Source organism: Camelus dromedarius, chromosome 23 (genome assembly GCF_036321535.1).
Source record: "Camelus dromedarius isolate mCamDro1 chromosome 23, mCamDro1.pat, whole genome shotgun sequence".
Taxonomy (NCBI): Eukaryota; Metazoa; Chordata; class Mammalia; order Artiodactyla; family Camelidae; genus Camelus; species Camelus dromedarius.
The window spans coordinates 28,858,330-28,980,143 of NC_087458.1; the positions used below are offsets into that span (position 1 = coordinate 28,858,330).

At 45.1% G+C, this 121,814-nt stretch overlaps 2 long non-coding RNA genes and 2 pseudogenes across 5 annotated transcripts; 1 reads left to right on the top strand and 3 right to left on the bottom strand.

Annotated features, from left to right (window-relative positions):
• Positions 1 to 9,988: 9,988 nt before the first annotated feature.
• Positions 9,989 to 27,334, top strand: LOC116148058 (uncharacterized). Its single transcript, XR_004131488.2, has 5 exons — positions 9,989 to 10,117; positions 23,162 to 23,311; positions 23,765 to 23,926; positions 25,596 to 25,913; positions 26,967 to 27,334. It is a non-coding gene; the product is annotated as an uncharacterized LOC116148058 (long non-coding RNA).
• Positions 10,261 to 78,354, bottom strand: LOC105092996 (uncharacterized). 4 transcript variants are annotated; one of them, XR_004131473.2, is made up of 12 exons: positions 78,147 to 78,354; positions 72,035 to 72,834; positions 53,740 to 53,930; positions 37,047 to 37,194; positions 27,988 to 28,110; positions 25,887 to 25,944; positions 23,578 to 25,353; positions 21,710 to 21,827; positions 21,440 to 21,534; positions 20,867 to 20,963; positions 18,894 to 19,078; positions 10,261 to 17,587 (listed from the first exon to the last, which is right to left on the bottom strand). It is a non-coding gene; the product is annotated as an uncharacterized LOC105092996 (long non-coding RNA). The 4 variants fall into 4 exon arrangements; XR_010377580.1 differs by lacking the exons at positions 21,710 to 21,827; positions 53,740 to 53,930 and having other exon boundaries at positions 23,688 to 23,807; positions 24,143 to 25,353; XR_010377579.1 differs by lacking the exons at positions 21,710 to 21,827; positions 53,740 to 53,930 and having other exon boundaries at positions 23,688 to 25,353.
• LOC116148231 (U1 spliceosomal RNA) lies at positions 23,170 to 23,319 on the bottom strand (annotated as a pseudogene).
• Positions 78,355 to 91,722: 13,368 nt separating the features above from the next.
• On the bottom strand, positions 91,723 to 96,157 carry LOC135318949 (lamin-B1-like; annotated as a pseudogene).
• Between the last annotated feature and the right edge of the window lie 25,657 nt (positions 96,158 to 121,814).

Sequence of the window (121,814 nt, forward strand, 5' to 3'; positions counted from 1 at the left end):
TTGAATTCTTTCCTGCACGAGGCAAGAACCTGTCGTCCGGCCACATCGCAGCTGGGACGTCAAGCGCAGTGGCAGCTGGACTCCACCCGCTGGGGACGCACGGCAGCAGCAAGTCCAAGGACGCCGTGGCGAGCGCCACTCACCGGGGTGGGGGGCCCAGAAGCCCAGTGGGAGTGAGTGATGGTGAGTGGGAGGTGGGGAAATGAGGGCTCCTTCAAGACTTTGGGCCTGTGGATGGTGGGAGAGCCATGGATGCTGTCACAGGAAGGTAACCTGGGTTAGAAAAGGGCAGCACCTGATGGTACCTAATGACACTCATGAGTCAGAAAGCCTTGTGCACATTCTGAAAAGAGGAAAGCCATCTTTCCTGACCCCAATGGAAAGCCTGCCCAGCCTAAACTCTCCACGTGATACCCAGAGCTGAGGCCCTGTTGTCCAAATCCACACTCACTCAGGGAAGTGGGGTTTCCACCTGGGCTCAGGAGACAGACACTAGCTCCCCATCAATGTTGCCCCCCACCCCAGGCCCTCGTCTACAACATATATAGGAACTAAGGAATGTCAACACAAAAAATTAAAAAAGTCACTGCAAAAAACAGAAGAAATGAAGCCAACCCAAGGAAGGCAGGGATAGAGAGGCAAGACTTAATCCAAGGTATTGTTTGTCTCCTGGATAGAGCTGAACCTGAAGCTTGGTCTTGAGCATATTGGTTACACAAGCCGAGACGCCCCTCTTGCTGCAGCGGGTTTGAATTGCATCTGTCATCCACATGCAAAACAGTCCAAGTTTACCAATGTATCTGCTCTGTGAAAATTCAGGAACGTTCCTGTGGTTGTCTGGTGTTTCATATATCAATTTCAGGAAAAGAAACACTGCACTCCAATGACATGAATTCCCCCTGAAAATTAATCATGACAAAGAAATGAAGGAACTAAACAGAAAGAGGAAATTAAGTTTACAACAGTGTCAAGCATAATCTTCAGAATGGAAAAATAGAATTGCTTTATAATCCATTTAGTAAGTTATTAACATCAGTGATGGCCTGTAGTTTCATAATTTTCTTCAAATAAGTTGGTCCACTTTAAATCTGATGCTAGGTGTTGCCACATGTACTTATTTCATTATCTCCTATTTTACTTTTGCCTTTCCTTAAATCTTAATCCATTAGTAAATTTGTGTGTGTGTTGTGTGTGTGTATTTTGGTGCAAATACCTTGCATGCCTCAGACAATGCAGTGGAGACAACAGGTAACCTTAATGATGAAAATGTTATAAGAATGACTGCTTTGTTTTGCTTCCATCCCCGTGGACACAAAATGCCAGCTCTCTAAAGTGTTTTGTATCTATTTTGAACCGTGTGTCCCTGGCATATTATTATTTCGATGGTTAGCTCTGAGATTCAGAACTCAACAAGGCTGGGGCTGATAAGAGCAGAAATGCCCACGGAGAGCAAATGTGGCCCCGGCCCCGCTGTTACCGGAATCTTTGCTTTCTCTTCCACATCCCGTGGTTTCTGGTTTCTTTTGAAATGATTACACTTTTCCCTTCAAGGGAAATAATGATATTACGACTCCTTTTCCCTGTGTATGTTATCTGGCGGACACGGGTTCTCAGTTTAGCGCTGAAGTTCAAAAGATGTGGTTTCTCTGTAGGCTTTAAATTTTATTCTTTTTTTTTAAACTAATTTTTGGAAGCCTAAAATCTTAAACACCTCCATCAAATTGGGGAAGCGACAAGAGGTCCTGAGTCAAAGAGAAGACAGAGGGTAGAAAAATTGAACAGCAGAGTAGTTTTACCTTCGAGAAGCCAGTGGTGCTGGGGCTGCTGACTGCGGGGGGTCGGGGGAGGCCTCGAGTGACCAGCGTGGCAGTGACGGTCCAGCTGCTTCCCCTGCCTGCTCTGGCAGACAGATCTGTTTGTACACTAACCCTAGACACATATGTTTATTTTGATTCTAAAGTTCACGAAAAGATGAGTTTTCTAATTAACTACAAAGGAAGGGCTTTGAGGAGCACAAACATGAATGGATTGCTCCTTTTCCTTCCCTTAGTCTAAGAGATCAGAGCTTTCTGTATTTTTCAGTCAGGTTGGTCTCATGTTGAAGTATTGAATTTTTGAGATTCTAGAAATGTACATAACAGAAGGGCATAAAGAGCTTAAAAAACAAAATAAGGGTTTAAAAAATAAACCCCACTTTAGCAAGTCCTGGGCTGTGATGGTTTGCTCTGCTCAGGGCTCTAACGAGCTTCCCCTAGTTTTTCATCAAAAGACTAAAAACAATCAGTGGCTTTTTTTTGGTTGTTATTGGAAAGAATCTGTAATGGAAAAATGACTATCCTGGAAGAAACAATATAGTCAATTATTCAATTAGATTTACTGTCTCCTGATGGCCACCTATGGTGTTCTGTGTAACACTCTATAAAATTAACATCTAAGGTACAAAAGACCCCCCCAAAAGTATTTTCCACAACAACAAAAAAAGAAAAAATAACAAAGAAGAAAAATGTGAACTCAGGAAATCCTTAAGTTTAAGACTAGCATGTTAGGAGATGTCTCCGTTTTCAAATCATACCAGAGAGGACAAGCACAAAACAGCGCAGGCGGTAAACTGTCAAACTGCACGTTGGCACCCTACTTATTTTTTTCTCTAAAATGCAGTACAGAGTGGACTCATCTTTGTTATAGTCTTCAAAGAATTAGTAGGCTTAATTGCCACAGTCCATAGAAATTTTAAAATTAGCAAGTGGTGCTTATCTCTCCGCAGTGCTCAGTGTTAACAAAATATTCTGCTCCATAAACACGTTTCATGTCATAGTAGTCCATGATTCTTTCATTGTGTTTCCAAGTACAGACACCAAGAGACGAAGTGTTGCCAAATTCCTGTAATGATCAGCATTTTCCTCGGTTTGTGGCCAGGAAGTGTGTAGCCAATCTCTATTGTCTTCTGCCTTCATCTTGAATCTGTCCCCAGGGCAGGAATGTCAAAAACACCGCTTAGCTACACAGCCTGCACAATTTAAAAAAGGAAAACCACATTCAAGCTACTAATAAAGAAGAGAAGTGAGCTGTGAATAAAAGAACTGCCTTGTAAAAGACTTTAGAGAGAAACTTGCAACTCTGCTGCATTCAGAAAAGGAGTGGTTCTTGGTTGTCAAATCTAAATTCTAATATAAGACTTAGGGGCAAGATTTAAATAACTCCTTAATATTTTAATAACAGTCAAGTGAATGAGAATTCAGGTAATGTCCATTTCTTTTCTACCTTTAAAGGGGAGCTTAATTAATTTTTTTCAGTTATTAGACACTTCTTTTTTAAGAAGCTGCTTTCATTCCTTTAAGATTGTTTTGACAATTTTCTAAATGTGCGTTCCTTTGAAAAAAGTATACCTGTATCCTTTGATGCACAGATACTTGGCAAAATTGTCACAGAGTTTTCTCTGTGACACAATAATTCTTCCAAATGATTTACATCAGCAGCTCATCAGAACTATTTAGAACAAACGATGTTTGATCACCATAGACATAGGATAAATGGTTTAGACAGGTGGGTGAACAGCAAATAGTGAAAAACTGATCATCCATTTAATGTAACAATATGGAACTGCTCCTGTGCAAAGGTGGTTAAAAATGCCAGGTATAGATACAGAGGTCGAATCTAAGTAGGCTCTAAAGCCGTATCTACTTTGAGAGCAGGAAGTTCGTCATGTGTCATGTTACTTTCTTGAAATTACTTCCTCATTATTTTAATACTCTACTTATTGATTGATCAAGAATATGAAAAGATCAGTCTGTTTAGCCATGTTTCACTGATTGGGCTCTAACTGGGTCAGCTGTGCAGGACGGATACAGTTACACTAAACTCTTGGGACAGCTTATGCTTCATTGTTCTCCACGATACTTTGAACATAGTAATCTAGACAGCTGCCCTATTTCCACTGTTATTCCCCCAGAAATAAGAAATCCACTGAAGTCCTTCATGAGTTCACTGTGTTGGTTTAAGGTCTCACTCTGTCTCTCCTAGGACCTGGCCCAGGGGTGTGTGCACAGGCAGGCCACCAGGTGCTGCTAGTATCCTGTCCATTGCTCAGTGTTCTGCAAATAAGTCTTTCCCTTCTTGGGCAAGTCATCCCACATTGAGGTCTGTCTTCTCAAACTGGAGCCATCCAGCTTTCACCCCTAGGAGTAGCTCGGTTGCTGTCTTTGGACTATTTTTTATCTCGGGCAGGAGGAATTTGAAAAGGTTTGAGAGTTACCATCAAATGACCTTGGGGGTGTTATCCCAAGAGCCGGTCCGTACCCCAACTCCGCGTCTCCTCTGTGTCTGCGTTTCTGCCCTGGCCCGCATGCGGGGTCCCCACAGAGCTGGGTTCCAGGAAGTTTTCACTCCCCCTTTTACTTTCACCTCCAAATGACTAGAGTTTTACTTCTCAACTTGATTTGGACAACTGGATCCCTGCCGCTTTCTGAGAAAGTGTTCTGCCTTCAAATTGCTGATAATCATCTGAATCTTCTGGTGTTAAAATACAGGTTCTATGCATATATTCAAAGTTAGTTCAGACGGAAGTGCAGTAAGGCTTCAGTTTGGTGACCAGATCAATACAGAGGTTTTCATGGGCTAATCTGGCTGCCTGGGAGGGTGGCATACCTTCTCTGTGACCACCCCTTACCCCGTTCCCTCCACCAACCTGTTGGACAGGGTAAAACAGATGAATAGCATGTTCTTCAGTATAGGTGATTGCTCTTTGCCCAGGGTTCTGGAAGTAGCCTCTTTCCTACGACAACATTAAAACTTTGGGTCTTATTTGAGTGAATCATGTTCTGTTAAAATTAAAACTTTAGTGTGTTGCTTATAATGAGATTATTTTCTAAAATAGTAACACTTTGAGATTCTCTTAGTAAATAGTACACTTTTTGTTTTTGAAACATCAACAGGCAATTGAAATAAAGAAAACATCAAAACTTAGTTATCCATGTTATTGTATGATATTTGTTATAAAAATATCTAGAATTTTAAATTATGTGCCAATACACTACTAAACCCTTTTATAAGCAGTATTTCTTTTCAGCCATATAACCTTATTAGGTAGGTACAATTATTCACTTCATTTTTCAGATAACAAATAGAGCAGAGAGAGGTTGCTGGGTTTGCCGGATGTCTCACAGTTGATAAATAGTGGGGCAGGAATTCAAATGTAGGTTTGATATCAGAGTTCAGTTTCTTAATGCAATGTATACCCCTTACTCTACTTTATTAATCAAATTTGTTTGGAAGAATTAGAATAGGTAACAGTCCTTTATTTAAATATATTTAAATACATGTCTGTGGAAAAATTATGAAAAATGAGCTTTATTGAATTATTTGCTTTAAGTGTATATTTACTCTTTCTGTGTTGGGTCAGGCTCTTACCATCTTGTCTGACACGTTTTCATTGAAACTTCTTGGTATGAAAAGTCTATGGAGTTCCTGAAGCAAAAATCTGTCTTTAAGGAAAGGTCAGCATTGTGTTGGCAAAGCTACTTTTTCTCACGGAGTACTGAATTCCCCACAAGTCTGAGTGTTGGTTACATGAATGGCGGTGCTTCTGTAGACTGACTGTCCGCCTTTTGCTTGTGGTCCGCGCTGTCTCCCGTTCGGGGGAAATGCATGGATCCGTTTTGTTTAATGTGGCCTCTGAAGAGCAAGTTTGATAAGGAAAGCACTGAACAAATGACTGGATGCAGTGTATTCTGGACCTATAAGAGGTCTCCTCTGTTGTAACTGGGTTTCATTTAAAAATTGCAAAGAGAGGGTTTCTCCCCTAATTCTGACAACAACAATCATTCTTATTTAATAGTTAAGAGGGAAAATAATTTAGGTTCTCATAACTCAAAAATAGTGGCAACTTTGGAAGGTACTTCACAGCTCTGTAACATCTCCGTCGGCTGTGAAGAGGACAGGAACACGTCCTCCTACAACGAATACTGTTTTATTGGGTGACACTGAATTGCCTAGGATCATTGGTTTGAGAAAAGGACTCAGATGTGGATTCTACCCTCAAGAATTTTTATTTTTTTAGTAAAAGAGACAAAACATACAAAAAATATGAGGCAGAAAAATGCTAGGTTCCATGATAGACAACACAGTCTGGTGTCAAAGAGGAGACATACCTTCCACCTGGAATGACTTTGCCAAATATACCAGGGTTAGTGGACACGTTTTCAATAAATATTCAATAAATAAATATGCATCCTAATTATGAGTAACCTTAACAAGGAAAAAAATATTGTACACAGCATGCACTGTTGTAATAGGTTTTATAGACTATGATGATGTATTCAATTGCTTTTCAGTGTTTCTGTCTGATTTGGTGAAACCCAGGCCTGATTTCTTAAGTTCGTATAAGCAATGTAACTTGAATGTCCACAGTAGATCTCAGGTAAGAACTGGGCTCTATGTTTGGACTTACCGTTAACTAATCAGGATAATGTTGTCAGTGATCTTTGTGTCTCAGTTATTTTATTGCTGAATGTGGAATACAGTTACTCCTCAATATCTCAGGGAGAAAACTGCAACGCGTTCTAGGTAAAAGCTAAGATGAATTGCTCACAGGGGATGAAAGTCCGCCAAGGGAGACTGTTTAGGAGATGGGTAGGAGGGAAATAAGAGAGGTAAAGTGATTAAAATAAAGCAGAAGGGGGCAAAATAAAAGCTGTTCTCAGAAGAATTAAAGAGGAAAGTGAAAACTTAAGAGTTTCTCGGAGTGGAGGACAGATCCATCTTTCAGTGGACAATCAGGATATGACCAGTAGGAGAACTGCAGTTCCCACAGGGGTATTATCCAGGAAGGGTGACCCCGGAGAAACCACTTTCAGTGATTCACATACCAAATGTAAAAAAACAAACCAAACCAAACCAAAAAACTGAAAAACATAGCTTTTGTCAAAATGACATGAATATTTACTTTCAAATTGATACCTGGAAAAAAATTTTAAAGCACGAATTACTTAAAGGACTGTTCTTAAGCAAGCAAAGAAGGAAAGAAAAAAAATAGTGTGTATATTTATAAATTAAATCATTTCTTGACATCCTTTAATTGTTACAAAGATATTCAAATTTTTAGTTACCTAAATTGAAAAAATGATTGGATTTTGAATGTACAAGCCCTTAATACCACATAGAAAGTAAGACTATTCCATTAAAAAAAAGTCCAAGGAAGAAGATAGTTAATTTGTGTATTTTATTCTAAGTATTATATTATAATATATTGTATTGTAAGGTGTTTTAAAAATAAGTAATACATATTTTAGAAAGAAACTGGTCATAATATAACAAAATGACTGTCAGAGAATACTTACAGTAGGTACAAATCCATTTCAGAAGAAGCAAACAAGAAACTTGGCTGATATTGGCAAAAGCCTGATAAGGGGAGAGAATATTTGGGTGCTAGTTGTTGCCACCTAGCTGTGTAATTGTGAGCTGGTTCCTTTATCCCTTAGAGTCATCTCTAAGGGAGAAGGGCAAGGGGATCATTAACTTCAAATGTCTGATTAGAAAGCTTGATTCTGAAAGAATGTCCTCCAAATGGAGGGAAGACAGACTGTGAATACAGCAGAAGTACTGCTGAAGTTTGCTGTGACCTTTTAAAAACAGCTTTGCTAGGATATAATCCACATATGTAATTCATGGATTTGAATTGTATAATTTGATGTTTTTTAGTATAGTCACACACTTACGTAACCATCCCCACAACCAATTTTAGAGCACTCCCCATTTTCCAGCAACCCTGCCTTTCAGCGCCATCCCTGGGGGACCACTCATTACCTATTACTATGGTTTTGCTTATTTTGAGTATTTCATATAAATGGAATCTTATAGTATATGGTCTTTTGTGACAGGCTTTTTTCACCTAGCAAAATGTCGTCGGCGTTCACCATGTCGTGGCATGTATCAATACTTTACTCCGTTTTGTACAGACATGCCACGTTTCTTTATGAACTCATCAGCTGACTGCTGTTTATGCAGTTCCTACTTTTGGGCTATTAAGAGTAATGCTGCTATGAACATTCCTGTCCATTTTTTGTGTGTGTGTGAAAATTTCTGTTTTTATTTTCATAACTACATTTTTATATTAGAAAATTTTAAAATATTTGACTAATTTAAGGTGAATATACATGTTGGAAAGTATCACAAAGACAATAAAGGTTATAAACAGTATACATTTAAGTTTAAGAGCATCCTGTTCACTGCATTGTCCTTAAGAAAAGTAGTTTCTCTGGAATAAAATTTATAAAGACATGAAATAGTTATAAATGTAGGTGTTTTCTGAGCTACTCAAGTGACAGGCTGGATGTTCGTCTTTTTGATTCCATACTGCAAGGTGATGTTGAAGCTGAATTCTATCATGGAGGAGGTAGCCAGTATAGTTAAAAATATTTTGCCGATAAAGTCAAGCTTCTGCTTCTGATTTCACAGTATTCGAATCTGTCAGCCTTGATAATCTGTATTGTAGAGGTCAGATTGTTGTCCATCCGGCATTGTGTCTTTTAGGGAAATCTGGTCTCCACAACAGCAGGTGAACTTTCAACCTGTGATAATCCCTTTGGAGCAAATTAACTGGGAGTAGAAACCAGTGGGTGTGCATTTTCTTGGTGCTGAGTGATTAGTGAAAATATACATGGTAGTGAATATAAATAAAAATTATTAAGAAAAATAAACAGTTGTCCTCTGTTTAGATGTGGTAAACATATTTGTTAGAAAAGGTTAAAAAAATTATATAACTGAGGAAATGAATTGGTTAATAAATTTCTGACTTGTGAAGTCAGCTAAATAACTAACTGAATGCTCTAATTCCAATATATGTTAACACAAAAATTCAATTTGAATTTAAAGCTAAATGCTATGATGCTTGGAGAATCTCTGAAATAAGTTTTTTTTTTTTTTTTAACTTGTTTAGGTTAGTTTAGGGGAAAAAATATTGGTCTTACTCTTCCATGCTTCCTGCAGATCTAGGCTTTGGTCCCAAATAATAATAATCACAAAATTTATAAGCATGCTGAGAAGAGATTCCTGGATAAGTCCTAATAAACCAGTAAGCACATGTGTAACACTATGATTAGAATATAAAGCGAAATTCTGAAAGGTTGTTTGTTGAAGTCAAATTTGAAAGGTGTAAATGTACTTTCTATGGGACTGGATTTAAAGCACGTGAACTTACCCTTATAGTTCTAAGCATAAGATTGTCATTTGTCTTCCCTTGTCAACCGTCTCAAACACAGAAACCATTTAGATTTGATTAAGCTTCTTGGCAATTTATTTTATTTAATTTTTGAGGAGGAGGGAGGGAACTCGTTTGAAGTAAGAGAGTAAGGAGTGCATGAAATGATAGAATTTGATGGTGAGGGGTGAGGGGTCAGCTGGGGTAGGGGTGCACTCCGGGGCATCCCGCGGTGAGGGGGGACAGGCTGAGGGGGAAGGGGTCGCTGGGAGTGGAACTGACCCAGCTGAGGGGTGGGGGATAATTCCGGGGTGAAGGGTGAGAGGTCTATCTCTGGATGGTAGGGGGACCTGGGCTGAGGCATGAGGGGTCAGCATGGTTTGCGGGGGCTGTAGTTTAGGACCTAGTGGGGCGCAGACCTGGGGCGGGGATTTCGGTGTGAGAAGGAGCCTTGTCTTGGGGGTCCGATGGATCGGGGACCGGCCTTGGCAGGGGGTGGGGAGGCAGTCACTGGCTGGGGGTCGGCGAGCAGGGGGCGTGAGGCTGAGGGGGTGAGGCCTGGCCCAGGGCCAGTGGTGATTCTAGTTGGGTGCCTGCACCTGGTCGGTGTCGGGTTGGGGACCCGCCGGCCCAGGCCTCGAGGTGGGCCCCGCCGCCTCGCCGCCCCGCCGCCCCGCCGCCCCGCCGCCCCCGGCCCGGCTCGCAGCGTCCCCGCTGCAGGAGCCCCAGCCAACCGTCCGCGCGGCGGGCGGGAGGGGGAGGGGCGCGCACCGCCGCGCACGAGCGCGGACGCGGGAGCGCGCCCAGAGAGTGTGGACTATGGGCGGAGCCGGGTGCCCCTGGACCAGCTGCCGGAGGAGGAAGGCGGCCTGGGGTCTGGGCCTCCCGCCGCTGGCCTTCACCTCCGCTGCCGTCGCGGGGCAGGTAAGAGGGCGCTGGTGGGGCGCGCAGGTCGGGGAGCCGGCGGGTGAGGCCTGGGCTGCGCAGCTGGGGAGGCGCACAGGGAGGGGTTAGGACCCTGAGGCGGGTCCCTGGCCGCTGCCCAGGTTGCGGTGCCCCCCCACCCCCCATTAGTATTCACTGAACCCCGCGGCTTTCTCAGCTGCCGCTCATACGCGGGCTTGGGAAAGTGGGAGCAGCCCCGGGAGACGGGAGGGCGCTGGCCGGCCCCGCAGCGCGTGAGACTGGCCCTCAGGCCGTGGCCTTCCCGCGCGGGCGGACCCGCGCGGGGAGCGGCGGCCGCCCCGGCCCCTGTGGGGCACGGGCGACCTGGGGCAGAAGCAGAGGCGGGGCCGGGCCTCTGGGGGCTTGCTAGCTTGCCCCCGAGGTCAAAAGCTTTTGACCAGTGTGTTTTTCTTCTTTTGAGGCCTCTCCGTCCTGTTTTCCACAGTGGCTGCACCAAACGACCTTCCCGCCGACAGTGTAGGAGGGTTCACTTTTCTCCACAGCCTCTGTAGCGTTGCTCCTTTGTGGACTTTGGAATGCTGGCCATTCTGACTGGGGTGAGATGACACCTCATTGTAGTTTTGACTTGTATTTCTTTGGCAATTAGCAACATTGAGCCTTTTGCCATGTGTCTGTTATTGGTCACTTGTATGTCTTCATTGGAGAATTGCTTCTTGAGGTCTTCTGCCCGTTTTTGGCTTGGGTTTTTTGGTTATTCAGTTGTATGAGCTGTTTCTGTATTTTGGAAATTGACCCCTTGTCAAATATTTTCTCCCATTTCGGAGGTTGTTGTTTTGTTTTGTTTTTGGTTTCCTTTGCTGTAGAGAAGCTGATGAATTCAGTTTGGTCCCGTTTGTGTGTGTGTTTGTGCTTTTTTTTCCTGTTGCTTGGGTAGACTGCCCTAGGAGAGCATGGCTGAGGTGTATGTCAGATACTGTTTGGCCTATGTTTTCGTCTAAGAGGTGTGTTGTGTCTTAAGTCTTGAAGCCATTTTGAATTTATTTCTATGTATGCTGTGAGGGAGTGTTCTAACTTCATTGATTTACATGCAGCTGTCCAGTTTTCCCAACACCGTTTGCTGAAGAGACTGTCTTTACTCCACTGTATGTTCTTGCCTCCTTTGTCGAAGATTAATTGACCAAAAGTTTGTGGGTTTACATCTGGGCTCTCTATTCTGTTCCATTTATCCGTATGTCTAATATGTATGTCTAAATGTATTTTTAATGTGGTTCCATTTATTTATTTTTGCTTTTGTTGCCCTTGCCCTAGGAGACAGGTATAAAAGAATATTGCTAGGTAGGATTGATTTTAAAGAGTGTAGTACCTGTATTTTATTCTGTGGGGGGCGGTTATGATTTCAGGCTTATATTTAAGTCTTCAATCCATTTAGAGTTTATTTTTGTGTATGGTGTGAAAAAGTAGTCCAGTTTTATTTTTTTGGATGTAACTGTCCAGTTTTCCCAGTGCCGTTTATTGAAGAGCGTCTCTTTTCCCCATTGTGTATTCTTACCTCCTCTGTCACAGATTAATTGATCATATGTGCTTGCGTTTATCTCTGGGCTCTCTATTCTGTTCCATTAATCTATGCCAGTACAATACTGTTTTGATTATTGCAGCTTTGTAGTATAGTTTGAAGTCTTGGAGCATGATACCTCCATCTTTGTTCTTTTTTCTCTAGATTGGTTTGGATAGTATGGTTTATTTGGGATCTTTTGTTTCCACACAAATTTTAGGATTATTTGTTACAGTTCTGGTAAGGATTACATTGACTCTCAGGATTTCTTTGGGTATTATGGTCATTTTAACAATACTAATTCTTCTAATTCATGAACTTGGAATATCTGTCCATTTATTTGTGTAGTCTTCAATTTCTGTTCTCAATATCTTATAATTTTCAGAGTACAGATCTCTCACCTGCTTGATTAAATTTATCCCGGGTTATTTTATTCTTCTTAATTCAATTGTAAATGGGATTTAAAAAAATTTCTCTTTCTGTAAGTTCATTTTTAGTATATGGAATACAACATATTTCTGTATTTTAATTCTGTATCCTGCCCCTTTACTGAATTCCTTCATTATTTCTAACAGGTTTTTTTTGGTGGATTCCTTAGAGTTTCCTTTTATAGTATCATGTCAGCTGCAGATAGAGAGAGTTTTACTTCTTCCTTTCTAATTTAGATTCATTTGATTTCTTTTTCTTGTCTGATTGTTGTGGCTAGGACTTCTAGTACTATGTTGAATAAAATGGTGAGAATGGGCATCCTTGTCTTGTTCATGATCTTAGAGGAAAATCTTTCGGCTTTTCACAACTGAGTACTATGTTAGTTGTGGGTTTGTCATAAATAGCCTTTATTATCTAGAGATACATTCTCACTATACCCACTTTGTTGAGAATTCTTGTTGTGAATGGATGTTGAATTTTTTCAAATGATCTTTCTGTTTCTATTGAGATGATTGTTTTATATCTTTCATTTTGTTAATGTATCATACTGATTGATTTGTGAATATCGAACCATATTTGCATTCCTGGAGAAAATTCCACTTTATCATGGTATACAGTCCTTTTAGTGTATTGTTGAATTCGGTTTGCTAATGTTGTTTTGAAGATTTTTTCATCTATGTTTATTAAGGATATTAGCCTATAATTTTTTTACAGTGTCTTTGGTTTGGTATCAGTATAATGCTGACCTAATAGAACACGTTTGGAGATGTTCCCCCTTCTTCAATGTTTTGGACTAGTTAGAGGATAGGGATTAACTCCTCTTTAAATGTTTGGGAGAAATCACCTGTGAAGCCGTCTTGTCCTGGGCTTTTGTTTATTGGGTTTTTTAATTTAATGATTCTTTAGTAGTAATTGATTTATTTAATTTTCTATTTCCTCCTGACCCAGTCTTGAAAGATTGTATGCTTCTTTACTGTATATTTGCCTTTACCAGTGAGATTTTTGATTTCATAAATTTCATGTTTCTACTTGTGCTCTTTTCTTTTCACTTAAAGAAGCCCCTTTATCATTTCTTAAGACTGATTTATTGGTGATAAACTCAGTTTTTGCTTGTCTGGGAAACTCTTTCTCTCTCCTTCAGTTCTGAATGATAACCTTGACAGGTAAAGTATCCTTGGGTGTAGTGGTTTTTTTTTTTTTTTTCTTTCAACGTTTTAAATATATCTTCTGTTCTGCAAAGTTTCCACTGAAAAATCAGCTGATAGACTTAGTTTTTCCCTTGAATATGACTTTTTCTCTTGTTGACTTTAAAATTCTCTCTTTAATTGTTGCCATTTTAATTATATGTGTCTTGGTGTAGGTATCTTTGGAATCATCTTGTTTGGGACTCTCTGTGGTCCTTAGACTTGGATATCTGTTTCCTTCCCCAGGCCAAGGGAGTTTTTAGCCATTGTTTCATCAAACATTTCACTAATGTTTCATCATGGTTCTCTGCTCCTTTCTCTCTTCTCCTTCTGGGATCCCTATAATGGGGATGTTAGTATACTTGATGTTGTCTCAGAGGTCCCTTAAACTAGCTTTATTTTTTAAATTCTTTTTTCATTTTGCTGTTCTGATAGGGTGATTTCCAATATTTTGTCTTCTAGGTCATTTATGCATTCTTCTGTATCACCTAATCTGCTGTTGATTCCCTCTAATGTAGTTTTCATTTCAGTTATTGTATTCTTCAACTCTAATTGGTTCTTTTTTATACTCTCTAATTCTTTGTTGAAGTTCTCATTGTATTCTTATACTCTTTACCTAAGTTCAGTGAGCAATTTTAAGACCATTGCTTTGAACTCTTTATCAAGTAAATTATTTATCTCCATTTCATTAGGGATTTTTTTCCTGGGTTTTTATCTTGTTTTTTTGTTTGGAACATACTCTTTGGTCTTCTCATTTTGTTTGACTTTCTTTTTTTGTCTTTAAATTAGAGGTGATAGCTTGATGGTGTGTCCTTGTGTGGATACATCCCTGTGCAGACTGTGTGCCCAGTGGCTTTGACGGGAGGCTGGGAGCTGAAGTGAGTGCAGACTGGGGTTTTTTCTGGGGTGCATCAAGCCTTTCTCCTTAATGAGGGTGCATAGAGTTGGAACATGGTACAGGTCAGGGCTTCTGGTTCACACTAGAATCTGCTGCTTTGGTAGTGGGTGCTAGAGCTGGAGCTGAATGCAGGCAGGGAGTGAGGGGCACACTGGAGTGGCCTTGGCAGGCAGCTAGAGTAGCAGGCAGTTTTCAACCTTCTGCCTCTGCAGTGGATCTCAGAGCAAGTCAGTTTGTGCAGAAGCCTTTTAAGAGTGGAGTCCAGGTTTCCCATAGTCTTCTGATTTTCCAGGTTATAAGCCCCACTGACTTTCTTTTTTTTTTTAATTCTTTTTTTTTTTTTTTTGGTTCGGGGAGGTAATTAGGGTTATTTATTTATTCATTTTTAGAGGAGGTACCAAGGATTGAACGTGCATGCTAAGCATGTGCTCTACCGCTTGAGCTGTACCACCCACGCCCTCCACTGACTTTCAAACTAGTTAAGGGAAGCTTATCTTCCCAGTGCCAATGGCCAGTGTTGGGTGCCCAGTGTGGGGGTGCCCAGTGTGGGGCTCAGATGTCTTCTTTCTTAAGGAGGACCTCTGAGTTTGTGATACCCCTCCCTCTTTTGGACCACCTGACTAGATTGCTCCTCTTCCCTTCTTTCCCATCTTGGTGTTTTTTTCCTTTACATCCTTAATTGTAGAAGAGCTGTTCACCTAGTCTTCAGGTCATTCTCAGAGAGTCTGTTCATATGTGGTTGCGGTGGTGGTGGTGGTGGTGGTGGTGCTCTGCAGGTGGAAGTGAGCTTAGGGTCTTCTTACCCCACCATGTTGATCCTGGCTCTCTCACAAAAGTCTTCTTGGGACACAATTTCAGATGATCTGACTTTGTCACACTTCTGACTCTTGCTTTTCAAATATGTCCCTTGTTTAGGAAAACCCTAATGATTGAATTTTTATTTAAAGATTTTTTTGCCTTGTTGGGAAAGCACAAACACAAGACCACTGGAGCTAGTTAATTGCTTCACTATACAGGTTTATCATCTGCTCCACTTACAATCTGAAATACATGCCATCTTTAGACTATATGAGCTCTTAATAAATGTTTTTGGAATAAATGAATCAATGATCAACTCTCAATGGAATAATTATTCCCTGAGCTTATTAATGCTACTACATTTAAAGATAATAACTAGATAATAACTAGATGGGGGACGGTTTGGCAAGAATTACTTCCAGTCTTGCTCTAGCTCATTTACGGATTAAGTCTTACTCTAATACAGAATTGACAACTTTTTAAGTGAAATGCATCTCCACTTTGTGAAGTGGGACTGTAGGGAGGAGGGTGAGAGTTGTCAGTTATTCTCCAGCTGAGATAATGTGTCTTTCATCTCAAATGCCAATTCCAATCTGTCTGCCTGGATCATGTGTAGAAAATCAGTCTTAGGCAGAGTACATCAGATGCTGACTGAGTAAATCTAGGATGAAGCCTACAAATGATTCTGATGCTCAGCCAGAGGTAAGAATCATGGCAGTAAGCGCATGTCCACAATTAGGAGATAGGAGTATTCAAATCAGTTAGTGATGTCTGCCTAGAGGGTCAGAAGGCAAAACACAGGTGTATGCCCCCTGTATTTTCTGACCTTGGTTTATAGCCTTCTCATTTTCCTATAAGACACACAATTTAAGCCTTTATTGTTAATCTACTAGAAGAGATTATAGGGGAGAGAAGGAAATCACACAAAAGTATGCTAACAAGGAAGAAAGCCCACAAAAACAAAGGTCCCGTGTTCTTTGTATTTCTTAAGAATTTATGCTGCTTCTTAAAGTAAAGTCATTGAACCACCAAAAATTATCTCATACACCTATGGTTTCCTCTTTCTAAATTAAAGAATCTATCAACGTTGGTTAGACCTAATCATTGGGAATAAAATAACTTACAGCATCAAATTTATAGCATCAAAATCAGCATGGCCCCAAATCAAACAATTGTATCTTGAAAAACTTCTATATCAATAAGCTTTCATAGGCATAAAGATACAATTATCTTTAATTTCCTAGAGTCCTGTTTCTATCACCTAACGTTCAGAAAGACTAAAACAAGTCTGCAAGGATGTTGGTGGCATCTAGGTTAAGCCCCTGGAATTAGCGATAAAGAAACCAAGGGCCAATTTGGTTGACTTTGGATGACTTTTCTACTGCTGAACTTTCCAAATTTTCCCCTCAGTGATTCGCACTTTACCTACTCCTTATGCTCACAGAGCCCTCGAATCCAAGGTCTCTGTCTGTACCCCTCAGCTCTCTCTTGTACTCATTTCTTTCACCATCTACTTTATATTTCATGGGTCTCCACTTCAACCAGTCTCTTGCCAATGGCATCAGCTTCCGTTTAGCACTGAACCATCCCTTGACCTCTCTTAAAAACCCCAAGCCAAGGCCTTTTTAACTGTCCGTAGTCCCTTGCCTAGGCTGCCATGTCTGGCCAGAGGAAATAATACAATACAATATAAATTCATTTACTTCTCACTCCACTGCCCTCCAGTTTTTGTCTCCTGCTCCACTAAAGTCATTTCCAGGGAGGATTGTCAGTAGCCTTCTTGCCGCTAAACAGAGGGCTGCTTTTTAGGCTTCGTTTGGATTAACCTCCTGGCCACATTTGCCCTGAGGAATCACATTTTTCTTATTGAAATATTTTTTTCCTTGGCTTCTGTATTTTTCCCACACTTCTCTGATGTCTTCTCAATCTCTCCCTCATGGGATTTTCTCTCCCTTTTTGGTCCCTAAATTGGTGTCTTTCGGTGTTCTATCCTGAGACCTCCTTTCCTCACTTTCTGTGCTCATCCATGCCTATGGATTGGGTACCATCTCCATCAATGGTTCTCAGCTGGAGCAGTTTTGTCCCCCACGGGACATGTGCCAGTATCTAGAAGCATAGTAAGTTGTAGTAACTTGGGCGAGGTGCTACTAGCATCTAGTGGGTAGAGGCAGGTGATGTTCCTGAATGCCCTCCTGTGCACAGGATGGCCCGCACATCAAATAGTTATCTGGTCCCAAAGGCAATAGTGCCAAGGCTGAGAAGCCCTCGTCTATATGATAATGAATCACAAATCTGAGTCTTCAGTGGAGGCTTCTGAGAGCCAGAGCCACATACCTAACTGTTCCACTTCAAACTCAAAAATCCAACCCAGTTGTGTCATCTACCCCTGAAAACCTTGCCTCCTCCCAGGGTCATTTCTTTAGGTAAACGGTGTCGCCATCTACCCACTTATTCACAGCAGAACTCTCAATGCCTTCATTGATTCATTCATTCCCTCACCGTCGAGATCCTATCTTTAATACGATTCTGAAATATAACTCTTAAATATCTCTTGAATCCATCTACCACTCTCCTTTGTTGGGTTTCTTCTTCTCCAGTCTTCTTGCCATTCATGGTCCCACCCATTCCTGTAACAACAAGTCTACATAAACATTCTGCATTTTAATTGTACTAAATACAGTACAATGGGAATGTGCCATGCTTCTACTGGCCACCAAGCCCCCACATATTCTGTTCTCTTTGCAACAGTTTGAATTTGCCTTTCCCCACTGACACACAATCACACACATATACATACTTTACATGATGAATTCATTCAAAATCTCAGTGTGGTTGTGATTTCTTCCAAGAAGCTTTCTATAACATTTAGAATCTGGGCACCCCTCTAATGTCCTCCCTGGCACCGTGTTTTTCCCTAACACCATTTGAGCAGCTTGTCTGCTAGACGAGAATTTCTGGTTTATGTTTATATTACTGATGCCTGTCACATTGCCTGCACCCAGCAAGCACTGGGTAAACGTCTAGCATGTGGATGAGTAAATGAAGGATCCATTGTTCATCTAGTTAACACCAAATGTAGGTCCCTTATGAATGATCTTTCTCAAACAAGTTTTAATAAGAATCTGGCCACCTTGAAAATGTTTTTGTTAAAAGCAATTTAAGACAAAGAGAATCAGAAATTGTATCACACTTTATGCATTTGGTTATTCATACATATATAGTATGCAAAGGTTTTGTGAAGGATGGAGTTTACATATAAGTTAAACAAAATCTGTGTCTGTGTTTTCAATCCTTTAGTGACAACTCATTCCTAAATTGGCATGGAATGTATGCATGCTGTCTGAATGCTGAAAACTGTTGGATAATAAAAAGAAAAGTTAACTATACACTTTCATCTGATCTTTTAGTTCACGTAAGCACACAAACTGTTTACCAGGACCTGAATTTGATCATTATTTCTTAAATGTTCAACACTGCTTACACTTAGCCTTCCAAGTAGGATCATTCTAAAGCCACCCCAGCAAGTTTTCCCTGCAACCCTGCTTAAGGGTGATATTCACACATGGGTGCCAAGTCTAAGTAACTTCTACAGATTAAAAAAAAAAAAACAAAACAAAAACAGAGACAGAGACAGTGAAAATTAAAAGTTAATGTAAATCTCTCTCCTGCAGCCATACTTTTTGGATCTTAGATATTGCAACATCCTTGCCACATAAAAGAAGAGATTACTGATGAGTTTCTGCCTCCTGCAGTATTATGTTACACTACGTAAAACAAATCAAGCGGGGAGGGCGTAGCTCAAGTGGTACAGCACATACTTAGCACGCACAAGGTGCTGGGTTCAACCCCTAGTACCTCTTCTAAAGAATAAATAAATCAGCAAGCCTGATTACCTCCTCCCACCCCAAGATAATAAAGTAAAAACAAATCTACCTCCAGGAGTGGGCAGAAGGGATGCAGGAAGTGCTGCTTCACAAGATGTGGACACCTCTGCAGATTTTACCTTAATTTCTCTTATCTTAGAGTTTTGTGAGTTTAGACATTTGCCATTGTTTGAATCTTTGTCAGATGGAAAGCCTTTCTTCATGGTATAACATTCAGGTGAGATGCCCTTCTCTCTGGAACATGAAAGTAAAATTTTGTTTGTTTGTTTATTTCCTTTCAAAATCTTTACACAGTGACTGCAGAAAATCAAATGACTTCCTCTTAGTCTTCATACATTTTCAAATCTCAAGACCACTTGGTGGACCTTCTCTTAATCTGGCCTGCTGCCAAATTATAACATTTTGTATACAATTATAAGTGAATATATATATTTTTAAAAAGCTGTGGAATTCAGTTGGTAGGAACCATCATAGCCCTTTCCTTCTTTGGAAAATGGCCCAAAATATTATATCCCTGCAGCCCTCCAGTGCAAGAAAGAGCTTCCATGAAGAAGAGCAGAGCAGTCTTAATATTAATGGATCCCTTCTGTGGCCTTCTTCTGGGTTTTCTGTGAGCCATTTCAGAATTGAAAGAAGAGTAATTATTCATTCAAAAAATTTCACCAATCTGTGCTGTAGGTCAGGCTCTATACAAAGCTTTGGGTACAAGTATGAATAAAAAATTCAAAGTCTAGGAGGGAAAGGGGATGCATAAAAGTAATTATAATATAAAAAACACTATATTAAGAGTCAACAGTTATTGAGAGCTTGTCACTTACCAAACACTATTCTAAATCCATGATATGGATAAACCCATTTAATCTCTACAGTGGCCTTCGGAGGGAGGTTCTATTGTTACTTCCCTGCCCCAAATCACCCCCCTCCTGCTACATTAGTATGATGGCCTTTTGAGGTACTAACTTTGCTAGGCTATAGTCCCCTGTTATCCAGCCAAACACTGCTCTACTGTTGCCGTGATGATCCTTTGTAGATATGATGAAAGCCCATTATCGGTTGACTTTAAGTAAGAAAGATTGTCCCCAGTAACCTGGGTGGGCCTGATTCAATCAGGTGAAAGATGTTAAGATCAGAGTTGAGGCTCCCCTGATGAAGAAGAAATTACAGCTTTCGACCCTAGAGTTCCAGCCCGTTTTTCCTGACAGCCTTGCCTTACAGATTTTAGACTCAGCCCTCACAATCACATAAACCAATTCCTGGTAAAAAATCTCTCATTATGTATCTCCTTCCAGCTCTGCTTCCCTGGTTGAACCCTGACTGATACAAGTGCATAAACAAACCAGGGAGGTTAAGTCCAGGGCATAGGGCTAATGCATGGGGGAGGAGTATTTAAGCTCAGAGTTTGTGTGTGAAGCCCCTGCACTGAACGACTACATTCATGTAGCTGATAGAAACTCTGGTTCAAAAGAGATTCAAAGGAAGCAATTCTTAATTCTGATTGAAAGGATTAGTGGTGGAGTAGGAAGGCTTCTCCTAGGAAGATTTAAGATGGAGAAAATGCTTGGACTGGACTTTGAAGGATAGTGTGAACTCTGTGAGTGACTAATACATGAAGGACACGTCAGACAAGGAAGCTACAGAAGTCCTGGTGTCATTCAACAGGGCGTGAAAATACACATACGTACGCATGTGCATAAACAGGGACATTTCATGTTGCCCCTGGAAATGTTCCTCTCCAGTTTCTCATCTGTGAGAAGCTGGATTAGGTGATCTCTTGAGGGTGGCTGTAAAGAATAAGTAGACAAGATGTGTGAAGTATCTCGCAAGCTGCCTGGAACAGGTGGGTATTCTGCAAGCGTCACTTCCCTGTCTCCACACCAACTCTGCTCTCTCCACCAAGGTCTTCTCCACCAAGGTCCTCTCCAAGTGTTGTGTGCTCTGATTCTGATAATAAATTAAAACTCCCAAGAGACAGTCCCTTATATTTAACCCGTATCTCCATGGAATTGAACAGAATATACCTACCAAGTGCCAAGAACAATGACGAAAACAGGCATGGGCTCTAACCTCAGATGGCTTGCAGTCTGGTCTGAATGGCATACTTTTAAGTGGGCTATGATGGCTAATAAGAAGAGGAAAATACATCGAGTTAAGAGAGCAAGCAGCAAGAAGTTTGAGCAAACTCAGACTAAGGTTGTCAGGGAAGACTTCCTGGAGGAAGGGGCATTTCAGCTGGAACCTGAAAATGAATAGTGATCAGCTACATCATTGGTACTTTAGTTAGCAGATAAAATGCATGTGAGGTCTGGACATGAAAGCAGGTTTAAAAGGCCACTGTCCTTGTTTATTGTTGAAGGAGTGAGTAGCATTAAGAGTTTCTCGAGTGTCCGCTATTCACATTTCTCCTCCTCAAAGACAGTCTGTAGGCTGATGAGTTAGTGAGGTCTGCCTTTTAGCTGGCAGTGCTCAAAGGGTGAGAAGGACCCATATATGGAATTTCCATTCTGTACAGACTGTAAGTCAAAATAAACATGCCTGAACTCAAGTTCACTGCATTTCACATTTGCCTTTGCTTCTCCTGAAGCTGGGAATATTTACCACTTGGTGTTTCATCCAGACTCCAGCGTCTGCCTAGCTGGCTAGCTTCCAGCGGTAATTTAATGTCATGTGGCGTGACAGCAGTAATGCAGCCTCTGTAGTAAAATGGAAGGTAGTAATTAGAGTGTGGGGGGAAGAGCACAGAGTTTCCTGAGATGTGACAGAAACTTTTCTAACCACATTGGATCCATCCGAATCCCGATTCTTTCCCCCTTTACACGCCTTCTATTTTTTGTTGTTATGCAAAAAAAATTTTATAAAGAAACTCACATGACTGCTATGTCCTATGAAGCAGAGCTGGACTAGAGATTTATGTGAAATCCATCTCTCGTGGCATCTTGAGACAAGATCATGAGTAAACAGTCCTGAGTGGACTAAATATACCAGCCTTTCAGAGAAAAGGGCAGGGGAAGGTCATAATCAGGTACCTGAGGTTTATCTAAATAGGACCCCAGGCCTTAGGAAGAGCTATAGCAAATTAGATTAGATTAGAAAATTATTTAATTTTTTAAATTTAATAATTAAAGATTTAAAAATTCTTAAAATGATTTAATAAAAATTCAATAGATAAAATATTTGTATATTAAATAGATAATATGTTATTTAGTAAAATAAATATTAAATAAGCAAATATTAAAATAATCTTAAATTATTTATTAAAATAAATATGAAATAAAAATTATTTGATAAAATTTAATAGAAAAATCTAGTAAATTCGATTAGAAAAAGGATCCTAAGGGCTTCAGCGACTCGGCAAGCTGAGTGTCAGCTGAGTAGGCCTGCGCCTGCGCCGTGTGCACGGGGTGACGGCATTCCCCGGGGGAGCTGCCCAAGCAGTCTTAGACACAGGACTCAGGGAGTGGAAGGAGGACAGGGGGCACTTCTTAGAAGTCCAAGTAGCACGTAAAATTGCATAGAGCTCGGTGACCACATAAAATGAGCTTCAGTTATTTGTCTGAAGGAGTCATCACTCTGGTGAAGTCCAGTCCCCTGCCGGGCTGTGATTGCGCTGTGTGGGCCCAGGAACAATAAAGGTGTCAGCATTGCGGAGATGGGAATTTAGCAGGAAGTCCCAGGAAAGCACGGTTTGAAGCCACAGAGTAGCAGGGCTGGCGGGTAGAGGGGACAGGGCCTGGCAGAGCTATGCAGAGGAGCAGCAGCTTCAGAAGTCTGAAGATGCAGCAGCAGAGACCAGCAAGGAGGACCCCAGAGTTGAAGACCCCAGGATGAGAACATTTGGCTGCAGGGAAGGGACCCAGAACCTGCGCTCATGGACCTGAGGGTGCATATCTATGTTTTGGGGTTGGGGGCGTAGAGAACATTTATGCGCCACTAGTTTGACTCGAGTGGTCAGATCCCATCCTGGAGCAGACGTGAGAGCCTGAGCATCCAGGCCCTGGGACAGGCACAAAGGGAAGAGCGTTTGCTCTGCTTCTGGAGAGGGGTCACACTCTGTCCCTCAAACCTGAATAACTGTAGGATAAAACCCCAGCAAGTGACAGGAGGGGCTTTTCCCAGTTACGGGGCATCCCTGCTCCCATCACACCTGACCAGGGGAGAAAGGCCTCAAAACGAAGAGGGGGGAGGCTGCTTCTAAGGGAAGAGGGGGAGAGGGAGTGAGAGAGGGGCAGAAGGAAAGAGGGAGAGAGAGAGACTCCATTTAGATAACCAGAAACACTTGAAACAGACAGACTTCTCTGAATTTTTCCTTTCTTTTCTTAGTTTTGGGAGGTGGGGAAGCACAAACGCAGTCCCCCCCCCACCACAAATTATGGAGTCAAGTTTCGCACATTTGGGGAAGTTGCAAGAGTGCAATGGATAAGCCTCACCCTGGGAAAACCACCTTCGTGATCATGGTGTCTCCTCTGCCAGGCAAGTATCTCTGAATTTCTGCATCTCAGTAGCTGTCCTTTTTTTGCTTTAATCAGGTCTTTTTTTTTTTTTTTTCTTGCAAAGGACAGAGAGAGAGAGATTCCTGTGACAGTCAGGTTGCAGGATGTAGGGGAGTTAAACTAAGAGAAAAATAAAAGCAGCAGATTTAGAGCTGGGTCTCGCAGAGTAGGAGAGGCACCTGCCATTGGAACTCGGGCCTTCTAGAGAAGCGGAACAGCATTGAGAAGTCGCCCCGCCCCAGCAACCTGGCTCTCTGCTTGTCTTTTTTCCCAGTGGTCAGTCATGGCTGCTCTGTGCCCTTCTGTGCTAGCATGTAGCCACCTGCTGGTTCGTCCACACGAACTGATTTCATCACCTGGGGCTGCTGTTTTTCATGGCTTCTGTTACATCATGGCTGCTTACGATCTCTTTGTTTATCTCTTGTTCCCCCAGCTGTCTTCTAGAGTCTGCTGTTGAAGCTTCCCAAGGTGCTGATCTGAACAAGCAATGGGAAAGTTTAGAGCCATCAGCAAGGACTCCTGCCCGTCCAGCTGTGCCCACCAGGGCAGCTGGGTTGCTCCACTTATGGGATGAACTGTTTACAGTTCTTTCTTGGTCAGTAGGGGACCATGGGCAGAAGGTCATGGCCAACCCGTTACAAAGATAGTATGGTATCTGGGAATACAGATACTATAGGAAACAAGTAGATAGATTGAAGATGCTCTTAAAGTACTATTAAATTAAGATATGTCACCATATTCTTAGAAAGAAAACTGCATTTTCTACAACACACACACACACACACACACACGCATGGACACAAACACACACTTGCTAATAGAAGCTGATATTCCAAGGCATCTTCATGTGGCTGGAACTTCTGTGCACATCACACGGGAGGGGGGGGCTTTCTGGTTCCTCTAAAGATGAAGGAGAGAGAGCAAGAAAGGAGGGGGGAACCGAAGAGGTGAATATTAATATTATTAATAAAATTATTTTTTTAACTGACATATAGTCAATTGCAATGTGTCAGTTTCTGGTGTACAGCACAGTGTCTCAGTCATACATACACATACATATATTTGTTTTCATATTTTCTTTTCCATTAAATCTAAGATCTCAGCTTTTTGGCTAGAAGACTAAAAGAGGGAGCCTCAGGAAACTGGAAAACACCAGAGAGAAAGTGGAGAGAGAGGACCTTAGGAAAGTGACCCCATAAGGTTGCTGATAAACTTCTGGGGTCACTCTAGCACTTATGGTGTATGGATCTGATATTAAACAGCATACCAAATAGTATGAGAACTTCCCGAAGCAACAGACCAGCACACAGGCCCCAGGCTATCCAATGAGTGGCACACATATAAGACAAATTTAAATTAAAAGCTTTAAAAACAGAGCTGACATTAAGCCCACAATCCACAGAAGAAACAACCATGTTCTATAGGATTTAATAAAGCACAGAGTCTCATAACATAATATTCAAAATGTGCATGATACAATCCAAAATTACTGATCATAAAAATAATCAAGAAAATCTCAACTCATGTTAAAGACAATTGACACCAACACTGAAAGGATATAGATATTGACAATATTTGAAAAATTTTAAATCAACTATTATAAAAGTTCTTTAAAAAGTCATGAAATGAATGGAAAGACAGACTGTCAGAAGGACTACATGCAAGAAACTCACTTCACGTACAGTGACACACCTAGGTTAAAAGTTACAGAATGGGTAGAGGTGTACTATGCATACATTAACCAAAAGAAAACTGAGTGGCTATATTATGATCAGACAAGTTATACTTCAGAGCAAAGAAAATTACCAGGAATAAAAAGAGACATTACATATTGATAAAAGGGTCAATTTATCAAGAAAACATAAAAATTCTAAAATATTATGTATCTAAAAACAGCTTTAAGAAAAGCAAAAATCTAAAAACTGAAAAAGAGAAATGGAAAACTTAACTGCTGGAAACTTCAAAACTCTTCCTTCAGTAAGTGTCCTGACAGTGGCAGAGGTCACGTATTAATGATTCAACCTGCAATACAGAGTATATCCGTGAGATGCGCATGAACTAATCCAACAGGTTCCCGCGGATTTAGAGCTGACTGTGCGCTTTCATCTGTCAGGGGGGAGGAGATGAGTGGGCACTTTCATTGCTCCTTAGAAATTGTTGGTGGCATACTTTAATCTCAGGATGATAAATATTTTGTATGTACTCCAGTGTTTTTCCTTTTGGGCTGGCGAAAGGCATCATTAATCCATCATATCTCTTTCCAGTGCTCATTCCAAGAAACCACTGTTATTACAAGGAAATTATCATAGAAGAAGAACCCCATTTGCCAAATCTGCTAACTTTGGGAAGAACCAAATCTGAGGAAGAGTCATGCTACGGATCAAGGACAAAAAAACAAAGAATACCACTAAGCAACTACTAAAATATTCTAAAAGACTTGGAGTACAAATGTTAGCAAAGATGTGGAGCAACTGGAACTCTGATTCATTAATGGCAGAGTATAAACTTGTCCTACCACTTTGAAAAACTGGCAATAAAGCTAAGCACACACTTACACTTTGTCCCAGCAATTCCACTCCTGGGTAAGTATACAACATAAATGACCACATGTGCCTACAAAAAAAAAAAAAAAAAAAAAAAAAAAAAGACTTGTACATGAATACTCAGAACAACTTTATTCACGAGAGTCAAATACACAATTACAGAAGAGTGGACAAGTAAGTTGTGGTGGTTCATATAGTGGAATACTACACAGCCAACAAAATTATAACATGCTGCTGATACATGCAACAACTTAGATGAAATAGCAAAAAAAAGTACATATTATGGGATTTCATTTATATGAAGTTCAGAAAACTTTCTGATTTTAATTTTCTAAATCTTGATCTGGGTGGTGGTTCCATGGATGTATACATATGTAAAAAGTCACCAAGCTATACACTGAAGATTAGTGCACTTCATGTTAGCTATTCTTCAATAGAAAATAAAATGATACATAAAATAGAGAATGAGTAGAATGTGTTCAAGGGGTGGAGATTACTATAGTAACAAGCTCTTTCCCCTCTTGGTTCCTTTTACTGACCCTTGCTGCTCATTCTTGCAGCATCTGTGTAGCTGTGTGTTAAGGGACTGGGTTCTTGGCAAAAAAAAAAAAAAAAAAAAAGTTTCCCTGTCCTTAAAAGTTCTAATAGAATTAGTTTGGGGCCAGAAGGAGGAGCATGGAGCAGGCGTAGGGATCAATTTCTTGAGGCACAACGTAGTGCACGCTAGGTAACAAGGAAAGGAGACCACTGAGGTATTCAAGGCCCTGTTTGCTTGCTTTTTTTTTTTTTTTTTTGGTATATGTATTTTTTTATTGAAGTGTAGTCAGTTTACAATGTTGTGTCAATTTTTGGTGTACAGCATAGTGCATGCTTTCATTTTTATTAAGAGAGATCCTGGAGGCTCTGGAGGAGTCTCTCAAGCTTGTCTCAGAGACCTGGTGGGGTAGCTCTAAGCCACAGCAAGCAGCAGCTGGTAAGGGTTGGGAGATTTGGGGTTCCAGTAATCTCTCTCTCTCATTGTCTCTTTTTATCAAAAACACAAGCAATAGAATTATTCTGAAGGTTTTGCTTTGCTTTTTTTGTGGGGAGCAGTGGAGCTGCAAGGAACCAGGCTAGCTCCAGTAAGAAAGGAAGATTACTGAATGGATGAAAAGGAATCTCATGGAATCTAAACAGAAAATATAGCAGGACACCACAGGAGATGAGGTAGAGATTGGAACGCTGATCTGAAACTGAAACAGAGTCGCCTTCTCTATTCCTTTCTCTCTCTGTGTCACCTCTCTGTGTGTGCTTGTGATTTTCCCCGTGCAGAGCTGCCTTCTCTGCACACAGGACTGTGTTCACTCAGCATGGCCTCATGTATGTGGGTGGTAAAGTGGCAACTTCAACCCCTGAGCATGACTCTCCCCATCTAAGCAGGGTACTCTCTGCCACTTCAGGTCCAATTACTTATGTACTAGGGAACTCTTCTAAGCCTTCAAGATCTGGGCATCGGGCTAATTCTTGATGGTTTCTGTATGGAGATGCTAGATTGAACACAGAATAACATTTCACAAGTTCACATACAAGTGCTATTAAAGCAAATATGTGTATATTTCAAAACATAGAAACATTTTATACATACAGACAAAAATGTAACTGCACACAAATGTTATAGAAGCTTTATTCATAATTGCCCCAAAGTAGAAGGAATGAAAATGTCTTTCAACAGGTGAATGGAAAACTGTGGTGCATCCTTACAATGAAATACTATACAGTGGCAAAAAGGGTGTTTGATTTGTCTTATCAAGCTATATGAAAATATAGCTGAATCTTAAATGCAAATTACTAAGCCAAAGAAGCCAACCTGAGAAGGCTATATACTGTAGGACTCCATTGATATGATATTCTAGAAAACTACAGACATAGTAAACAGATCAGTGGTGGCCAGGAGCATGGATAGAAGAGACGGTTGAACTGGTGAAGCCCAAAGATTTTTTTTTCAAATGGAAAACTATTCTGCATGACATTGTAATAGTGGATACATGACTCTGAATTTCTCAAAACAAACAACATTACAGTACAGAGAGTGAAACTCCATGTATGCAAGCTGAAAAAAACAAGACATTGATACCTGGGATCCCAGCAAGAGAGTGCAGATTGTGACAGAAATTCTCACTCCACCGCAAACGCATCATAGACCGCCACTGAAGTGGATGGGGGCGGGGGGAATGTGCTGGCCTCAGTAACTTTGGACCTGAGTGAAGACAGTAAGGCTAAAGCTGATGAGAATTGTACACATGTGTTGTTGATAAAGTTCTTTCCCTGGGGATGTGGGTTAGCAATTCTGAAATCACTGTACACTGGAGTTGTACGGTTAAGAGATGGCAGGAATCAGGGAGGAGGCAGACATGCAAGAGGAGGCTAGGAGAATCCACACAGCAATGGATTAGAGCACGGACTCATGCTTAGCTTAATACACACGGAGACAGATACATACAGAAGAACTTAGGGGTGAGTGTATGCACAGAGATTGGCATACACACACATTTCCTTTCTTTGTCAGCTGGGAGGAGCATAGAAGCAACGAACTCCAGGAACAACCAGTAAGTACCCTGAGCACCCCAGATCTGACTTTCTAATGCCATTCTCCAATAGAAGAAATGAGGGGTATTTGGGGAAATGACTAACTCAAAGACTAAGATAGAGAGACAGAGAGTATACAAGATGAGTCCAGAACATCTTTTGGTGCCGGAGAGTAAGCTCTCAGAAGGAAAAAAAAAAAAAACAAAAAAACCCAAAAAAACCCCCACCACAATAATGGTATTTCCAAGAAACACAGGAGCCACCTGAAAACAGCTCCCAATAGTCCAAATTATATAGCCCTTTGAGCAACAAAATAAGTAATGTAATATTGGATTATAACCCAAAGTATAAGGTAAATATTCATGAGGCCATACTGACATAAATAAATGATTGAATAAATAGATCAGTCGGGGAGAATAGACACAATTTTCTGTGTAAAATTCAGAATAATTTATGCAGCTGTTCCTCCCTCAAGGAGATGGAATATTAACTCTCTGCTCCTTAAACGTTCGCTGTGCAAAGTGACTTCCTTCCTAAGAGGACAGTATGGAGAGGAGCAAAAAGAGTAACATTACAGTGGGGAACCAGACAGACACAACCTCAGCCAGCAGACCAAGGTCAACATCAATACTGATACGTCATATTGATAGTATGTACCCTTGATATGGTGTGATCCTTGATATCTCTGTGGTCTTCCTTCCAAACACCAATCACCCCATCTAGTTATGAGATATACATCAGGCAAATCCCAACTGAAGGGCAGTCTATAAAAATATCTGACCAGTACTCCTCAAAACTGTCAAGGTCATCGAAAATAAAAAATGTCTGGGAAACTGTCACAGCCAAAAAGAGCCAAAGGAGACAGAATGACAAAATGAAATGTACTGTGGATGTGATCTCTGAGTAGAAAAAGGACTTAGGTTAAAAACTAAGCAAATATAAATCCAGTATGGATTCTAGCTACTTGACGATGTACCAATATTAATCCATTAGTTGTAACACAAGTCCCTTACTAATATAAACGGTTAGCAATGAGGGAACTGTAGGTGGGGTGTATGGGAACTCTCTGCCTTTGCAAATTTTCCCTAAACATAAAGCTATAATAAAATAAGGTTTATATTAAGAAAATACATACACTAGCTTAAGAGCAAGAAAGGGAAATTTCCATCTGAGAGAAATGGAAAGAAAATCCATAGTTGTGCACAGGAGCTGAAGACGTATGGCCAAAGCACAGGAGTTGGACACAAAGATGCCCGTCAGGAAGACCAGCCAGGAGCCGGAACTGGGCTCCCATGTGAACTGGAGCCAGGAAGATACTGTAAGTTCCCAAATAAAATCCCAGATACCCTTATCCTCTAGGCTGAAAATTAGCCTCTGGCACTAGGTAACGGATGTAAAATGTGTCACTTGCTTGAGCTCAGAACACCAAGCCTTTGTGTGGCTAGATAGAAACCCTGAATTTGAGCTGTATATGCAGTATAAACCCTGAGAAGATACACTTACATAAAAATTGACTTGGAGCCAGTGAAAGCCACAGGACCAGGCACAGGCAAAGAGCTCATTAGGAGGCCATCCCATCCTAAGGTGCAAGATGCAAGATGAACTCACAGTCAAAAATTACAAAGCTCGTGAGGAGATTCACTACCATGATAGACAGCTGCCAGACATAGCCACTGGGGGAACTGACATTTTAGGAGTTACAGAAAATAGAACAATGTAAAAGAGACTCAAATTATGAGTGTTTAAAATGTTCTAAAGAAAAAATGGCATCCACAAAACAAGAATAAGGTTTATGAAATAAGATCCAGTGGATTTAAAAAAAAAGCAGAAATACTAGACGTGAAAAGTATGATCACTGAGAAAAAATTCCAAGAACATTTTCATCAAGTGTTCCTAACTCCAGTTGCATATCGTATCACCTTCAAGCTTTAAAAATACTGATATTCATGCCCTGACCCACACCAATTAAACCAGAAACTTGGGGGCAGGGCCAGGCATTTATATATTTTTTAATCTGCTGAGTATTCTAAGATGCAGCCAGTACTGTGAAGTACTTTGTTAAATAAATTACTAGACATAACTGAAGAGAGAAATAACGATGATGATGATGATGATAACAAACAGCAAACTTGACATAGCTTAAGACAGAGAAAAAGAGAGAAAATAAAAAGGATGATGAGCTGATACACATATGAGAGGAGTGAAGGAACATGAAGGCTGTAACGAGAAATCTGACAGGTATCTCAGCATCCCAGAAGGAGAGACTAGAGAGCATGGTGGAGAAGAAACAGTCAAAGAGAAAATGGTTAAATATTTTCTCCAAACGAGAAAGGACATGAAAAGCCCTAATGGATGCTGAGTAGATAAATACAAAGAATCCAGACCTAGACACACTCTAGGGAAATGTAGAGAGAAAATGCCCAGGTAGGTGTGGGTGGAGGGCGAGGAGGCCTCCCTAGGACTGATGTGGTGGTTATAAGGAAAAGTCTAAACTGCCATTGTAGTGTCAGAGCCTATTCTGGGTACAGTCACACTCAGACTAACACCAGATGACCTACTGGGCACTGTCTGCGTACAAGTGCTGTCCTAGGAACCGGCAGACAGAAAGGTGAGTAAGGCACAGTTACAGAGCTCCAAGGGAAGAGGGGATGGGTGCAAGTAACTGTGGTCAGTTGCATGGATAATGTCCATACTTCAGTTCTCCCTGGACCCATCCATCTATTGTGTCTTGGGACTTGACAGTTCTTGTCAGAGTTTCTTTCTCAATGTCTTAAAAATGAGCTGACCTTGAGACTTTCTTTGTCCAACAGTTTGGACTTGACAGTGCATGAGGTCAGAGCCTAGTCCTCCGGAGGCTACGAGGGTTTCTGCTAACCTTCTCCCCTCACTGGGATAACATGCCCAGGCTAGCCTCCTGAGGCTGAGGTCTGGGGAGCAGAGATCAGTCATGCCAGTCACTCTAGCCCACAATGTGAGTGACTTCAGTAGAGCTGAGCACCTCGTATGCCTGATGAATAAATAATTGTTACTGTAGGCCACACAGATGCCCCTGATAGGAGGGAAGGAGGCAGGGCACAACTATTAAAAGGATGACACAGCAATTGAGAAGAAGACATAAATGCTTAGAACCACCTCAGCCCCAGATGGCAGAAGGTTTGACTCCCAGTAGAGCCCGAGCCTCGGTGTGGGCTCACTGTAATGCATTAGCAGCTAAGTGACACACCCACAGGCCCACGACCGTTCTGAGGCTGACCATAAAACGCCAGAAAGTGGGTGTGGGGGGGCACTTCTAGGAAATCTCTGTCCCTTACCCCAAATAGTTGGATAATCCTCCCATTCGTTAGCCCATGAGATAACCTATCCCATAAAAATGAAACACCCCAGGGCCCCTCTGATTTCCCTAGACGACCCCAAGCCCTGGTGTCAGTCTGCCTCCTGAAACGGACTGCATTCTGTCTCTGGAGTGTGTGTCTCCCTAAATAAATCTACTTCCACTCTGCTATGGCTCCCTCTTGAATTCTTTCCCGTGAGAAGCCAAGGACCCTCACTTGGCGGGGCGCGTCCCAAGGACTCACCGGAGACCTGGGACACAACCATCCTCTCTGGTGCCATTTTCCTGCAAAAGTAACAACTCCCCATATTCCAGTGTGAGAGAGGACACGGCAGATAACAGCGGGAAAATAACTCCGAATCTAAACTCTGTCCCCTCTGCCGTATTAAAGTTGTTTCCGGGCTTCCACAAAGTTCCGGCTAGCGCTATCTGGCAAATGCGTTGGTGGCAAAAGCTGTAACGGGTAGCGGCAGCTGAAATCTCTTGCCCTTAAGTGGCTGTCAGCGCAAAACTATAAACAGCAAACACAGGGAAGCCTGTCTTAAGCCGCAGCCCAGGGCAGCCCAGACATTGGATGCCTTCTAGAAGTGATCTTTAAGTAAAGGCTGACTACAGGAGCCTTGGGGATAGTTTAAAATGGTGGCTCTAGATGGGGCTGTCTGATGGGGAGTGATGCCTGTCTGGGCTTCGCTGGGCTCGCCTGCCCGGAGTCACATAATGAAAGAACCCCGAGATGAACTCCAAAGCTACGTCATATGATATTTGTCTTTCTCTTTTTGACTTATTTCACTCAGTATGATCATCTCTAGATCCATGCATGTTGCTGCAAATGTCATTATTTTGTTTTCTTTGGGTAGGCATTTTGCACGAACTCAGTACTCCTCAACTGAGAATTTAAAAGGAATTTAAAATTGATGGAAACCATCTTGCCCTCCATGTTGTAGAAGGGGAAATAGGCTCCCTGCAGGGCCCTGAGTTTAGCCATTAGTTGTTAGTAACTGAGCGGGGAGCCTCCACTGTCCATCTATAATCTTGTCTGTGATTTGTGTCATCCATGAACAAGGAGCAGACATCGGGGGAGTCTTTCTTGATAATTTAGTGAGTGGAAAATATTAATAAATTTTCTTTTTCCCAAAGAGAATGCCTTATCTTTTTGCCGTGGGCATTAGCCTGTAATAAATATATAATTAGAGGGAAAAAACCTTCAAGATAGATAACTCAGCCCCTGGTGGCCATTTATTAAGTACGTTTAAGGGGGCTAATAAATCCACTTGGACAACAAGTAATTTGAGAACCAACCTACTTATCTGCATGAATTCAGTGATTCCCCGTCAATCTTCAAAATAAATATTTTAACCAGATTATAGAAGTTACCTCATTGGTGAAGGGTCACTTGGCTCATGACTTTTAAGCTCTACCAATACTTTATATCTCATCTACCCATTTACTCAAATTAAATCATGAATTCCTTGAGAATGTGGTAGGAGCCTAATAATAGCTTGTTGAATGAATGTACAAAAGATACTGGAAGTTCAGTGAGATCAGGATATACAGTATCAGGGCCAGACATTACCATGGGAGCAACTGAAAACCCAGGACTGAAAGGACAAGGGGAACCAGGGCCAGAGGTGGTGGCCCACACCCTGCAGGTCAGGCACACTTCTGTCCTGTGGTCCAGAGAGGAGTCTGGCAGTGAGATGCTCCGGGTGCAGGGACGGACGGACGTGCCCCTTGCTATCCCTGAGGGGACAGTTGATACAGACCCCCAGGGGCACTTGCTAGCCCTCTCCGCACACCCTTCCAGGGCCCCGTAACTGGCCGAGTGGCTGCTAGAAAACGCCCCTGGGAACAGTGGCGATTAGCCAAAAATGTCAAGCTAAAGAAAACCTGGATGGGGTTTTCTCTATTTTGACCTTCTATTTTAAATCATAGAAAGAACTAGGAAATATTATTTCTGATCAGCCAGGATTTAGCTCTCTCTCTCTCTCTCTTTTTAAGGTAAGGAATAATCAAGAGAGCATAGCCTTTTGGCTGTCCTAAATCCAGTGAAGCAGCTGCCCCTCATACGACCACTGGAGGCTCCGCCAGCTGAGGTTCCTCGTGGCAAATCCCAGTGAATCCCCCGTTGTCGTTGTCGTAACTCCTGCGGTCCTTCCTTCCCTCTCCCACTTCCTGGCCCTTCGCCCTCCTGACACACGCACGCAGGCTCTCAAAACAGCTTCTTAGCGTGGCTCCAACCACCAAACAGGCAGCTTGTCCAAACTAAGGGACCAAGAGCTTGTCTGGCATTCCTTCCTCTTTTAGGAAGGCAGACTTCGTATCGCATCCAGACGCAGACGGCGATCAGGCCCCTGCGACCTAACGCCTTGCCAGGACTCTCTATAGTGTTTTTCCTCTTTATTTATTTATTTTTTCCCCGTTTGGATCTGTGTTTGATGAAACTGTTTGCGGAATCCCTTATCATTCCACCCAAACAAGTATGTGAGAAATAGAGACTCCTGAAATGATCTACTTCATAGCTAAAGCACAGGTGTGAGTAAAGCTTAAAGTGTTACATGGAGCTTTAAAATGAAGCATTTGGAGATGCATTTTTTTGCTTGAGAAATGGTCCATAAAAGAGTACATGCTATATAGGAGATTCACCCAGCAGAATCCCACAAGAAGTCAGATGATAGAGTGAATGGAGCCAAGATGACCATTTACTACATAGAAGTCCTACCCCAAGTACAGTCAGGGCAACCTCACTATCTTCAGTCTCAAGCTGTCATCTGAAAGGACTCCAGAAAGGACCTTCCAATGGAGAATGTCAAAGGATAGGGAAAAAAGAGCATCCCATAACTCTTGTATTATTGGTTTAAAATGATGAGTTCGACTCTGGGGAAAAACAGCAAGATCAAAACATTCTCCATCACCATCATGGCAGACAGGGCTCAACTCACCAGAAGCTGAGTGCCACGCATGTCCTGAGGAGCACCAGGGGAAGCTGCTTCTGCCATTAAGTCCAAAAGCAAAGTGCGAGCACAGAAAGATTACAAGACTAGGAGACCCAGGAAGCAGGGAGCTGGGGGAACAAAGCAGGATGTCAGGGATGAGGGGAAGACTGGAGAGAAAATCAACACAAAGCATGGACGCACAGGGGTGTGAAGCCAGGTATGTGGCCCTTGGGTGTTTGGGTCTGGTTTAAAGTCAGCATCGTGAACAAAGGCGGTCAGTCCCCCTCCATTCTGAATTGTCATCTGTCCTTGCCCAACTAGTGCCAGTTGGAGGGTGGCGCGCCCTCAGGATGTCAAGCACCACTTTGGGCTTGCAAAGGGAAACCAGGGTTTGTGTTGTGGTCAAGAGCCGGACATCAGCCAGGAAGCTGCTGATACAAAGTCTGAGTAAGTGAGAGAGAGAACCAGGGTCCAGCGTTCAAACCAGCATGAGAAAAAATAAAATAAAAAGACGAGGACAAAGTCACACGGTTAATATGCAGCTGCACTGGCTTCTAGAAAAGAGTAAGGAACCCCCCTTTCCCTGATGGCATTTACTGACTGTCCTTTCCCTTTTGAAATGTGTTCTCTGGCTCGTATGCTGCGTCCTCTCTGGCTAACACTGTGTCCTGCATCCTCCCTCGCTCTGGGAGATGACGGCCAGGGAGCCTTTGGTGACGTCACTGGGTATTCCCCCTTTCCGTGGGACCAGGGACAAGCACTGAGCTCCACCACCTCCAGCTTCAGTGATTCAGAAGCACCAACCCATCCGCCTAGTGTACCCGTCAGTGAGGGAGCAATGTAGCCAGGTCCCCAGAGCCGCCCCGGCCATCAGCGTCTTCTGAGGCTGCAGTCGGCCGGCCCGCTTGTGCTCCACCAACACATGGCTGATTCGGGGAAAATAAGTGATGTCAGTGGGTGGGTGGCATGGAGTGGGGGCTGAGCGCTCTGGAGCGAGACGCCTTATAGGTTCCACCTCCCCTGACGGAGCCCTGTGCTCTAACCTTCTCCAGAGCGCAGTGCTGGCCCTGCTGCCCCTTTCCTCGCCCTGCACGCCCCCGTGAGTGTACTCCCTTACCTCCAGGCCTGTACTCCCAGTTCCTACTGACCTACTCCCAGTTCTTCAGTCAGACCATGGCACCGAATTCCACACCGGCATGCCCAGCTAGGATGGAGACTGTGTTTGCCTCAAGATTAAGGTAGTCAAAACTGAAGCCATCATCACTGCTTTGCCACTGTTATCCCTCTACATCCCCCATCACAAGTGACCGCATCTCATCCTATCCATTTTGTTCAAGTCAGAAACCGAGCACTCATTCTTTACTTTTCCCTCTTCCCGAAATCCTAGATCCAGCCAGTGTCCATCTCTTTCCATTCTTCCTATGTCTCTATCCACCTTCTTCCTGTGTATCTTAAAAGTCCCCTTTACTATCATTCAGCTTTTATTTCCTGGGCGTTTTCTGAGTAAGTCTTACTAGTCTACCTACCTCTGATGCTGCCCTCCTTCACTTTATCTCTGCTTTGCCATTTCAATGACCTCACAGGTATGAGAATGTTCTCTTGCTGCTCACCTGGTCTAAATTTTGAATGACTTGTAGTACCCTTGGCATAAAATCCAAACTTGACTGCAACCAACGCAAGATCCTTCAAGATTCAGATCTCACAACCTGTCTCACCTTATGGGCACGTACACCTCCAGACTCTCCCCAACGTGAGCCTGTGTCAGGCTGTGTGCCTCTCAGTAGACTTTACATTTCCCACTCCTCAAGTCTGTTTCTTTCACTCTGTTACTTGACTTGGCTGGAAAACCTTCCCCCGTTTCATCACCTGAAAATCCCTTAGCCAGGACCAGCTACATAATTTACAGGGTCTAGTGTAAAATGAAGCTATGGGCTTCTTGTTTTAAAAAAATTATGGAGAATTTCAGAATGGCAAGAGTAGAGCATTAAGTCAAGCCCAGGGCCCTTCCAAGCACAGGGTTTGGGCAACGTTCACATGGCCAGTCCTCACCTCCATTTTCTGACACTTTCCCCATGTTTTTCCCTAAAAGATGCAGATTTTTTTCTCTATTCTCACTACACCTTGCAGACATCTCCATTTTCACACTCATCCTGCAGCATGTTCAATTTTCATGTACGTGTTTCCTCACTGGGCTGTAAGTTCCTGAGGGCCTTGGCCAATGTTGTATATTCAGTGGCCAGAACAATATGTGGCACATAGTAGGTCCTCAGGATGGATTTGCTGACTGAATGGATGAGCCACCCCAACCTCTGTAGCTTGTTTTCTGTGGGAGGCTGCTGTTACCTCTGTCTTGCTTCATTCACAGGTTTTGTTGGGTGGTCGGTCTGTTGTTCGGCTGGTTGTTCCAGAACAATAGTCCTAAACACCTACTAGCACCGTAACGGCTTAGTCCTTCCGGAATTCCTGGAGGTATGACTTAAAGGTCCCATACCTATAACACAGAATATTTTAAACATCATTTAAACATGGGCATTGAAAAAAAATTAAATGACAAGTAATAAATCCTCTTTCATTTCTGTTTCCCTTTCTGGATTTCAATATATGCATTAACAGTCGTATTTTCTGGAAAGTTTAAAAATGTGCTGCACTTCAAACAAAGTCATGACACTACAACAAATTCAGAAGGAGGCCAACCCTTTTCAGCTTCTCTTTGGCGAACCTATAGCCTCCGGACTGGTGCCCTTGAATTCTTCCATCCCCCACTCTCCAAGTATCATTTCTTCAAAAGATGGTTCAGCCAGAGGGCAAGTACAGAGAAGCAAGCGTAGGTCCTCTTGTTGAAGCAGAGGTGGGGGTGGGATGGGCGGAGTGTTTCCTTCTCAGTTCGCCCTCCCCACCCCCAACTCTGATCTCCTACCAAGCAGGTGGTCTTAAAGGTGGAGGGGAGTGTTTTGTACATACGCATGTGTATATGGGAGTGTGTATATAACTGATACTTTTTTTTTTACTTTTGATAACAATCTAGTTAAGACCCAACCCAGCAGTCTAATCCACCAAACTCCTACTTGAGATTAGCCAAGACCACTCATCTGGTCAAACTCTCTGAGGAGAAAATCAGGTTATTACTCTGTGACATTTCCAAACCGCAAAGTTACGTAGGCACAGAGGCGGCCTTAGTCATCGGGAGCTCTGACAGCCAGGCTTCCTGACAACTACCCAGCGATCGAATTTTCATGAGAGTTAATAGATTCCAAGAGGACAAGCTGTTTAATTTAAAAAGTTTCCAAGTTTGACAAAAGCCTTTCAGGGGCCTTAAAAAATGAGCTAAAGAAAGCTGTTTCCCAGTGATTGCACATTCAGGAATCCATCTGCAAACACTCAGCCAAGACATGCACTAAATACCCACTACATAGTTACTTATATCAGCCAAACATTGTAAACAAGCGTTGGACCCTGTGCAATTATTACATATATAGGAGTGACGAAATTCTATTTGCTGGGCTAGCGGGCAGCTATTAAAACTGACGTTTGCAAAGAGCTGTTTTAGAGCTTGGAAAGATGTTTACATTGTAACGCTAAGTGAGCTGTGAGGTTTCAGCAATGTCTGTACCACGTGACCTCAACTGGTTCTTAACATGCACAGAAAATGAAGACAAGACATGTATAGATTTTAACTGTGATTTGTTTTTCTCTGAGGTTACAGGTGAGTGTCTTTTCTTTTTACTCTTCTGCTGTCTCCATTCTTTCCCAGTGAGCATATGTAACTTCCAGAATAAGAAGAACATATAAATATATAAGACATTTCTTTTAAAAGTGACAGTCCCAAGGCAGCTTAACTTCACTGTGGTCCTTCTCTGCATGAGTCAACATGACACTGAGGACAGAGGGGCTCTGAGTCACTTAACAAGCTATGTGGGCCAGTCAGAGCCAGAACAGAGCAAGTTCTTGGAGAAACTTGAAATCATGAACCCCAGTTTACAGAAGAATGGCAAAATGGAGATTACTATTTGTGAAGAATGAAAAAAAGTGGATTTTCAGTTACATTTTGTTATGCTTCTTTCTAGAAGCCAAGAGAAGCATTTCTTCTTTATTTCATAGAAAAAGGTGGGGAGAGCTCAAAGGCTAAATCTGTGATAAAAGTCAGTATTTCAGTGTGGCCAGACACACAGAGAAGAAACACATTATGGTTAACTTTTTTGGTTGCAGGTGTCCAGGACTCACTCAAGTCAGCTCAACTGCATGGCATGGCGTGAGAAGGGGGACAAATTCTCATGGAGGACAACAGGGGGGGAGTGGGTAACCAGGAGCTACCATTAGAGCAAATTTCACGGACACACGACCTGAAGGGTCCCCAGGTCTAAGGATGCTCTGAAGACTTCAGCAGCAGGCGTCCGCTCCTGGGCTCAGGCGCTCCCGTACTGCACAGTGCAGAACTTCTGGGCGTCTCTTACTCCCTGTCCTGGTATTGGCTGGCTTCTGTACCTTCTACTCTATATGTTTTCTGGGCTGCATAGCCTCTGCTCTGTTTCTGGTCAGTTCGTTTTGCATAGGGCTCCTTATGGCCACCCCGCATTCCCTCTTTTAATGGGATTCTGTGAGCTTCAGCTCTGATCGAAGCAATGAGGCCACCACCTCATTCTCTCTGTTTGTTCCTAGTACAAGAAGGCGTGGCGGTGTCTCAGCTCTTCCACTCACAGTAAACCGTTTCATAAGCCCCTGATGAGTCCAGGTAATAGGTGCCCTGGGTTCCCACATCCTCTCCTCATCCATGAAACAGAAATCCCACCTGTGACTGCCCAGTGAAGGACTCTTGAGCTAAGCAGTTTCACTTAGAAGAGATGGGAGGAAAAAGGTTATAACAGAGAGACGGTACCCAAGGCTTTCTGCCTGACATCCTGTGAACAGCCATTGACTCAAGGGGAGTTCTACTGGCCTGATGAACATTCAGGTCAAGAATCCTGACTCTGGAATGCTGACATGTCTGTCTCGAGTCAGACCAACGTCATCAAGTCCACCAGACTGTGTAGACTAGTCTGTGCCTATTTGCTAACAAATATTTAATGAGTATTTTTATATCAAAAAAGAAAGGTGATGTACATATTTAGCTCAGAACCAGGCCACAACTCTGACCCTTCACTATGTTGCATACGGACATTCTATTCCCTCTGTTGCCCGTGTTAACAAGAGGAGCGGTGGCATCCTGACTGCGCGAGATTGCTTAACCACCTTTTTGCCTGAGCAGACGTTACATCAGTGCTTAAGACCTTGATGCCTATTTGTTCAGAACCTTAAATAAAATAAGGAGCTGCTTCCTTTCCCCACTCACTACTATTTAGATTGCTTTGGGCAAAGCTATAAGCCAAAAAAAGAGAGTAAATATTGCCTTTGGCATCTAGATGTGTTTGTAAAACTGAGAGTCTGGAATGAAAACAGTTAAAAGGAAAAATAGCTGTGAAGGGGAGGTCAGTGCCAAGTTTACAAAGAAATGTCCCCTATGGCCCCTCGGCCGGACCCGCGGGCCTCAGTGCCCCTCAGCCCCTCTGACTTCATCACTGGCAAAGGAGCATGCAGACAGCAGCCTGATGGCTGAGGACTGGAGGGGGAGGGATGTAATGTTTACCAGGTGTGCTCTACGCCAGGCATGGCAGCGGGTGTCCCTCACACATGTTATCTCATTTAAACTTCACAAAGATGCTGAAGGAAGTCAGACAGAGAGAGACAGATATGATATGGTATCTCTTACATGTGGAATCTAAAACAAAAAAAGAAACAAATTCTATTTAAAAACCAAAATCAGACTCATGGACATAGAAAACAAACTACGGTTACCAAAGGGGAAAGGGTGGGGAGGGACAAGTTGGCAGTTGGGGATTAAGATACACACATTACTATATAATAAAGAGATAAACAACAGGGACCCACTGTACAGCACAGGGACCTACATTCAATTTCTTGTAATAACTTACAATGGAAAATAATCTAAAAAGGAAAGTACGTACGTATGTACACGTGTAACTGACTCACTTTGCTGTACACCTGAAACTAACACTGCAAATCAACGACACTTCAATAAAAAAATCCTGGGAGTTAGGCGTGACAGTGGCAACATCTCAGGAAACCGAGGCTTTGAGGGTTAGCCTTTAAGGAGACTCGCCAGGTGAGCTGGGAATACTCCTCTGTCTCAACTTGATGCCTGGAGACTAACTGTACTTGTGTAGATTAACACTAGACAGTACACTTCTCGTGTCCGCACCATAGAGCTGGCATCAAGCCACCCAGAATACTGTGGCCTGTGGATTATGTGCGGACAGGAATGGACATACCTGATGATGGGGAGGAAGACAGGGCCTGATGCGAAGCCAAAAGGGGGACAGTCAACCCCACAGGTGACCAGAGCGGGGACTTCACAGATGGCAGCATGTTCAAACAGCGACAGCCCTGCTCTGTGGCAAGTGAGCCCAGCCTCCCACCTGGCCACCTTCATGCACACAGGCCTCGTCTATTTCCGTCTTTGATTGCCAAACATATTTCAGTTATCTGTACCTGTTTGTCCAGGACCCCAAATAAAGTAATGAGCTTCCTAGCATGTCTGAGCAACATGTGATCAGTGGAGAGCCCGAGGCTCTTCCTTTGGGGTTGTTCTCCGTCAAACGTCTGCTGAAAAAGTACAAAGCTTCTTCTTTACCCTTATGTGGTAGGAAAGGTCTTACAAACACCCTTGGTTTTAGGCAGGAAAGAGCTGACTTCAAGGCTTAGTGCTACTTGAATTTCCCTCACTTTGCAGAAGCCCGTTGCTCAGCAGCTGTCTCCTGCGCCCGGGGCAGGACGCTCTGGGCCGGAGGGGACACCGCTCGCATCTTCACGCTGATGGCCTTGCTGAGGCTTTGCTGCTCAGTGCTTAGTGGCTGCATACATGGAAGTTCCCTGCCTGTTCATATCCCTCTGTTAAAGCTCAAAAAGCCAGGAACAGTGAGTAACAACAGTGTGAGTCAGCAGGGGCACCAGGGAATGAATTAATGAGGACTGTGTGCCTGGGAATGAAAAATGCACTCGGAGTCTTAGTAACGCTGCAAGTTGAAGGAAACATGCAAGTTTCTGGGTGCAAGGAGATACTTAAGGTCATTGTTCAATCGTGTGGGCCGGACAGAAGGGACGCAGAGAAATGACTCCCCTCTAAGGAATGAAAAGGAGCAAGTGAGACTTGGACTGAGCAAGAAAGCACACGGAGGAATAAAGCCTGTCTGCTCAGTGGCCAGGACATGAAGCTTCACGGTGGGCAGGAAGAATCAGAAGGGAGGCTTGGCAAATGATCCCTGCAGGCATGTAACATCTGGGTAGGCAAGCGGCTCTCAGGCTTGAGCCTGCATCAGACCAGAGGACTTGGCAAAACAAGATTGCTGGGCCCCTCCCCAGACCTTTGCATTCAGTAGGTCCTGGGTGGGACCTGAGAAGTGGCATTTCTAGGAAGTACTCAGATGGTGCTGATGCTCTTGGTCTGGGGACCAGCTTTGAGAACCACGGGATTAGCAGATGCACCCAAGCAGCATGGTTGGAGAATGCCTGTTGCCCTTGGACAGCAGCCACGTGCCCCCTCACTGTAGCCCTCCTCCTGCGGTGGGCACACTTGTGCAGACAGATGGCCAAGGATGCCCACTGCAAGCCACCATGCTGACTTCTGATTTGGTGGCTTGATTACTTTAAATGGGTCTTGAGGGAAGTAAACCATATCATATGATTATTTTTGTGTTCCATCTCTGCTGTTCCCAATTAAAAAATGTAATAAGAAGGCTTATAAGAAATGATGTATATCCTTAAAACTCAAAATGGAAATAAGAGAGAAATGTCAAAGAAAGACAAAAAGCAAATACATCAATAAAAATCTCAGAGGGTTCGAAGAATAAGCAAGACTTTTAACCCTGAATTTTTAAACAAATTAAGAATGGGAAAAAAATGATGGGTTACATAATTCTCAACACTGGTTAAATATATATAGAACAATTCTTCCAGACAGACACATATATTTTGGATTTTAAATAACAAGGAGGAAAGTAAAAGGCCAGTTAGGCGACTGGTATCCTATGATCGGCAGCATAATGTGTGAGCTCAGGAGGACCTCAGGCCCCCACGCTTGCTGCCAGATCAGGCCTGGTTCCTGGGGCCAGTCAGAAACAAAGACTTGAATGGTTGCTGGTCCCCAGTGAAATCAGACCTGCTTCCCGCGAGCCCTGGCGTCGGGCAGCTCCACTCGTAAAAGCCACAGCTGATCAGGGGAGCACCCACAGGTCTGGAAAACAGCCAAAAGGGGTTCTCCAGGGACTCGCCCACCATAACCTAAGCACCAAAGCATTTATGAAAGGCCCGAGAAACACACGCATGCAAAACAAATCCAGCCCTTTTACTCCACCCACAGGGTTTTGTGAGGCGTCTTGTGGCTCCCGTTCAATCTCCTGTCATGTTGTCAGTTTCCAGACCCCTGGGACATTTGGCTGAGGCCGGGCATTACATCCCCTGTCGCGGGACCCTCTCCTGCCGGGAAGGGTGGAGTGGCTGAAATGGAATAATCCAATCCAGTCTTTTCCATTCCCACCTCTGTGGTCTCCGTTAGACTTTCATCACATCATCACATGAATCAAAACAATCTGGGGACACGTGCTCATATGACTGTCCCAACATGCCTTTTGTCCCCATGGCATCTTTCTCAGGGAAAAAAAAAAAAAAAGAGAAACAAAGTCCCCCAAATGAACATCATTTGCTTTGGAATCCTTGGGAAAGGGAAGGCAGCTGAGCGATGTCTCTTCTCCACACAGTCACGGGACACTCTGTTTACACTCACCTCTTAGGATGAGTATCGAAAGTCAAGGTGCGGGAACCCAGCAAGTTCTGGCTTGGGCTGACTGTGTACCTTCGCCTCACTGTCAAAATCCGTCATGAGCTTCTCTTATTATCTTTCCCATGAACAGACCAGGCTCAGTGGAAAGGAGAACGTTGCTCTGGGCTGCTTAACAAGCAAATAAGTTTTCAACTGCTTTCTCCCTTTCCTCCCCTCCCTCTTTGAATAAACATTTGGGAGACACAACCCTGGAGCCGGGCAATTGGCAAAGCTCTCTTTGTCCTCAAAAAGGCAAAACAAGATGATGGAGGTTCGTGGAGGATATGAGTTCTCTTGGCTAATCAGCCAAAATGTCCACATCTCTAATTCAAGGCTTCCTTTGATTTATCAATGTCATGTTTCACATTAAGGCCCCCAATGTCCATTTTCTTCACTTCCTTTCTAATTATTGCTTCCCAACTCAATAATCTGCTGTTCTGTAGTTTCTGAGGCCTTGCATCTAGTTTGTTCAGCACTTTGGAATGTGGTGAGGAAAGGGGGCTCTCTGTTCGAAAAACAGTATGGACTTTCTGTGCTTTTCATTTGCTCTTCCTGTTCATTCTTGTCAGTAAGTGTACCCAGCGCTTAATGACACAGGACGTGAAGAGTAAGTAGCTCTTCTGACATCGCTGGGGGAAGAGCTGGAGACAATGGAGGCTCAGGACCCAGTTTCGTCCCTTATCAGGGGCAGAAACTAGATGAGTTTCCTAACCTATAGGATTCACAGGTAGCTTATCTATAAACTGAGAGACTTCGAATTCCCAGAAAACGGAAACTCTGGGGATTGAAACTGAAAATCACATTGCTGGGTTGTTGAATCAGAGAATATATATCACTTCTTGCTCGTCCACTGTCTCCACCCCAGTGTGAGCCGTTAGCATCTCTAGCCCGGAATTCTGAAACAGCCTCCACTCCCATTCTAAACCCAACCCAAGTCCATTCTTACCTCAGCATCAGGTAGACTATGTTACACGCATCTTCACAGAGTAAAAGCCAGACTTTTCTCAGAGGAGCATCTGCCTTCCCCTCACTGTCTCTCTGACTGTAACTCCTACAACTCTCCTCCTTTGCTTATTCCATTCAGCTCCACTTGCCTTCTGGTGTTCCCTGAATGCCTTCAGCATGATCTCACCTTAGGGCCTTTGCACAGGCTGTTTGTGTTGCCTGGAATATTCTGCACCCTGCCCCATCCCCTCAGCCCACCTAACTTCGCAGCTCTGATCGGCAGGTCCATGTATGTCACTAACATCTAAATCATGAGGGTACCATGACATCCCCTTGCTTGGTTACCATGGAACTGTCTCTAAAACCAGAGAAAGCCACAGAGCCTGAGCTCAGGCGTAACCTGGTCCCACAGGGAGGTTAACCTGCCAATGGCATCCTTAACCATTGGGATTTGGTGAATGAACACCCAACCTCCATCCTTTGGTTGGGATTGGGCCTCAGCGGGCCCCTGAAGGCTTGAGCCCCAGTTTTGCACAGCAGAAAACAGCCCGCTGACAGAACCTCAGTTGACTTGCTTCCTCATCTCTCCCTTTCCTCCTCTTTACTTCTGGTTCTGGGGTCATCTTTCCAAGATGTATTCCTTGATGACATTCTAAGCTGAAAAGCAAAAGGCAACATCCCAGGTTCCTTTTTGGTTTGATTATCACAGGAGCCTAGAAAAGGGTGCTTCTGAATTCCCTGAAGTCAGACAGAGAGTCTCCTGTCCTTTTCCAGCTGGAGCTGGTTCTGAGAGGAGGTGACCAGAGATAGCGCACACCAGCAGCAGATTTGGAGATGAAACTCACAGCGTCTGTCCCAAGGGGCACGAGATGTGTCTTTCTAAAAGCATTCAGGAAGTTCCTTCCTGCTCATGTTGACTGTCGAGTTGGCAACACTATTTCAGATTAGAAAGTGCTCACCAGGGCCCACACCTCTTCCTGGGCCCGGCGCAGGTGGCCTGGGCGGAGAGGGAAGGCGTCGGTCCCGCCGTTGTTTGTGGAGGTTTTTCTCTCTGAGAAGAACATCTCTCTTAGATGCTAACAGAGAATAAAACGAAGTGGCGTCTTAGTCCACTCAGGCTGCCACAGCGACACACCACAGGCCGAGCCGCTTACAAAGCAGACGTTCATTTTCTCGCAGTCCTGGAGACTGGGGGCCTGAGGGCAAGGTGGCAGCAGGGCTGGTTTCTCCCAAGGCCGCCCCCTCCCGGTGTCCTCACGTGGTCCTTCTTCCGCGCGTGCCCATCGCTGGCGTCTGTGTGTCCCAACTTCCTCTTCTCCTGAGAACACCAGTCAGATGGTGACCTACTCTGATGACCTCATTCTACCTTAATCACTGCTCTAAAGGCCCTCTCCCCAAATGCAGTCACAGTCTGAGGTCCCCTGGGCTCAGGGCTTCAACAGGCAGATTTCTGCGGGCACAGTTCAGCCACAGCCAGTGGGTGCAGACAGAGCAGTTTCACCAGACACGGCCTCCCCTGGCCCACTCTCCCTCACTCCCCATTTTACACTCTGCCCCAGATTTCAACCTTTTCTAGCAAGGTATCTCTGGACCAGTGTCGCTGGACAAGGCTTTCCGTCTCGGTGCCACTCACTTTGTCTCCTGTCCTTCCCCCAGACCCGTGGTTGGTTGGACACTCATGGGCTGGCCTGTGAGCACATTTCCTGTGCCACTGTCCCAGGCTCTGCTTCCTGAGGGCCACCCCCGAACTGCTGCACGCCCATGACACGTTATGCCATAGCCACCCTGCTGGAGTAGGTGGGTCCCTTGCCCCTCAGCGCCACTTCCTGGCACACCGGCCTGAACATCTCACAGAGCTGGCATGTGACATCCCCCACCCCCTGTCATTTCTGCTTCTGCCTGTGCTCTGAGACCCACTCACAGATCTTAGAGACAGACACCACGCTGTCTCCAAAACCCCTCCCCTCAAGGGCACAAAAGCCCCTTCACCAAAAACACTTTCTCTCCCCATCACTCACAGAACCCAGGTGCAATCCACCTACTCTGAAATTTCTCCTCTTCTGAAGGAGCCATGATTTGTAAGACTCAGATCAAGTGTTATTCTGAGAGTAAGTCCTTCAGTAAGCTTCCAAGTACAATCCTATTGAAAACTTAAAAAAAAGACAATGCAATAATCGCTTCCATTTACATAGCATCTCAGAGTTTATTAACAGCTTTTCTAGATTCACTAAATCAGTTGAACTTCCAACAGCCCTGGAAGGAGGGCATTTCCTCATCTCCACAGGTAAACTGAGATGTGGCAGTCTGACCACTGACTCACGTGCCCATGGTCAGAGGTCAGTGGATGGCAGACCTAAGACTAGAATTTGGATGCCTAGTCCAATGTTCTTTCAAAACTGCTGTCATTCTCCCTAAGCCCCTCTTACAATATATTGCAAAATCCCTAAATTCATTTTTACCTTAGGGAAATACCCATGGTAACAGTGGACATGTATGACAAATAATGAAACAAATGCTTTCTGCATTCTTTAAAAAAAATTAGCTATAATGTACCAATTTACATTGTAACAACTCAGTTGATTCTTTTGACAACCCTTGAGTTACTGTATTCAGTTCTTCGGGTGGCCATAACAAAGCACCAGAAACTGAGAGAAATCTATTGTCTCGCAGCTTTGGAGGACAGAACCTGAAATCAAGATGCCAGCAGGACCACCCTTTCTCTGTAGGCTCTGGGGAGGAGACTTTCTTGCCTCTTCTAGCATCTGGTCCTTGCAGGCAATCCTTGACTACCCTTGGCTCAGAGACGTATCACTCCAGTCTCTGCTTCCATCGTCATGTGGCCACCTTCTGTCTATGCGGCTTCTCCCCTTCCTATAAGGACACAAATCATCGTATTGGGACCAACTCTAATCCAGTATGACCTTGTCTGAAATTGATTACATCTTCAATGACTCTGTTTTCTGGTAAGGTCACATTCACAGACACCAGGAGTTAGGATCTGAACATATCTTTTGGAGAGACACAACGCAACCCGCAACAGGTAGGGTGCTGTGATATCATTACCCATATTCTGGAGATGGTCCAACAAATGCCTACATCAGATCCACCTGGGGGGTTTCTTATGGCACAAACTCCCGGATCTCACCATGGAGCTGCAGGATTGGAATCCAGAACCCACGTGTCTAACAAGAACCACAGGAGGTCACAGGCACACTAGATTTGGGGAAACCTCTAGATTCCTAAGAGCTGCCAAAGATTTTGTGAGTGAGTGACTGCAAGCCCACACGCTCAGACTTCAGAACTTGGCTTCCGCAGTGGGTCACGTCATCTTTTAATCTTCTAATCCCAGAATCTGCTTGACTGTTTGCCCCAAACCCTCATGAATATTCATCTTCCTTGCTTGGCATCCATGTCCTTTGCAATGTTGTATGGGTTGGTCCTGCTGGCCCATGTGGAAGCCCCATTCTCTCACCAAACTCTAATTCCACTCCCCTTGCCCTGTATCGTTCCCTCCACGTCACCTGGTGTTACTCAGCCGTCTCATCCATGTTGCTGGGGGGACCTAGTCTCCACTCTGGTTGTTTACAGAATCTTCAGGTTGGTACATTTCATACCGTTTCTTCTTAAGGATCACACCAACTGCCTCTTAGGAAACACTGGGCTTGTTTTTAGGCATCTCTTTCCAAGACATGCTGATTTTTGTCATGAGAAATCCTTTGCTCAAGGATAAAATCCTACCACTACTTAATAATCACAATCATAACCATAATGATCATAAACACTGAGTCTTCCTACGTGCCAAGCATCACGCCGTATCATAGAGTTTTTCATCAGATCCTCCTTTAGAAGGATATCTCTATCATACCTTTTTGACGGATAAGCAAAGTATATCTGAAAACCAAAGTCAGAACCAGGATTTAAGCCCAGACACTTTGACTCCATCTGTGCTAGTCGGCCTCGCCACCCTGCCTTGGCAGTCCAGCCCCAGTTCCTCGTCCTGGATTCCAGTAAGGCTTCTCCATTCCAGCTGACATTGTCTGCAGTCACCATCCACTCTTCTCTACTCGCTGGCCTCCCCACTATATATCCTTTCACTTCCAAACACCACTCATTCCCACCTCTTGATCTTCCAGATATGTCCCATGTAGATCCTTAGCATGTACTGTTACATGTTGTCATTATTTATGAAAAGGACAAGGCTGTGTGCCCACCATTCATCCTACCAGGAGGGGAGTAAGCCCAGAGTCACCATACATTGACTGAATGACAGCAGCCCATCCTGGGGATGGCCTGTCCACACACAGTGGAAGCCCTGTATCAAAAGTCAAGAGCCTTGCTTTCCACCCTCAGCTCTGCTCCTCCTTAGAATTACGCCTGGACAGGTCCATGCATCTCCCCGGCCTGTACAGAGACGGGCTGGGCTACGTAATTTCTGAAACTTTGCCCAGGTCTCACACTCTCTAAATCTAAGTCTTATTTCTCCCTTGAAGACACGCCTATCACTTTTGCCAATACTGATCGCTTCTGCTCTTAATCAAGTCTGTGTTTCAGTACCAAAAATGAGAACACAACCTGATAGAAGGCTCTGTACTACTTCCGGGTATGGGAAGCGATGAAATTGTAGCTTGAATGCTACTGTGCTATCAAAATGCTGCTATGCTTGGGGTATTTCGGTAGGGACAAAGGGGCAGAGTATTTGAAAACAATATTGTTGTCCCTGAAAAGACAGGATGCGTTCAGTCCTCACAGAAGGACTAAACAAAAAAGCAAATTCATAGCCTACACATTTTTGCTTTTTCTTGAATATCTCCTTTTGTACTTTTCATGTACTTTTCTATCCTCTCTATCTGCCATGTGTGTAAAACTCAGCTCCTTCTCAGATAAATTCCTTGAGATGAGTAACTATCTGGGCTGCTTTCGGTATCTCGGCAGCTCTTACCCCAGGCAGCCTCACAGCAGAAGCCTGATACGTATAAGCAACAAGGCTGGAAATGTAACACAAAGTACTCTACGGATTAAGCCTTACTTACTGCAGGCTGTTAGTAAGCTAGACCTCCAGAGAGGGATAATTTCAGTCTTGCTGTTTGTAAAAGAGTCAACAAAAAGGAAGCACAAACGGCTCACCATAGGTTTTTCCACAGTCATTCACTCATCCATGGCCAACGCGATCTTGCTGTGGCTTTTCATAGACCATCAGATCTAACAGAGTTGTATCATTAAATTCATCTTTTTACTTCTTGATAGTCACAACAGACGTGCACCCAAACCTAAAGAAATTAGGGCGTACAAGAAAATGACCTGTTTCTGACTACAGGTGCACAAAGTCACAGACGGCAACAGCAGAAGCCACCTGGATCTAGAATTTGAGAATTAAAAAGACCTTTAAAAATGACCAAATTCACCTTCCTTCCTCATTTTGTTGGTGGAGGAAACAAGGGCCAGGATGTTAAGGCAAACTGCCCAGGGTCCCACAGTAGGCTAGAAGTGGAGGCCGAGATGAGAAAAAGGCCCTCTGACTTTCAGGCTGGAGTGTTTTCCAGGAGACATATTGGGACTTCTTTTCCAATAGTACCATGAGGATGTGTATTTGACTAGAATCATTTTTCCCTTGACTCCCAAGTCCCCATTGGGGTTTAGGATCAAGAGGGGGGCCCTCAAGAATGGTCGGTTGTTTATTCCAGAGTAGGGTGGTCAGGATGCCCTGGTTTGCCCAGGACTTCCCAGCTTTGGCTCTGGAATTCTCACATCCGGGAACTTCCTCAGTCCCAGACAAGCCAGGACATGGTCACCTTACTGCAGAGGAAGGATTTGTTCCCAACTGTGCAGTTCCCCATATTCAGCTTGTGGGAGAAGCTACGGGCCCCGGAGCTGCCACAGGAAGGGCTCTGTCAGCCCCCACTGTGCTGACACACAGGTCTCAAGCATGCGGACGTCGCCTGGACACCTGTTCGACCTGAGCTCAGGTTCTGGCTGAGTCATACTCTGATTTGCAAAAGCTCTTACTCTTCTTTTCAGAAGAAACACAAATTTCTTTGCTTGTTTATTACCCTCCTCCAAAAAAAGTCTTCTGTTGCCCACTCATGGCAGATGCTCGTCACTGCTGGGGTCCAACAGCCGCCTGGAGTCACAACACTGCACAGAATCAGAGCGCATCCCAGCCTCTACATGGACAACCTCCATCATCGCAGCAGCAGCCACACACCCTCTACCTGTCATTCCACCAGTGTCTTTTTTCAGTCAGCAAGAGGCACCCATAAAATTCACTCGACCCCTTGCTTCAAATTCTTTCCTTTAGATCAGGAGTTGGCATACTACAGTCTGGGATCAAATCCGGCCCTGTAACCTGTTTTTACAAATAAAGTTTCATTGGAATGCAATCATTTGTTCATATAACTGAATATGACTTCTCTCAGTCTACGATGGCAGAACTGAGTAGCTGTGACAAAGAACGTGTGACCTTCAAAGCCTAAAATATCTACTCTCTGGGCTCTTTAGAGAAGAAATTTGCTGACCCATGAGCTGTGTCACCACAGTCATGGATAAATACTCAGGACTAGTAGAATTTCCTATCACTACTGTCAAATATACTGACATGGCCTTTTATAGTTTTGGCTTTATTATTCTTGCTAGAAATATTGAGATGCATGGATGACAAAGGGTACCTAGTTTTTGGCAAGTGAAGAAATTAAGTCAAGAGTCTTAAAAGAAAATGAGAGGCACAAAGGTCGCTGGCATTCCTTTTGTAGGAAGCTCTCCCTCCTGGTTAGGGCTGGACCAGAAAGTGACAGATCACAGCCAGGAACAACCAAAAGGCTATTTTCAGCTTATCTAGAATGAGTGGACTGGTTACTGCCAATAAAACAGCACTGCTAACTCCCCCAGGCCAGAGTAGCATTAGTAAAAAGACTAGTTGTAATCAGATGAAGTCATTATCTGAACAGATTACATAGGGATCACTCACAGACAACTTGATCCTTTAAAGGACCAAATGGCATCCAGAATAGAAATAAAATATTTTTTTTAATCTAAGGCTTAAACAAGATAGATGTTTATTCATTATATTTTCATGCAAAAGTCCAAAGGAAGGACTGTTTGGTGGTACCATGATCTTCAGGATCCCAGACCCCCTATGTTCTGCTTTATTAACCTAACATGGAACTTCCAGTCTCAACATCACCTCACACCACAAGGTGGATGCTGTCACACCAGCCATTGTGTCCCGATTGCAGGCTATAAGAAGGCAGAGAGCTGATGTTGCAAAAACTCCCTGGTAGAGTCAACTCCCTTCAAGAAGCCTTCTAGGAAGTACCACACCAGACTTCAGCTGACAGCTCATTCATTGGCCAGGACTTAGTCTCAAGGAAACTGGAAGCTGTACTCTCTTAACTCGGTACTTGGATCCGTAGAATACAGTTGGAATTCTGGCACCAAGGAAAAGAGGAGGGATTAGCAGTCTCTGCCTCTCAATGGCACACAAAAACTGAGGAGAAAGCTCACCACTCCTCTAGATTTACTTTCAAGAAGAATTCGCTCTGATTTTTCTACTTTGTTCATAGAGAATGAAATGGCTAAAAATATTAGTACTCACAATTGAAACACCTGTCATTTCACCACCCGTTGTTCCCTAGCAGGCGGACACGTGAGGGAATGTGATGGAGGCCTGCGTCCTTAGCTGAGAGAGGGGATTACTGCCTGCTTTTTCTTCATGCTCCAGAGAAAGCAAAGTCTGAAAAGTCTGAAGCACAAACCAGTGGGTTTGGACCCCTCCCACCCACCGTGCTTTCAGGCTCACTTGAACTCACTTCCCTCAACGCACAGAGAAGAGTCTCTGATAAGCACCTTGGCTGAGTGTCCGGGGAGGGTCATCTTCAGTTCATTCCCAGGCCCTGCGGAGAACCACGTGACGGCATCGCGGGGGAATGTGGTCACAGTTCCCACCCGAGGACCAGACACTTGCTGTGTAAATACGGCGCTAAAATGGAGCCTTACACTGGGGCGAGATGGGGTGTTCTGAGCGGAGGACTTTCTGCTAAGAAAGGAAACTCACAGCACATCGTCAAATATCTGCGCATTATTCCCAGTGTCAGGCAATCTCCCAAAACGAAAAGCAAGAAACAAATAAATGTAAGTGCAAGCTGTCCCCCACCCCTTAACAAGATACCAGGGGACGCCGGAAGCTGGGGGGGAGGTGAGAAACCAGCAGGGCCCTGCTGCTTCTGGAAGCTGCAAATCCCGCAGAAGCCAGCATGGGAGGGGCTCGTGGCTCGGCCCCGCCCCTGGGTGTGGCCAGGTCGTGGGGAGGAGCCAAGGTGACAGCGTGCTCACTATAGACGGTTCCGCCTTAGCCTTCACCCAGCTCCTGCTTCTTCGACTCCCATCCCTTTGACCCAAATCCCAGGCTTCTGGAGGGAGAGGGTCTTCCTTGATAGCAAGGCAGCTGCAGGGGAGGTTCCATCAGAGAAACCCTCAGGCGCGATTCCCCGCCTGGCCAAAGCCACCTCCGTCCATGTCCCTGCAACCCTAACCGTCGTGCCTGCATTCTTTCTATCACTGCGTTTGTCATCTGGCTTTTCTGCCCAGAGAGAAGGGAGAAAGCTCTCCGGCGCTATCCCCAGCAACGCCAAAGGCCACTTTGCAGGGAAGCTGAGTGCTTTGCCCCATGGGCTCCTGGGCTCTGTGAAAACTACCCCTTTTCCAGGCAGCCATATGCGGTGTGTTGAACACATTTTTCCCTAGGGAGAGACTATGTCACAGATGTTGACAGAAAACGCTGGATCAATGACCTTTGAATCCCCAGCCCCAAATCTTGCCATAAGGCATTTTTCTGATATGTGTCATTTTTTGCCAAAAGGCCTGTGCCCCCTAGACTTCCTCCTGCCCTGCTCATCCACAGCACCGGTCTCCCAGGACTCCTCTGCGCCGGCCTCCGTGGAGATACAGGCCTGGCTGTGACCGCAGATGCGCTGAGCCGTGTTCTCAGAGCACCACACTGCACTCTCCAAGGCCCCATAGATTGGAACTGAAGGAGCAGGAAGACCAGATCGGCACCAGAGACGACTCCATCTGATGTTTGAGTCCTCTTAAGTATGAACCAAGGGCACCCATCCTACCAGTAAGTAAATTGCCTGTGTTTGGATTATAATTGAACTGTTTTGCTGCAAGCGTCACACTTGGGAAATTACAGCTCCTACTGCAATAAGGAGCCAGAAAGAGTTCACTCACCTCTAAAGGGAACATAGTTCACTCCTTCCTCCCCAGAAGCATTAGATGAAGAGGTAATTATAAATGACTTGCTGGGCTATAATTAAACAGTGTCGTGTTCATCCTCATTAGCGTTTCCACATGGGGTGTATCCTCAGAGAGACAGACTGGAAATAGACCAGAATCTTCTCCCCAGCGAAGTTTGGCATCTTCTGAAAGATGGAAAGTTCATTTCCTGAGGGGCAGAAATCTGATCTCCAATAGTAAGACTTGTTCACAGAGTCCAGAGTGGGTTCCAGCCATTGCTTGCTGATCCCCAAGGTGCTAGGAGGTGGCTGGAGGGAACCGGGGAGCGTTCACCCTGCCCACTGGGCTTGGAACTAAGAACTTCCTTGCAGGGCTCAAGAGCTGCCTCCAAGTAGCTGTCAAAAAGCAGAGCCAGACTCTAGAGGGGAGACCACTTTGGTTCACATTTAAGAACTTCTAAGCACTGAGGTTTTACGGGAAAACACTGGGTATTCTCTTAGTACATAAAACAAATATACTCCCTGCCCTTGTATAGTTCAGTTTAGGGGGAAGAAGATTAAAATGCATTAAAATATGTAAATCATGTTTTCCAACAATGACAGTGGCAATTGTAATGGGAAATGGCATGAAAGCGGGGAATAAAGGGGAGCCATGAACTTGCTCCTGACCAGGGTTCTTAGTCTCCTTAAGCAATAGAAGTTGCTAAGAGGCCAGATGAGAAATTCAGACAAGGCTTTACTGGGAGTGAAAACAAGTAGCAAGTTCCTTTGCTCGCTCTCTGAAGAGGGGGCGAGCTGGTCCTTTGAATGGGGTGTACAAGGTCCGTGCAGCCCGTGTCCTTAGCATCCATGTGTGCAGAGGCAGTTTTCCCTACCAAGTTTTCAGTTTGGTTCTGGTAAGCACATTTGCTTGCAAACATACAACCTTTTAGAATTAATGTTTTTACAGAAAGTCTTTTTATTTCACTGTTCATCACTGTGGTTAGAGCTCTAAGTGTACGTGTGTGTTTTAACAGGAATTTTATTCATGTGTAAAAAAAAAAACTAAGATGACAGCATCCTAATGATTTTTATTCTAGTAAGTATGAAGAGCCACTAAGCCAATAGGCAGTATTATAGGCCAAATGCTTCTTTGTTTGACTTTGCATCATTTTATATTTCTCGGTATTATAAAGATTTTTTAAAATTTGAGTTAAAAACTACTATAAAATTATTTACAAGAGATGGATGTGGCATTCACATTTTCATACATATGGGGTATTACAGGAAAACAGGCAGTACTTCTACTGATTAATTACAGTAGGTTCGAGATCTGTCCGGGCACAGCATTAAGAATACTGCTGATTTCTCTCCTGGACTTTGAATTATCATGAAAGTTGAAAGCAAACAACGCTTCTTTTGCAATTTTGTTTTCCTCTGAGTGCATCTTTATTTGCAATAGTTGCTGTTGGAGATTGTTGCTTATACACAAAAGGATGTAACTGGCACCACAACGACTGATCAGTGTTTGGCCGGGTCTCTCAGTTTTGCAGAAATAGCTGGAGTCACTGGAGCAGAATGCATAAGTCTCCCTGAAAATTACAGAAGAACTGGCCCCTGATTAAATTTTATTTTCCTTTTAACAGTAACTATAATAAATTACTTAGAAAAGTTGGGGGAATAATCTCATGAGTTAGGCTAATTTCTCAGAATTTTTTAGTCCTACAACAAGAACACTAAAAATATTCACATAATATAAAAGTCAGGTGTAAGCATTCAAGAAAATAACTCAAAGTTATGATTTTTGATGAGAGGGAAGCACAGTAAGTATACTTTTTGGAAATCAGAAGAGCTGAGTCATTCATGTTGCTGACAATATCTCAGCTTTTAAATTACAGCAGGATTCTGTTCACATCACTGCCTCCCATTTCCTGGAGTTGAGAGCAATTGCTGTATCTTCAGTGACACAGAGATAAATCTGTAATATTATAACTATCCAACCATCATATCTAAGCACAGTATTGACAACACAAACAGGAATCCTTTGATATTCAGAACAGACTTATGACTTTGTTAAAAGTGAAAACTTCTGTTTGTCAGACTCCTTTTCTCTTTCACATTAAAGAGGATCATCTGTAGAGGGAGGTGCTCCTGGTGGTGGGTAACTTTGGCTTCTGGGGGTCTCCCCAGCCCTGCTTCCTCACCTGAGCCATGGGCTGTGAGCAGGTGGTCAGGAGCCAGGGCCCCCAGAGGGCCCTCTGTCCAGGGCAGTTCATTTCTACCTGTCTGTTGACAGTGGCCGCCACCTGTCTCTGCTGCGGCTGGAAACCGGGGAGCAGGCGCATGGGCAGCTCTGCCTGCAGCGCTTGGCTCTGGGGAACGTTTGGACGCTGTCCCCACCCCGCTGATTCCGAAACAGCAATGTCTCTTTTCTAGGAAGCATGGACAATGACATTAACATCCTGTACTTTGTCAGTAAAACTTAATTTTGTCCTCTTACATCAAGACTCTCAAACATGAGGAAGGGGAAGCACAGCAGAATCCTTGGGGGCAGAGGCACCAAGGGGAATTTGGAGACGCGTGTATAATAGTTTCACAACTGGAGGTGAAACTCCGTCCTCTGAGCGTAAGTCAGCGAGGAGAGTGCGCAGTCTGCGTTTGGCCGGGGCAGGGGGTGGCGCAGCTAGGGAAATGCAGCTCTAGCCTCTGTTTCCTCTCAAGTTATTGTTAACTCAGATCGAGAGGGTCCACGTCCATTGAGACCATCTCTTAAAATTGGCAAGTGTTTAAATTTTGTGTAGTAATAAGTTTTCAACAGTTTCTTATGCTGGCACATGAAGACGTAAGTTCTTCAGGAACACTTATGAAGGCGTAAATTGTTCAAGTATTTGAAAAAGAATTAATATCTTTCACAAATAAAACTGTGAGTTGAGCCCATATTCACTCACTTTGTTTTGCCTTCCTATAGATGCTAATCACATTTCAGCTACGGTTTACTCTTCTTTGTATGAACATGCATTATTCTGAATTATTTAGTATTTTAGATAGTCTTGGGGGAAAAGGTCAAGATTTTAACAATATTTCTATACTGTGGTAGGAACTTTATTAACTGTAAATGATTTCCTAGCACATTACATTTGGGAACCTCAGAGCTGGAAGCTACTCTGATGAACAGTTACAGTCAGTTCTTGATTATCTGCCAGCAAACCACAGGTAATGGTAACAAATTCTACCTTCCTCTGACCACACATTTAAGCCCTAGGACACTAGCAGCTTTTGTGGACTTGGCATTTGTGAACAAGTGCTCACGTTGGTCAAATGAAATTACATTTGGAAAGGGAAATATGGTGCCCAAGAAAACCACGTTAAGTCACACCAAAGTGGTACCAGTGCACTCCTTTGCTTCTGGGCTAAATGTGTGAGGGAACCACACCTCCCGCGCCCCCCTCCCCGCACCTGCAAGCCTGCTCTGACATCCCCAGAATAGAGCTGTGTTCGAAATGTGTCCTGATGGGCAACTGCTGACTGTACATCAGAAAGTACTTTCATACAAGTTATGTTCCAAAGGCTCATTTGTAAGTTGGTTTTTTTCTAACATGGAATGTCTTTCTAGGTGGTGTACATATCAGAGTCACCTGGTGAGATTTTTTTAACTATGCCTTCTTCTTCCTCAAGATTCTGATACCTTCCCGGTATTAAGCATCATCTGTAAACATGCTACCATTTACCCCTTTGTTTTTAAACTGTATCTGCTCTTTTACTATTTTGAATAAGCTACAGTGAACATTTTTGTACAAGTCTTTTTGTGAACATATGTTTTCATTTCTTTGGAGCTGATACCTAGGAGTGGAACTGCCGAATCAGAAAGTAGCTTGTTTAGTTTTAGAAGACACTGCCACACCTGTTCTCTGAGGGCTGTGCTGTTTTTCGTCCCGTCAGTGGTACAGGGGAGTTCCAGCTGCTCCACGTCTCTGCCAACACTTGGTGTTGGAAGTCTCCGTGGTTTTACTCTGGTGGGTATTTCATCATGATTTTAATTTGCATCTTCCTGATGATTAATGATGTTGAGCAATTTTGCTTGTGCTCATGGGCTGAGTGTACAGTTGACCCTTGAACAACATGGATTTGAACTGTGTGGGGCCATTTTATGTGGATTTTTTTCAGTCAGTACAGTTACGGTACCACACAGTCCAGGGTGGGTTGAATCTGAGGACACAGAAAGGCATACAGAGAGGGACTGTAACGTTATGCAAGTATTTCCAACTGGGTAGGGGTCAGCGCCCCAACCCCCACGTTGTTCGTGGGTCAGCCGTATATTTTTGTTGAGTCTCTGTTCCTATCTTTTACCCACATTGTTTCATGTATTTTTTGTCCCTTTATTACTGAGTTGTAAAAATTCTTCATATGTCCTGGTTACAAGTCCTTTTGGTAGATATATGTTTTGGAAATAATTTCTCCCAGTCTGTAGTTGGCCTAATTATAGTCTTTATGAATATGAATAGAGTTTTTTAATTCTGATAAAGTCTATCTTATCAGTGTTGTTGTTTTTCTGAATGGCAGTTACTTTGTGTATCTTGTCTAAGAAATTTTTTCTTGCCCCCACATTACACCAATAATGTTCCCCAGCGTGCTTCATGGATTTAGATTTACATTTAGAACTGTGATCTGTCTCATTACTTTTATATGTTATGGGGGGGTAATTAGGTTTATTGATTTACTTATGTATCTTAATGAATTGACCCCAGGACCTCGTGCATGCTAAGCATACGCTCTGCCCCTGAGCTGTACCCTCTCTCCCCAGTTTTGTATGTTATGTAAAGTAAGGAGTGAGGTTTTTCTTTGAACCATAGGGATATCTGAATGCTCCCACATCACTTGTTGAAAAGATGTTTATTTCCCGTTTGATTGATTTTGGTGCCTAGAAAGGCACGAGGTCAAAATCAAGTGAGCTGGTAAGCCTGGGTTTATTGCTGGGCTCTCTGTCCTGTGACTCTGGCCTGTTCACCTGTCACCACGGTGCCACACTGATGGGATTACTCTAGCTTTATTGTAAGTTTTGAAGTCTTAAGACTTCAACTTTGTTGTTGTTGTTTCTCCAGAATTGTTTTAAATATTCTATACTGGAATCCTTTGCATTCCTATACAAATTTTAGAAATTAGTTTGTCAGTGTCTAGAAAAGAGGCCTTTTGGGATTATGACTGAAATTGCATTCAATCTGTAGATCAATTTTGGTAGAACTTGTATCAATATTGAGTGTTCTTATCCACAAATATGATATATCTCTCTATATTTGCTTTCACTTACATCAGTAATTTTGATTGTAATTTTGATGTTTTTATATTTAATGTGTGTCTCTTCTTAACTGGGACTTGTCTAGCAAGGCAGTCTGACAGTCTCGGCCTTTAATTTGGAATGTGTGGTTCACATATAGTTAATGTAATTATTTATATGGTTGGATTTAGCTCAGTCATGTTTTCATGTGGTTTCTATTGGCTACATCCAGGGACTCTTTTTTGTCTTCGATTTTTTTCCTTCTTGCCTTTTTTAAGGAGGTAGGAGAGATTAATTGGATATTTTCTAAAATTCTATTTTAATTTCTCTGTTGACTCTTTAACTGTATCTATTTGTACATATTTTTAGTGGCTGCTAAACATGCATCTTTAATGTTGCAACATACAGATTGCAATATACATTCTTAACTTTTCCCAGTCCGTTCAGAGTTAACATTGCAACTTCACGTGAACTGCAAGAAAGGACCAGGCGCCTGTTGTCTGACTGCAGTCCTGTTCATCTTCATTGCATCTGTCAGACGTGTCAGCAAATGCTGTAAACCCTCAGTACCATTTTATAATTTTTGCTTTTTAAATAGTCCTATGTGTTTTAAAGAAATTAAGACAAAAAAGGATGGTCTTTGATATGTTTGTATATTTCCCCTTTTCAGTGCTTTTCATTCCTTCCGGATGGTCCAGTCTCTAATCTGGTGTCCTCTCCTTTGGCCTGAAGAACCTCCCTTAGTGTTTCTTATCATCTAGGTTTGGTGACCACACATTGATTTTTTCACTTATCTTACATTTGTCTTTATTTCCCCTTCATTCTTTAAAGATACTTTGCTGGGAGTAGAGTTCTAAGCTGACAGTTCTTTTTTTTCTTTCAGAACTTCAAAGATACACTTTGAAGATTTCACTTTGAAGTGAAGTCTCGTGGCCTCCGCTGCTCCTGAGAAATTCATCATCCTTTATGCATAGTGTGCTTTTCCTCTGGAAGCATTCATTTCCTTACTTTTTGGTTTTCTATATTTTATCATGTACCTCTGTGTATCTGTTCGTATTTATCCTGCTTTGAGATTCCTTAAGCTTCTTAAACTCGTAATTGTACGTCTTTCAGTACATTTGGTAAATGTTAGGCCTTGACTTTCCAGCAGATCTCTGAGGCTTTTATTTTTAGGGTTTCTCCCTTTCTGTAATTCAGATTGCTTAATTTCTGTTTATCCAGCTTTATATTCAGTAATGGTTTCTTCTCCTGTGTCCAGTCTGCTATTAAGCCTACCCAGTAAGTTTTTAAATTTCACCTGTTGGTATTTTTTCAGTTCCTGGATATCCATTTCTCTTTATAGCGACATTTCCTCTTGGATTTCCAAACCATTCATTGGTGATGAGTGTAGTTTCCTTTTCATCCTGAAAGATTTTCAATAACTGCCCCAAATCCTTGTTTCTGTTTTCAACACTTGGTCATCTCTGCATCTGTCCATTCTGTAACATGAGCAAACAGGCTCAGAGAAGTCATGATGACCCCCCCCAAAGTTACAGTTAGTATTTGTGGAAGAAGGAATCCAATCAGTGTCTCCCTACTCCAGATCCCTTATGTTTGTTTTCCTCTGCATGTACTGTCTCTTCAGACTTTATGCCGTGACATTTCCCAGGGAAATTTACCATTTGAGAAAAGTAAGGTGGATAAGTAAACAGATTTTCTGGCCAAGTTATAATGGCTACAATGTAGAGAAGATAGATCTGTGACTAAATCTGTTAGCTGTCTTCTATAATCATTAAATTTTAAACTATCCCAAACTGTTAAAAGTAGTTCCTCACTTACAGCATGAGTGGGCCACCCCTCCAGCAGTCTGTCAGGGGAGCGGGGGTGCCGGGAAGGAAATCTGACCCATTTCCCTTTCAGCCCTCACCCACTCCTGGCCACCCCCAGAAAGGAGCGAGTCAGCTTTCCTGTAGGACTGGCCTTGCTCTTGTGTGGTTTTAGGACAGAGCTTCTAACACGGTCTCCCTTCACCTATTAGCTTGGATCAAATATTTGTTTAAGATGGGGAAGTTTCTCTTTATAATCCATTTTAAGAGGCTTCAGACACTAATGGCAGGAAGGAGTATTTGTGCTGGGCTGGGAACGTGGGAGAGCAGTAGTTAATGGCAGCTCAGGAGTAGTCAGCGCTGTGCGTGCCACACAGGGCTCTGAGAGCTTCTCGCATGGTACTTCATCCTAATCCAGCAAGCCGCTGAGATGAAGAAATGGTAAAGAAAACTAAGACATAAGAGGTGAAGTGACTTGTCCAAGGGCACCCTTAACGGTGACAGAGCTGAGATTCAGACTCTGGCAGTCGGGCCCCAGAGCCCAAGTCTCACCTGCTTTCGTGAGTCAAGAGTTGCCTCTGACCCCGGCGAGACTCTGCCCCAGGAGCGGTGACTGGCGTGCGGGTGTGCCCGTTTCCCCCGCTCCTGCCCTGGGTGGACACTGGGTGCAGTTCAGGCCCTTTGCTTTTCCTGCAGCCTCCGACCTTCTCAGCCACGTGCCCAGGAGGTCGCTACTCAGCAGCCACATGGAGGGCCCTATTTCCCACCCCAAGGAGCTGTCCCCAGTGACTCTGCCTCTGGTCCGTGGCCCAAAACATTTTCACACTAGGATGGAACGATCTAAGCAGGTGGAGGCTGCCAGTGAGGGGCTCGGAGGAGAGGGCCAGGGAGGGAAAACAAATGAAGTGTGAAGGGAAGCTGGTGCCTCGTCTTGCCAGCGTTCTTTGTCTGTCCGTCCACGTAACCCCTCCCTGGAGACAGTGCTGCTGCCCCCGGGCTGGAAGCGCTGTGGAGGTTTATGTCCTCTCATGGGGCACTTTTGATGTGTGGCTGATCTGGGATATAGAATTTTCTAGATGTAGCTGCCAGGATGCTGTGAAACCATCGACTGCCCACTACATGAGAAGGAGATTCAGAGTTGCAGCCTGCGTCCCAGGAAGCACCAAATGGTCTGTTTGTGATAGAACATCTCATGAAAGAGACCTGGTAGTTTTCCTTTCGATTTTTGAACTCAATTGTAGAACTGCTTTTGAAAAACCACGCACAGACGGAGGATGAGGGGTGCAGGAGTGGACGAGATTGCAGGCTGGTGGTGTGACACTCCGGCGGGGTTGGTCTTACCCCCGGAGCCACTTCAGGTTTCCTAACACCGGGTAGTTTTCTAAACAGAAAGGGGAAGTATTTTGCTAGGTCATTATTAAAGACATCTTTCTAATACTGATCTGTTTTTCATCAGCCAGGTGTTTAAGGAGAAGTACCTGGAAGATGCTGTGGAGTGCGGCAGTATGACCTGGCGGCGAGGCCTGCTGCAGGATCTGCCTGGGACCGCGGGGAACAGCTACCCCTTCCTCTCCCTGTACCACCTCACGCGGGACACAGAGCACCTCTGCCATGACTGCAAGGTAAGGGCACCCATCCAAACAGCTCCTGGACCATCCAGAGCGGGCACAGAGCCCCACACGGCTCTCTCCTCCTTCAGACGTGTTCTGGGGTTCCTTCCAGCATAGCCTTGCCCCTGGCCACCCTGTGCTCGGGGCCCCTCCTGTAACATGGGCCCAAGGAGAGGAAGTGTGTTCTGGAGACTCACGACCTATTAGAATGCCCTCCTATGCAGTTATTAGCTTAATGACTTCGGGGCGCTCCTTCTTCAAGCTCTCTGTTTCCCCATCTGTAAAAATACTAACCCCCTCAGTCTGTTCCAGGAAGAATTGAGGCAATAGACAGATCATCTGCAGTGGCCCCTGCTTAGCGCCCTCCAGTGGTTTCCCACGGCCCCGTGAGGAGAACCCACACCCCCAGGGCAGAGCGCCCTGTGTGCCTTGGCCGTCGGCTGCTTCTCCACCACCTCACCCCTCTCTCCAGAGTGGGATGTACCTCGGGCCCCCTGAAACCTGCCTGGCGGCTCCTTGCCATTCCCACCCGGACTTATATGCTTTTGTGGAGCCTGCGAGGTCTGCCGTGACGGAGCCGCCCGGTCCCTCCCTGTGTGCTGCTCCTCCCTGAGTGCTCACCCTGGACCGTCAGCTGCACAGCCGTTTGTCCAGGCCACAGCCCTACCGTGGTACCTGGAGCAGAGCCCGGCACGGGGTAGAGACTTAATACACACCCACGGTGTGAAGATGCAGGACTCAGTAAATGTTGGCTGGTGTTTTTATAACTCTACACATTTCACAAAACAGAGTCACAGAGACACAGAAAAAGACAGAAGAAAATACACCAGAATGTCTACAGTGACCCTTGGCAGACGGAGGCGCTCGGGGTGGCTTCTTGTTTATATTCTTTTTATCATGAAACCTTCCCTCAAACCAGGAGGAATAGAGACCCCGGCCCGGTGCCCGGGACACACGTGCTGCTCAGTGCCCGCGCTCACAGCGAGGCCCGGCAGGCAGGGGAGGGCAGGCGCTGAGGCTGGGTGTCGGAAGGTGACATCCAGGCCGAGACCTAGGAGACAGCTGGAAATCGAGCAAGGAGGGGTGGGAGCAGTGCCACCAGCAGAGGGGCCTGGAGGGTGAACACCCAGGTCCTGTGGCTGGAGCAGGCAATGGGGCTGGGGAGGCGAGGGCCAGCGCTGGCTGGCAGTGATCGCAGTAGCAGGCAGTTAAGTAAAAGTGGAGACTGACAAAGGCATCACGGGGCTGAGACACGGCTAGCCTTCTAAAGATGATGAGCCAGGCAGGTGCGGCATGGCGCGGGGGGGCCGCTGGGTCGGAGAGGCGCCCTGCAGAGGCAGGGAGGCAGGCCCAGCACGGTGCAGTGCAGCGTTGGGGGATGCAAGGGGTGAGCGGGGAAGTCGGGGGGATAGAGGCCAAAGGAAGTTAGTCCTTCCCTTTAGTCAGCAGGTCTCAGCCTCGGTCACACCTGAGACTCACGGTGGGGGGGGCTTTGAAAGAATGCCTGGAGCCCACCCTAGACTCGGTGGTGAGGGAGCCCAGGCCGGCGGTGCCCAGCCCCCAGGGGTGCTTGTGACCAGCCAGGTGGGTCCTCACCCAGAAGGGGGGCTTCACAAGATGTGAGACTCATGTTGAGACTCCTCTCTCGAGGTGCTTGCCGTGGTCACAATGGAACAAATGAGGTAGGGGTTGGGTTTTTCCAAACTGCTCTCTAATAATTAATGCAAGAAATGTTGAGTTATAAACCAAGGCATGGGCTGTGATATGAAAGAGGAGAGATTTAGAAACACTTACGATGTTCAGTCTACAGAACTTAGTGGGGTTTTTTTAATGCAGAGAAGAGGGAAATGTATGAGTGTCTCCCTGCTGTCTGACCAGGGAGACCAGACAGACGGTGCATCAAGCAGGCTGGAAAAGTGAGCAGATCTGGAGGCGGAAAGCAAAGTCTTATTTTATATGTGCTGAATTTGATATTCCTTGTGTTTATTACCTATGATTCTTTATGTACATGTAACAAAAAGTAAGTTAGCTTAACCAAAAAGAGGGAAATGTATTACAATGTTGTAAAAATCCACTGAAGAGGTTTAAGGGGGAAGGAGCCAGGAGCTCAAAGGAAATCACTGAGAAAGCTGAGGGACGAGTTTTCAGGATGAACCATGCGGTGGGTCAGCAGCGGGCAGGCCAGGGAGCTGTGGGGAGGGGGGCGAGGGCTGCGGGCTCTGGCACTGGGGCCGGGATGGTGGCCGGGGCCCTGCCGAGCTGGAAGCACACCCAGGGAGCGGTTTCAGAGCCAACATCTTAATCTGGGGCAGGAGACAGTGCCTAGAAAAGACAAGGTGGTCGTTGAGGTGTGAGACGTCTCCTTCGGTCCTTGCGACCTTTGGAGGGAATTCCACTTGACGGATGAGGAGACAGGCTCACACAGGTCTCACCAGCACAGAAGAGGGGGTGCTGTGTCTGCCCGAGCCCACACTCCCGACCGCTCTGTTGCCTGGAGTCTGGTTTCCTTGATTCTTGATGAATTCACTGCGGTGTCTTATTTGTTGCATTTCCACCAAGTGCAATCTCCACTCTTAAAGAGAAATCTTTCTTCCTAGTTTGCAGAGTGGTGTCTAGGATACGGAGTATGGGTGCTGCATTCCTGACAGACCCTATTCCCTCTTTGAAGGTAAGAGTGAGGGAACAGCTCGAGGTCTAAATATCTGGGTGCGGGAGTCTGTCCCCGTCTGTCTGCACTGGCCCTGCCACAGCTGGTCTTCCTGACTCCGCAGCTGTTAACTGACTGTGAGCAAAGCAGTTCACTGCTGAAAATTACATCGGGTCCATTTCCCTGGCCTGTTTTGTGCCCCTGTGAATTTTTTCCAGGTATTTTTAGATCTTCTGTGAAATATTTATGCAGACACAACAGACTGCTGCTCAGTATGGGAAGAAATAATAAGTTTACTCCTCTGCGTTTCATCTGTGATGTGTGCACAGCACTGACCTATTCACAGCAAACTTGGCTAGTTATTTCAATATGATTATTTAAATCAGATAAAGAAGTGTGAATAACTGTTAACAGTAATTTAAAAGCTGTAATAAGTAAAAACATTAGTAATTGGAAAAAATAGTTAAGAGAATATTAAAGTTCTGAAAAACAAGAGCAATGACAGGAAACCAGCAAACACTGAGTCTGCTGCAGGCGGGGTGTGTAGGACACAACTCAGGAGAACAAAGCAGAATTCCCACAGACTCAGACACCCGCTGTTTACTGTGTGTGTCTGTGTGTGTGTGAGAGAGAGAGAGAGAGAGAATTGGGTATTTTATAACATAAGCCACAGAAACCAAAGGGCAAAGGTTAAATGTGTTAGGATAAATTGAAGGTAACTTTTTGATTACTTTAGAGCCACATTTTATACTAATTCCAAAATAAATTTCAGAAGGAATCAATGATTGAACACTTTTTAAAAAATCAAAGGGTGCTGAATTTTGTCAGGTGCTTTTCATGCATCAGTTGGTAAGGTCACATGGCTTTTCTACTTCAGCTTCCCGGTGTTGTGGGTCACACTGGTTGACTTTCGAATGTTAAGCCAACCTTGCGTCTCTGGAGTAACCCTCCCTGGGCTGCGGTGTGCAGTTCTGATCCTGCAGAGCTGCATTTGCTAGCACTCTGTTGGGGATCTTCACGTCTATATACACGAGGAATACAGTTCTCCTTTTTCACACTGTCTGGGGTTTTGCTGTCAGGGTAATACTGGCTAACACCGCATTGAGAAGTACTTTCTCCTCCTCTGTTTTCTGGAATAGGTTGTGTATTCAGTGGTGGAAAAATTGGTGTTAATTCTAACTTAAATGTTTGGTAGAATTCTTCAGTGAAACCTTCCTGGCTTAGAGATTTCTTTCTCAGGAGTTTTGAATTTATAAATTCAATTTGTTTAGTTGTTTATAAGGCTGTTCAAGTTACCTTGTTCATAATCAGTGAGTTTCAGTCGTTTGTATTTTTGAGATGCTGCTCCCTCTCACCTGTGGCGTCAGATGTGTGCGCATAAAGCTTCGGGGATGGCCCTGTATTACCTTTTAACGTCTGAGTTGTCTGTAGTGATGTGCCCTGTTTCATTTCTATTGATATTTTAATCATATAATAGAAAAATGAGCAGAAAACGGAGCATATGTCATGATCTTTTATAGAATAAGATCTTAATACTCAAATCATAATGGAAAAATGTTTTTCAGAATAAACCTTTTTAGTCTTCTGTGTCATAAAACCAGTGTATTTGTATGAGATGTAAGAGTTAACACCTGAACCCTAAGTGGAGTTCATTCAGGTTTATAAATTCACGTTTCTGATGGCAACTTTCAAGCCCCAGTGGATGAACATCTCGGAGTGTCCACTTCCTCAAGGCTGGGAGTTGTCAGCTCCGTCTGCTCCGCCAGGCAGTGGACACTAGGTCCTTGTCAGATGGGTGAGCACGTGTGCCGAGGCCACTGCGCTGGCAGGGCCGCCAGCACCCGTGACCCTCTCTGGAGGAGTCCCTCCTGTCCAAGTGTTCTTCGGGGAGGCCTGCTGCCCCACCCCCCAAACAAGAACATGGGTCCTTTCAGTGTGGCCAGCTCTGTGGGCCCCTCATGCTGGTGTTAGGGTCATTGAGGGAAGAAGCCAGACACAGCAGGCTTGTCGTCCTGTTGGTTTCACTCGTGTGACGCGCACAACAGGCGACACTAATCCGAGGGTCAGACTGAGAGGAACTTCCTCGGGGAGGTAATGGAAATGTTCTGCATCTTGATCAGGGTTTGGTTTACACGGGTACGCATTTGTCAAAACTCACAGAAGTACGCTGAACACGTGTGTTTTACTCTGTGTAGACTTCACGTCACAAGGAGAATGTCAAGCCAGCAGCAGGGGATGGGGCCTTCAGACTGAAGAGAGGCTGGGCGCCCGCGGCCGCCGGACCCACCCTGCACGCGCCCCACGCAGCAGCTGCAGCCAGTGCTGAGCCACTGCCGTGTCTGCTGCGGGGATTCTGACAAGTTCATTTTAAAGGAACATTTTTAAAGCCTCCTTAGGTATAAAATCCAACTTTCTGTTTGGAATAAAAACCAAGGCTCTGAAAGGAGGTTTACATGTTGAAATATCACAGTAGCAGTGCCTTAACGTTTTTGTTAGCAATTCTGTGCAACCATCTTAAAGCGTCAGGGTACAAGATTGGTACAGAAACCGATTTTTTTTAAATAGGTAGTGAAGACAACTGGTGTTGTTACCTGCTGGGTGCTAATACAGGGATTTCCTTTTTTTGTTTGAAGTTACTTTTAAAGTCCTCACCACTTTTTCCCCCACATCCTTACAGCTTTGGTAAAGGCAGTGATTAAAGGTCGCTTGGTTTTGGGGGGAGGGTATGGCTCAGTGGTAGAGCATATGCTTAGCATGTACAAGGTTCTGGGTCAATTCCCACTACCTCCGTTAAAAGAAGTAAAATCCAACACCCCCCCCCCAAAACGATCACTTGGCTTGGACACCAGTCTCACACCCTTTTTCATAAGGGATTGCGTTTTACGTTGCAGGCATGACTCGCGCCATTCACTTTCTGTCAGACATCCTGGTCCCAGAGACATCACGGTTTCCAGCATTTGAACTTGGATCTTCACAGAGGGATGCAAAGGTGCAGAAAGACTACTGACTGACCCAGCTGGACCAGAAGCCGCCAGGCTGCTTAGTGCCTGACACAGAACCAACTGTGAATCCTGAAAGAGGGGGGACCAGACACCTTCACGGGCCCGTGTCAGCGTGAGTCAGAGCCCTCCCGTCAGCGTTCCGCGCCAGCGCTCCCCTCACCGCGTAGCACACAGAGTCTCCGTGCCCAGCTCTCTGTAACGTCTGCATGTCTCTCGGTGTTTGCTGTCTGCAGGGGCAGGTTGTTCTGAGCGGAAGTCCTTCTCTGTCCATGAGCACGAGCTGGCTGTGCTGAGGGCACATGGCAGCCGCTTCTCTATATAATATTTAAAGTGGGGTGTTTTCTGTATTGACAAACAGGGAACTGGCAGGTGGTGTCTCTCTTATGTATTAGATTCCCCAAGCTGATGGCCCAGGGGTAAGACTTTCCAGCATTCCTGTCGGTACCTTTCAGATGAGCATGAGAGACAGACCACCCGAGAAATGAACAGAAATGGAACGGGTGGGGAGTTTTGCTGGAGTGGAGGGTGGGGAGCCACCAGGCAGGGGTTTTGAGCTTGCCTTAGTGTTTTTAAGAAGCCCGAGCGGGGGCGCTTAGTGATGGGTGCCTAAGAGTTCATTACCTTCATCTCTGTTCTTTGGTGTTTTTTGAAATTTCCTCTAACTGAGACTGGAACCGTGGGTCTACAGCGGTCTGGAAAGAACCCTGGGAGAGCAGGGCTCTGACCTGCAGCAGCGGTTGGGCAGGAAGGGCTGAAAGGAGAGCCCGTGTTGTGGGAGGGCCAGGGAGACAAGGTGCGTGCTCTGGGGAAGGCGGGGTGCGAAGTGCTCGGGGTTCACACTCTGTAACATGGAAGCACACTCTTTCCAGCACCCTGAAGGCCACACTGTTTCCCAGACCACCTTTTCAGTCTGATAACCTTTAAGTTGATTGTTCAGGACAAGTCTCCAAACCATCATCACAGATCTAGACCAGAGTCAACAAACTGTAAAATAAAGGAGTGAATGTATTCATCCAAGGGTATGGCCTTCCCCCAAGGTCCCTGCAGTGTTAAGCTTAGCTGTGCACCACGCTACCTCAAAACTCAGTTAAAATCATAATAAACATGTCTGCTTCTGTGGGAAACTGAAGAGCAACTCAGCTGGCACTTCTGGCTCACGGTCTGTCACGAGGCTGCAGGGCAGATGGCACCTGCAGCGGGGGGAGGCGACCAAGGCGGCACGCAAGCTGGCGCTGGGGACGGGGGGCTCGGCTCACCTCTCTGTTCATCTCCTGGGGCCAACGTAACAAAGGTTCACGTCCTTGGTGGCTTGAAAAACAGATTTACTGTCTCAGTGCTTGTGGCTAGAAATCTGGGATCAAGGTGTCAGCGGGACCAGGGTCCTAAGGATCCCGGGGAGGATCTGGCCCACGCCTTTCTCGTAGCTTCTGGGGGTGCCAGCCACACTGAGCGCTCCGCCTTGCAGACACGTCGCTCCAGGCCCTGCCTCCATCCTCACACAGGCTCTCCCCATGTGCTCCCGTGTCCCTCCTCCTGGTCTCCCCAGGATACCAGGCGTACTGGACTATGGGCCCACGCTGCCCAGGATGGCCTCACCTTAACTACCAGCATCTGCAAAGACCTGATTCCAAATAAGGTCACATCCCAGGTCTGGGAAGGACCTGAATGTGGGGTTGTGGGGCTGCTGGGTCTCAAACCGACTACACTCTCCACGTGGGCCTCTTCACATAGCTGAGAGGTTAGATGACAGGGCAGTGGGGTTCCCCAGAGCAAGGACCTGAGAGCTAGCAGGGCAAACTCCTCTGCCCTGTTCAGGGGTACGTCATGGCAGGACAGAGGAAAAGGGCACAGGAATTATCTAGTGTTCACAGGTGACGCGTGTGGGAAGAGAAAAACAGATGGGGTGTGGTCACAGTGCGACTGGGGCTGCTGCCACTTGAAGCAGCATGGTCAGGGGGTCAGGATGGCCAGGGCACGACAAGCTGAGGGAAGGGGCCCTGTGGGTGTTTGGGTAATAGTGTTACAGCCCAGGGAACAGCCTGTGCAAAGGCCCTGCGCAGATGGCCGCCTCGCTGAGGAGCCATCCCCAAGCTGCTGGGAGGAGTTAACTGGTTGACAGGCGGTGTTTCCTGCACAAAAGAGACACTTAGACGTGGCTGTTGTCACCGCCACTAAGATGATTTTTACTCTCAACGTCTCACAGCATCAAGGCCTTCAGAGACCCGGGCATGCATATGGGAGTCTGAGCTGCCTCTGGGCCAGGTGACCGTGTCCTGTCCTGCAGCCAAGCTCCCCGCTTCACAACGTGGCAGCCCCATCCCACAGGCCCTGCCAGCCATCTTCCCTCAAGGCCCCCAGCCCTGCCACACAGCCTCAACGCGCTTTGTCACAACTGCTGAAATCGGCCTATGCACACACTCACACACAGTGGATGCGAGTACCTCCCACCCTCACACACACGCGCAGAAGAACGCAATGCACACACACACATACTGACATGCTGGAAGGGGGTAGGCATGACCAGGGGCACACACGTGCCCCATGCACTGACACATTCACACATACACCCCTTGTGCACACAACACCCTGGGGGAAGGAAGGAGCTGCCCCAGACAAGGTGGCAGTGACCTCCGCCTTGCCCAGCCCGATGATCTGCCCTCAGGCCTCCCACCCCAGCACTGGGGGCCCTGATACACGGATGCAAGATCGGGATTTTCTAATGCTTCCTGGATGCCACACCTGCACCCTCGTCCAAGAGCTCTGGCCACTGTTCCCTCCTCTCCTGATCCTCTCCAGCAAATCACTGCATCAACACGTTTCTAGTCACGGGGGCCATGACTAGAAACAGATCCAGGATAACCGGCTTCCTTCCTAACCGCACTTAGCTTATTTTGTGCCTCTATAGATACTATTCTGGGGAATCCATCAGTGCCACTGGCTCATGAGAGGCCAAGGGCCCAGGACCACGTCACCTGGCCCCATGATGACCTGCTGGCATGAACACGCAGCCCAGCCTGGCCCCTGCTGCCCTCCCTGCCCTGGCTAAGGCCCCAGCCTCCCGCAACATCCTGGGCTTCCTGCAAGGAGGGATCCCCTCCAAGTGTCTGCAAGGCCCCCTACCTGCCCTGCTGCCATGGAGTCCCGCCCAGTGTCCCAGCCCACTGATCGTGCCCTCCTATGCAGGCACCCCGCTCACCAAGGAAACCAAGACACTAAGAAGGTGAACCATGCCCCAACCCCTCCCTGCTGGATCCCACCCAGCACACATGCACCCCCGCCGTTGTCGCCGACACCCGTACCTCTCCCAGAATCTTGAACACGGCTCCCTAACCAAATGAGCTCCTAACTCGGGATGACACAGAGCCCCAACACCAGGGAACCCCCTCACCCCGCACCTGACACCCGCTTCTTGTGTTTTGGTGTTTGCGCCTCCTCCCTCTGCTGACCCAGAAGGCAGCTCCAGGACACAAAGGACTTTCCTTGTGCCTCTTCACTGCATCTCGTCGCTGGCACCAGAACACCTCACAGGAGCTGGGGAACTAGCTGCAGGGTAAGGATTTGTGCGGCCACAACACATGCAACCCCCAAACTGCGTCTCCTGACCACACATCCCGAAGGCCGACTCCCCTCATTTTGCCCCCATGTCCCAGGAGGCCCCTGCAGACCCTGCCACAGGCCGCGGCAGCCTGCTGCCCCATCAGAATTGCCCTAACTGCAGAAGAGGGACCTCCCCTAGCCGGAAATGAAAACCTCCCTCATCCTAGGAGAAACCAGACCCATCCTGCCCTGAACACTCAGCAAGCACCTCCCAGAGTGCTGGCACCACGCCCGACACTGGGGGCCAAAGGCAGGCACCCCAGGTCCCTACACTCACAGTGCAACCGACTTCCCCAAGGGAGCCCTCAGGGACGGGTGGCCAGGGCAGCCCTGCAGAGGAGACCCTCTCCCCCGTGCCCGTTCCCAACGGTCACTCACCTAGAGCGTATCCCCGCCCCATCCTGGGTCAGGCAGGTGAGGCAGTTCTCAGGGCCACCAGCCAAGTAACTGGGGTTATGGTTGCCCATGACCAGGTGATTCATGGAGCTGTCGCTGGGGTGGGAGGGCCCCACCCTGGGGCCAGGGTCATCGTCCGGCGGCAGCTGCTGTCCCTTCATCTGCAGGAAGGCCAGGGGACCCTGAGGAGTCGTAGGGCCTCAGCACCTCATCACAGCTCTCCAGTCCCAGGTAGCTAGGCATGGACTCCAAGGATTCCAACTGGTAGATGCAGACGCAGGCGGGGCTGCTGCAGGCAGGCACCCTGGCAACTTCATGTAGAGCTTGTAGCGGCGTGGGTCCAGGTTGCACAGGGTCCAGGAGCAGCACAAGGCGTTAGCAGGGAACTCAGTGGCCACCAAGAAGTAACCGAAGAACTTTCCCTGCACCAGCTTGGGGCACGGCCCAGCCCCAGGACCCACGTCCGACCCCGAGACCACACATGGATGGCACCCCAGCAGCAACAAAAGCAGCGGATCAAAAATCCATAGAGCGTCCAGAGCAGTGGCCTGGCCCCTCATCCTGGCTGGCAGGGCCACCGGGGTTCCACGGGCTGGGCATGCAGGCATGGGCCAGGCCTTGACATTCCAGGGTCTGGCAGCGAGTGGGGCCAGGCTGGGCTAGGGCCAGGTCGCAAGGCTCTGAGCAGAGGCAGGAAGAAGAGAGGGCTTCATGCGACCACAGGGGCAGCAGTGGCTCCTAACTTCCAGGGCCCGGACGCAGGCCTGGGCTGCCATCAGCAGCTGGAAGAGAAAGCAAAAGAGAGGACTGTCAGCCCCGTGGGGAGGCTGGGACTTGAGCGTGCTGGGGGCAGTGCCCACCCTGAGCTTGGGGCCCTCACACAGGCCCTGGCCCTGCTCTCAAGCACCTTTTCTAGGAACACTGTCACATGCCAGTGTGTTTACCTGCAGGGGTGGGAGGGGCAGGAAGCCAGGGGCCAGGGCTCGTCCTTTCCCACATAGGCCTGGGTGGGAGTAGTGGGCAGCCCCGGCCAGGGCCGCAGGCCACATGGGCCTCTGCTGTGCCCATCTGGACAGACAGACTGGCATGGCCCCCCTGCTCTGGGCCTGTCTCCAAGCCCCATGGTGACCATGGGGGTCATTTCCATTCTGGGCCTCTGGCCTCTCTGACCTTACCCCTCCCCAACCCCATCTTTCAGGCAAGGATCTGTAAACCCAGCCAGAGGGGATGCAGGACAGGGAGGCAGAGGAGAGAGGTCATTCCAGCCATCCCACAGCCTCCCTGTAGCCCCACTCTCTGAACCTCAGCCCATGTGGGTGCAGACTCCCCTCCCATCACTGCCTCCTCACATAAAAATTTACCCATTGTTTTGGGGCTGAAGGTGGGGTCAGACCCCGGTCTTTGGCCGTGACTTTCACATCCAACTGCCTCCACTCGGCCCCCACCCACCCTGCTGCCTGTCACAGGGCCCCTCAGGTGCCCCCTTCAGCCTCCCACCTGCGCTCCCAACAGGAAACTCCCCTCCTCCTTTACCCCCAACCTAGATTCTCCTGCAGCCACTGGGTCCAGGCTTCTGCCTGGGCGGATCCCTGCATCCTGCCTTGACCAGGTAGGCAAGGTTGCCATCCCCCAATTTCATGGCGAGGGAACCAAGGCTCAGACAAAGTCACAGTAAGGAAGTGGGAGTACCCACACCTGAACCCCACAGATTGACCCCAATGCCCGTGGCCCTGGGGTCACTTGCCTGGCTCCAGGAGAGGGTGCTGGCTGTGTGCTACCCACTCACACCCAGTGGAGGAAGGCAGCTCCTGGCCCAGGTGAGCAGGGATGCAGTAGAGCTGTCCTGGCCTCAGGAAGCCAGCACCGCCCTTCCTGGACTCGCCCCCACGTGAAGCCTGGTAAGTTCCTTCTGCTTCCAAGCCTCAGTTTTCCTACCCTTCCCAAAGCCTGTGGTCGGCCATCGCCCCACACAGCAGCAAGGCCAGCGGGCGAGTAGGGAGGCTGCAGTCTGTGCACCAGAGCTGGCCCAGCCTCCTGGTGTTGGCACCTCTGCTCTGCGGACTGTGCACACATTGGCCTCCTGCCCACAGGGACTCCTTATTTCTTGCTGCCTGGGCCCAGCTGGCCGGCGACATAAGGTTGGTCACTGTTCTGCAGTCCCCTCCTGGCATCCGTCCTGACAGGTCTGTAGGAATGGCAAGAGCTGGGCGTGGGAGGCCTCTGGCTCTGAGTGACCCGGGCCAGGACAGCTAGACTTGGGCTGCCCCTCTCATGGCTGTGTGGACTCAGGGCCCATCCCTCACCTCCCAGCCTCAGTGTCCCCATCTGTAAGGTGGGAATTAGGCTTCATGAACTCAGCACAAGCGTAAAAGCTGGACCTGTAGGTTTACCCAGAGATGGGGCAGGAGGGGACCTAAGGCGGAGGAAGTACAGTTGGGGATGCTGGCTCACCAGGGGCGGCCCTGTGGGGGCTCTTCAGTGGCAAATGTTCATTTCCTCTGAGGATACTTGCCATCTCCTGATGCTGCCCCTCTGAGCAGTACTGGGCACACGTGCACTTGGCCCCTATCACTGGGAAGCCCGTTCTCCTGCCCTGCCTCTGGACCATTCTGGGGACAGTCTTGGCGGTAGGCAGAGCCACCTGCTCTGGATTCCTAATCAACACTTGGGGACAGAGACTGGGGCCAACGTCCTCCGGCCAATCGCACACCTAGGAGGGTGCCTGCTCGGCCTGATGGCAGGGTGGCAGTGGGACCTGAAATCTCTCCTGAGCCTCAGCCCCAGCTGTAGCACGCCCTCCCCTGCACCCAACTTGAGACCTAATGCAGCCGCCAGCCCCCACCTCAGGGCCCCAGCCCCGGAACCGACCCTCTCTGATGTCCTGGAGAACCCTAGCAGAAAGTCTGACCACAGTCCAGTGCCTCCCCCAACACCACCCTATGTGACAGCCACTTCACTCTGTCCTGTCCCCACTGACCAGGGGTCAAGGCTATTTCAAAACCCAGCACCTTCCCCCCGAGGGGCCTGTACAGTCTCAGCTGGCCCAGGCTGGGCCCACACTCTCCCCTCCTCATCCCAGCCCCTGGCAGCCCACCCCACAGCCCTCCTGTCTGGAAAGCAGGTACAGCCCGGAGTAGACGCTCAGATTGTCTGCTGGGGATGACAAGGTGGTGGAGGCAGGTGAGGGCCAGGCCGCCTCCACCACGCTGTGCACTCGCAGGCCTGGAGGGAAGAGCAGGGCTTACAGAGAGAGGGGACCACCACTGGGCTCCATCCTGTGCCAGGTGCTGGGTCCCCGAAGCAGCAGTCCTGGGGGCACCTGCTGCGGCTTCACTTTGCAGACGGGCACATGGGGGCCACAGAGTAGCCACCCTGGTGGGGACTCTCAGGTCCTGGGCGCCTGAGACTGGATCCAAGCCCAGGTCTGTTGGACAAAGTCCCTGCCTTCTGCACGGCCGGGCACTGCACCAGGACAGGCAGAACCGATCTGAATTCTGCTCGTGTCCCAGGGCCCATGGGAGCCGGACCGAGTCAAGGCCCTCCCGGCATCCCTGTGGGCCAGCCTCATCTGCACCAGCTCACTCCTCTCTTCAGCGCATGTCGGGGGAGCCAGGCCCACCCGCTGTCCTGCACAGAGGGCAAGAGGTGGCAGTGAGCATTAGAAGCAGGACAGCACCCCAATCAGAACCAAGCTTTCCAAGCTGCACAGGGGGGCAGGCCTTCAGGGAGGAAGGAAGCAGGAGGAAGATGCTCAGGACACAGGAGAGAGAACCTCAGCCCCAGCTGGGTCTTGGGGCCTGGCAGGGCTGTTTCTGGCCTGGACCCTGAGGAGGTGAGAGGTACCAATAGGGAAGGAGTTTAGGGGCACGACAGGGCAAAGCCCCGTCTGGCAGCCACACCCCTAGGACTGAGGCTCTTAAGTGAGACTTCACCTGCTCTTGGGGCCAGAAGACAGCCCATAACAGCCCACACATGAAGTTCTCAAACAGGGTTCCTTGGAGCCCTGGGACTCCACAGTGGGGACCGTCCTCTAGAACACGAATCGCTCCACGCCCTGGGCATTGGAGCAGGCTCTGCTGGCCAGAAGGTGGTCCCACTATGAGTTTGAGCATCATGGAACTGGCCCGCTCTGCCTCTTCTGGCTGGATCTTGGGGCAGAGCTGACTAGGGGCCCAGGCCGCCAGCACGGACAGCTCCTGCACCCTCCCACCTCCCAGATCCGCCAATGCCCTGCATCTCCACTCCTCAGAAGAGCCCTCCGTACTCTGCTCCATTCACCTCCTCCCCACCTGCCAAGGACCACTGCCACCAGCACGCCAGCCTGGGGGAAGGAGGGAGAGCTGACCTCCATTTTGCCAGCCCCAAAGATCTGCCCTCCTGGTCTCCTGCCCCAGCACTGGGGACCCTGAAAGATGGGGTTTTTTTGTTGGTTTCCTGGACACCACACCTGTCCCACTTCCCAGGGCTCCGGCCACTTATTCCCTCCTCTCCTGATCCTCGGCTTTGGGGCTATGAACAAAATCAGGTCCAGATAACCGGCTTCCTTTGTAACCCCACGTATCTTGTTTGGTGCCTCTACAGATGCTGTTTTGTGGAATCCATCAGCCCCACTAGCTCAGGAGGGGCCAAGAGCCCTGGACCTCGTCACCTGGCCCTGCGATGACCCACTGGCATGAAAGCCCAGCCTGGCCCCTGCCGCCCTCCCTGCCCTGGCTGTGGCCCCAGCCTCCCGTGGCTCCCTGGGCTTCCTGCAAGGAGGGCTCCCCTCCAAGGGTCTGCAAGTGCAAGACCAGTGCTGGACACTAGCCCAAGCTGGATAAGATTTAAGTCCTTCTGGAAACATTAAGCTTTAAAAAATATCAGTGATTCAAATATTATTAATATTTAAATCAAAAAATCAAGAAGATAAAATAAAAAAATAAAAATAGACAAAAAACAAATTTCTTCTCTATAGCACAGGGAACTATACTCAATATTTTATAGTAACCTTTAATGAAAAGAATATGAAACCAAATATACATATATGTATACATATGTATGACTGAAACTATGATGTATACCAGAAATTGACACATCGTGACTGACTACATCTCAATTAGAAAAATTTTAAATAAATACGTAAATATATCAGTTACTTAAATATCATTAATATCTCAATCAAGAAATCCTTTATAAACCCAGCACTGTTAACCAACATTTACTAAATACTAATAAAGCACAATATAGATTAAACATATTAAATATCATCAACCTGAAGATTAAAAGCTATCATCTGGATTCCAATCCATTATTTGTACTTGGGTCTTACTTAAGAAAGAGAAAAAAAATTACGCTAAGAAGACTTGACATTTCATCTAAGAGAGACACGTCACGTAAGTTGACAGCCGTGATAGAAAGTTACCAGATCTAAATCAACTTCAGGCTAGGAAAAATTGTTAACAGATTAAAAAAAAAAAAAAAACACAAAAAACTTCTCAACTGACATGTCATGAAACTAAGGACTTTTCTCAGTACACATTTAAACGTTAATTTCTTCTAAGGGCCCGGACGTGATGGGCAATTTCCACTGGCGCCACGGAAGGTGCTGAACCAAAGCCGTTTGCGGAAAACGCAGGCGAGGGGGGCAAACAAAACAATGATTTCAGGGCTGTGCACACACGCCGCTGCCAACCGCTTTCCAGACCAGGGCCGCCGCTGCAAGCATCTGAAGAACTTGGCGGCTTCACAGTCGGACGTCAAGGGTTAGGCCGCGCGGCCAGCACCTGGGGCTGGGGAGCCTTGTTCCCTTTCTTGGTGGGGTCCCTGGGTGCCGGGGTCCGGGCTTCCACCCCACCCCCGCGCCCCTCCCCGATCCCCGCGCCCAGCGAGGGCCGCCAGGGAAGAGCCGCGAGCAGCGCCGCAGCCCCAGCGGCCCGGCCCCTACCCCCTCCTCCCGAGACCCGCGGCGCACGGACGGCGGGGCAGCACAGCTGGGGGCGGGGCGGCCCGGCTGGGGTCGGGGCTGGGGTCGGGGCTGAGGCCGGGGTTGGGGTCGCGGGGCCGGGCCCGACGCCGCAGCTGCGTCCGCGGAGGCCGGAAGGGGGCGGACACTCACCACACCACGCCATGGGAGCAGGTTGCTGGAGGGCGGCCCACGTCGAGCACCTGCCCGCGGACCACCTTGGGGCCCGCGCCCGCCGCCGCCATGCTGGGCACGAAGCTCCGCGGCCGCCGCCGCAGCCGCCGCCGCTGGCGGGTGGGAGCACGGCCGGCGCAGCTGGGGAGACCCGCAGAACCGCCGCCCGCTCGACCAACTGCCGCCTCGCCGCCTGACGAACTGAACATTGGGCGGGCGGAGGGAGGGGCGCGGCAGAGGAAGGCTCCGGGGCGGGGCCGGGCAGCGCAAGCGCGCGGATTGGCTCTCGTGGCCTGGGGGGCGGGGCTGTGCGCTGAGGGCGGGGACACGTGTGTAAACTGGTGTCCACTCAGAATTGAGAGAGTAATAGTGGGTCTATATTAAAGGTGAGTAACCAAGATCATTCAGACCCTTTTAGTTTCTTCTTAAACTTTTTAAAATAAATTATTTTAGTGAAGTAAAATAGAACTAGAATAAAAGGAAAAAGACATATGTATACCTCAATAAACTTTTTAAAAATGAACATATTTATAAAGGCACCACCCACATCAAGAAATAAACCAGTTTCAACACCCCAAAATTCACTTCATGCCCCTTCTAAGTCACTAATTCATTTTCCCCAAAGTAATCACTGCCCCAAAGGTTTACCACAATAGATAAGTTTTGCCTTAAAAAAAGAAAAACTTTATATACATAAAAACCTATTATTTTGTGTCTGGCTTTCTTCCCCTCATTATTGTGTTTGTATATGTACCCATATCACTGCCTGTAATAATCATTGTTTTCATTGCTCTATGGTGCTCCACTGCATGGCTCTTACTAAAGTTGGTTCATTTGACGGTCAACATCTGGGTTATTTATACTATTAGGTTGTCATGCGTCTTAATAATCCTCTATTTTTTAATCACTTAGTAGTATTCCATTGTATGGAGATATCATGCTTTGTTTATCCATTTACCTGTTGATGGACTTCTGAGCTGTTTCCACTGTGGGGCTGTTATAAATAAAGCTGCTATAAACATTCAAGTACATGTGTTTGTTGGACATGTTTTCATTTCTCTTGGCTACATTTCTGGGAGTAGAATTGGTGGGACTTATGACAGGTATCTGTTGGACTTTTTAAGAACCTTCCAAACTGTTTTCCAGACTGCTTGTACCATTTTAAGTTCCTGCCAGCAGCATATGCGAGTTCTAGTTGATCTGCATCTTCATTTACACTTGGTGTAGATGGCTTCTGAATTTTAGCCATTCTAGTGGATGTATGGTGGTGTCTTATTATGATTTTAATTTTCATTTCCCTAATGATGAAGATTTTGTGCCATTTTTTATTTGCTTATCTGCCATTCAAATAGCTTCTTTGGAAAAGAAAGAAATGGCATTAAGAGTAGGAAAAATATATATATATATCTACACAAAAGCCTGAGGATGAAGTGTGTTTGACATGTTTGGGACAAATTAGAAGTTCACTGTGATCGGAATATTGGGAGTATAAGTAGAAGTTGCTACAAGATAAGTCTGACACATAGTGCATTCATTATTTATTGCTGTTTAATAAGCCATCCTAAAACTTAGCTTAAAGCAGCAAACATGTATTATCTCACAGCTTCTGTGCACCCTTGCTTTGGGCCTTGTCTCCAACAAGGCTGCAATCAGGACCAAAGTCATCTCCAGGCTCTACCAGGGGTTGGTGCACTTCCCAGCTCACTCACGTGGCTGTTAACAGGATTCAGTTCCTCACTGGCCATTGGCCTGAGACCTCCCTCACTTCCTTGCCATGTGGACCTTTCCATGGGGAAGCTCACAGCATGGCTGCTGGCTTCATCCAGGTGAGCAAAGCTTAAGGAGAGCATGAGACACGGGAGAGTGCCAGCAAGGTGAATCTCAAGGTCTTTTCCTAATCTTAGGCATAACATTCCATTCCTTTTGCCATATTCTACTGGTTAGAAGTGAGTCAGGAGAGGAGATCACACAGAGAGTGAATGACAGAAGGAGGGAGGGGATCACTGGGGCCACCACAGACTCTCACCTAGCACACGCAGGCTGGGGCATGTTATGGAGGCATTTATGTGCTCAACCCAGGAAGTGGTGCCTTATTTTATGGGTCATGGGAAGCAACTAATCATGTTGAAGGGGTGGGGAAGGGAGGTACTTGATGCAGTTAGATTTACATTGTAGATTGGATCACTCTGGTAGCAGCAGAAAGAAGGACTCCAGTGGGGGAGACTGGAGATTAAGCCAGTAGGGAGCCCATGGGACTACTCCAGGTGGGAAATGTGGGGCTTGGTCCAAGGCAGGGAGAGCAGAGGTCGGGGGGACGGGGCAGGTGGCAGAGCATTTTGTAAGTAGAAACAACGCATCTGACTTAGTGACTGGTTGTAGGCATTAAGAAGGGAAACAGGTCAAACCTAACTCCAGGGTGAATTAACCGAGTTATCCATCTCCAGGGACTCTATGAGCAGGAAACGCTGAAGGATAAGTGGTTCCGGGGTAGAGCTGAGCCCGAGGTCCTGGGCTCTGGACTAAGCTAAAACTGCCCAGGTGATGGCAAACTGGAACTGGAACTCAAGCTGGCATCCTGCTCTGTTCTGCACAGCCTCTTACCCTGGTCTTTAACTATGGGCCCTCATCCTGGCTCCATCACTCACTAACGATGTGACCTGAGATGAATTACTGCTTTGTCTGAGTTTCTTTGGTGGAAAGTGGAAACAGAGCTGGAACTTATCTTCACAGATGATGGTAAGAATTAAATAAAATATCCCACACCGCACGCTCAGCGGAGTCTCTGGCCCGTGGTAATGATTAGCTTCTACGAACGTTTCAGGCACAGTGACACTGCGTGGGTGTCTGTGTGACTCTAGGGCTCAGTTCCAACACCCTTTAACTCCTACCTAGAGACATACAGAGAATTGTAACTGCAGGTAAGTTCCCCTCACCCCCAGCCCTGGGCCGCTGCGATGGCTCTTGCATACATAAGCAGTCATTTTCTGTGAGATCTCAGTTTCTGTTACATTTTGCTTCAGTGTTTTCTGCCTCCTGGTGTTTAGAATATACTTCCTGTGCATCCCTGTCTTCAGTGGAGCAGATTCTAAAATGGCCCTTTCCTCCATTTCTTTGCCCTCCACAGAGCTCAGAGAACCTTATAAATAGGAAGAAATGTCTTTTTTAAAGAAGCACTCTCTTTCCCACGTTTATTCCACAGGTGTGCATTCGAGATGGACTGTGTATACCTGTAGCACCTGGCTAGGTCCTGGGGTTACAACAGTGAACAGGACAAACGGTTCCTGAATCATGGGGTTTACTTTCTAGTCGGAAAGGTTGGGGAGGAGGTGGCAGTTAGTACAAAGAGGGAAATAAGTGGATAGTCAGAAGAGGTCTCTTCAGGTGAAGGATGAGAAAAACTAGTCACATAAAGAGTAGGGTGGGTGCATTCCAAGTAGAGAAAAACCCCAGTGCAAAGACTGCGATGAGAATGAAATAAAATATTGTATGCAATACGCTTAGCGGAGTCTCTGACATCTGGCAAGTATTATAGAAACAGGTGAAATTAACATAATTTGTTTAACCCAACATAATGTACATGTAATTTCTGGTAGCCACGTTAAGAATACTAAATAAACAGGTTAAATTTACATAATTTATTTAACCTAGCATATCCAAAATTTTGTCGTTTTGACATGCAATCAAGATTTAAAACAAGACCCTTGGATCAGCCTGCGTCCTGTTCTTCTAGGTGCACTTTCCCTTTGCTGATAAATCCTTTAAAACCTTTCACTACACACACACACACACAAAAGATTTAAAACAAAAATAGTGACATTTGATATGGTTTATTCATGGTAAATCTTCCAATTGCAGTGTATATCTTACACTTGGAGCACCTCCTAATTTGGAACTTCAAGGGCTGAGTGGCCACTCACGGCCAGGGGCTCCTGTGCTGGACAGCACAGCCCTTGAGTAAGTAAGGGGGGTAATACATGAGAGGAGATGGAAGAGATAGACTAGGCTGGTCGTTGCAAAGCCTGCAGAGTGCGGTGAGGATGCCGGGTGTTACTCTAGGTGCAATGGGAAGTATGAAACCTGTGTGCAGAATGATTCCTCAGGGGCAAAGGATGGAATCGGAGTCAAGGTAGGAGCTGTAGTAATAGTGCAAGTGAGGGATGAGAAGGACTTGAACACAAGTGTTGGCATGATCAGAATAATAGCCAATGCTCAATGTTGCTGTCCTAAACCCTCCACAGGGATTAATTTATTTAATCCTCACAATGACTTTATGAGGAAAGAAGAACTGTTCTATTCCATTTTCCAGATGAGAAACTGAAGCAAGGGTAGGGATGGAGCTGGGATTGGAAATGAAGCAGTTTCAAAGCCCTGCTCTCAGCTGTTAACTGATATGACCCTTCCAACAGAGATGGGAGGGCCGGAGTGATGTGCATCTTGGAGGAAGACCTGATAGGAAGCTGATGAATGGGAGGTGGAGACGAGGAAATGGAAGGAATCCTCTAGAACTGCAAAGTTTCTCACTGAAGAGTCTGTTAGATAGAGATGCTTCTCAGTGGTGGCACAGAGGAGGAGAAGCTTGAGCAGGAGCAGTATGAGTTGGGAAGAAGGACTTGACATTGCAGACCCTTTTGGAGCTGCCTGGGAGACGGGCAAACAGGGACGTCAGGTGGCAGTTGGGTATGAGTCTCCATTGCGGGGGGCAGGTCAGGTCTGAAGATAAACATCTGGGAGTCACCAACATGTAGAAGGATTCTGTGAAAAGGATGAGCTCACTTAGTGGATACAATAAACAGACACTAAAAAGGGTCCAGCACTAAACTCTGCAGGTCTTCCAAATGTCTGTGTAGGTCAGGGAGGACTGAAGCGGGAAGAAGTACCTCCGCGTCCTCGTTGCCTTTCATCTATTTCCATGTCCTGTTCGTTCTGCTAAATCCTCTTCCTCTTCTTTACCTGCCAACCTCCTACTTGTCTAGATTCAGCTCAAAAGTCATGTCCTCTAGAGATCTCCTCATACTCTCTGATGGACAGTTGACCATGCTCCCCTATATTAGTGTCCTGGGACCGCTGTAACAAATTACCACCAATTGAGTAGCTTAAAACAACAGAAACGTCCTCTCTCTTAGTCCTGGAGACGAGAAGCCTGAAATCCAGGTGTCCGCAGGACGGGGCTCCTTCTAAAACCCGGAGGGGAGAAGGTTTCCCAGTAGCCTGACGCATCCCTTCTAGAGGCCCCAAGCACCCCTCGGCTTGCAGCAGCGTCCCTCCAGTCTCTGCCTCCGTCTTTCCAGGGCCTTTCTCCCTTGTGTCTGTGTCTCTCCTCCCTGTGTCTGTTATTAGGACAGTTGTCTTTGGATTTAGGGCCAACTCTTATCACCCAGGATGATCTTATCCCTAGAGTCTTAATCTAATTTTACTAGCAAATGTAATTTGGTGAAAAAATTGGTGTTTTGTACAAAAAGACAACATTTGGCAATAAGATAACAGCCTCTGGTTCTGGGATGAGAATGGAGGCATATCCTTCTGGGGACACTATTCAACCCACTGCCCCTCCTTTGCGTTTATTCATCTCTTTGTAGTTACCATCAATACAGCATGTGATGGAGACGCATAACACTTTCTACTCCACCTGGGACATGCATACTCTACAGGGAAGATCTCTCCCCCAAGGGGGAGAAAATTGGTTGGGAAAGTAGAAATGATTACTCTTTTTATGGCTAAAGTACAGATATATACACTAAGTACGTAAACTAATATACAGCATGTCTTTGATACTGAAATTTAATAATAGGGAGAAATTAGGAAAAAAAAATGTCTAAGAGGACTCAGGGGATGGGAGGTGGGGGTTGATGGTGAAAAAAGAAGTTTGAGAAACACTGACCTGGAATATTCTTCCCCAAAGGTAGTTCCCACGCCCCTGTAAGTCCCATACATAGCCCGCCCTCCCACATGCGCAGTCACACACTAACCTCCAACAGCACCAGCAAAGGGGGCCAAAAATACAAAATATGGCTCGGATGAGTCAGCAGCAAACACACTTGCCATTCACAAGTTCCTAGATGTGCATTTAAGGTTTAACTGGAGCCGCCAGCGCAGCCTCCAGCGAGAGCCCAGGCTAAGCCCTCCTCACCCCCCAGTGAACCTGCCCTCCGTCTGTCTCTGCCCCACGCCCGCACGAGGAAAGCATTTTGAATTATAAACTCTAATAGGCACCTATTTAACCACTTAAAGTCTCAAAATCTAACGATCTGAAATACCACCCCTGCAGCCATTGCTCCTTTCAGAACTCTATCATATTTAAACAGAATTTCGGTTATCAGAAAAACTCTTTAGAGAGGAAAAGGGAGGGATGGGGGTGGGAAATCCACTGATTTAATGTTTTGTCAAGAGGAAAAGTGAGTGGGGAGAGAGGCTTGCAGAACATCAGTCCCCAGTGCGGTGAATTTAGTAAGGCAGACAGCAGCGCAAACTGGAAGACTTAAAAGTCTGAAGTTTAAACATCGCTTTTGTTTTCCCAAGCTCTAGATATTAATAACACCTTTGTGCAAATTATAAGTCTTCCCTTTTGGGAAGACAAAGGGGAAATTAAACATTTGCATAAATCAATTGATTGCAATTCTGATGGCATTTCCAGCTTCCTTTCCTCTGTGCCATGTTCCTGGACCAACAAAAGACATGACCTCATTACACAGGACGTCCCTTCCACTGCACGGTGTTTGAAACTCTCACTTTCCTTCCCACAGCATTTACGTCTCTTGTTCCTCCTTACAGTAGCTGCAGGTGCTCTGGTCCATGTCCCCATCACCGTGTTCCTGAAATGCAACTACTCACTCGCTAGCCTCTCTGGTTTTAGTCTCTATTCTCCAAGCCATCCAGGATGCTTTCTCTCCACTGTCTTCCAGACTCTTTTCCATCATGACAATTCTCTGCTCAGGAATCCTCTTGGGGTGCCCTGCTTCCTATAAAATGAAGCCCAAGTCTCCAGCTGGGTTCTCGGGGCTCTTCACATGAGCTGGGACATCCCCCATGTCCTCTTCTCCTGAACACTTGTCCTTCTCTTTGGCCACTTCAGAATCTTCCCTACGCCCCACTCTTTGTGTCAGCTAAGACACAAAGAGTCCTTCTTCTATACCTTTAGAGGAGTTCATCATGCATTTTAGTTTTTAAACCTAATGAATATAAATATACCTAGAAATACAAAATGAAGAGCTTCTGTGTACTCCAGAGCATCATCATGTGCGTCACACGATTTGATCCTTAGCATAATCCTGCAGGGCCGGAAAGGCAGATATGCTTATCTCTGTTTTACACAAAAGGAAGCTGAAAGCACCCAGGGGTTCAAAGACCCACCCAAGGTCTCCTAACTTATTAGTGAAGGAAAACACTAGAATGGAGGAGACGGGGCATTTTCCTCATCCCTCAAGCTCAGCGCATGTACCACAGTGCCACCTACTGAATCAAGCACTTCATTACCAGGGAGAAGGGGGCAGGGAGCAGGGGCTCCCCCAGTGTTCCCTGTACTCTCTCTCAGATAGCACCCATGGTCTGAGACTCAAGCCAGAAACAGGAAATGGTTTCAGATTTTACAGATCAGGAAGGGAATGAAAAGAATCTGTCCAGCTCCCCCAGTAACGTGGAAGGAGGGCTGAGCTCTCTCTTCTGACCCTGCTGCCTGGAACCTGCCATGGGGCATCCCACCCAGAGGCTGTGCTCTCCTGGGAGCTGGATGGCAACTCCACCTCTCACTGGGTCTGTGGCCTTGGGCAAGTCACTCTACACTCCAGGGTGAAAAGTCTGCATCTAAGAGAGAGATGGGGGAGAGAGGAAGGGAAGCAATTGGGAGATAGAGGGGAAGGGGGGAAGGGGGAGGGAAGGAAAGGGAGGGGAGAGAAGAGGGAAGGAGGAGAGGGGGTAGTGGGGATGGAGAGAGAGTGGAATTGGGGGGGAAGGGGGAGGGGAGAGATAGAGGGGCAGAGGGGGAGGGTCTTGTATGGGACTGGTGCAGCATAATTGGAGAATGGTAGGATAGAAGGAACAAAGGTGATTGACTTTAGAAATTCCTGGAAGGAAGAAAGAAGGTGGCAGGAAGGGAGTGGGGAAAGCAAGCGGTGACTGTGAGTGAGAAGGGCAGGAAGGAGGGGAGGATTCTGGGCAGTTGCTGTGAGGATGCTGTGGCTGGGGGAGGAGTCTAGAGAATGATGTCCCGTGTCATGTGATGTCAGCAGCTCTTTGCACCTTTCTAGGGGGGCTGGTAAATGCCCATGAGCACTTTTGAGGCAGCCATGTGGTCCCTCTGCACACACCCCACGTGGAAGCTGGCCATGGGGATGGTGTGGCCATGCTTGCCTCTTTCCCACGTGGGGTCTTTTTTGCAGGCAGCAAACTGGCATCCAGATTTTAGTTCCACTTTTATTGTTCCTACAGCTGTGGTGCCTTCATGGAGAAGAATGCACAACAAAACATTCTTGTAGGAACCAGGGAAGAACAGAAGGTCCTAGCAGCCTGCCTGCTCTGTTCCCTCCTGGGCCCTCTCCTGGCTCCCAGAGCATTCCTTGAGCTTCCTTCCTGGGGGCCCAGCAACTCGTGCCTGCTGAGGAGGGCCTCGGGGCGAACTGGGGCTTGACTCCCTGCCTCTGCTGAATTGTCATTTTTAAGTAGTGCAGCATTTCTACATTTGGAGCAGGATGGGGGAAAAGAGAGCCCTGAGGAGAAAGGTACCCCGGAAAGTGATGGAAAAGAGAGCAGAAGAGGCTGTCTCCAAAGACAGCCTTCACCATCCCCGCCCCTCGGCAGCAGGCTATTCCCTCCCCAAAACTCGGGCTTGACTATGATACACGGTGGGGTTAGGATGAGACAAGAGAGGGGCCTGCCTTAGAGCCAAACATTTTAATGCAGTATTTTAAAAAATCAGTAGTAATGCAAAACCATCCAGGATGGTCAAACAAAGCCCATCAGTGACCAGGCCACGCCAAGCTGCCCTGGAGACGGAGGCACAAGGGAAACGGAGCCAGCCTTGGCTCACAGCCTGATGTAACCTGGAGGAGCAGCCAATAAACACAGCGGAGGGCGCCTGCAAAACACCCGGCCAGGGCACTCTAGAAGGGCCAGGGAGAGACTAGGAGCTGTCCCCATTGGAGGAGACCGAGGAGCTGACGGCAACACGCAACCTGGGGTCCTGGAAGGAAAAAGGGCATTGATGGGGAAGTGCCTGAAATCTGGGTAAAGCCTAGCGTTTGGTTAACAGTTTAACAGTGTTTTACCAAAACCGGTTTCTGGATTTTGATAACTGCCCTGGGGTTATGTAAGATGCTGACGGCAGGGAAACTTGGGGGAAGGCCATATAGAGACTACTTTTGTACCTTGTCTGTAAAACCTTAAATTAAAGAAATGTAAATAAATCACCTGACTTGGCAAAAAAGGAAGGGAGAAAAAAAAAGATAAATTTTTCTTTTGCTTAAGCCTGTATTATGTGGAGATGGTTTCTAGCAGCTGACCCAGTCCTTGCCAAGAGGTGGGTGGGAATTGTGAGTTTGATCTTTGACATGGCCTGTGAGAGGGCGTGTTCCACATCCTGGAGATTCTGAGCAGACTGCTGGGTACTGGGTTCTAAGGTTTGGGGGAGAGGGTCAGTCTAGAGACACCTGAGGGCAGCTGTCTCAAGCCCAGAGGCTGGCTGGGCACCAGGAGAGTGAGTGTAGATGGTCATCAGTGGACAGACCTGAGCCCACCAGTGTGCAGAGGGTGGGGTCTTGGAACTCTTTCCTGGATGAGGAAACAGAACGTACAGTCCGATTAAGGCATTTACGTACGATGCTGTGGATACCCAACGTCTGAGATGTTTGCAAACATGGGATGGCTATTTAGTGAGAAAGAAGGTTGGCAAAAATCACCTCTTGGTATTCCAATCAGCCTTGTGAGGATAGTGTTTTGATCATAAACAATTTAATTTTAGGTGATTATGGATTCACAGAAGCCCAAACCCTGGCTGGCCTGGCATTCAGAGAGATAGTATGGAAATGTTCCTTGCTGCATCTCATGGTGACATGCCGTTCAGACGAGAGCTTGTCACAAGGGTGGGACAGCTTTGGATCTGGCTCATCGTGGATGAGCCAGGATGTTCAGGAAGCCCCGCTATCCCAGGCTGGAGAAATCCTGCCTCCATCAGTTCTGATCAAAGGAGTGACTAGTGGTTCCCAAGTGGGACCACGTGGGCTGCACACAACTTGTTTGGAAGTTCTGTTGGTCCTGAGGGAAATAAGAGGCCAAAAAAAGACTCTGTGGACCTCAACACTATGGGAAGGAAGCCGTGGTGAGAAGACAGAGAAGTGGAAGTGTGATCCTAGGCAGTGCAGCAGCCTGGTCCCTTCCTGCAGGGCCTCCAGCCAGCGGGCGGGCACTGCAGGGCAGGAACAGTGGGGCAGCTGCCCCTGAGCTGGCCTGAGTCTCCCGAAACAGGGCTCAGAGTCACCTGATAATCCAGCCAGCAGGGGACCTGGGGTCATGGGTCTGTAGCATGGGGTGGTGTGGGGCTGGGGGGTCTCACCTGAAACCAGGGTGTGTGTGAGTGTGCGTGTATGTTTGTGTAAATGTAGGCAGGTAACTGTAAGTGTGTATGTGTAAATGTGAGTAGGTATGCAAGCATGTGTGTGAGATGGGGTGAGTGTGTGACTGTGTGTGACATGTGTATGTGTGTGTTTTTGTGTGTGTATGGTGCTGTTGAAGGTGTGTGAGTATACGCATGTGAGTGTATATGTGAGTACGTGTGTTTGTGTGTATGTGAGTGTGTATGGCGGTGTGAGGGTATGTTTGTACTCATGTGCTCATGTGTGTGGGCAATGGAAGCCCCGCATGGGGTGGGTCCAGCCCACAGGTGCAGGACCGCTCCATGCTGGGAGGACTCTAACCTCTCATTGTCCTGACGGTGCCTAATTCTTGGGCTGTCTGCATCCCTGAGGTGGCCCAAGAGTTGGTCATCATCCACCCAAAGAAATACAATTAATGCAGGAGAAGCCCAGGCAACCAGAGATACTGGTGCGTTACGGCCACTGTCACCACAGGGAGCCTGGATGCCCGGGAAGGCAGGTGGACCCCCCCCCCCCCGACCAGGGAGAGCACAGAGTTGCAGAGGGAAGAGGGCAGAGGAAATAAAAAACTTCCCTGACTCCTGTGAAGGTTTCCTCTTCCTGAACTGGGATGTTTCTCTGGCTCCTGTGTTCTCTCCAACATCTGTCTGATGGCACTCAGTACGTGGATTCGATTTTCAGCATCTCCTTTGTAGAATTTTTTTCTCTAATGGAGGTACTGGGAATTGAACCCAGGACCTTGTGCCTGCTAAGCACTCACTCTACCACTGAGCTATACCCTCCCTTCAGCGTCTCCTTTTCAGTGAAACCTGAAAGCAGTGAACTTCCCCAGCCGGGGGTGCCAGCTGGTGAACCTTGGGTAGCATACATGTGCACATATTCCCTTCCTTCGTGTGCTCTCAGCAATTCCCCTAAATGAATCGTCCAACCAGTCTGAAATTCTTCAGTACAGAGGACTTTTTGTAACCATCTGGAGCCCGTGGCCATGTGTCTTTGTGCACACACGTACACCCTCATACACTCTCACACGTGCAACACACATTCATACATTCTTTCCTTCTGGGCTGCCAGGTGGGCATGGATCTGAAGACGTTTTCATCAGAACAATGAAGGAACCTACAGCAAGCTCCGGTTGGATCCCAGTTTCTCTTTCACAAAACTGGCTTTGCCCCTCTGAGGTGGGGTCCTCAGCTTGGAATCACGTGGAGTGCACAATGGTCGGGGATGGAGTGACTTCACGTGGGATAGCTGCCACTCAGAAATGGCAGAGCAGGCGTGGGGTCATTTTGTTTGCAAGCAAGCCTGTGGGTCTCAGCCCTGTGGCAATCCCCCCTCTGCTGGGGTTTCCAAGGACCCCCACCCGGGGCTGGGCTGGGGGACTTTGTAGCTGTTCCTGCAGACTCTGCCGGCCACCCCTTGTTCGTGAAAGTCCATCTCAAATGCCGCACGCGTGGGTCACACGCATACATCTTACATCACTCGGCTTCCTTTGAACTTTTGCTCGTTGATTACCCGGACTGCCTTTCTTGAACTTGCCATTTGTACGCATGTTGTCTGTTTATTAGTGTTCCAGTCCTGAGGTTCTCACAATCCTTCCATGGGTATTGTTTCCATCAATTAAAATCCTCTAGTGAGGGAAACACAGATATAAAGAAGGAAGAAGCCCAAACTCCAGTGAGGAGTGCTGCGGGACGTACCCAGGCTGCAGTTTCAGTCTGTTTTGTTTTTTTTTTCGCTTCTGAACTGTTATCATCAGTTTATTCTAGGGATGGTTTGAATATTCTGCCTTCTACAAGATGAACTCTCTCAGCTAAAGCAATCACAAGATAAAAATTCTCCAAACACCTAACAAATGACACCCTCATTATCACCGTACGTAACTACGCCACTCAGCGCAAACTTCCCTGTATTTTCTGTCACTCATGCCTTACTCTTCTAAAAGAAGAATTTTTCTCTTCCATATTTTAAAAGATAGTAAAACCAGATTCTAGAAATATTACCTCTATTTTTTTCTTTAGAAGGAGTGCTTTCCCAGTGCCTTCTCCCGCTATGTTCCCAAGTGGCGCTCCTACTTGGAGATTTTGAAAGGTCTTATTGTCAATAAGCTAAAAACTATAAACCACTGAGCACGATGTCTGGCTTCAAAACATTAGCTATTATAATTGCTTTTTATTACTGTTATTAGTGCAATTATTAATGACAACAGAGTACTTAACAGGGCAACACCCCAAAAAAGTTTGTGTTTATCTTCCTCACTGCCAGAGCTTTAAAGAAAAATCTAGTTCAAACAAGAAGCCAAATTATGTTTCTCAAAGGTAAAACTGAAACAATACTTTTCTCCCCTCAAAATATGTTTAAAGTTTTAAAAAGACAGTCGATTAATATTAAAACAGCTTTTTATTTGTTAATGTCATGCAAGAAATTTAAGCAAGTTATGCTATCTTAAAAACACAGCTAATGCATTTTAGGAGCTACCCTCCCCTCCGCCCTCATTCCTCTCCCCAGGCCCCCTCAGGAATGAAGAGAAGTAGCCATAAAGCAAAGTTTTGTGGAAGCCTTCATCCAGAGTGCTTACATGATTAGGTTCATAGTACCTTCTTACAAATTTTCTCTTTTCTATTAAAAAAAAAAAGTGTAGCTTTGATTGTTTATTACAAAAAAATTCAGTAAAAAAGTTTAATATATTGAAAAATGCCTCTCCCCTCCCTCACAGCCCCGTTGTACATAGCAGAGAATAATCAAGAGCAGATTGCTAACCTAGACGGAGAAACCTGCAAATGATACCCAGACACACAGTGGTTTATTTACCCTCCCTTCCCCTTCTCGTAAGAACTTAAAAAAAAAAAAAAAAAAAAAAACTAAAAAAATGTCAAAAAGCTTGAGGGAAAATTTCCAAACAGTAAGTACACAGTTCAGTGTCTATAATTCTCATCTTGCAACAAAGTGTACGGATTTCTTTTACAAAACTTTCAGTGTCAAAAAAGGAAATTAACGCCATCAGATTCGCAGCTTAAAAATTCACATAAAGGAAACAGAAAACTATTCTGCGCGTTGGAGAGGGCTCTGCACCGCATGTGGGAAGGATTCCCACACGTCTTTATTCTGAGGAAGACAGCGGACTTGAGAAGTTCCGTAATCGCACAGCTTCCGTGGGCACCTCTCGGGCTCCCTGAGGGGTGGAAAAGCTCTTCCTCCACAGCCAGTCCTCCTCCTCTTCAGGTATGCTTGTTTTGAAGACTGCACTTCTTTGAGCAACCTCCTCTCCCTGAGAAGTTTTCAATATAACCTTCACGTCCTCGCCAGTGCCCCGAGTTCTGGTTCTTCCAGATGAGGTCGGTGGGAGGACTGGCTGTGACACCGGCGTTTGCAGCCCGGATTGTAACAGTCTGGCGGGCCTTCAGCACGTATCTTGAGGTATATTTGTAACTGACTGATGTGTCTCCAATTTTTCTGATCATCTCCCAGCCTCCCACTGGTTGATCCTGTTTGGAAGTGTTCTTCAAGCGGATGAACTTCCCATCTCTTCAATGCAGACATTCCCAGTGGCCGAAGCGGAAGGAGAGACGCTGACAGGACTACTGCCCTCGGACCCCTCCACGTCCGCTCTCTGCTGCTTTCCTCTAGTTGTGCGCGCACTGCGACTGCAGGACGAGCGTGATACTGTAAAGCGCAAAGAAGGGCTAGGAGGGAGTTTCAGTCTCTCTTCTTCGCCTTCTAAGAGTTTCCTATAAGCACTGATTTCCACGTCCAGGGCTAACTTCACATCAAGAAGCTGTTCATAATCGTTCAGTTGCTGCTGCTTCTGATCCTGCGTCTCTGCCATCTCTATCTGTCAGACAGCACGCGGCGAGGGTTGTCTCTCTCTTTAGCAAGCAAGTCCTCCAACTCTTGAATTCTCTCCAAACACTCTCTAGACTCTCTGTAGATTAGAAAGCTGAGATGAGAAGCTCTCAATTCTCATATGACTTTCCATCAGCTCTTCCCTGGCACTGCAGACAGTGGAGGACTTCCTCTCTGACGATAGTCGGGCATCTCAAGGTGGGCGTGGTAAGTCGGCTCCAGCTCTTCCCCTTACAGCTTCCCCTGGGCATCGTGCTGCTCTCTCATCTCATGAGGGCTTGAGCCAGCTTGTACTCGTACTCAGTCTGACGCCCAGAACCCACCTCTACCAAGCGAGTTTCGTGCTTCCTTCTGGTCTCATTTATCTCCTCCTCATACATGTTTTTACGAAACTCCAAGTCCTCAGTAAGGCTCTGACAGCGATTCTCCAAATACACTTTAAGTAAAGTTTCATCTGCTGTTTTTTAGCAGCAGCTAAAGAGGCTTCCATCTGGGCAATCTGATCCTTCAGATCCTCCAAATCGCTCTCTAAACTTTTTTTTTTTTTAAATCACCAAGCGCAGTAGCCGGAGCTTCATCTTTTGAATTCAGAGCTGCTTCGTATTCTCGAGGCTTGATTTGGGCTCCATTAAGATAAGATTCTTTCTTAGCATAATGGAGCAGCAGTTGGTCTTGCTCGGCCTTGAACTTGCGCAGCTCGATCTGCAGCCTGGCGCTTCCCGCGTCAGCCAGCTCGGTCTCGCAGGGCGCCTGGAGGCCGGTGAGCTCGGGGCCGCGCGCCTCCTCACGCCCCGTCACTGCTGCGGTAGCGCGCCGGCCTCCGGCTCCGGGCTGCGCACCTTGTCCGTCACGCGGCCAGCCGGTCGCTGAGCTCGCGCGGCTCCTCCTTCTGCAGCCGCGACAGCCGCGCGGGGCTCAGCGGCGTGGCGGGGCCACAGGCGGGGATGCCCGTCCGCGGCGGCACGGGGGGCGCGGTCGCCACGGCGAGCGGCGCGGAAAGTGGAGCGCGGAGGCCAGGGCAGCGCCGGGACGCGGTGGGGACGAAGCGGAACGGACGGCACGACCGGCGACCCGCACTCGCGGAGAGGCCGGCGTGGGGAGGAAGGGCGAAGCATCTGGGGTGGCGGGAGAGGGGTTACAGCACAAAGGACCAAGGGGGCGGACTACGAATCAATCGTAAAACGCCCTTTGTAAGAAAGCACGCACACACTCACACACGCACGCACACACACGCTCGGAAAGTACGGGGTGAAGGTGGCCCGGAGGGCCGAGCAGAGTCCGCGGCCGCCGCCGCGCAGTCTCCCGCCCGCAGCACTTGGCTTCCTCTCTGGCGGCGCGGGGCCGCAGGCGGGGGGAGCGGCGCGGAGGGCGCGGATCGCGGCGCCGCGCTCCCCAACATCACTTTCGGTCTGTTTTATGCCCCTCTTTTGATTTGCTTAAGACCTAATGATTTTATCACATAGAATCTGTACACGTCTCCATGGAGAGGAAGTGTTCCCGCAAGTGCGGCAGGGCTGTTAAGGGAATGAAAGGGAGCATGACAAGGAAATCAAGTTGTGTGCTGGTGTGTTTCTCTAAATTTACTTAAATCGGCGCATCTCTCGATTTGCTCTCCCTTCCCACTCACTGAGCCCGAGCAGGGCCTGTGATTTATGAGTCCTGCCAGCGGGGCTGTCCAGCCTTTCCGATCCACCCCAGTGAGTGACGTGAATGAGTGCAGGCTGGCGGGGCTAGACCGCAGCGGCTGAGTTCCAGCATCGTCACCTGCGGTCTTGTTTGGGGATTAGACTCGGAGTTGTCACAGAGCGTCCTGGAGCCCCCAGATAAAGGCTTCATCCTCCTGGTGAGCAGGAGCCTGAGCACCAGCCTCCCAGAGGATGAAGTGTATGCAGCGTCATACGACTGCCCCCAAGCGTCCTTCTGTGGGAGGGGCGCCCAAAGGAAGCAGGATGCTGCTGCCTCTGCGGGGAGAGGGGCTCTGGGGGTGGGCGGACTGCAGAGGCGAGCCTGGGAGACAGATGCGGGGATGCTGTGTGGAGAAAGCTCAGCGGGAGCTGTGCCTGCTTGGGGACAGCCTTTCAACAGCCAAGTGCCCCAGTCACGTTTCAGGGCCGCGACCTGCTGTCAAAGGTCTGTGCTCCTTTGTGGGACAAACAGCTGTCCTGTGCTGGTGCCCTTCTGGCCCATTGTGCTCTTCTGTGTCAATTTTACTAAGGCCCCCTTCCCTGGGGACTCATTCCCTTGGTTCCCCAAGCCGTGCACCCAGAGCAGGTCAGGATCCCAATGCCCTGTGGCTGGGCAGAAACGGAACACCCTGCGTGGTGGCCCTTCAGTTACCTTGCACACTCATCCTCCACCCAAGTTGGCAAAGGATGAAATCCTCAAAAAGCTGGAGCGTGAGCTGAGTTTGGTGTCCCAGAGCTCGGAGCATCATTTCTTAATCTGTGATTGCTCTTTCGTATGCCAAGTATTCTTCATTTATGGCTATAGTGTCTTCTGTTATTTCTCTAAATACATGAGTGACCGTTTTTTTAAGGTTGTGTTTTGTTTTCTGTCTTGTCTCCATTTTTTTTTTCTGGTTTAATCTTCCTCGCTCCCCCTCCTCCCTTCCCCACCTCTCCTCTCTCTTTCTTTTGGCTGTCTCTTTCATATTGGTAGGTTTCCTTACAAGCTTGGGAAGCCCTCATCTATTTGTGTTAAAGAGACAGTGAAGAGAAAGCTGACTTCCAGGGGCAGGTTGTTTACCCCATGAGGGCTGCACTGCGGGAGGCGTCACATGACACGTGAATTCCATGTGTATCTCTCAGGGGGGCCCTTCCTCTCCCTGAAGACGAATATACCAATAGCGAGCTGGGGACGAGCCTGACTGCCAGCACGCCAGGAGCAGAGCGGTGGGAGTAGCCAGCGGTAAAGCAGCAGAGGGCAGAGCGGGGTGGGGAGTGTGTCAGTGTCTAACTGGGGAACAGGGAAAGTGACCTGCTGGTTTGCAAACCTTTTCATCCAATGTCTTTCTTTTATACCTTCCCACATCCCTGGGACATCCAAGCCCTGAAACTTTCTGGTATTTTGAGGAGAATTTGCTCAATTTTGTTGGAATTCTCTGCATTTTTATGGCTTGTGCCTTCATCTGCCTTGGTAGTCAGTTACTACTTCTCCCTATGCTTTATTTATATTTTAAAATAATTTATTGAGATATAATTGATATTTAACAATGCACATATTGAAAGGGTACAGTTTGACAGATTTTGAATACACTCGTAAAACCGTCACCACAATCAAGATAATGAACACACGTATTGGTCCTAGCAGTTTCCTCATGCTCTGTTCCAGTCCACCCCTCCTTTCCCCACCACCTCATCCCTGGCAATCACTGAGCTGTTTTTTTGTTGCACTGGTTTACATTTCCTAAAAATAAATGGAATTACACACCATATACTCTTTTTGCTTGGTTTCTTTCACTTGATGTAATTTTTCTGAAAGCAATCCTTGTTGTAGCCTATAATGTATTCCTTTTATATTGCTGAATAATATTCTATATCAGAATTTGTGCACTTACCTGTCAATGGACATTTGGATTGCTTCCAATTTGGGGTTATTACAAATAAAGCCACTATGCTTCTTTGTGTTAATGTTTTTCTATGAACATATGTTTTCTTTTGCCTTAGATAAATGCCAAAGAGTGGAGTGACTGGGCTATACAGTTTATATGTTTATACAGATTCTAAGTTTAATTTTTAAGAAACTACCTAAGTGAGGTTCAAAAAAATGGTGTCATTGTACATCTGCACCAGCAACATAAGAGAGTTCCAGCTGCTCCACATCCTTAACAGCACTTGATAGGGTCTTTTAAATTTTATCGTCTCTACTAATGGTGTCTCATTGTAGTTTTAATTTTCATTTCCTAACTAACTGCTGATGTTGAGCTTTCGTGTGCTCATTTGCCATCCATATGTCTTCTTTAGTGAAGTATCTGTTCACATCTTTTGCCCATTTTTATGGTTGTTTGTTTTCTTAGTTTTTGTGAGCTCTTTATGTATTATGTATACTAGTCTGCTTTCTTTCTAAAATTAAGGACTATTTCAAATGTGGGGGAAATTACAGATAATAATATAAAAATCCTATGAACTTGTCACACATATTGAATGCATGATAACATGTTCTTATATTTGCTTTGGGTTTTATTTCTTAAAATAAAATGTTACAGATAAGGGACATCGGAAGCCCTTTTCTTATCCCTCTCTAATTCTCTTCTCTTCCTCCTAAAAAGTAAACATTAATCTGAACTTGGTGTATATCTATGGCTGAATTCTTTTACTACACACACACACATGCACACACTCACACATACATACACCTAGAGTTAACAATGCGTTAATTATTATCCCTAAGCTTTCTTGTTTTTGGACTTTATACTAATGCAATCCTACTATATATGTTCTATGTGATTACTTTTGTTTATATCATGTTGTTGAAATTTATCCACTTTGATTCATGTAGCTATGGATCACTCGATTGCAAATTTCCATAATGATAACCAACATTTATTTTTCTTAGTAGTGATGATGGACATTTTGGTTACTTGCATATTTCTTGTATTATCAGCAGCACTGCTAGAACCTTCTGTGTATGCTTTCTGGAGCATGTTTGTCAGTGCTGCCCTAGAAACAGAATGGATGGGTCAGAGAGTGTGCTCATGCTCCACTTCACCAAACTAGGTGACACGTAACTGGCTGAACAGATTTGCAATTCCACCAGTAGTGATGAGGGTTTCTATTGATGCACATTCTCTCCAGTACTTGGTGTGATCAGGCTTTATGTTTTTGCCGATCCGGGAGGTGTTGAGGTGGTATCTCAAGATCTCTTATTGGCAACGTGTCCAACCTAGGTAATTCCTCTCCACTGTCTTCTGGATCCTGTTGCTACTATCAGTTCTTTCGTAGATGATCTGTTTCATTCCTTGAGATCTTATAAAATCTTCTCTTTTCTTTTGCTGTTCTGCAATGCCACTACGATATATCTATACGTGGAGAGGATTTTTTTAAAGTTTATATTGGAAGTTCATTGAGCTTCCTGGATCTGAACATTGGTGTCTTTCAGTAATTCTGGAAAATTCTCAGCTACCAACTCTTGAAAACCATTCCTCCTCATCCTCCATTTTTCCTTTCAAACTCCAATTAGACATATATTTGACCTGCTCACTTGAGCATCTGCATCTCATATATATATATATTTAATTTATTGAAATATAGTCAATTATAAAGTGTCAATTTCTGGTGTACAGCATAAAGTTTCAGTCATACATACACATACATATATTCATTTTCCTATTCTTTTTCATTATAGGTAATATGAGATATTGAATATAGTTTCCTGTGCTATACAGAAGAAATTTGTTTTTTTAACTAATTAATTGTACACTTTATTTATTTATTTAAACATTTTTTATTGAGTAATAGTCATTTTATAATGTTGTGTAAAATTCCAGTGTAGAGCACAATTTTTCAGTTATACATGAACATACATATATTCATTGTCACTTTTTTTTTTCGCTGTGAGCTACCACAAGATCTTATATATATTTCCCTGTGGTATACAGTATAATCTTGTTTATCTATTCTACATTTTGAAATCCCAGTCTGTCCCTTCCCAACCCCCGCCCCCTTGGCAACCACAAGTTTGTATTCTATGTCTATGAGTCTGTTTCTGTTTTGTATTTATGTGTTTTTTTTTTTTTTTAGATTCCACATATGAGTGATTTCATATGGTATTTTTCTTTCTCTTTCTGGCTAACTTCACTTAGAATGACATTCTCCAGGAACATTCCTGTTGCTGCAAATGGTGTTATGTTGTCATTTTTTGTGGCTGAATAGTATTCTATTGTATAAATATACCGCTTCTTTTTATCCAGTCATCTGCTGACGGACATTTAGGCTGTTTCCATGTCTTGGCTATTGTAAATAGTGATGCTATGAACATTGGGGTGCAGGTGTCATTTTGAAGTAGGGTTCCTTCTGGATATATGCCCAGGAGTGGGATTCCTGGGTCATAGGGTAAGTCTATTCCTAGTCTTTTGAGGAATCTCCACACTGTTTTCCACAGTGGCTGCACCAAACTGCATTCCCGCCAGCAGTGCAGGAGGGTTCCCTTTTCTCCACAGCCTCTCCAGCATTTGTCATTTGTGGACTTTTGAATGATGGCCATTCTGACTGGTGTGAGGTGATACCTCATTGTAGTTTTGATTTGCATTTCTCTGATAATTAGTGATATTGAGCATTTTTTCATGTGCCTATTGATCATTTGTACGTCTTCCTTGGAGAATTGCTTGTTTAGGTCTTCTGCCCATTTTTGGATTGTTTTTTAATCTATTTTATATATAGTAGTTAATATTAGCAATTCTTGAACTCCCAATTTATCCCTTCCCTCCCCTTTGCCCCCAGTAATCGTAGGTTTGTTTTTTATGTCTGTGAGTCTGTTTCTGTTTTGTAGGTAAGTTCATTAATGTCTTCTTTTTCCTTTTCCTTTCTTTCTTTCTTTTTTTTTTAGATTCCACATATGAGTGATATCATATAGTATTTTTCTGGCTTACTTCACTTAGAATAACAATCTCCAGATCCATTCATGTTGCAGCAAATGGCATTATTTTATTCTTTTTTATGGCTGAGTAGTATTCCATTGTATAAATATACCACAACTGCTTTATCCAGTCATCTGTCGATGGGCATTTAGGTTGCTTCCATGTCTTGGCTACTGTATATAGTGCTGCTGTGAACACTGAGGTGTATGTATCTTTTTGAATTAGAGTTCCCTTGATATACGTCCAGGAGTGGGATTGCTGCATCATATGGTAAATCTAATTTTAGCTTTTTAAGGAATCTCCATGCTGTTTTCCTTAATGGCTGCACTGAGCATCCACATCACTTAACTACCTTTTATTTTTTCTGCTACTTTATTTCTCTGGATTGTATTCTGGATAATTGATTTATTTCTACCCTCCAGCCCTCTCCCAATTCTCTCTCTAATTGACTATAATTTAATGTTTATCTGTTCACTGTGCTTTAATTTAAGCCAAGCTTTTTTACATCTAGAAATTATTTTGTGCTTTTAAAGGCTATGCAGATATTATTTATAGTGTCTTGTTCCTTGATCATATTTTCAGGGTTCCTTTAAAAGTTACTTAATAACACCATTAATTTAAATTCAGTTTCTGTTCACTTCAAAACCTGTAGGGTCTAGTAATCTGTGTTTTTACAGATATTCCAAGTGACTCTGATGCAACTATTCCTCAGAACATTCCTGGATAAACATGGATATAATTTAAGAAAGCACTGGGTTTTCTCATCAAATTTTCCCATAATTTAATAGGAAAAAAGTCATATGTTAAGACAATTTAAGAATAAAGGCAGGCTTTTCACGTTAAGAAAAATGTTAGAATCATCTTCTTAACATGTTGGAAAAATTTGTCTTTGGTAAGTACCCTAAGTGTATCACATATGAACTCCTGTGTAGTATCTTATTAAACTTGGATCAAAAGTTAGAGTTCATGGCTAGTAGGCTAGAAATACTGAGGCTTCCTATGGAAGCACAGAAAGAGACTCTCAGAATTCCAATGTTATGAGATTATGTAGGGGTCATGTATTCTGGAATTTTTAGGGCTGAATGATTTATTGAATCTCTACAAAATTGACTGCCATTTATTCCTCTTAAATGAGATAGACCTATAGGCACATAAAAATTCACAGAGCATTTAAAGGGTGACTTCCATTTCTATTTTTTTCTGGAATTAAATCCAAAATGTGAAAGTCAATAATAATAACATTGAATGACTAGATAGTCTTTACTGTGTTCTCCTGACAACAGTTCTGTGGAGTAGTTATTATTATTAATCTTATTTTACAGATGATGGAACTGAGGCACAGAGAGGTTAAGCAAGATGTTCAAGGTCACACAGGGCATACTAGAACAGGATTAGAACTGTAGCAATGGGATTCCAGCACCTGTGCTCTGAACCTCTATGTGACAACATACTTTAATATTTTAACCTCTTTGTATGTGACTAAGCTCTGTAAGGTGTGTAGATTAGCATGTTTAAGGGGTCAGTGATGGGACAGGATGAAGTGCTACCTAAGAATTTATAAAACTAGATTATTATCTTGCATTTTTAATGCAAGAGATTGTTGCTACATAGTGGACTAAAAATTAGGTTGAGTCACATGAAATTGCCAAGGGTTAATCATTTTCAACCTAAAAAAAGACAGCAACTGAGATCAAAATTGTTGACTCTCGGCTATTTCATGTGGTGCAATCAAATACAAAATTTACACCCTCCTGGTGCTTTACAGCTTACGAGAGCATGTATATAATTCTCACACCCTGTGGTCTCAAGACTTGGGTAATGCATTGTTATGACCCTTGTTTATGAAGGGGGAAGTGGAGGCCATATGAAGGGCTCTGCCCCAAGGGCACCGCACACCTGGGAGGTGACAGCACTGATCTTTAACCTGGTCTCTGGAGACTGGTTCTGCTGCTCTGTCCCTCTTTTGCTGATGCTGGCCAGTGGCTGCTAATCAGGGGCCAGTATGCAGGGGATTTAGGCATTCCCTTTATGTGGACATGCTGAGTTCATCAAATACAACTTAGTAGAAAAGAGAGGAGCAAACATAAGAGGGAGGGCGCTGACCACCTAAATAAAGCAGGTGCTACAGCAGGAGCAGCAGCAACTCATCACATGATTATCTGTATTTTTTAAAGTAATTTATTGAGTTGAAGTTCACCTCCCATAGAATTAACCACTTAAAAGCGCACAGCTGAGTGGCATTTAGTATATTCACAATGCTGTGCAATCACTGCTTCTATTTAATTCCAAAACATTCTCATTGCCCCCCCACATCCACCAAAGAAAAGAAACCCTGCACCCATTAAGCAGTGACTCCCATCCTCCCCAGTTCCTGGCAACTGACAACCTGAGTTCTGTACCAATAGATTTATCTATTCTGAACGTTTCATGTAGGTTGAATAGTACAGTATATGACCTTTCGTGACTGGCTTCTTCTCCATTTAGCCTAATGTTTTCAAGGTTCATCTAGCTAGAGTAATGTTTATAGCATGTATCAGACTTTATATTTTTATGGTTTAATAATGTACCATTGTATGTATTTACCATAATTTGTTTATTCATTCCTCTATGAATGTTTCAGCCATTTCCACCTTTTGGCTATGGTGAACCATTTTGCTATGAAAATGCATGTCCGTATATTTGTTTGAATACCTGTTTTCAATTCTTATGGGGCATATATCTAGCAGTAGAATTGAGGGATCAAATGGTAACTTTTTGAGGAACTTACAAACTGTTTTTCAATGTGACTATCCCATTTTACAATCCGACCAGCAATGTTTGAGGGTTCTGGTTTCTCCATATCTTTGCCTGTACTTGTTGTCTGTCTTTTTTTTTTTTTTTTTTTAAGAGCTGTGCTAGTGGGTGTGAAGTGGTTTTTGCATTGAGGGTTTCATTTACAGTTCCCTAGTGACTAATGATACTGAGCATCTTTGCACGTGCTTATTGGCCACTTGTATTTCTTCTTTGGAAGCAAATCTGTTCAGCTCCTTTGCCCACTTTTAAACTGAGGTTGTCTTTTTATTGTTTAGCTGTAAGAGTTCTTCATATGTTCCGGATACAAGTCCCTTATCAGGCGTATGATTTGCAAATACATTATCCTCTTTTGCTGTTTTTTTTTTTTTTAATTTTTGATAGTGTCTTTTGAAACACAAAAGTTTTAAATTTTGTTGAATTCTAATTCCTTTAGTTTTTTCTTTTGCTGTTTGTAATTTTAGTGTTCTCTGACCCAAGATAATGAAGATTTACTCTTATATTCTTTTTTTTTCTCTAAAACTAATAAATTCTAGTAAATTGGAAGGTTTTTTTTTCTTATATTTTCTTCTACAGTTCTTTTGTTTTACAGTTTTAGCGTTTACATTCAGGTTTATTATCCATTTTGAGTTAATTTTTGTATTTGATGAGGTAGGGGTCCAACAATTCTTGTTTTAATGACAAAAATTATATATATTTAAGGTGTACAACATGTGATTTGATATATAAAAGCTAGCGAAGTGATGACTACAGTCAAGTAATCAACACATTGTCTCCTCACACGGTTACCAGTCCTGATCACGCGCTTTGATCTTTACGTTCTTCTGTTGCGCTGTGAACATTTTGAGACAAGTATCGTTTCTACTTACTCACCACGGTTTCCTGAACATCTTGTACCATTTCTTATTTCTTTGTAGAATAAATGAGACCTTGTGCAAATAATTTCATCTTGAGAATCAGCTCATGTTCTATAAAACAATAAATTCAAACAACATCATTCAATGTGAACCTTCAAGTTCTAGTAAAATTGTGTGAATTTTTCTCAAATGGGATGACTTAGTAATATGATTATGTATCCTTTAAAAACCAGTCTCAGGTTGGACAACTATCATCTAATTTCAGCTTGAGAGCTCTCTGGAAAAACCTACTGTTTTCTGGCACATGGTACCTATTGAATAATTCTGTGATGGAGCCAAGAATAATAATCATTTCTCATAGTTGAAGTTCTTGCAAATAACATAAATGGCTATACTTTTTTGTCATCCCAGAGATAGGTCATGTTTATTTTTTTATTTGTAAATTTTGTTTTTTAATAAACGTTTAAATTTAGATTTGGTCAGATTCCTGCTCACCCTTGGGACAGCCCTGTCATCCCTATTAAGTAACTGGATTCAGATTCACATTCATTCATTTAATAAATACTTACTGAGCTCCAACGAAATGCCAGAGAAATGTTTACTGGGGACAGTGAAGAGGAATCTATTTCACAAGAACACCCTCTCTGAAGAAATAGCATTTACTTTGAGGTTTTATTGAAGTAGAAGGTAAGGAATATCAAGATCTGGAGAGAAATGATTTCAGGCAGAGGGAGGAGAAAATGGGAAGCCCCCTTGCTTGGGGAGTAGGATGACCCATGTGGCTAGATCTGAATTATTTTGTTTTTTGTTTGCTTTTTTTAAATTGAGTTATAGTCAGTTTACAATGTTGTGTCAATTTCCAGTGTAGAGCACAATTTTTCAGTTATACATGAACATACATATATTCATTGTCACATTCTTTTACACTGTGAGCTACCACAAGATCTTGTATATATTTCCCTGTGCTATACAGTATAATCCTGTTTATCTATTCTACATATGCCTGCCAGTATCTACAAATTTTGAACTCCCAGTCTGTCCCTTCCCACCCCCCACTACCCTGGCAACCACAAGTTTGTGTTCTATGTCTATGAGTCTGTTTCTGTTTTATATTTATGTTCTTTTTTTTTTTTTTTTTTTTTTTTTAGATTCCACATATGAGTGATCTCATATGGTATTTTTCTTTCTCTTTCTGGCTTACTTCACTTAGAATGATATTCTCCAGGAACATCCATGTTGCTGCAAATGGTGTTATGTTGTCATTTTTATGGCTGAATAGTATTTCATTGTATAAATATACCACATCTTCTTTATCCAGTCATCTATTGATGGACATTTAGTCTGTTTCCATGTCTTGGCTATTGTAAATAGTGCTGCTATGAAAGTTGGGGTTCAGGTGTCTTTTTGAAGTAGGGTTCCTTCTGGATATACACCCAGGAGTGGGATTCCTGGGTCATATGGTAAGTCTATTCCTAGTGTTTTGAGGAATGTCCATATTGTTTTCCACAGTGGCTGCACTGAACTGCATTCCCAGAAATAGGTCATTTTTAAGTTGGCAGTCTCAAAAATAATGGTGATTATATAGCAAATGCAGCTTCCTTTGAAACACTCTGAAGCATTCTCATGGAAACCTTTTTGTCTTTACTGTATCATTGTAAAGTGGGAAAGGGATGAGTGATTGTTGGTATCAAATGACCATTTCCTTAGGCTCAGTGAACTGGGCTATTCTCATACATTTCAGTTGTACAATTTTAGTTTTATGGTTTTCTGTGGCTCTGGCCACTGTGATGGTCTATGTGAATCCTTTACAAGTTACAATTTTCATCACCTCTAAAGTGTGTTTTTATCTGTCAGTGAAGCCATTTAATAATAAATTTATCATGAATAATAATATTGATTTGACAATATAATTTGGGCATAAAATATTATTTGATTTTTAGAGGAGTTGGAATGCTTTTCCTAAATTTATGTTTTTATTAAATATTACAATTAATGGGCTTCATAAGTCAATGTTATTTCTCTGACTTCAAAGAAGCTATTTATTCAGGCAAGAGAACACTTTGGCGGTACTCTGTATACTAGGAAGCACATCACTTCATTTAGTAGGGATTGGTGATGCTAGAGGACATGTCTCAATTAATAAAATGTAGTTTTTTATTATTCAATATGGCAGATTATGGAAAATGAAGAAAAATTTTCATTTGTTTTATATTTCACTCATTATAATTTTAATACCAAAATCTGACTTTAAAGAGAATAAAATAAGAGGGAAAACTATGGATCAATTCCATTTGTAAATGTAGATGCAAAATCCAAAATACTCTAAAATGTTAGCAAATTGAAATCAGCAGTGAATTAAAAAAACCTTGCTTGACCAAGTAGAATTTACTCCAAAAAAATGTAAAAATGATTCAACGTGCTTTGCAAACTCATTATATAAACACATTAAAGAACCATATAATTATATCAACAGATTTAAAATAACATATAATTTTTAGTCATTTGTAACATAAGCTCTAAGTAAAATAAGACTAGGAATAAACTACTGTAACATAATGAAGGGAATTTATCAAAAATCTACATGTCCAATTGTGAAATATTAAGCAACCAAAATGTGGAACAGGACTTTAATGCCCTCTAGCATCATGATTAAATGACATGATTTTGGAAGATCTAGCTAATGTAAAAAATAAGAAAGAGGAAATAAGTTATACTAATGTCAGAACAGAAGGATCAATTTATCTTTATTTGTAGGTGATAGGGTTGCAGGCTTGGAAAATATCATAGACCAAATTTTTAAAAAACTATTGAATTAAAAAGAGAATTTTTCACACAAAATAAATAAAAATCAATAGCTTTAAAGCTATCAATCAATAGAAATTAAATGGAAAACTACCCCACTTATAATAAAAATAAAAGCTAGAAAATAAGTAGAAATAAATTTTATAATAAAAATGAAAGCTAGAAAATAAATGGAAATGAATTTAATAGAACACAAAGGAAGACCGCTAAACAGTCTTGTGGGAGGATGCAGAATGAGATGAGCTTAGAGATGTACAGCCTTTAGAACTTCCGCATGAGTCTCTTGGCTGTACCCTCTTGTGTCACCTGCCTCCCTACGGTGGTCAGACGCTGTACGGTGCCCCGGCCTCTTCCCACTCAGGACCACTTCCAGAGGAAGAAGAGAGCCTGTAACTTCTGGATGCTAACCTGATGTGCAAGACAGATCTTACCCCAAAGATGGCATGACTTTCCTCACATCCTTTTGGCCAGAATTGGGCCACATGCCTACTTTTGAACCAACCTTTGGAAAAAGATTAGACAAGTTAGCGTGAGTCTGGATAGAGTGGAGCCAGCTTCCCATGAAGAACATGGCAGAACTTGTTTCTTGAAAAAGTCTGGAATTATGCTGGTAAGCACAAAGTGAAAAGGGACTAACAGTTGGGTGAATAACAGTTACTCAACTGGAAGAACAAAAAAAGACAGACCCCTGCCTTGTTCCATGTAAATAAACCCCAGAAGGTTTAAATAGCTGACTGTAAAACAAGCCCATAACAATATTAGTGGAAGACTGAGAAGAATATTCATCTAATCTTAGGACCAGGAAGGCCTTCGTAAGTGATTTAAAAAAACCACCCTCAAAGATCATAAAGGCAAGTGGTGACAGAGTCTCTGTAGATGGCAAACATTTCTATATGGCAAAGAATATAAGAAATCATCAAATAAATGGTTGACAGGGAGGGTAAAACATTTCCAATATACATGGACAAAGGTTTAAGATTGCTCCTACACAAAGAACTTCCTCAGAAACGGGAAAAAAAAAGATCTAGTTAAAAAAAGATCAAAAGGTATGACTAGGCAAGGTAAAACACAAAAAGTGGCAAAAGATTAAAATCATCAATCTCACTAGTGTCAGGAAATTTTTAATTAAAACAAAAAAAATCAAGTTTCTTAGCAAATTTTAACAATTAAAAAATTGATTGGGTCCAAGATGTAAAAAAGATTAAGACGCTGCCACTCTGTAATTGTACTGATGGGCATGTCTATTGCTACACCTTTTAGGGGAAGCAATCTGGCAGTATCTGTTAAACTCTGTGATGTTAAAATCCCATTTTTAACAATATATTTTATAAAAATTAAAAGCAATACACTAAAATATATGTCTAAAGATATTCTTGTACAGTTTTATAATAACAAACCATAGGAAACCATTTGAATGTCCATCTATGGTGGAATTGCTGGTGACACTATGGTACAGACATGCTGTGGACAAGCATGTTGCTGCTAAAGGTGAAGGAGGTACAATCACATGTTGGTGAGCATGAAAGATGAATAAAGTGGAAGAAAGAGAAGCAAATGCAAGAAAGTGCTGACTGCAGCTTAATGGAGGGACAAAGCAGGGTGCTTATTATTTAACGGGATCTTCAGGCAGGCTGAACGCAAAATGCCGTCTAGAACAGTCCATCAGAGGAAGGAAGAGAGAGCTTATTTGCTGGCACTCTTACTTCTTGTCTCCCTTTATCAAAGTTCCCCTTGAAGGTTTGGCACACCCATACTTCTGAGTATGTCACCCTGGAGAAGCCAGACCCCAAGCATCAGCTGAGTGGATAAGTGGTGATGGAGCAGAAGCCTCAGAGGGTCTGGTCTGGCCATGTCTGTGCACCGGAGTTGCTGCAGCTCCCACCATCACAACTGCCGAAACAGAACTTGGAGGGGCTGGGCCTTACCTCATGGAGGAGTGAGGCATAGACAGCCTGGCCTTTGGATGTGACATGGTGGCAGCTGTAGCTGCAGCAGTGGTGGCAGCAGCTGGGGATGCCCATGACCAAGGGACCAAAGTCCTTGGAGTCAGGAATGAATGAATGAATCCAACAAGTAGCATACACTGTGTTCAATAAAATGTCTCTCATCAATTTGAGTAAACCACCATCCTGTAGCTGTTCAGACTGCCTCTGCTCCAGTCTGTCTGTTACCTCTGGACAGGAGGCAATGTTCTCTGGTCTTCTACCTTCTCTTTTGCGTTTCCATCTGTTGGTGTCTTTGTGTTTTATTCAGAATCTTTTCTTTTAATCTGTATTCCTAGTCACACGGTTTCTTCTTGATTGTGTCTAAACTTCTGCCAAGTCCATTAATTGAGCTTTAATGTTAATAATTTTCTTTATTTCTATTTTAGAATGTTCATTGTTTTTCTTTAAATTTTCCAATATTCTGCCAGAAATTCCTACTTTTGTTCTTAATCTGCTTGAACATATTAAGAGTAGTTATTTTAAAGTCTGTGACTCTAACTGGGTTTTAGACTGAGAAATTATTATTAATTTTATTAGATGTGATAATGGTCTGATAATTGGGTTGTTAGAATTATACACTAAAGTCTTTAGAGATGAAATGATATTATGTTTAGGATTTGTTTGAAAATGCTCCCCAAAATATGTGTGTGTGTTTAATTGTTAAAGATAAATAATTTATACATAGGGGTTCATTATACTATTCTTTCTTTGATGTATGCTTAAAACTTTCCAAAATAAAAAATTTTTTTTTAAATGTCTGATTCTGATGACTCTATTTTGGAGGGGAGTTCCTAAGAGTTTGTTCTATTTTCTCTTGCCTTTCTTGGCTTGCATTCCTTCACTTTGGTCTCATGGGTATTTGGAATTTGCAGTTGAGGATCAAATGCTGTGTATGACAAGTAGTAGGAGTAATCTGAGGTCCAGTCTGCTGTTATCTTCCCCGAGGAAAGATTCGTGCTTTCTCGTGGCTGGCAGCTGCAACATTCACCACAATCCAGTTTCACACATGAAGCTGGGATTTAGTCCCTCTGTGAGATGAATAACATCTCTGTCACCCTTATTCCTAGAAGGTAGCCCTTCGTGGCCCCCACCTGGAGTGTAGGCGGCCTGTGACTCTCTCCTGCCCTTTGGCTGGTACTGGGCTCCAGGTTTTAGCTCTCCACTGAAAGGCTGCCAGGGGCTCTTGGCCCCTCTTGTCCTCTCTTAACTGCCTTTTTGTTTTTGGAATTGGTAAACGTCTCTGGGAAGACTGGGCTCACCACCCTTGTCCTTCCTTTAGCTCCCACGTCCTTCCTTGTTAATTCCTTGTTGGCTGGTTTTATCTTCAGTGCCTCCAGGCAAACTTTCTTTCTTTTTTAATATTTGCTTACTGTTCTAGCTGCTTTCATAGAAGACTGGGCTAAATTCTCCAGTTCACCGCTGCCATAGGCCATGTGTTTTCTCTCTTCGCTCCTCCTCCTTTGATGGGTCTTGCTCTCATTTTTCTAATCTCTCCTGCTTAAGGTTCTTGAAGGCTGCCCGGAGGGGGCTCCTGGTTCCGTTTATGAATAGAGCACTGCTCTAGTCGCCCTCAGAGCTGTCGATGCCAACAAAGCTCTTGGTGGCCCAACCATATGAATCCAGAGTGTTTGCGCTTCCTTTGCACAAAGACCATGAATCCCCTGCTAGGCATGGGTAGCTGAATTGACTGCACTTGAAGACCGAGGATGTGGCTGCCTGTGCTGGGGTTCCTTGAGTTGAGGGGCCTGACAGGGAACCCTGAACTCATCCAAGAATACTGAGGGAGCGGTCTGCTCTTCACGGGTAACTCTCTCTGGCACAAATCACGTTTCTTTCAGCAGCAAGCTTTTTGGATTCCTTGAAGGGATGTTGCATGAATTAAGAGTATTTCAAACTTCCTAGCAGATGTAGAACTTCTGGGATTCAAAGAAAGAGAAAGGGCAGGGAAGAGGGAGGCCAGCGGAAGGGGCTATTTGCCCACTTACTGTCCTCAGAAGCATCAGCAGATCCAGGGCTGAGACATCCAGTGGCTCCCCGAAGGGTGACCACAGCTCCTGCTACCTGGGCCTGGAAGGGTTTATTAGGCAGGAACACCTGGGCAGGAGGGTGGGCTGCAGAGTTTTCCTGTTGTGCTTTTGGCCTGAAGCATGTCTGGTCTTGAACTATATGTGCTTTTAAAAAATCTTTTATTGAGAGAGAAGCTCATTTACAAAAAAATAAATTAAAATTAAAATTAAAATTGGAAAAAGTTAGCATAACCCCATCCAGGCACCACACAGGGGTATGTGAGGCCCACCTAAATAAGGGAAGCCCCATAGCATTCTGTCTTCATCCCTAATCCCCGCCATTGCACCCACCTCACCCCCAACATTGATGATGTGTGTGCTGTGCTGAGCTTCAATGTGCAGGCACTTCTCACAATGTTTTACATGAATTAATTTATTTAATCTCATAACAATCTCTCTCATCTCCATTTTATAGATGGGGAAACTAAGGCAAAAATTAATAACTTGTCCAGCAAGTGATGGAGGTGGGATTCAAACCCAGGCCATTTGGTTCCAGAGTCTGTGCATTTTTGCTAATCTCTTCCGGGCCTGAGCTCAGAGCCACCCTGCGGGTGTGCTCCATCCTCACTGTTGGCAGTCCTGTGCCTTGAGGCAGAGGAATCAGGGCCGTGCCCCAGACTGATGCCTCCTTTAGAAGCAGTTGTCCACTTGGGGTATCCCTCACCTGTCTCTGCTTCTGAGTTGAGTTTCATGTAATCTGGCTGCCACAAACAAGTCACCTTGAATCTCAGAGACCTAGAGTTTTTCCAGGTTTGCAATCACAATGGTTATGAGGTAGGATTTCTTAAAAAGCTTCCGCTAAATAGATTTCTGATTCATACAGGTTATCCTATCGCTCTGCTCTGGTTCTAGCTGGTAACAGGAAATGCCTCTGTAAGGTCTGTTTCCACCGGCTTTATCCTTACTCTCAGCAAAGAGGCAGAACTCCAAATGGTGCCGACTCAAACAATTCCAAATTTGTGTTTGCTGTGAGCACTGAAACACAACACACAGATTTTCATAGCTCTCAGTCATACATAAATGGGAAAAGAAATCACACAAGAAGTCTGTGTTAAATACATCACAGTTCTTTCACTGAACAAATGAAAAGGGCATGATCCTTTCATGATCAGGTGAGTGGCGAATTTCCTGCAGGTGGTCTGGGTAGAAGTGTCAGGAGGCCTTATCGACCCCTACCTCAGAGACAAGATGAGAATGACCACGGTGACCAGTGGCAGGGCCAAGCTGTGACCAAGGTGTCTGGGCCACCGGTCTCCAGGAGGTCACACTGGCCATGGTGTCCATGAAGTACATGGACACCCTGGTGAGCAGCCCTTGAGTCAACCCTCTGGAGCCTGGGGTGAGGACACCTGAGGAAGGGTCTTGAATGAGGAGCTGACTGAGTCCCTTGAGCTCAGACCCTGAGAAGCTACTGCAAGAACACACTGTGGCTTTTCTCCCCTCCCTTCCTGCATGTGACCTGAAGCCGTTAACCAGGGTGGCTGTGCCCAGGAGAAAGGGAGACCCAGCTTGTCAGGGAGCAACAGACGCGGTCTCCGAGCTGATGAGTCTACTCCAGAACTGGGACTTCATGGAGGGTGGGAAGGTCCGGGGATAAATGGAATTTTGACCCATGCCCATTTCCCAGGAGGTGCAGTGGCTCTGGAAACCCATGCTGTGTTCATTTTCCTAGCTCCTGAATGTACAGTTAGGATAAAATTTTCATCATGATAAATGAAGTACAACCTTTAAAAACTGTGAATCACTAAGGTACACACCTGAAACTTACTGAATACTATGTCTACTGTACATCAGTAATTTAGAAAAAGAGAGACATACTCAGTGATTGGCTGCATCCTCCTCCTTGGTTCCCTCACTGAGGGACAGAGGGCCTCTCTGCCAGAAATGGTCAAGTGGAGCCACCTGGAACCACCCTCTGGGTAAAACCAAAGTCAGCACAGCACCTCTGGGAGAACCACAGTGCTGCAAGGTGCAGCAGGGGCGGCTCCACACCCTCTCTTGTTTATTGCCCCATCAGAGGACAGAGACTTCTTGGAGAATAATAGTAAAGTTATTATAAATCAATTCTAACTGGCGTTATTCATCATGATGTGGTCTTTTTGCTGGAGAAAAAGCACCATAGCCCTCAGTGCCTGGTACGTACCTTCCATTCTGGCTAATGCTTTTCCTTTATTCAAATACGTAAAAGCAGCAAAAATAACATGCTTTCATTAGGCAGGGTAGCAACTCTCCCTCACTGTCGCAGGGCCATTTCACTGGAAAACTAAAAACTACCCTTTCAAAACTCCCTTGCAATGAGGATTCTGGGGGTAAATTAAGTTCTATTGAGATTCATTAGAGCAAGGTTTGGCCTAGCATGGCCGATGGACCAAATCTGGTGGGCCCTCTGTTTTTGTGGACAGGACCACAGAATATTAATTCATTTACAAATTATCTGTGCTGCTTTGGCACTATAATGTCCTGGTTTGGTAGCTGTGAGAGAGACTCTACTGTCTAGAGAGCCAAAAATATTTCCCAATTCTTTCCAGGAAAAGTTAGCAGACCCTTGTCTAGAGAAGGATTGGCAAGGCAAGGTTGAGGCTGGGTGCCCTTCCTGTGGGTTCTGTTTTTGTTGCTCTCTCCTCCAAGTGTGTCCCCAGTGCCCATCCTCTGATTTCCTGAGCATGAGGAAAGTCACTCCTTGATGTTTTGGGGCACAGCCCCAATGGCTCTGAACTTTGCCTAGTGTGGCTCCAGCAATGAACTCAGAGACAGTAATTCCCCAACTGGGCTGGTCCTTATTGTTCCAAAAGTCATTCCAAGAACCCCAGTCTAAAACCCGTTCCTTCAATAGTTTTTAAAACACTGAATTCTGAGTATTAAACCTTCTCTTGATCAAGTACCTAGAACTTTTTTGGTTTCCTAAGCTGAACCCTGATGGCTACATACTTGTATCAGTTATGGGCAATTAAACCAACACGTGGTTCTTCATGTGTATCAGTCAGTTATGATATATAATGTAAGTGTGTGTATGTATAGATTTAGAGACAAAGACATCACAGGTTTTTGATTTAATAAATTAAAAGGCAAAGACTAACCGTATCTCACATTCCAAACAAGTTAGGCGGAAAACCCCCGGCAGTAGATTGGAAATTTCAAGAGGCCCAGCTTTGCTGGTCTCCGCAGGGCTGGCCACAGACGGTTTGGTTCTGCCACGGCCTGAGTTCCCCATTTCCCAGGTATGGAAAGGTCCCTGAAGAGAGACCTTCCTGGCTTTTTGCCGTGTGGTCCGTCTAATCTCCACGGCCTGTTGCACAAGAGTGGAGGTGGGTGAATAGGGACAATGCTCTGTTATGCAACTCAGCTTCTTCATTAGCTCCCCTCTGATGAGATGAAGGCTTGGTGCGCTTAATTAGGAGATTTCAGGCCTGAAGGAACGTTGGCTCCACACAGGAAAGAGCTGGTGGTGACATGCTGGAAGTCAATCAGGGCAAGATAACATCATGGCTCCCAGCACAGGTAGACCATCCATTACACCCTTTATGAAGATGCTCTCAGTTTGTTTTCACGTTACCCTGGTGCATGGCTAGGGTTGGGCTGCATCCCAGAACCAAGGCACAGTCTCCTGGTGCTCTGCAGAATCTCCAGTGCAGCCAAGTTGTGCTCTCCAATCTGAGTCAGAGGACAGATGCCCCGTTGCCCAAGCCCTACCTTGCTCAATCATTTGGTGATGGACAGAGACTTCAGAAGCTTGGGGACACATTTATTCAATTATTGCACAAAAAATATAAAGCTCAAGAGTTTAAGTTTCTTTGTCTTTCTTCCCTTTCTTTCTCTTTCATTCTATATTCCCATTCACTCTCCAACTTTCCTTCACAGCTTTAGGGGAAAAATGAGCAAAGTCCTCAAAGGTCATCACTAGAGTAAGGAAAAAAAAAAAAAAAAAAAGACTAGTTCCTGGAAATAGGAATGGCAGGTTGACCCTAGTTCATCTGGAGCTTTGAAAGTGTCCACATTAGGAAGCCAAGGCTGGAGAGCAAAGCAGGCAGCTGAGCTGGCCAGGCCACCTTGGAGCCCGCCACGACACTGGTCCTCTGCATACGGGAAGACTGACCATTGACCAGCCAATGAGACGTTTCTTACCCCCCAAACCGTGGTATAGTTTACAGGCAATTGAAAGTACATTGACAGGTAATTTTAATCACCAGTTATTATTACTTTCTCTGTGGGAGATCAGGTCCACAGTCATGGTGAACCTGGCAGGGCTCCTACCCCAACCCCAGCCTGGGGCAGAGGAGGACCTGCCCAGAAACATCCTCTTACCTCTCACCAAAAGGCACTGTGGTAGAGAAGAACAAATCTGACTCCATTAGATCTGTTCCTTTTCCTTTAACCCTGTGCCCTGTTTTCTAGGCTCAGTCTTGCCAGCTCTGCACTTTGTGTAAAACAATGTTGCCTTTAGCCTGAAATATACCAGAGAGCCTATTCTCAGGGCTCTGCCCTTTAAGGATGTTGACACTTTCACACTCCTATAAAGATAACAAGTTGCAGAATAGAAAATAACCTTTGTTTTGTTGGAGGTTTTACATTGGCACTGGGACCTGACCTACCTGGGCCTCATTTTGAGACACTCCTCCTGAGTTGTTTCTTTCTATGTTGCTCTGAGCTACACACTAGAGTGTTCATGATAAAACGTTTTGCAAAGGGGTAGACAGCGAGTTACTAGCTTATCTACAATTTTAAATACATTTTGAATGAATGACATTTTCAAGTTAGGTATATTCTCAAAACACACACACACACACACACACACACACACACACACACACACACCCCATCAATTTTCTGTCCATAATGTTACAAATGATGGGCATTTTTCTGTGATGAGGTTTTAACCATTATTCAGGGTGGCCTTTTGTTTTTATATCTTTTTTTTAACTAATAACATTTACTGTGTATTTTACTTCAGTATTTTAAACAGAATTGCATTACAAATATATTTTTAATTGTATTGTTTTTTGTACTCTTTATGTGCCATTGCCAATTCTTTTTATATTACATAGAAGTTTTCTCAAATTACTCACCAGGGGACTAAGGCACTTGACAGAATGGTTGGAATTGTGTTCTAAGAAAAAATTTCTTTTGCATAAGCATGTATGTGGTCAGGGCATTTTGCGTGTATGCAGCCTGAAGTGGGTATCAGGTACTATGCGTGTTTAATACCTGTGTATTTACTTTTTAATTTTTTATTTTGATTTTTGTCATGTAGAATACTGTCTTGCTATAATGTAATCTGTATTCGTGTACCTTTTTTTACCTTTAAAATCCTTGAATGAAATGTTTAATACTCATTGGAAAAAAATTCAAAACCTTTTCACCAACCCCTCAGGGAAAACTGCCACTTCAGGAAGGCGCCCTACGTTACAGCACAGCCCCTGCACACCTGCTCCCGGCCCCCCGCACAGCAGCTGGAGAAGTGTAAATGCGGAGAGCAAACAGTGCACTTTGGGGTCTGGCCAGCCAGGGCCTGACTCCCGGGGATGCTGTTTATTCCGTCTCTAAAGTGGGGGTAAGCATGCCCAGTTTGTGATCGCTGCAGGGATTACATGGGACAGGGGATGCGGGGAAAGTGTCTGGCACACATCCAGCACGTAGCGAGAGCTCAGTAAGTATCACCATCACCCGTCACTGTCGTATTATTGGTCGGCATTGTTCATTACTCTTCCTCCTTATAAACAATGGAATAAATCACGAGAACGCTAGTTTCTCTATGAAGTCGGGTTTCCTAAAATCCCTTTGAGAGGCTGTGCAATTAAACCCAGTGAATGAAAAGCTTCAGCTTCAGAGATACTTCTCTGCTGTGACACTTTTCCATGTTGGTGTTGGAAAATTTTTTCCACTCTTAACTCCGTATTTTTTTTTCTATCATCAGCATACTTCTACCCTCCTCTTTTGCCCACGTTTCCTTCTCCCTCCCCTCCCCCTGCATATTCACGTTTGTCGCAGGGACCTCTAGGAGGCTCACTCAGGGGCTGTGCGTTGGGGTGAACTCAGCGGTGAGAACTGGGGCCCACGGCAGCCCCAGCGAGGACAGGCCGCACTCAGCAGGAGCAGAGCTCAGGAGCCCCACACCGAGTCCAAGAACATGACTCTGCCCTTCAGCAGGGGCCGCGGATCCCTGCGAGATCACCTTTGGATTTGGAGCTCACCGCCTTGGCGGGTTCTCAGGAACCAGCACAATGATTCAGCTCCTAGACTCCCCGAGGAAGGGGTTTCGGAAGCTTCCGTGGGTGCAGTCATCACAGTGAGTCTCAGCTGCTTGACCTGCTCAGACAACCCTGTTTACAGAATTTCCTCCTAATCATTGTTTGGGGGAAGAAAAAGCCACTACTTTAATGTAACTGATTCTCAGATTCCTAGACTTAACTTGATTGCTGGCTATGAACACAAAGGATTAATTCTTTTCTTTTGAAAAGGATGTTTTTCACATATACCGAGTTGAAAATGTAAACACTCATGTTCCTTCATTGACCTAAATTGTTTGTGAGAAATAAAGAATGCAAGAAAAAAGTCAGTGTAGGAATTTTTTTTTTTAATTTTAAAAGTAAAAAGGTGTTTCCAGAAGACGTCTCATATCGACCTCATAATTTTAGTGGGGGAGAGTCCTTCAACCCCATACCACTCAACTTCAATTTTCAGAAACCCCAGTAGGCGGGACCAGGAACTTATAAACTAGGTCCTACTCGCCTGCAGTGCCCCCGTGGTGGGTCCCTCGGCTCAAATAATGTGTTCCTGCTCTTCTTCTGAGACGTGGAAATAACATAGCTTCAGCATACCCCACAGGTTTGCAGGGGAGGTCAAATCACACAATGCGGAGACTTCTCGAAGGAGTAGGTGAGGATGTTTGGGGGGGTTATGGGGGGCTTTGCCTCCTGCGTTGATCTGGTTTTAGTTATGCTATTTATTTGGAAGTTTAAAGCATCATTAAGGGAGCTCATAAACTGTGCCATTTGTCACAGTGGGAAATGGTTTGAGAAACTCTGAGTCGGAGTATGTGCTTTGTATAAATGTTCTTATCGGGTTCAGGGAGATGACGTGGGCTTGGGAGATGTGGGCTGGGGAGATGATGTGGGCTTGGGGAGATGATGTGGGCTTGGGGAGATGATGTGGGCTTGGAGATATGTCGGCTTGGAGACATGATGTGGGCTTGGGGAGATGATGCGGGCTGTGGGAGATGACGCAGGCTTGGGATGATGAAGCGGTCTTGCAGATAGGCTGTGGGCTCAGGGAGATCATACGGGCTTGGGGAGATGATTTGTGCTTGGGAACATGATGTGGGCTTAGGGTAGTGAGGTCGGCTTGGGGACATGTGGGCCTGGAAACATGATGCGGGCTTGAGGAGATGATGCGGGCTTGAGGAGACTATGTGGGCTTGGGGAGATGATGCACGCTTGGGGAGACCATGTTGGTTTGGGGAGATGATGTGGGCTTGGGGAGATGATGTGAGCTTGGGGAGATGATGCGGGCTTGGGGAGACCATGTTGGTTTGGGGAGATGATGTGGGCTTGGGGAGATGATGTGAGCTTGGGGAGATGATGCGGGCTTGGGGAGATGTGGGCTTGGAGACATGATGCGGGATGTGAAACAGCAGGGAAATACAGTGAACTGTTTTATTAAAAATATACTACAGATCAATAAATTATCACTAAGTATAGATTACAGCATATCTATCACTATATTCAAAAGCTCCTTGTACTGAAATCGGATACCATATGGAGCAGAGCATTACTTTTTATCACACGTAGGAGAATGACACCCAGACTACGGTTTCTGAACTGGCTATACTTTTTCCTCCTTACCATCAGTGGAAAAGATAAAGTAACCTCTCCATTCATCTATCAAAGGAGTGAGATCTCTGCCAGAAACTAGAATGCCTGCCGTTAGTAGCAACAGTTTTGAGATAATGGGAAGTTCATCTATTCCTATGGAAAATATGAACATCCTCTCCTTGGATGAGGCCATTGTGAATGTCACTACGTCACTGTTGCCAGCAAATGGATTTGAATTCAAAATATTGCTTTATCCAATGGACCAGAAATGAAACCCCCAGAAAATATATTTACATATACAGGCTTTTAAAACCCTCTACACTTTCTGTACCTATAGTATTGGTTTTTAAACTATGTAAGTATACAAATTCATACACACATGTTTGAAAATGACTAAAGAAAATACCTCAGCATTCATTTTCTCATTAGCCTTTTCTGCCTCCTTTTGTTGGGAAAGATGATGGGCCAGGATTTCGTCTTGTATTACTCTGGCATTCTGCTCTCGAGAAAGCTGTCTCTGAGTGTCATTTCGCTCTTCTTCAACCTGGAGACATATTTCATTGGGTTTTGGGTTTTATACCATGAAAAAAAGTCAAAAAAAAGCTTAACAGGGGAATCTTTTTAAAAAGATAAAAAAACTGTTAAAAAAAGACATAGCCTTTTTAAGCACAAGGATCTTTATCACACATAAATAACTCAAATTCTAATTTAAATGACAGCTAAATTTATCACAGAGCAAAAACACAGGGGGAATGTAGTTTCATGAAAGTAAACTTCTTTATAAAGCATTTAACCAGTTCCATCACAGTCTCAAGGCAATTTAGCCTGTACTTTAACCTAAAAAAGCCAAAATTAACACATGGATTTGAATTAAGACTATTACTTTGTTGAATAGATCAAAACCATCAATCATTATGTTAATAATTAAGCTCAATTTACCTTTCATTCCTTCAATTATGGTGGGGATTGTCCTGCTCTGGAAGCAGCTTCTAAACTGAGCGACAGGTTCCTCAATGTAGCAGCAATAAACCCCCTCTTCACAGCTTCCACCTTATCAGATGCAAACTTTTTCTTTTAATTAGGGAGATTTTATTTTTCTTTTGGGTGGAGGGGGAGGTAGTTAGGTTTATTTATTTATTCTTAGAGCAGTTACTCGGGATTGAGCCCAGGACCTCACTCACGCTAAGCCTGCGCTCTACCACATGAGCTACACCTCCCTCTAATTAGGGAGATTTTAACAGCTTAACAAAGAAGTGAACCCAATAGGTCTACTATTCCACCCCAGCCTTGCAGTTTTCTCTCCTGCTCCGTAGTAGGGAGGTTCCTTTTTCAGTGCCTACAGCTTCAACCCTGCCTCCTGGAACACACGCTGCATGTAATGTGGAAAGTTCCTGGTCTTTGTGAGCATCAAGTGAAGAGTCCCTTAAAATAAAGGACTCCATTGAATTGGTTGCAGATGGTTTGGTGTCTTTTTTCCTAATCCTCCACTTACATGATCTTCATTTGGAGCTCAGATCTCCTGTTGTTAGGACACAGGGATCCTTTCTCCAGGGGTTCCCGTGTTAACACTTTATCCACGTAGCCCAGTCTCATGCACACTAGCCTTGGCTTTTCTCTCTTTCATCTTCTCTAACTTTATTCCCTTTGCAGGTTTTTCTACATGGGACATCTTTACCTTTTTTTGGAAGTATTTTTCATCAGTTTCACTGTTTAATCTTTCTCAGAAGCACAAGTTCACACACACACACACACACACACACACGCACACACGAGTTCTCCACACCTGTGTTTAGGTGCCATTTTACTGGGCTCTCTCTGTGTTTGACTTAACAGTTTCATTATTCCACAATATCACATTCCAGGAGAGACAACCATTTTCCTGTGAACTTCTCATTTTGATCCACACTTCTCAGTAAAATGGAGAAAAAGTCACAGACAGACAACATGAGTGCTTTAAGATGCTGGCCATACATACATATACTGCACCTGTTCCCAAAGACGAGCCTGTGCATCTGAGCTATGACCGGTCATTTGGCGCCATCTGCTGGACACAGAGTCACAGGCTGGGAAAATCAGATCTGACTTCATGATTATCAGGTGCCCAGAGCTGACCTAGAACTGTGCTGAGCAAATTACTTCCTGCTGGAATGAAGTTTTATATCCCTTTAGAACAAATCTCTCCAACTCCTGATAAATATATCATGGCTAGATTACGATGCCCAGTTGTTTGGTCAAACACCAGTTTAGATGCTTCTGTGGACGTATATTTTGGGTGTGATTAGCATTTAAATCAGTAACTTTGAATAAAGCTGATTACCCACCATAATGTTGATGGGCCTCATCCAATCAGCTGAAGGCCTTCAGAGCAAAGACTGAGGTTCCCCAAAGTAGAGGGCATTCTTCTCATGACTGAAGCATGGAAACCCAATCTGAGTCCAGACTATCGTCCCATGGGATTCAGACTCAAGACTGCAACATTAACTCTTACCTGAATTTCCAGGCTGCAGGACCACCCTACAGATTTCAGACATGATAGAAAGCTAGACAGACAGACGGAGATATAGATAAGCTATTATTTTCATTTCTCCCTTGGAGAACCCTAAGTAATCATCTTACTATATCCCAGCGACAGGGGTATAGCTATGTTAATAGTTATAGTAAAGTACATTGCGGTCATCATCTCATGATATATATAAATTAAATCATTGTGCTGTATGCATTAAACTTACAATACAGTGCTGCATGTCGATTATATCTCAGTAAAACTGGAAGAAATAAATTGCAAATTGGGAGACACAGATTTGGGTAAAACTGAGTGTTTCAAGGACGGGAGTCAGGGGCTTGTAAAGACAAAAAGCCAAGAGGCTGTCAAAAGTTGCCTGATGAGGATTGTGACTGACAGTGATGTGAGCCACCCAGGAGACATTTGTCCTTAAGGAATCACAGGTTATTTTACGGTAGGGGCTTAGTAAGTATCTTAAGTCTCTGGCAGGTGTTCCAGATGACTTCATTAGGGCAATAAATGCTCACAGGGCCAGATTCTATGTGGGCTGAGATGTGCATAAGTCACATCTTCTTAGCCCTCTCGAGCAATGCAGACTCCATTTTTATTTTCCTTTCACAAACGCAGTCTTCTGCTGCTGGGAGCAGTGACCCCACCTCAGCCTGGAGGACATTCAGGTGAGCTTCAGCTCACTGGCTAGTGCTGTAGGAATAGCGGAGTTTGCCATCGATCTCTTCCCTGCAGGCGCGGCAGCGCCCACGCCAGCTGTAACTGAGCACAGCTATCTGTGCTCAGGCTTGTGCTGGGGTGGGGGTGGGGAGCGTTCCTCCACCCTTCTAGGCTCATCTGGCTGGTCTAAGAATTAACCTGACATGAGGCAGACTAACAGGAGAAAAATAAAAATTGAGTAACACGTATACTTCCTGTCTATACCCATGGGAGACAGCCAGGGTAAACGGAGTGAACTCACCAAGAAGGCTGAAGCCCTCACCTTCAACATCATCTTGCTGTAGGCAGCGGTCGGTTACATGGAATGCCTGGAGGAATGAGAAGGTCAGTTAGACAAGGGCTGGAAAAGTGTCACTTTGATTTAGACGTGGGAGTCATCAGTGACTCGCTGCGTGGGAATGGAGGAAGGGAAGACACACCAGAGTGGGTGGGGACAGACTGCTGGTGGGGAAGCAGGCAAATCTCAGGAAGTTTGTCGTCAGAAGACAGACTGTCTGGTTCAAGTGAGAGGGAAGAAACAGGGAGGTGTTTACAGAGAGGGGAATTTGAAATCATCACTGAGAAGGAAGAAGGTGCAAATTAACTAAATAAAAGGAGTAGGACCACTGGGCAGTGTGTGACTTTCTTCAGCACTTAGATGCCTAGGGGAACATAAGGAGGAAGAATGAGAATCAATCTGTTGTGTAGTTGGGAGTTTTGCCAAGTAAGTACACTAAAAGGACGGTAAAGGGAATAAAGGATCTAAGTAGGAGTTATTAAAATTTTAGCTCCTGAAAATTGTTGAGAAGGAGAGTATTTCCTTTACCGTCTTATGTTCAGTGACTGGGAACCTGCAAATTAAATTGACTAAAGCAGATTACTGTGAGAAAAAAATTACGTATGAATACATGCAGGAGCTCACAAAGCAATGTGATTTGAAGGGGTGGCTAGAAGTGGGGGCTTAAATACAATTTAATACGTGACAGGAAAAGGAGAAAGGCATTTTCTGAAAAACAAATGACTTCTTGGTGAAAGGGGAGAGAAATTGCACTTATGGTAGAACAAGTGACATTTAGGAAAGAGAAATAATGCCTTAGGAGAATGTACGGGAGAGATGACAGGTTTGTGACAACG